Raw genomic sequence first — 144,179 nt, forward strand, 5'->3', positions numbered from 1 at the left:
TACAAGTAATCCATGTTTAGCGGAAATAAGAGAAAATATGATTTTCCGCCCTTGTTATTTTAATGAAAGAGAGAAAATATGTTTACGTAAGTGATTTATTTTAAAAGTTAGAGATAAAATGAATGATATATACTACATTAAACTTCAACAAATTTGCTTTCTCATATTTATAAAAGTAATGTTTATTTTCTTTTAGTGAAAAAAATAAGTTTAAAATAGCATGTGGCATGCCTGAACTCCAAACGATTTTGATGTAGACTTACGTATGATTGATATGTTGTACTGAAGTAACCACGCAATTTAATCAACAAAAGAATAATTAACACTACAGTTAGTTCTGAATGAATACAAAATTAGTTTTTTTGTTTTTTATTTTTTATTTTTTTGAACGGGATTGAATCAAGTTTGGTTATATGATGACACGTTGCGTGTTTTTACTTCAGTTGTGTTCCTTACAATTGAACTTCAGTATCATCATTAGATTGTTATGTCAATTACGACGTTATTTCATAAAAATGTATAAGTACACGAAGCACCTTCGTGTGCAAGAAACTCAATTCATATTACAAAAAAAACAGCAACCGCTTTGCGCGCTAACATTTTGCACGCATGCTAACACACATGCAAACACGCTTTTTATATCGTGAATCTTTTGTTATATTTCTTACCACTAGGACTTGTTATTCTATTTCTTTGGCAATATGATATTACGTTCTAAATGGTTATAATTTACTAAGAGGGGGTTCAAACATGAATGCAAAAAGACGATCGCATTGCTCTAATCAACAAACCTAACTCACATATGAGGAGTTGTTATACGAATGTTAAAATACTAAATACATTTGTTTTGGAATTTTATAATTTTTATGGTAAAATATTAAATACGTTTGTTTTCGAATAGAGGGGCTAATTACTATATAATCCTAACATGTTTCAGTAACAGATATTAGGGATTGGTAAAAACCTGCGCATGGGCACCACTTTCATAAGAGGGAGAGTCCGACCGTTAAAGGCTCGGGTGGACTAAAAGCCAATGCAAAATTGTCATTGATGACACTCAAAGCTGAAGAAAAACGTGAATCTATGGAGTACTCGAGAAAATTGCAAAATGAAAATGTTAGTGAGATTTCGACTTTTGACCACATTCATGTATCATGTGAGGTGGCAAATGAGGTGTATATGCCATGTCAATTAATGAGTTTCCATAGGAGGGAGGGTATGCCCGTTACAATTACAATTACATGGGTAGGTGGACTAAAAATTAAAAAATGCAGGACCTTTTGTGAATTGTGATGAACAAACGCAAGCAATGGCGTGCAGCTACATTACTGTTTCCCTCACGGTCAAATCTGTTGTGGTTTAAAAAGACTTCACTACTTTGGAGATGTTTATCTCACAAAGAAGAGTGTAATGCAGCGGAATTGATAGGTAAGAGAAAGAAAGAATACTCAAAGTATTACACAAGATTTTTATTCACTCACAAACTTAGTACAAGAGGAAACACTCAAACACTCTTAGAAGCTTTGTTGTTTCTTCTCACTTCTCACTTGGCACTCTCACTTCTCACTACTTGCTCTCTTGGTTGTTACATCACCTAGCTTAGCACCTCACCTATTTATAGGCAAGGTTTGCCAACTTTGGCATTGCTAGAAATTTCTAGCTAATGCTTAACAACCACAAATTTTTACAAGATTCTAGATCTTTCTACAAAAAGCCTTAGATATTTATGCATGCATTCCACCAACTTGAACTTTGCTAGAACTGTCTAGCATGTGCATGGATCTTTCTTTGTGTATGGGCCGGATCAATTGTCTTGGGCCAAGACAAAATTACAATTCAACATCCCCCCTTAATGTTGTCTTGTGACATCGATTGAGTTCCTTAGTCTAATAAAGTCTTCTTGTTTGAGTGGCTTAGTGAATATGTCGGCGACTTGATCTTGAGAATTCACGTATTCCTCTTGCACATCCTTTCTTGCAATGCACTTTCTTATGTAGTGATAACGGGTATCTATGTGCTTGCTCCTGTCATGGAACACCAGATTCTTTGCTAAAGCTATTGCGGACTTGTTGTCGACATAAATCTCAGTTGGTTCTTCTTGCGGCATGCTTAATTCTTTTAGCAAGTTTCTTAACCAAACTGCATGATAGACACATGAGGTAGCAGCTACGTATTTAGCTTCGCAGGTAGAGAGAGTGACAATCGGTTGCTTCTTCGACATCCATGTGAATGCAGTGTCTCCCGTGAAGAACACAAATCCAGTAGTGCTTTTTCTATCGTCGGAATCTCCTGCCCAGTCATTGTTGTTATATCCAACAAGTTTGTAGTTACTAGAACTTGAATAGAACAAGCCAAAGTTAATAATACCTTTAAGGTATAGAAGAATTCTTTTGGCCGTCTTCAAATGTGTAGTTGTGAGATTCTCCATGTAGCGACTAACTAATCCGACGACATAGAGAATGTCTGGTCTTGTGTAAGTCAAGTAGCGCAAGCTTCAAACTAGACTTTTGAAAAATGTTGGATTTACACTTTCTCATTTGTCATGCTTGGTTAGTTTGACTCCGCACTTCACTGGCGTGCTTATGGGCTTGCAGTTGTCCATTTTGAACTTTTTCAGTATCTCATTTGTGTAGCTTTCTTGGGAGATGAAAATGCCTTCTTCGTTCTGCTTGACTTCAATGCCTAGGTAGTATGCCATCAACCCGATGTCGGTCATCTCGAATTCTTTGGTCATCACTCTCTTGAACTCTTCAAACATGTTTAGATTATTTCCTGTGAAGATTAGATCATCCACATATAAGCACACAACCAGAATATTTTCATCTTTGACTTTGACGTAGAAAACATGTTCATCAGGGCACTTGATGAAGTTGTTTACCTGAAAGTACTTGTCGATGCGACTATTCCATGCTAGTGGCGTTTTTTTTAACCCATAGAGGGTTTTTTTCAACTTTAGAACTTTGTCTTCATGCCTTTTGATTTCATAGCCTGATGGTTGCTGAATGTAGACTTCTTCTTCAAGGACTCTATTTAGGAAGCCGAACTTCACATCCATTTGTTGAATATTCCATTGTTTTGAGCTACCAAAGAAATTAGTAATCGTATCGTTTCCAAACGAGCAACGGCTGCAAATACCTCATCATAGTCAATTTCGGCTCTTTGACTATAGCTCTTCGCCACTAATCTCGCCTTGTATCTTTCGACCTCTCCGTTGGCATTTTTCTTTGTCTTGTACACCCATTTGACTCCGATGGCTTTGTGTCATTTCGGAAGAATAGTGAGTTCCCATGTATCATTCTTCTGAATTGCTTCAATTTCTTGATCCATTGCTTTCCTCCACTTAGTATCTTGCACTGCTTTTTGGAAGTCAACTGGTTCACAATCAGCAAAGAGACAGAAAAATGTAGGATTATCAAGTCCTTTAGCTACCTCATAAAGATCTTGTATACTTCTTGTGCATGGTACTTCTCTTTTATTTAGTCTCCCACTTGACGATGCTGATGCTAGTGAATTACCATGATTGGTTGATGTTGGTGAAGTAGGTGGAGTAATGGATTCTTGTTGAACCTTTCTTGCTTGCTTCATCATCCCTTGTTCATTCTCTTCTTCAAACTGAGGAAAGAAGTTGATGAGATCACTTGCATGAGAGCCAAAATCCCATTCTCCTTCTTTATCGAACGTCATGTCTCGACTAATCACTGTCTTCCCATTGTTCAGATTATACAACTTATAGCCTTTTGAATTTGAATCATATCCAATGAAGATGAACTTCTCACTTTTGTCGTCGAGTTTGGTTCTCCTCTCGTCTGGTACATGTACATGGGCTAAGCTTAAAAAAACTCTTAGATGAGAGATACTTGGTTTTCTTCCACTCCATGCTTCTTGCGGAGTCTTTCTCCATACACTTCTTGTTGGATACCGATTTGATAGGTAGACAACACATGCTACAGCTTCTGCCCATAACTTCTTAGGCAATCTCTAACTTTTCAGCATGCTTCGAGCCATGTTGAGGATGGTTCGATTTTTTATTTCTGCCACACCATTTTGTTGAGGGAATCTTGGAACTGTCAAAGGTCGACGAATTCCTTTAGTTTCACAGAATTCTTGAAATTCCTTTGAAGTGAATTCTCCTCCTCAATCAGATCTCATGGCTTTGATCTTGCAACCACTTTCTTTTTCTACGGTGGCTTTGAACTTCTTGAATGCTCCAAATACCTTTGATTTCTGCTTCAAGAAATACATCCAGGTTTTCCTTGAAAAATCATCAACGAAGAGAAGGAAATAATTATTTTTACCCAAAAAGCTTGGTTTTATTGGACCGCGCATATCGGTGTGAAGGAGCTCGAGTGACTTCTGGGCTCTTGTGGTAGACTTCTTTGGAAAGCTTTTCATGAACTGTTTCCCAAGTAAACATCCTTCACAAACTTGATCAGGGTGGTTGATGCACGGTAAGCCTCTCAGCATCTCCTTCTTGGATAATAACTCCAGTCCCCCAAAGTTAAGATTCCCAAAGCGAAGATGCCAAAGCTAGGATATGCCTTTGTAACATATCTTGAGACATTTTGCAACATCGTTTTGAATGTTCATGGGAAACATCCTATTCTTTGACATTTTTACCTTGGCAATTAATCTTCCTTTGTCATCTCTAAGAAAAGGGCTATAATTTTTCATATGAATATCATAACCTCTTTTTAAGAGTTGACCCAAGCTCAAAATGTTGCTTTTCATATTGGGCACATAGTAGACATGAAATTAATTGGTGATCGCCATTTTTCAGGGGAATAAGGATATTACCTTTTCCTTTTACGAGTATTTTGGATTCGTCTCCAAAAGAAACGTTGCGACTCATCGATTCATTGAGCTATACGAACATGCTTTTTCTTCCGCACATGTGGTTACTGGCATCGGTGTCGAGGTACCATGTATAGTCTTGGTCTCCATCATTGTTTTGCATGCTAGTAGCACAATGCCAGTCTCTTCTCTCTCTTCTTTCACATAATTGACCTTTTCATCAGGTCTGTTGCTTGGAGCTCTACATTCCCAAGCATAATGCCCAAACTTTTGACAATTGTAGCATTGAACTTGAGATTTTTCATACTTTAAGTTTGAGCATCCTCTTCCTCAACCTTTTGTTGAGCTTCATCATCTTTCATAGTTGTTATGGTTGTTGAAGTTCCAACCACGTCCACGTCCGCAACCTCGACCATGACTTCTTTTGTACTGGCTTCTCTCGTTGTGAAGCTTTCTTCTTTCTTCTTTGGCTGGACATGCGTCTTGAGGAGCTGTTCATCATTCCCTTGCCTCTTCTTATGTTTCTCTTCACATGCTTGTAGCGAACCCATTAATTGCTCTATACTAATTTCTTCCAAGTTTTTAGTTTCTTTAATCGTCACGACAATGTGCTCGAACTTGGGGTCTAACGAGCATAGTATCTTCTCCATAATTCTAACATCTTCTAACTTTTCTCCATTTCTTTTTAATTGATTAGAAACAGCTAAGACTCTTGATAAATAATCAGAGATTGATTTAGACTTTTCATTTGTAGAGATTCGAACTCACCTTTTGATACTTGAAGACGAACCTTTTTCACTTGTTCGGCTCCTTTGTAAGAGGTTTGAAGCTTCTCCCATGCTTGCTTGGCAAAGGTTGCACTCGAGACCTTCTCAAAGCCATTGTTATCTAATGCTTGGTAGATGAGGTAGAGAGCCTTCTTGTCTCTCTTTCTTGAATCTTTCAAACTCTTCTTCTGGGGTTGGGATATAGTAGCTTCATCTTCTGGCTCAATGTAGCATTTCTCCACGACTTCCCATACATTACGTGTTCCCAAAAGGACCTTCATTTTGATACTCCAATTATCGAAGTTGTTGTTGTCGAGCACTAGAACTTAGAAGGCTGCCATATCGTTGCTAGCCATAACTCTGATACCACTTTGTTGAGGCTTAAAAAGACTTCACTACTTTGGAGATGTTTATCTCACAAAGAAGAATGTAATGCAGCGAAGTTGATAGGTAAGAGAAAGAAAGAAGACTCAAAGTATTACACAAGATTTTTATTCACTCACAAACTTAGTACAAGAGGAAACACTCAAACACTCTCAGAAGCTTTGTTGCTTCTTGTCACTTCTCACTACTTGCTTTCTTGGTTGTTACATCACATAACTTAGCATCTGACCTATTTATAAGCAAGGTTTGCCAACTTTGGCATTGCTAGAGCTTTCTAGCTAATGCTTAACAACCACAAATTTTTACAAGATTCTAGATTTTTCTACAAAAAGCCGTAGATATTTATGCATGCATTCCACCAACTTGAACTTTGCTAAAACCCTTTAGCATGTGCATGGATCTTTCTTTATGTATAGGCTGGATCAATTGTCTTGGGTTAAGACAAGATTACAATTCAACAAAATCAACCAATGAACCCTAACATAGTTTCACACATTCTAACCAGGAATTTCACAATAATGCCACATAAAAAAAGGGAAAAAACTACAGATTGAACATTTTCTTAACCAAAAAGCTTCAACAATTAACAAAAGAGCAACCACATAAACAAAATCTCCGATGAGAAGTGAAATTCTGGTTGAACTTAAACCTCCGTTCGGGAAATCGGGTTCTGAGAATTCTGAGTCTGCAATTGCAAAGGCTCTTGCTTGAAGCTCTCAAAAGGGTATTAGAGAAATCAAGAAAGGATTGATTTTTGAGTAATGGGTTGGAGATAAACCCATGAATTTTTTTGCGCCAAAGTGTGTTGTGGCCGCCATGGATGAGGAATATGGTGAGATGGGTGCGTCGGAAAGGAGCTAAAGAAGTGGTTTTGGGGCGGTTTGGCGAGAGAAAATGTTTTGTGACATTGGGAGTGGAAGATTGGGGAAGTGGTGGCGGCAGTGGTTGGGAGGTTTTTGGGGAGGTTAGAGGTGGCGAGTTTCAGAGCAAGGAGCCTCTGCATTTTTTGAGTTTTTGATGATGGCGCTCTTTGGTGGGTAATTTAATGGCCTTTGGACTTTGATGGAAATGGGAAAGTCTGCAAATTTAAATGTGGTAGGAAGAAAAAGAAACTAACGTGGGAGTGTGACTAAACCACTTTAAAATGAGAGAGGATCCCCGCCGGATTTCTTTGTGAGAATTTCGGTAATCCTCCAATTACATTCTTTTATTGTACATCATGCGGTCAGTTTTCGTCGGATACTATTTACATTTAATTTTAAATAAAAAAATTGCAATGATTTTTTACCGCACGATATACGATAAACGAATGTGATTTGAAAATCCCCAATATCCTCACTCCTTTAAAATTACCCAATTGCTCAACTCATGATTTTATCATTTTTGAAATTTTGGAATGATTTCGGTCAGGCCGTTTGATCAATGTCTAAGTCCGACAACTAACAATGGGTGCTTTAATAAGGAAGGAGACTTGATATACGAAAATACTCCTCTCTTTTTGGCTCAATGAATGCCACATCAGCAATATTCTTTCCATGCGAGCAGATTAACCCTAACTTGATAGAATTGACAGAATCTCGCCAAAGTAGAGTGAATTTTGAAAGTAAAGTGGTGATATTTTTGTTCCAAGAGTATAGTGAGATTAAAGTTAAGTTTCACAAAGCATTTAAAAAAATAAGCATTGTATTTACTCTTTGCAGGCTTCAATTCATTTTATTTTATTTTATTTTCACAAAATTCTAAGCATTTATTAATTTTTATTGTGAATGTAACAATTTTTTTTTTTTTTGAATAAACGATATTATCTACACTAGGAGAGGGGAGTAGGCTAAGCCTCACAATGGGCTAGGGATAACGTTGTTCAAGTTTGCATTTGGTGAGAATTAAACCTAAGACCTCTCATTTACAAGTAAAGAGGAATACAACTAAACTATAATACTAAGTGGTGAATGTGACATTTGTTGACTTATACAGTTATATACGTTCATAAAAAGTTTAGGTTAATACTAAATTTACAAACTAAATGATGTGTCATCAATAAAAAATAAGCGCGTTAATTAATACTTAAGTAACAATCTAATTGTCAACTTTCATGTCATTTAATTTATAAAATTTAGTCTCCCTAACATTCCCAAAAGTTTATACAAGTGTATGTAAGTTTGTACAGATGAACTTAAGGGCTAGGGATTTCTTTGGATTGTGTTTGCTGTCGAAACTAGAATTGATACCAGTCAACCATCTTCCCCTTCTTAAAATGCACCTATAGTGTTCTGATATCTGCTTGTTGCAAATAACTTCGAGTCAGCATGAAGTTTTCTGATTCGTATCGATTGCATTAATATTACCTCGGCAGCGTTCATCTGCGACTGGTATTACACTATTACTTATAATGTGTTTTGCATTCAAGACGACAAAGAATGAAGAAGCTGGCTCAAGCACTTACAATCTCAATCAACACTTTTGGATTTGGCTACCGTGGTTGACTTCCGACGTTCCATGAATCTTGAGGAGATATCAGTAAGAGAAACTTGTGCAACAGCTGTGATGCTCAGTCTAAGATACGTCCTGAAAACCTTGTTTCGGGCGAGGGCTGCAAATGGGGGCCGGTTTTAGAAGAAATGAACAAAACAACATCAAGGACAAGCAGATGTTCACAGAACTTGCTGAGAATGGTTGAATGTGGCTATTATTTCCACGAGATTCATTTCTGATCCGCAGATGGATGCTAATAATGTATGGAATCGTTTCAAGTCCTGCGTTCGGGGTGTCCTTGGCTTCGGTACTTTTATCAATGCCTGTGATTTTTCATGGACCATTTCTTGTATTGTATTTCTGCTTTGAAAATATTACACATTTTGCAATTGTACTTCTGTAGAATGTAGTAAACCGACCTGCAGTTGTATCAACCTAAATATGAGAGATCAGAGAAGCGATATTGTTAGCAAATTGCCACAAGATGGGCCTCAACATGTATATTGAAGGCAACAATGTCTCCCAGTGCTGGAACTGGCCCTATGCCTGTGCGGCTGTGCCTTGTATTGGAGATTCTCTAAAACCCAAATGGGTGAAGCTACCATCTACTTAAACTATATTTTGTAAATGACATGATGTGGCAGTTAATGGTTGTATTTCTCGTTTAAATTAATAAAAAAGTATCCAACCATCAATCGCTACATCATTTGATCTACAAATATAGTATAAGAACATGCCCTCCTTAGCATTTTCCAACCTAAATTAATAGATAATAATAAGAGGAAAATTATTTTTGTACTCTCAAAATTTTTTTGCCCTTACACTCTCCTCTCTATATTTTGATTTTTGGATTGAATAAATTAAAGGAAATTTAAGGAACAAAAATTAACAAAATGTGCAAAAGGTGAAAAAGAGTGAAAGGATTATAAGGCATAAGGCCTTCCACAATCAGCTGGAAATTTTAAGCTTGAATTCTAAACACTAAATTCAACATCACGTAGTGAGCTGAAAACTATAAGTTTATTTCAATAGTTAATTTTTTTTTAATTTATTATTACTATAGAGAGCGGATGATTCAAAACTATTAGAATAATTTATGGGGATGGAGAAGTTTCAGACCTAGGACGCATGGGTGTGGAAACCCCATACTCTATCCACTGAGATATTGAACCACATACTTCAATAGTTAAAATCTTAGTTTAATGATAGAAACTTACCTACACCATGAATACTGTGGAGCTAAAAATAATCACAAGGCGACACGTGAATTTTTGGACAAAAGAGGGCAAAAACACCCTTGAGGTACAACGAGATTCCTACGTGCGAGTAGCGGGCAATCATCCTCAACCAAGTCAAAAATGCCCAAAATAGGTAACAATTCAAAACCTATTTTATTCCATATATTTTTTTACCTCACTTTCCCTCTTTTAGCTAATCAATTAACTATCATTCTATAACCTACAAAATATTCTACATAAATTGAGTTAATTGGCCAATTAATGAGATTATTACTTAATTAATTCATTAATTGTCAATTAAACTATCCATTATGCCCAAAAAATACACTAAAGGCTGGTTACCCACTCTCCCAAGGGAACCGTCCATTTCCTTCACCTTTCCACCATAAACACCCAAAAACATCCTTTTTATTATGTTAATTAGCCAAATTAATATATTGATTGGGAATAAATATATTAATTTGGCTAATTAAATCACCAAGTAACACCCAAAATGTGCATAAAGGGCCGGCCACCCTTTCTCCAAAGAGGACCGGCCATGCCCTATATATTGGCTCTCATTCTCACCAAAAACCTAGGTCCATACTCTTACAAAACTCCAAAAACTCTCTAAACACTTTTTCTCTCTAAATTTTAACTTTGGCATCGGAGGTTCTTCGGCCAAAGCCCCCCCATTCATCGTGGGCGCGTGAGGCTCTTGGCCATGACCTTAAGGTGTTAATTGTTTTGTAGGTGCAATTTTGTCCAAGATCAAGGAGGAAGAAATTTGCATCCACAAATTGGTGCTTTCATTGAGAGCTGAGATCCATACTCGTAGAAGACTCTCGCATAAAAAGGTTTTTCTCTATTTTCTAGTCCATTTGAATATTTTTCATACGTTCTTATTATTAGAATTTTTTATTTGCAAAGGTTCTTTGATAAAACGTATAAGAAAAATATAATGGCTAGAAATTTAGAAAATTCCACAAGTGAAAATTCTAATACTCAAGAAATGAGACCGCGGCGATCCACAAGGCTAAATGTGGTCATAGGTGGAGTGGTACCACCATTACGAGGTTCCATCATGGCCCAAGCCGTGCCATCCAAGCTTGCAGGGGCCCAAGCCCAAGCCTCGCATTCGTATGCATCACGCACTGAGCAGCCTGCTTTCATGGCCTAGCCTGCTCTCGACGAGCAGCCCGCTTCCGTGGCCTAGCCTGCTCCTGCAGAGCAGCCCACTTTCGCGGCCCAGCCTGCTCCCGCGGCCCAGTCTGCTCCTGTGGTTTTCCAAGCAGCCCAAGTCGGCCCAATACTATCTCAACCATCCGGACCTACCATCGAACCAGGGGCATTTTCACCATATTTTTCTGCATATTTGACATTTCCTAACTCAAATCTTGCGCTCGGAGTCTATCACACTTCCACTGCTTAAGGAAAAACATTCATTCCAAGCTCTTCCAACCCAAATGGAGAACAACACTTGTCTCGACAAGTCATAAAGTTGACGAGCGCCCTCGCACAACAGACGACCTTGGTGAATTAGCTTTTGAAGCGCACCGAGATGCAACGTGCCCCAGACGAGGTGTCCTGAAGTAAGACAATGGTAGACAAAGAACGTTTCCAGAAGCATCCTGATAAACAGCCACTCGACCAGCCACAAACCTAGCGTTCGGGTAGTGTACACTCCCGATTGGACCCCCGAGATAGCGTATACTCCTGTCTTAGCGTGCGGAGGAGCGTGCACTCTCAACTAGGCCTACAGATGAGCATACATTCACGGCTGGGGTCATACTCCGATAGTCAACATGAGCAACCTTCCAAGAAAAGTGTTCATTCGTGGCTAAGCCCACAAGGAGCATCATCCACCTCACATCGGAGCAGGTAGCATGACGGAAAGAGAGAAGTAGTCACTCAATCCAGTTCAAGTTCAACCAGCAGCCTACGAAGAACTCGCTCGCCTGCTAAGAACGCACCACATGCACCGCATCCGCGGCATAAACGAGCCAAACATATGTAAGAGTAGGCTAGACTAATAAGTCATGGGTGGGGGTAGCCGAGAGCTCCGCTACCCTAACAAAGGCAAATTCAGGAAGAAGTAGAGAGACTTTTGACCAAGCGATTGTGCAATTTTCGATGCAACGAGATCACCGACGAGGCACTACGATGGAACATGACCAACATAAGCAGGTCACCCTTCACGGATGATATCAAGCAGGCAGAGCCTCCACGCGAGTTCAACATACCACATTTCACATCTTTCAAAGGGGATGAAGACCTGGAGAAACACTTAAAACACTACTGAAGCGCAATGATACTCTATCGAAACAACGATGATCTCATGTGCAAGATATTCGCCACCACTCTACAAGGTGAGGCGCAAGATTGGTTCTACACCCTGCCGCCACAATCCATCCAGAGTTTCGACGAATTTTCTTTGGTTTTCACCAAAGAATATTCATCCTATCGCTCGATAAAAAAGAAGTCCGACCATTTGTTCAACGTCAAGAAGAACCCAAATGAGTCACTTTGCGACTATGTGAGGAGGTTCAAAGCAGAGAAGGCAAGGATAGTCGGATGCAACGACTCGAGAGCTAGAGCATCTATCAAAAAATGACTTACAACAGACCACCTGCTATTTAGAAAAATGATCATGAAAGAAGATCTAACTCTGGCAGAGAAGCATGCACTTTGGGACGAGGCTTGCCAATGCATATTCAATGACTTGAAGAAGTACTCGACATCACCTCTCTGTTATCCAAACTGGAAGTAGCGGAGGACTCATTCGCATGTTTGACGATATCTGAAGCAGCAATAAGCTCTACTATCATACGAGAAGAGCTGGGGGCCCGACTACATGTATTCCACAATTCAAAAGCTCTACTCGATGTTACCAGAAATTCAAAAGCTAACTTTTGCAATAGTTGTTGCAACCCCGAAGCTCAAGTTTTACCTTCAAACACATGCAGTCATCCTCATGACGTACTATTCCGCCCAATCCAAACACACGACGATAAAGGAGTAGATTCTGGCAGATACAAAGTTTTCTGAAGAATGTAACAACTCGGCCTAAAAGACACGCCAAGGGTAGACGAACATTAGAAGGACACACTCGGAAGCAAGTTTTGTCCTCGCCGCCCCAAAAGATTCTACATAGGAGCAACATATACTGGCAGTCGAACACCATTTCCTGCTACGTGTCACACGGCCCCAGCCGACTCTTGCTCCATAATTCAACTCTAGAGTGGCCCAATACCGGTAGTTGAGCATCTTCTGTTGCGTGTAGCATAGCCTCAGCTACACGGCTCTCTACCACTTATTTACGATGCAACAGAGCGGCTCAACGACACCCCGAAGGTAGCCGAGCACACTTTAGCCACGCCTACTCCACTCGATAGAGACTTCTGGCATTTACATGTCGACGACGCATCCAATTACAAAGGTTCGAGCGTAAGCGTAATCCTTGTCACCCCATACGGTTCGATGCCCGAGCAAGTGATCACTCTAGGCTTCAAACCATCCAACATAAAAAAGTAGAGTACGATACCCTACTAGCAGGCCCCTGAATGGAAAAAGACTTGGCGGTGAAAAAGCTTACAATTCATTCCGATTCCCAGCTAATCACCAGCCAGACTACTAAGGGTAAAAACATGATGATCATGGCAACCGACTACTTCACCAAATAGGTAAAAGCAGAGCCCATGACAACCATGATTCAAACGGACATAGAGCGCTTCATATGAAGGAACATCATTTGCCGATTTGGCATCCCTTAATCCATCGTCACCGACAACGGCCTGCAATTCGTGGGCAAAGATTTGGCGAAGTTCTTCCAAAAATATGGCATCAAGTAACACATGTCTACACCAAGATATTCTCAAGGCAATAGGCGAGCCAAAGCATCCACCAAGATGATCTTCGACTGCCATAAGAAATCCCCCACCAATAAGAAAAGAAAATGGCTAAACGAACTCCTTGGATTTCTATGGGCATATTGCACCACCAAAAGACGAGCAACCGAAATGAGATGGCCATAAGCTTAAATCTGGAAGAGGAGAAGTGCGAGCAAACTATCACCCGCATCGCAGCTTACCAGCAGCAGTTCTTCTCTAGCTACAACAAAAGGGCCAAGATCCTGCAGTTCCAGCCCAGAGTTCTAGTCTTAAGAAAAACCTTCATCACTGCCCGCAGAGAATGCTCCAAAAAAATGAATTTCATCTAGGAAGGTCGGTACAAGATCAACAGAGTAGACGACAAGAGTAATTACACCCCCACCACTATGGAATGATAAAAAGGTCAAAAAGTAGTGGAGCGCCTACAATCTAAAGAAGTACCATATGTGACCTCCCACTACATCAAAGCCTGAAGACTCAAGAAGCTCGACGGGCACCACCTCACAAACCGAGGACTATCCAGTTGTTATGCAGTTCCTACTTACAGCTAAGTTCTCGTTCGTTTCACTCGTTTTTCAATAAGGAATTCAGAAGTAATCACAACTTGGCTCGGCTGCATGCTTACAACAACTGATCACTCTGGCACTTCAAAAGAAGAATGCGCCATTCTTATGGACTCATAGCAGGAATTGCGCCCCTCGAGGGACCAACCATGCTCTCCAGTGCGAGAGGGTAAACTAATTGCTCTCCAGTGCGAGAGGGTAAACCAATTCCTCGACACCCATATGGGTCAGCTCTCCAAGACGAGAGGATAAACTTTACACTTCGAATATCCAGACGTGGATGAGCCTGGCTGCCCTAGTATAACTAGATGCACGATGGTTTGCGCTGGGATTCCTAGAAGTAGCCACAATGGTCTTTTTCAAGGCTTAGCTAACTGAAGGATTTTGGGTCTCTTGGCCTAATCCGTGAGGAATTGGGCCCTAGAGACGGAGGGGGCACATTACGCAGTACACCCTATAAACGGTTGCCCTGAAACCCTAAAACTACTACCAAGTCTACTAAGGTAACCTACGGTTTCCGAAATACTGCCTAAGGATTGCCCTTCGAGCAGTAAAGCCGCACTAGACTTATACAACCGCACATTCTTGTGAAAGGTTAAACAAGCTAGCGCACATATACAAAGTTTTATCCACTGCCGACATGCTACGTAGTCGATAAGTTTCACCTCTGCCAAGCGCGGAACAACCTACTCCAAGTCCTGAAATGTTGTGATACTTGCTACGCAACCTATAAAATTGGAGAAAGCCAAGGTTAACAGCCTAGTGGTTACGCGGACTTGTCTGCTTTTGTAAGTAAGGCATCCAGCTACCAACCCTATGGCTAACAACTTGGCAAAGTTCTACACCAACACCTACGGCTGCATAGGCTACGCGAGTTTGTGTGCTTATAAAAATGTAGCATGTATGCCACTGGTCTATCAAGTCTAAAGCTTAGGGCATGAATAAAAGAAGCGAAGATGAAGAAAAGCGAAAAAAAAACATGTTTATAAACAATTAGCACAGGCCGAAAGAGTTCAAGCAAAACAAGAGTTACAAGGAAAAACAAATAAAATCCTAAAGGCTATCTAGAAGACTACAGCAGCTTGGACATCCCACGACTACTTGGTCGCAACACCTTCAACAGCCGCGACGCTCTTAGCAGCGGCATCATCCGGTGCTTCTCCCCCTGCTGCCCCAGCCTGGGCACTAACTTCTCCAACTACTTCACCAATGGAAGCCTCAAAAGTAAAAGCAAACAAGTCTTCCAGAGAAATAGAAAAGGTCTCGAAACCTCAAGCCCATCATTCTCACCCTTCAGCTGTTCATTCTTCTCAAGCAGACTAACATGGATGCATTGTAGCTCATCCACTCCATTCTTCAAACTTTCGTTAATCTTCAGTACATCTTGAAGTTCCAACACTTCGGGTTCAAGCCTATCAACGACCTTCTTGAAATGGATCACTTGATTATAAGCAGCAATCGACTCTTCATCCTTTGCATAAGCAGTGAAATGAAGCTCAGAAACTACAAACTCAAGATCTTGAATCTGAGCTGCAGAGAAGTGGGGGCAAAAATATTAGACCTCTTCAAAGCAATAAGCTCAGAATCCAACATCTTGATCTCCTCGGCTGAGGAAAAAGCTTCAGATGCCATAGTCTTCGCCACCTCCTTGGCAGCCTTGCTATATATGTATCATAGCAAGCAGAGCAGTCATTCTATATTAGGTCGTATGCTTCGCAAAGGAACTTGGGCAAACAACCTTTCTACCGCCATCAACAAATTTGGCACAATCGTCCATATCTTCAAGCAGATCTAGATTCAAAAGCACACAGATCTCATCAGCCTCCACGGAAGCAGGTTTAGTGGATTTCTCACAGCTACCCACGCGAGCAGTTTCTTCCTTCCTAGCAGGCGAATCAGTCTCAGTAGCAAAGGGAGTAGGCCTTAGCGCTACTTTAGCAGCAAAGTCCACCTTATCGCTATTCATAGTATCAAGCCTCTCAAAAGGTGAACCGAACTTAGCTTATAATAGACATCTTAGTACAGACTTCGGCACTGGGGGCATAACATGACCTTTACGCTGAGCAATCATATCAGCAATTGTACTAGCCATTCTCGACATGGCAGGTGCCACGGGTTCAGATCTAGCAGCCTCATTTTTTCTTCCTATTGGAAAAAGTTATGTCAATCACAAGCATCTCGGCAGCAGGCAGACCCTCATGAGCAGCGAAGAAAGTCTTCAATTTTTCTCGACCGGCATGTCTTGAACAGGCGGGGAAGATGTCTTCTTTCCATCTTCATTCATAGTAGGCTCCACGACAGCGATTAGACGAGCCAATGCATCCGCCTTGATCCTCTTTACCTCATCTTTCGATAGCAACCCACATTTCTCTTGGCAAAAAAAACTAAGCAGCCAACGCCATTCATGGTACTCAGCAGAGGAGCTCAACCCAACATTCTAGCAGGCAGGAGGCCTGCATGCCTAGCATTCCAGCAACCCATAAGGCTCACGACCTCCTCATTTCTTTCAGTCGCCAGCTTGGCCCGAGTAAGGTCCAAGAGCCCAAAGGACATGAGTCATGTGGCTCACCTAGCATTGCGCCCCAGCGCCACAATCCGTGACCTCGGCCGCACAAGCTACCCTTGGCTCTAGCCAAGCCAAACAGCCCAAGCAGTGGCCCCTGCCACAACGCCTTCTTGGCCTATGCCAAGTCGACTCCTGGACCCTGCTAGCCGACGTGCCGCACCACCCCGACGGCTGCCTCGCAATAACACTATCCAAGAAGAAGACAAGAAAAAATTAAATTTTTCTTACATCGGTGCGGCACAGAGAAGACGAAGAAATCAACGAAAGATGGTCATTTGCACGGGCAAGATGTAGAAGATTGCTAGATGAGGGGGAACAAATATCCTCTAAGCTCTCTCTCTCTTGTAGGGTAGAATAAAACGCTCTCCAAAGTTGATTTAATAACCCATTTAAGGTGGACTTAAATAGGCTTTGAGAGAAATTTATTTCCTTTTCCTAGAAGGACCTAATTTTCTATTAAAGTGGGAATCTACATCAAAATAGGAAGTAGTCATACGTTTCCTAAAGCAAGATGATCTCTACATCTGCTGCCCTTTCCTACGAGCAGCCCAACATGTGTGGAGGCATTTATGGAGCAAAAAATAATCACAATGCGACACGTGGATTTTTGGACAAAAGATGACAAAAATACCCTTGAGTTACAACGGGATTCCTACGCGCGAGCAGCGGGCAATCATCCTCAACCAAGTCAAAAATGCCCAAAATAGGTAACAATTCAAAACCTATTTTATTCCATATATTTTTTACCTCACTTTCCCTCTTTTAGCTAATCAATTAGCTATCATTCTATAACCTACAAAATATTCCACATAAATTGAGTTAATTGGCCAATTAATGAGATTATTACTTAATTAATCCATTAATTGTCAATTAAACTATCCATTATGCCCAAAAAATACACTAAAGGCCGGTTACCCACTCTCCCAAGGGAACCGGCGATTTCCTTCACCTTTCCACCATAAACTCCCAAAAACATCTTTTTTTATTATGTTAATTAGCCAAATTAATATATTGATTGGGAATAAATATATTAATTTGGCTAATTAAATCACCAAGTAACACCCAAAATGTGCATAAAGGGCCGGCCACTGTTTCTCCAAAAAGGACCGGCCATGCCCTATATATTGGCTCCCATTCTCACCAAAAACCTAGGTCCATACTCTCGCAAAACTCCAAAAACTCTCTAAACACTTTTTCTCTCTAAATTCTAACTTTGGCATCGGAGGTTCTTCGGCCAAAGCCCCCTATTCATCGTGGGCGTGTGAGGCTCTTGGCCTTGACCCTAAGGTGTTAATTGTTTTGTAGGTGCAATTTTGTCCAAGATCAAGGAGGAAAAAATTTGCATCCACAAATACGATTGTGAATATATTTCAAGTCAATAATATACTACTATGTGTTTAACTTCTCCATATATTGGTGTATAATTAACTTGAAATATAAGATGCAATATGAGCAAGTGTGTCCTGAATTTATTGTTCCTTTTCCCCCTTTTGTGCTGAGAATACGGACGATTCTCTACAATATTATCCTTTGTTATCTAATGAACAAATTGAGATATGCATATGATACCTTGTAGGTAGGCAATTTGCCTGGTTACTTAGAAAGGAAGTAAATGTCCCCACGAAGATTCTACCAAAATCGAGCTGTAAAGATCCTCTAATTTGACCCAAAAGTAGCACGTCAATGAACATGGTTTTCAACCTTGTTCAACATTTGGTCATACAGATATGCATACTGTCTGTTGGTTGTTTGTATAAAGAATCTATACGTTTACATAGGAAGAATAACGCAGCTGCAGTATAGTAAATCCATATTTTAATAAACTGAGATTAGAGGGAAGATATGCTTTCGGTTATTATATATAATTATGGATTACCAATTTGGTCAACTTTGTCTTTCACAAAACTCCACGTTAAACTGGCTAAAATGATTAGACCAATCAAGCATTAACGATATAACGATTAGATATCAATAACATACTAAAAAAATGATCATATAGAACTATAGTGGTGGAGCCAGAATTTTACAATAATGAGGTCATAGTTTCGATAAAAAAAAAAAAACCCATTGCACTACTCCATCAAGCATCTGATGGACACCTATCAAAATTTATCAACATTCGTTGAAAACTTGTGATGACATCTATTGACAACTTCTATGTTCTTCTAGCATCTGCATCTATGAAGGTGTGCCCAGGCTAGCTAGCAGATTGTCAAGATCTATCTGTCAAGACTTTTTGAGTGAAGTATTACGTCGAGCATGCGGTGAGCACCACTAGGTTGCACACAAGAAAAAGGAGGAGGAAGAGACGGGAAAGAAAGAAGAAAATTGGAGAAGGAAGAAGGAATAAAAGGTTGTAATTCAACCTTGTTCACACTCTCTTTAGTTAGAGTCAAAGATAAATCTACCAATAAATATACATGCGGTTAGAAAGCTATTGAAGTCATGAACAGTTATTGACCTCAAGCTGGTTCTACTACTGTATAGAACTAAAAATATTTGATTATTTTGACCAATTCTCCAAACTCCAATACTTGAAATTGTAAAAAGCCTCAAAACTTTCACTTTTCTGTCTAAATGTTGTCTGCTCATAAGCTACATTTTATAGAGCAAGGAAACCCCACTTGTAGGGTTATTGTGCTACAACGTAGGATCTATCTTAGTACTAAACATGGGAGGCAAAACCCTATTCACATTTACATTTAGGACTAAACAAATCTCAATATACGACTTGGAAATTGCCTTCACACTGACCAAACACATTACCGTCCACCAAGGGTTAGTCCACTCAGTTAGTATATAATATGCATGCAATGTCAAACAATAAGAATTAAGCATAGCATGCAGCAATGGTTGGCCAAATTTTGTTTGGCAGACACGATCACTGGCTGTGGCTCTCTCTCTCTCTCTCTCTCTCTCTCTCTCTCTCTCTCTCTCTCTCTCTCTCTCTCTCTCTCTCTCTCTCTCTCTCTCTCTCTCTCTCTCTCTCTCTATATATATATATATATATATATATATTAAACCAGTCAGTTTCTTTGTTTTATAAATGAAGAGGAAATTACCAGTTGGGGTTAGTGTCAATTTGGCTAAATTCTAGCCAGGCGACAATATGAGTCAATGACAATATGTTTTGCATTTTTATAAATAATTAGACATGTAGTAGCTATAGCCTATAGGACTTGGGGGTGGCAGAGTATATACATTTGCCGTCAAATGCATGCAACGCGGTATTGTGTCGTACGTGGAAACTCAGTCCACATATACTGGGAAAAGTAATATATATATCATGATATTAAATAGATTAAATTTACAAACAAAATAATATGTCGCCAATAAGAAATAAGCACGTTAATCAACACTTAAATAATAATCTACCCATCAACTTTTATGTCATTTAGTTTACAAAATTTGGTCTATAAATTTAGTCTTCCTTGCATAATCCTATTTATATATAGATAATACTAGAGAGACTAAATTGGTATACTAAATTTTATAAACAAAATGATATGGAAGTTGATGATTGGATTATTATTTAACAGTGTTCTAAAAATCGGCCTAGGCGGCGCCTAGGCGCTGGGCGGCGGAGCTCCGACCCGATTTAGACCAAAATGTGCAGTTAGGCGGGAAGGATATAGGGGCCGCCTATGCGCTCGCTAGGCGGCAATCTAGGCGGTTTGAATCTAGCTGCAAATTCCAAACTTGCTGCAATTTTCGCAAAGGATCTACAACTTCCGATCTCGTACATAGCAGCAGAGACCCGGAAAATTTTATGTAGCTCGTCTCTGTGAAGATGAGGGAAGAGAGAGTGTGAAGAGAGAGAGAGAGAGAGAGAGAGAGAGAGAGAGAGAGAGAGAGAGAGAGAGAGAGAGAGACTGCCGGTGAAGAAAAAGTGCTGCCAAATAATTTCTGCAGCTCATCTGTGAAGATGAGAGCAGAGAAGAGAGTGCGAAGAGAAAGTGCGAAAAGAGAGAGAAAAAGAGAGAGAGAGAGAGAGAGAGAGAGAGAGAGAGTAACATTTCAATATGAGTTGGTGGTGCAAGTTGAGGACTCAAAAGCTTTTGGGTGATGTGAAAGAGCATGGACGGTTTGTGATTTTAAAATTGAAAACCATGGACTTTGATGGTTTTGTGGACGGGTGATGTGAAAACCACCTTGGATGGATGGGTGATGGATGGGTGATGGACGGTTTGATGGTTTTAACAATGAAAACCACCCACTATATGGGCTTTTTATATTTTTAAAAGTTTGGGATATATAATATGTGGGTATATATATATCTTATATAAATTATAAATTATTTAGATAATATTTTGTTTTTTTTTCCTAGGCAAGCATTTCATATATGTACATAAAACATTCACATATGTATGTTCTTCTATAAGAAATAGCATATTAGTCAATAATTATTTACATTTTATATAGTAAATTTAATTAATTTATATAATATATAAGAAATTTACCTAAATCTGCCTAGGCCGCCTAGGCGCCCGCCTAGACCCCGCCTAGGCGCCTAGGCGCTAGGTGCTAGCCCACCGCCCGACTAGCGCCTAACGTTTTTTAGAACCTTGTTATTTAAGCATTGATTAACGTGCTTATTTCTTATTGATAATGCATCATTTAATTGTGAATTTAATCTCTCTAACATTACTCATTATATATATATATATATATATATGTTATAAATATTTAAAAGTTAGATAGATAACCTTTTAGTGAATGTAGCGAAGCAGGTGTAAAATGTCACACTGAAACTATAGCACAAGAGGATAACAAATAAAGGACGGAGGAATAGATGATGTTATTGATCTTTCTTTCTTTCCTTATGTATGTTTTGATTGCAGTCGAGTGCTTTATTTATAGAGCAACTCGCACTATTACAATTTGAAATTTTCATCCCATGACTTTGAAAATAGGATCATGTTGTTCCAAAGTCTACATTCATCTGCCAAGGTTTTCATTCATCTGCCAAGGATTTCAATATTACTGTGGGCATTCATTACCCACTAGCATTTTCAACACTCCCCCTTGGATGCCCACATATCAACATGAGTTGCCTCGTTAAAATCTTGCTTGGAAAAACCCAGTGGGGAAAAAACCATAGCGAAGGAAAAAGAGTACAACTTTTCCTGGATTGTTGATATAGTGTTAAATATGCTTATGTTGCCTCGTTAAAACCTTGATAGGAAAAACCCAGTGGGAAAATTCCTAATCGAAGGAAAAAGAGTACAACATGCACGTATCATGGATGCTCTCCCTGATATGTATCTCCCCCTGATTCTGCATTTTCCAAATTTAGCTGTTTGGTAAGTCGACGTAATCCGATACTTTGCACTAACTTTTGAAACGTGTATTTTGGTAGAGACTTGGTGAACGAGTCTGCCAGATTTTCATTGGAACGGATTTGTCTGACTTCAATAACTTTAGCCTTCTGAATCTCATATGCACTGAAAAACTTTGGAGATATGTGTTTAGTCTTATCGCCCTTGATGAATCCTTCCTTCATTTGAGCAACACAGGCTGCATTATCTTCATGAATGACAGTTGGAGTGTTTGTCTTTGAAGGTAGACCACATAAATTCCGAATATGATGGATCATTGATCTTAACCAAGAACATTCACAACTTGTTTCATGTAAAGCAAGTATTTCTGAATGATTTGAAGATGTAGCAACTAATGTTTACTTTGTTGAGCGCCATGAGATTGATGTATCTCCATTCTTGAACACATATCCAGTTTGTGAGCGGGCTTTATGTGGACCAGAGAGGAAACCAGCATCTGCATATCCAACAAGGACCTGGTCATTTGTGGAGTTCTTTAAGTAAAAGAGACCTATGTCTGTTGTCCTACGAAGGTATCGTAATACATCTTTGACACCCTTCCAATGATGTATTGTTTGAGCAGAGCTATACCTTGCTAACAAGTTAACTGAAAAGGCTATATTTGGTCTAGTACATTGTGCTAAATACAACAAAGCATATACTGCACTCAGATATGGTACTTCTAGACCAAGGACCATTTCATCATCTTCTTTTGGACGGAATGGATCTTTCTTAATGTTCAGAGAACGAATAACCATTGGCGTGCTGAGTGGATAAGCCTTGTCCATACCAAATCACTTCAGGACTTTTTCAATGTAAGCTGATTGGTGGACCAAAATTCCACTAGCATAATGCTCGATCTGCAGGCCGAGACAAAATTTTGTTTTTCCAATGTCTTTCATTTCAAATTCACTTTTTAGATATTCAGCAGTTTTATTGAGCTCTTCAGGAATTCCAACTAGGTTCATATCATCGACATATACTGCCACTATAGCAAATCTAGAGTTAGATTTCTTAATGAACACACAAGGGCAAATAACATTGTTGATATACCCTTCTTTGATCAAATACTCACTGAGACGATTATACCACATTCGTCCAGATTGTTTCAGCCCATATAATGATCGCTTAAATTTGATCAAGAGTATATCTAGTGATTTGTTAGTTGTTTCAGGCGACTTAAGTCATTCTGAGACTTTCATATACATGTCAGTATCTAATTCTCCATATAGATATGCGGTGAAGACATCCATAAGTCGCATGTCAAGTTTTTCTGAAACCACTAAACTTATTAAGTAACGGAACGTAATTGCATCCATTACAGGAGAGTATGTCTCCTCATAATCAATTATAGGTCTTTAAGAAAAACCTTGAGCAACGAGTCGTGCTTTATATCTTGCAATCTCGTTTTTCTCATTGCGTTTCCTTATGAATACCCATTTGTAACCCACGAGATTCACATCAGGCGGGGTTTGGACTACTGGTCCAAAAACACTTCGCCTTTCCAAAGAATTTAATTATGTCTGGATTGCATCTTTCCACTTAGGCCAATCTTGTCTCTGTTTACATTCATCAATAGAGCGGGGCTCAATATCATCACTTAATATGATTTCAGTGGCTACTGCGAATACGAACATATCGTCGATGATTATTTCATTCCGATCCCACAATTCATTAGTACATGCATAATTTATGGAGATTTCTTTGCTTTCATGTACTTCTGTCTCTTTAGGGACATGTGTCTCATTAAGGACATTTTCTTCTTTTGGAAGTTCAGAATCATGAATTGTAGATTTGGCATTCGTTCTCTTCCTGAATGATTTCATTTGGATTCAGTTGTGCCCTTGTCTTTCTCTTTCGAGGGGCTGAATCTTTTGAACCTGGTGGTCTACCACGCTTCAGGCGTACACCAGATGAATCATTCGCTGCCACTTTATTTTGTCCAACAGGGACATCAATTCTTGCAGGTGCATTTGCAGCTAGTATATGTGATTTTGTCACTTTCATAACATCATTAAATGCATGCTTTGAAGATGAATGATCCTTTTTACTTCATTTTCACATTGAATGCTTCGAGGATCAAAATGAGACAATGTGGGAATAGCCCATGTCAGCTTTTTCCGTTCTTCTGGAACGGTCTTTTCTCGCTCTGATGACCGGAAGACTGTCTCGTCAAAGTGACAGTCAGCAAAACGAGCTGTAAACATATCACCTGTCAAGGGTTCCAAATATCTAATGATAGAGTGAATCAAAACCCACATAAATTCCCAGTCTACGCTGAGGTCCCATTTTAGTGCGTTGCGGGGGTGCAATAGGCACATAAACAGCACAACCAAAAACTTTTATATGAGAAATGTTTGGCTGATGTCCAAACACGAGTTGTATTGAGGAGTATTGGTGGTTAGCTATAGGTTTCAATCGAACCAATGATGCAGCATGTAGGATGGCATGTCCTCATGTAGAAACTGGCAATGAGGTTTTCATAAGCAGGGTGCGAGCTATTAACTGAAGTCGCTTGATCAATGTTTCTGCCAAACCATTTTAAGCATGAACATGAAGAACATGGTGTTCAACATCAATGCCTAATGTCATGCAATAATCATCAAAAGTTTGAGACGTAAATTCACCAGCGTTATCAAGTCGGATTGACTTAATAGGGTAATTTGGGAACTGTGCTCGTAACTTAGTTATCTGAGCAAGAAGTCTCGTAAAAACTACATTTCGAGTAGACAAGAGACAAACATGTGACCATATGGTAGATGCATCAACCAAAATCATAAAATATCAAAATGGTCCACATGATGGTTGAATAGGTCCACAAATATCCCCTTGAATTCTTTGCAGAAATGATGGGGATTCAGCATCAACCTTTAGTTGTGATGGTCTAATTACCAACTTCCCTTGAGAACAAGCCTTGCAAGGGTTATCATTTGAGATAGAAATGTGTCTACTCAATAATGGATGTCCATTAAAGTTGGTAATGATTCTACGCATCATGGTAGATCCTGGGTGACCCAGACGGTCATGCCAAAGCATGTAAACTTTTGAATCAATAAATTTCTAGTTCATGACAGTATGTGATTCAAATGTCTTTATGTATGTATAATACAATCCACTCGACAAACCATGCAACTTCTCCAATATACGTTTTTGGGTATCATTGGAGGTAATGCATAGATACTCCACATTTTCTGCACTTTTCGTTTCAATGTGGTATCCATTTAAACGTATGTCTTTGAAACTCAACAAATTTCGAGTAGGTCGAGTTGCATACAATGCATTCTGTATGGACAATATTGTTCCATTTGGTAACATAATCTAGGCTTTCCCTGAGCCTTCAATTACATCTGATTTGCCTGATATTGTTGTTACCCTTATTCTTGTAAGCATCAAGCTTAATTAACACTTTCGATCACGAAGTATTGTATGCGTAGTTGCGCAGCCTGCAAGACAAATGTTTCCACCATTTCTCATGTTTTAATAATGGCCATAGTTTTTATCCATGCTCTCTGAGTAAGGGAATCAGAGTTAGAAGCAAGTTATAACAAGAAATTTACATGCCATTTTTATTGAATCTGAAATGCTAGTTTTGAACTACAAGTTCAGCATAATAAAAGTACATCAAACATAAACGATTAAGTTAGACCGGTATACTTCATTCCCCATTTCCATAATGAAGTCTGAAACATCTAAGTGAGTTATGTTCAACTGTCCTGATAAGTCGCACACTTGATCAGGTATATCCATTGGTTTAGCCTGGTCAAGAAAATTAGTCTCGACACCCTTCTCCTTGAGGGAGGCTTGATATAGATCCACCAGATGTTTTGGGGTACGACAAGTACGCGCCCAATGCCCATTACCACCACACCTATGGCATGCTTCTTCAGAGTTCCTAGGAGCATTGTTTATGTGAGCTTTGCCTTTGTGGCGATTCATATGTTTGAAGCTTAAGCCTGAATTATGCCTCGGAACTTGGTTGTGAAACTGACCACCATGGTTCTTGCCTTTCCTGTTTCACCGACCTCGTTTGTGGCCACATCCTCGTTTATGATTATCACCACCAGAGGATGTGGCGTTCACTTCGAGGGAAGCAACATTCACTTCTGAGAATGGTGCAGATCCAGTAGGTCGTGAATGATGGTTTTTCATCAGGAGCTCATTGTTCTGTTCAGCTACCAGGAGCACAGATATCAGCTGGTTGTATTTAGTGAAGCCTCGTGCTCTATACTGCTGCTGCAGGAGCACGTTAGAGGCCTGAAATGTGCTAAAAATCTTTTCTAGCAAATTTTCCTCAGTAATAGTATCCCTACAGAGTTTCATCTGAGAGGTAATTCTGAACAACGCAGAATTGTACTCTACCACTGACTTGGAATCCTGGATCCTTAGGTGAGTCCACTCATAGCAAGCTCTTGGAAGAATCACCATTGTCTGGTGATTGTATCTGCTTCTCAAGGCCTGCCAGAGAGCTAACAGATCTTCAATCGTTAAGTACTCGATCTTTAGTCCCTCATCAAGATGACGACGAATAAAGATCATGGTCTTCGCCCACTCTTGAGAGGATGAGCTAGTTTCTTCCTTACTGGTATCTCCAAGATTCCCTGCTTCCAGATGGATCTTGGTATCCAGTACCCAGGTAAGGTAATTCTTCCCGATAATGTCTAGGGCAGCATAATCAAGTTTCGCCAAGTTCGCCATTTTCTTTTCTGAAAGAAAATGAGATGTGTAAGAACTTGCAATAATATGTATTCCTGGAGGAATATACTGTTAGAACTTCTGGTTCTTACAAATTTTTCATTTTGATCTTCAGGCCAAAATGATAAGCACTCAAAACTTCTAGCTCGAGATTTTCAGGATGAATGAGGAGGGCAATTGTACCGCACCATTCTCATTGAAATAATATAACATAGAATGGGTGATTATTCCACACCACTCAAGTAGTAGGAAAATTTAAATACGCAGAGCAGGGTGGGCGATTATACCGCACCACCTAAAATTGCAATGAAATTAAACTGCAGGCAAATTAAATATGTAGGGTAGGGTGGGCGATTATACCGCTCCATCTAAAATTGTAGTAAAATTAGATCTGCAGTTCAAAATAGGCGATGATACCACACCATCTTGGATCACAGTAAGATTAAATTTGCAGTTCAAGATGGGCACCGCACCATCTTGGATTGCAATAAAATCAACATAAATAAATAATGGGTTAGTAATCAATATCTATACCAAACAAGAAATCAAAGATGTATGTAACCATTAGGTTGAGAACTAGAAGCAGGCATGGAGCAAACAGTTCGTCGCGAGGGTATATCGTGCAGTTGAGGTAGATGAAGAAGATGAACAGTAAAAACCTTAGAGGAAACATTTTTTCTTTCGGCGAAGATAAATGATTTCTTTCGGTGAAGAGAAATGAGGAATAGTTATATTTTAGAGACTCGTGCTGATAACATGTTATAAATATTTAAAAGTTAGATAGATAACCTTTTAGTGAATGTAGCGAAGCAGGTGTAAAATGTCACACTGAAACTATAACACAAGAGGATAACAAATAAAGGACGGAGGAATAGATTATATTATTGATCTTTCTTTCTTTCCTTCTGTATGTTTTGATTGCAGTCGAGTGCTCTATTTATAGAGCAACTCGCACTATTACAATTTGAAATTTTCATCCCATGACTTTGAAAATAGGATCATATTGTTTCCAAAATCTACATTCATCTGCCAAGGTTTTCATTCATCTGCCAAGGATTTCAATATTACTGTGGGCAATCATTACCCACTAGCATTTTCAACAATATATATATATATATATAATTTACAAAGTAGTAGGTAGTCTCTAGTAAAATACTGTTTTGCGCCACAAAACAGTTGGCTGCAAGTGATAATAAAATAACACATGTTTTTCCATGCTAAGCAAGAAATGTTGAACATTAACGTGTGAGGTAAAGAAGTGCCTTCTTCAAGTTACACAAATGAGTCTTCAAGTTATACATATGAGAATCAATAATATGATATTTAAAAGAAAAAAATCCTTCGATACTACATAATATTTAATAGAGGTATTCATCAATTTATCCCTTGAACTTATAAGGATTTGCCAATTTTCTGCTTCAACTCTCATAATTAGTCAATTTGCACCATACTGTTAATTTGTTTAATTTTCCATCTATTCTTCTGTTAAGTAGGTATCCGCATGACTGCCTTTAAGGGGTAAAAAAGTCATTTTCCCTACACCTTCTATCTTCTTCCTTTTCTTCGAACTTTCTCTTGTTCTTCTTTTTCTCCAAGCCGAACCCGTGATTGCTGCCAATGCCTCCCTCTTCTGCTGTTTGCAGCCCAGTCCATTTGATATGCTGCTTTTGCAATTTGCAGCTGCCCACACCTTGTCGTTGCCGCCTCCCTTGGCCTCGTCTACCTCTGTTAAGGTGTAAAGAAACCTACTTAACGGAAAATGATAGTATGGTGCAAATTGACTTTTTTTGCCCTTCAAAAGCAGTCATGCGGATACCTACTTAACGGAAGAATAGATGGAAAATTAAAAAAAATTAACAGTATGGTGCAAATTGACTAATTATGAGAGTTGAGGGGGGAAGTTGGCCAATCCTTACAAGTTTAGGGGGTAAATTGATGAATACCTTTATTTAATAATAAGGAAAAATATATTGTCACTAGCTTATGAAATGCAATGTAATTCTTCACTTTATTTTTTAATATTTTTGCTCACCACCTCAAGTAATAGGGATACTCACCCCCTTATTTAGTACTGTTATAAGTTTAAATTTTGAAAAATGTGTAGAAAAAACATACAATTTTTAAAATTTAAACACATCTAATAGTAATAAATAAGATAATAAGTATCACCATCATTTAAAAGTAATGAGCAAAATGCACTCGTCTCATCTCATATCCTCCAACTGTAGCCTTTCCACGGTTATAGAAGGCATCACAAATTGATTATGACATACAGACCTCATCATATGCCAAATGGGCTCCATCATGTCGTCAACTAGCTTAATTATTCCTACGTACACAATATTCCCCAAATCCCTACGTTTAATGTCATAAAGTAAATTAAGGAGGGTGTATTCAATTAGGAGTTTTAAAGATTTTAATTCTTTTTATAAATTCAGGGTATTCAATCAAGATTTTAAGTGATTCTTTAAAAATTTAGGCGTATTCATCCAGGATTTTAAAAGAATTTATAACATTCCACTTGTATTTAATTAGAAATTAGTTTTTAAAGATTTTAAAAAGTTGGTGAATTAGTTGGAGAATTAAAGAGAATTAGAAAGATTTTGTAGCGTATTAAAGCATTTTCAATTTTCCTCTCTTCCCCTAAGAATTTGAGGAAATTCACTCAAAATTTTGCATGAAATATCTAGAAATTAATTAAACTCCATCAAAATCTATTAATTTATAAATTTATTTAAATCCCTCATAATTCAAATTAGAAAAATTTCATAGTGTATCAAAAGCATTCTCAAATCTCACAACTTCCGTGAGAATTTGAGAAAATTCACTCAAAATTTTGTATAAAATATCTAGAAATTAATTAAACTACATCAAAATCTATGAATTTATAAATTCATTTAAATCTCTCGTAATCTCAATTGAATACCAGCAAAGAAATATGAAAAAGCATACAACTATAGAAGAATGATAATTTTTTTTTTTCAAAAGAAACCACAGTAAAAGCAAATGTTTACCGCGATTACAAATCGAAGAGACACCTTCACTCTCTATATAAACTCAGTCTCATTTCACTTCTCCCACCTCTACCATCCCTCTCAGCTTTTAATTTCCCACCACTTGGGTTTCTTGTTTCCTAAGCTTTGCCTTTTCATTTTCTCGTTCATTTTCCGAGTAACCATGGAATCCAACCCTCTCTTGATTCCACCAACTGGGTTATCATCATTTTTGAGCTTGGAGTTGTTCATCTGTCTCTTCCTCTTCGTCTTTGTTTTTGGATTTTGGCTCTCACCCGGTGGATTGGCTTGGGCATTGTCCAAATTTAAAGGTCAAATCCATTCGAAAACCACCATTCCCGGTCCGTCCGGCCTTCCTCTTCTAGGGTTGGTCTTGTCCTTCACTGGCTCTCTCACTCACAGAGTTCTAGCCAAGCTTGCTGAGACCTCAAAGGCCAAACCTCTAATGGCGTTCTCAGTAGGGTTTACTCGCTTTGTCATCTCCAGTCACCCTGATACAGCGAAAGAGCTCTTGAACAGCACCGCCTTCGCTGACCGACCCATCAAAGAGTCGGCTTACGAGCTTTTGTTCCACAAAGCAATGGGGTTTGCCCCTTTTGGTGAGTATTGGAGGAACTTGAGGAGAATCTCCTCCACCCATTTGTTCCACCCGCAGCGAATTGCTAGTTTTGGGTTGTTTCGCGAGAGTATCGGGCGAAAAATGGTGGGGGAGATGAAGAGTTTTATGAAGAGGAGCGATGAGGTGGAGGTTAGGAAAGTGTTGCATTTTGGGTCTTTGAACAGTGTGATGATGAGTGTGTTTGGGAGGAGCTATGAGTTTGGTGGAGAATTAGGGTGTGGAAATGGTGAGGGTTTAGAGCTTGAGGGGTTGGTTAGTGAGGGGTATGAGTTGCTTGGGATTTTCAATTGGAGTGATCACTTTCCTTTTTTGGGGTTTTTGGACTTGCAAGGTGTGAGGAGGAGGTGTAAAAAATTGGTGGCAAAGGTGAATGCTTTTGTTGGGAAAATCATAGAGGAGCATAGGGTGAAGAGGGATGAAAATTATGGAGTTTTGAGTGCTGATCATGAAAGTGGTGATTTTGTTGACGTGCTTCTTGATCTGGAGAAGGAGAACAAACTCAGTGACTCTGATATGATTGCGGTTCTGTGGGTAAGTTAATTTGATTTTTTTGAAAAGAAAAACCCAAACGGTTTATTAGTTATTTGTAACGTTTGCTCATTAATTAGGTTTTCTGGTTTCAACAATTACTCTGTTTCATAGATACTAATCTACAAAGTTTAGAATCCATACGGTAGAAATAATTTTATGGAATTATTTATATAAGGCTTTATGTTGTTGCCACTCCAAAAACGTTATTCTTCTCTCTTTACTATACCAATTTTTTTTTTATTAATTTGGAGTGCAGAATGACAATAACGACTTCATTTCTTTTTGGTCAAATTTTTTTTCGTGATCCTTGTGGTGATACCTTACTTTTAAATAGACCACTGTGGTGAAAAAGCTACTAATTGTAATCCTGTGGTGAAATTTGTTATCAATCATAGTCCAAATTAGATTTTTCCTCATTATTCTGTCATTTGTAGGGGCAAAATTGTTATTTTCGTTTTTATTGATTCCATCAACCAATAATAAAGAGCCATATGGACATAATTTTTTTTTTTTAACTTTTAGAGCTACAATAAAAGAATAAATAAACAATAAAATTACAAGGTTTATATTATCAGACTTTCTCATTTCAAGAGAGCCAAGAGTCCAAATTCAAGATTTAAAAAATCACAAAGTACCTCGCCGCGTTTAGGTTAGAATATAAGTTATTATGCAAACATTGAATTTAGTTTCATTTTAAGAAGAACAGTGGTGGACGGGATGACTAGGGTTATGTGAGAGAGAGGGGGGAAGGGGGTGGGTGGTCGTTGTGGTTGTGGCTGACAAGGGTAGGGAATGGGGAGGGATTTCTTTTCTTTTTTTTTTCCTTCTATTTTTGTTGATTATAAAAAAGTGGAATTACCCAAAAGAAAGGAAAAAAGAATGGAATGACATTTTTACCCCTGCATGTGGATGAGATTTTGATAGAAATATCAATTTGGACTATGATTGATAATGAACTTCACCATTGGGTTAAGATTAACACTTTTTTTACCATAGGGGTCGATTTAAAAATAATGTCTCACCGCAAGGATCAAGAAAAAAATTTAGCCTTTCTTTTTTGTAAGAGAATAACTTTATTCATTTATTGTTTTCTAAATTCCTTAGTTTGAGCTTTTATTCTTGACCTTTTATGTTTCTATTTATTTATATTCTTGTTCAAGATTGAAAATATTTAATTTTATCTTTTGTGTATCCAATCATAAAACTCTCATGTTCCATCAATTCATTTATTCAAGGGAACTTTAACGAAAAACTCCCGGTACTGTTCACTTTAACGAAAAACCACATTTTTACACTAAAAAGTCAATCCTGGTACTATTCACTTTACCCTTTATTTTGTCCTTATCGTTAAAACTCAAAGTTTTCAAGTCATTTTCATTAGTTTTCTTTTATTTATTCAATCCATTTAAAAGCACATAATTAGCACGATTAATCATATAACAAACGTTTTTCTTTCATGAATTCAGGAAATGATCTTCAGAGGTACTGATACAGTGGCAATACTCCTAGAGTGGATTCTAGCAAGAATGGTTCTCCACCCAGATATCCAAGCCAAGGCCCAATCGGAGATCGACGCCGTTGTAGGCACTCCGGCACGATCTGTATCCAATTTCGACCTCCCCAAGCTTCCTTACCTCCATGCCATAGTCAAAGAAACCCTAAGAATGCATCCACCAGGACCCCTCTTGTCCTGGGCCAGACTTGCCATCCATGACACTCACATAGGCCACCACTTCATCCCGGCCGGCACCACTGCCATGGTCAACATGTTTGCAATCACACACGATGAGGAAATCTGGTCAAACCCTAATGAGTTCAAACCAGAAAGATTGGTTAGTGAAGATGTTCTAATCATGGGGTCTGATTTAAGGCTGGCTCCCTTTGGGTCTGGAAGAAGGGTTTGTCCTGGAAAAGCCATGGGATTGGCTACTGTTGAGCTTTGGCTTGCTCAGTTGCTTCAGAGCTTCAAGTGGGTCCCTTGTGATGATCAGTCAGGTGTGGATTTGTCTGAGACCTTGAAGCTTTCTTTGGAAATGAAGAACTCTCTTGTCTGCAAAGCTGTTCCAAGGGTTGTGATTTGATGATCAATTTCTATTTACTTTTGTTAAATAAATACGTTGGTCAGCCGTGTGGTCAATATAAGATAAGTTGATCACTAGCTGCACCCGAGTGAATTTATCACATGAGTAAAGAAATGATAATGGAGCGTTCATTATTTAATCCAGAGGACCTAATCATATATAGTATATTTTAGAAGAGAAAGGCTAAGGAAATTCTCTTAAAGTGAGATTCTTTATAGACTTTTTGACACTTCACATGTCAACATTATAAAATCGAGTGCAAAAAACATGAAATGGCGGAGATAGTCCATAGAAAATCCCGTTTTTATGAGAGTCTCCTTAGTATTTCTTCTCATTTTGGAGTGGTGGCTGCATTTTCTTGATCAATGTTTCTCGTGATTGTCAAACATAAGTTGATCTTGTTATTTGCTTTTGAGTCTAACTGATTTGAGGACCCTTCAAATTTATCCAGCATAACGTCTTCGAAGTATATACAATTTTTTAGCGTTATAATAATAAACCTGTGGTTTCATCTAAAGAAAATATTTTAGGCGCATTTGATTGATCCCCCAATACCATGCATTGTGCTCCAAAGAAACTTTTGTTAGGAATCACATATTGGATATGCTTATTGTGTCATCAGGTTCACCTCAACTGTGATTGTGTATGTGTAGCATTGGCCTTCCCTTTCCCTCTTCTCTTTATTCTTTGCAAGCTTCCTGTGCACATTTCTTTATGATCGATACCGATATTGCAAGCCTTAAGGGCTAGTTAGCTGTGTTAAAAAACAATAAAATTAAGGAATTGCTTTTAAATGATTGAGGAATAAGAACCTAGCTAAACCAAACAACGATATGGCTCAACTCCCACCCTTGTTTGTGAGGTCCAAATCCTTCCTAAAGAATATATTTCGGTGAAAGATGTGCCTGTGAAAGGCCTTGCTACTTTTTTCCAGCTATAAAGAAAGAAAGATGCAAACAGATTTGAATATCCAATTAAGCTAACGTTATTTTTTTTCTTTTTTTCTCCTCATCATTGCATGCAAGTAGATTGCTTTTTTGGCTTTCTTCCATGAACTGATTCTCAGTCACTCACACCCCCATATCCCGACCTATATATATATTCCTTTCCTCCTAGTCCCTATTAATCTCAAGTCTCACGATCAATAGTAGAACAATAACGCAAAATATAGCAGCAAGCTTAATCAAGTTGGCAAAAGTAGTGTATTCTTTAATCTTCATCTAAGATCGGATCCCTAATCATTTTCTGTGTTTGTATATATGTGTGTGTCTATATATTGTATGCAAAATGCTGATTTTATGGATAGTGAACACTGTCAGCAAATGGCATATACATCCGTGCAAAGGATCCACACAATGCACACGATAATGACATGAGAAAATGAAAGAAAAAGAATATAGGATGATGAAATGAATATCACTATCTATTGCACATAATGTATTGGTTCTCATAGTTCAGATAATTATATGCCTCCAGCCACATGTTTATATCTTTTTTATGTCCCAAAAAAAAACTGTAGAGGAACCCCTTGAGATTCCAAAACTCCTGTTATCATACAACGTCTAAATTATAAAATCAAATACAAAGACCAGACTTAATGGCCTCGTATGATACAGATAATTGATTAGAGAATGACTATTCACTATATTGAAGACATTTTAAATGAAGAGATTGATAAAAAAAAATTCTTATTTTGTTCTAGTTGAAAGTAACTCATGAAGAAAAGATATCTTTACTAATCCCCATAAAAATGGTCAGGGGTGGGACCATGAGGGACCAGAATGGTCCCGGGCCTACCCTGGCATTATTTTCGCAGAGAAAAACTAGATTTATCCCAACCAGAGAGAGAGGAGGTAGGCGAAAGATCTTGTCCTTCTAGAGTTTAATTTTTTTTCACATGGTGTTGGTGGTTGTTGACAAGCTTGAATTCTACTTCCATCCATATGCGATTTTCATGTTCTCGTTAGCCCTTTCTATTAGGTTGTTTTCTTCCCAATTTTACACAGCTCCTAACTGGTCAGAACGTACTGATGAAAATGAGTTGAATTGTACAATCAACACCATCATCACCTAGCAAACATCAAAACCGAACCAAAATCTAAAGTAGCAAAGTAGTGGCTGAGATGATGACCAGACGATGGCTGAGAAATGAATTCGTGAGCGTGTTGCAACGTTGTTGCAGTGCTGGCGTTGTTGACATTGTTGCAACGTTTTTTTTTTTTTAACATTTTTTAGAGGTCCCTCCTAATTCGAAATTTTGGATTCGCCACTGAAAATGATAAGATTAAAAAGGACAACTAGTGTTCATGAGTAACCTTCAACTTGGACAAAATAAGAAATTTGTAAAACCTCTCTATCAAACAAGGCTAATGTGTTCTAAATTAGCTAAAGCGTTACAGATGTATTAGCTTTAAAAAAAAAACATGTCTGAAGTTGTTGCAGTTTTGGAAGTGTTGTGACAACTTCATGATATCCAAATACAAATTAAGTGAGGAGTTGTGAAAGGTTGCTCTCTTGGGTTCGAGTTGTGGAAACAATCACTTTACAAAGTAAGAGTAAGGCTATGTACGATAAACGTTTCCCCTCTCCCTCCTCCTCTCGCAAAGTGAAAAACTTTGTTTGCTTGGGGTCACCCTTTTAACAATCTAGCCACATGTATGTTTGTGGTTTCATGTCAATAAAATCACAAAACTTTTCCGCATGTGATCACGCATGGATCTATACCAGAAAATATTGGATGCCAAAAGTTTGAAAAAGAATTATGTGAGTCACTACTTGGCATCTATAGCAAAGCTAGCTAGTATCCCAAGCCTAAATTTGTGGGTTGCAAAGCGAATTTAGGTTATTGTTGATGCCAAAAATACTCGTAAAAGGAATCGTTCTTTAATTTATCCACCAATAAACGTCAGGCTTTGAATCCCAGTTTTTCCATCTTCTTCTCTAAGCCTTCCATATTTCTGCATCTGAATATTACAAGACTGAATATTGCTACTGCCTTTGCTTGCATATAGTTCATAACCATTTTGTCTTATTTTTTTCCCCATGACCTCTAATTCTATATAAAGCTTTCTAACTAGATTGTTAATTTGTTCTTGGATTAGTCAAGCGTAACTACACATCAGGGTTTGATCGTGAGATACTACAACTCATGCCTACTCTCCACTCGCAAAAATGAACCTAGCCCCCAATTTTGTTCCTTAATTACCATGGAAACATCAAGATATTGAGGGAATATCTAAAAATACTGTTTTGTTTCCTTACCAATATGCGTGGAAATTGAAACGACAGAGTTATATGTGCAAAGTCCAATTTTTCTTCAATAGTTCGGGACTACTGAGTAGACTGGGAATGAACGGTTAAGATAGATTATAAAAAATCGAACGTTGAAAATTGTTTAAAGAGACAGGCTATTAGTAGGCTGGATTACCAAAGACAAACCTGTGCAAGTCATAAAAATCAATGGCATGCACCTACAGAACTCATCTAACAGAGTTTAAAACGGATCATAATACCATTCACCATTACAACAAGCATGGAACAGATCAACCCCACACTTATCTTCATGTTTTTCCATGAGGAGAAGAGGTCATCATGATTTTGGCTAACCAAGTTTTCAATAAAGAATGAGCAAGTACAATTCAGGCTGCCTACTCCGTCGACTGGAAAACCCTAGCTAAGTCCGAAAGCCCTAAAGAAGCGCATCTGGGCGAATCATCGTCCACCACCCTAACCCCAAACCCCTACTAAACTAAATTATTTTTTTACCATTAATTATATCGTATCATGCATTGTGGCAAGATATTCTATAAAACCACAGTTGCTTTACATAATTTCATGCGTATTAATCAAGTGGCTGGGATCATGATCAAGGATCAACTAATTGTTGTTTATTTATAAATATTATGTGGGTACAGGGTTCATTATATGCTCTTGTTGGATGCTTTTCCAACATATGTTCTAACAAACAAATTTATTTTGAATACCATATGAACTGATACATTTTTTTTATTTGTCATATGAATTAAAATTTAAAGCGATTTATCTTTTTTCAAAATAACTCATCATCAAGGCACATGACTTGTGTTCAAGGTTATTTTGGACACTTCAACATCTCATTCCCTTTATAATAAGTTGCCTTCGACAAAAATAATTCTATGGTTTCTCAAAATATACAAAAAGGAGGTTGATTTGGTATACAAGGATCTAAGTGTTTTTGCCATTCAAAAAAGGAGAATGATCTGCACTCATTTCTCTATGTTTTGAAGTGAAGATGACTTAAAAATGTAAAGTCACTGGGTATCCTATGGTAAAGTTTTTTTTTTTTTCCAACAAAATCCAATGGTAAAGTTAGATGATATTCTTTATGTTCATATGACAAATTAAAAAAAATGTATAAGTTCTTATGACATTTCAAAAGATTTCCCTTTTAACAACCAACATGTTAAATTAAACAAAAAATTGAGAAAAAGCAAATTGTGCTAGCTCCTTCCTCATCCCATTTGCATGGACCACTTTGCTCAACTCTGCATATAATTAGTGATGTCAATCGGCCGGACAATTGATCGATCAATAGGGACTTTCCTTGTGATCCCAGATAGGAAGAAAAACCAGACCCCGCTGTAGGGTACATGAATTTTTTGAAACCCAAGTTGTACTGCTGCGTCAATGGTTTCACACATGTATTAACGGAAATAAGTAGTTTAGTTTATCTTAACAATTATATGTAGGTCCTAAGAAAGTTTAGATGTTTAATTTGTTTATTCTTTCTTAGAGTTAAATAGGATCCGCAAAGACATGTCCTTCTACATGCTTCTATAATTATGCATTCCCTTCTTCATCATCTCTATCATTATGTGATTTACAATGATGACAATCACAATAGTTAATGATGATTACGCCGAGAGAGTGACCATCTCATCTTAGTGGTTTTTTTACAAACGGTATCGTTAATGGCTTAAATTGTTAGTTGTTAGGGAGGAAGATGGGGATCGAACCCACACCAGAGTGCATAGTGGCAGATCTAGGTTTCGAACCTTGGGAGCTCCCAGTGTTAAAAGTCCAAGTTTTTTAGATAGAAACAGAGTGCAATTTATTCACCGAGACATTTCGTTGAAGACTTGTGGGCTTGTTGTCGTTAGCTAAACCAAGTTTTGCACATGTCAAAAGATATTGACATATGCTGAAACAATCTAACGAGTGCTATTAAGAGAATTTGTTGAATGTTGTCGACGTAACCTGCGAGAGATATCTCACCAGACACTTGGTGTGCACAAAAAGGAAACGTACTAAATATTCGAATGGTCCTCAAAAGACCTTCAAATGTATATATCTCACTCTGGATAGTCCTGGAGCCACTTTGGTCCCAATATGCATCTATCTCAATGTAAAAAGAATATATATATACACACACATGCAATTTCTCACCTTTTTGACTCGAGAAAAAAAATTGTCTATATGACTAGTACTAATATACTTCTCAACTGGCATGTAATTAAGGGGAGTGCGCTAGCTTATGGCCCAAGAGGCAACTTTTGACAAATCTAACATATAATAGTGTGCATAACATGGTTTGTAGAAAGTTTGACTGCTTATGTATTATTGACTGCCAAAAGATATTAGGCCTCTGCAACGTCAGTTGTTTAAACTACTAAGTTTTTGGTTGAGGCGCATGATCATTTAGTTTAGTACCACTCAATTGCTATTTTGTTGTACGAAGTTCTGAGTTCAAATTTCATATTAAAAATTACTTCGATGCTTGTTATAATTTGCCTTAGTCTTTCCTAGCTAGCTTAGATAGTCATGCAGTGTGCCAGGTTCTAAATCACATCCGTGATCCATATTCACTTTTCATCGTTTTAGTACCAATACGAGAAGATCAAAACGGTTGTTTTAGTACCATATGCATTCTTATCGTTTTAGTTTTCAATTTCTTTTTTTAAACTGAAAATCTCGTTTGGTAACTACTTTCAGCTTTTATTTTTCAAAAAATTAAAAATTAAAAATTAAAATGGGCAAAGTTACTTTATTGAGTTTTCAAGTTTTGGTTTCAGTTTGTATTGGGCTTGAAGCCCAACAAAATTAACATCAAAAGACCAATTTTAGGTGAAAAATAAGAAGTCATCCTGAGCCCACATTAGGAGCAGCCCATTTGATAGAAAACTCAACCAAACGCTGCGTTTTGGTAGAGCTAAGGAACAATAAAAAACCCTGCTCCCACAGTGAGCTTCTCTCTCTCTCTCTCTCTCTCTCTCTCTCTCTCTCAAAATGCGGCCTTTACAGTCTCTGCAACTCCGGCGGCTTCTCCTCCGCTATCTCTCCAGCACCTTTTCATCGCCGTCGTCTTCCCAAACACTCCAAACCCACGTCCCGGTTCTCTCCCAAAACCCCAACCATTTCCGCCATTCCCAACCCGCCATAACCACCGCAACAAGCTCCCACTTTCTCTGTCTACCACATTTCTCTCTCTCTAAACCCTTCTCGTCCTCCGCCCCACCGACCCAAGATGCAGATCAATCCGAATTGGCTCAGTCTCTCTCCTCCGAGCTCCTCCAGGACCCCAGCTCCGACCCCCTCTCCGTAACCCAACGCCTACAGTTGAGCTTCTCTCACATCACTCCAACCCCTTCCCTGGTCCTCTCCGTACGGCCGTACGGTTCTTGGGTTTAACCAGTGGCTGATCTCGAACCCTAATTTCGAGCACTCCGACGCGACCCTCTCGTATTTTGTGGATTACTTTGGCAGGAGGAAGGATTTCAAGGCGACCCACGATGTGATTGTGAGTTCAGGTGGAGTTGCTGGGGCGAACACTTTTGCTTCCGCCATTGATAGGCTGGTGAGAGCAGGGAGGCCTGGTCAGGCTGTTTCTTTCTTTGAGAAGATGGAGAAGGATTATGGGCTGAAGCGCGACAAAGATTCGCTGAAACTGGTTATCGAAAAGCTCTGCGAAAACGGGTTTGCAAGCAATGCTGAGAAAATGGTGAAGGGTTTGGTCAATGAGTTTTTTCCTGATGTGTATATGTGTGATTTGCTGATCCAGGGTTGGTGTGTTGATGGGAAGCTTGAGGAAGCGAGGAGATTGGCTGGGGAGATGTACAGAGGAGGGTTTGAGATTGGTACTACCGCTTACAATGCGATTCTCGATTGTGTTTCGAAGCTTTGTAGGAAGAAGGACCCGTTTCGCCTTCATTCGGAGGTGGAGGAAATCTTGGTGGATATGGACACTCATGGGGTTCCAAGAAATGTGGAGACTTTCAATGTTTTGATTAGTAATTTGTGTAAATTAGGACAGAGGATGCTCTGAACCTGTTTGAGAGAATGGGTGAGTGGGGGTGTTACCCGAATGAAACTACGTTTCTTGTGTTGATCAGGAGCTTGTATCAGGCAGCAAGGATTGGGGAGGGAGACGAAATGATTGATAAGATGAAGTTCGGTGAAGCTCTTAATAAGGAGTATTATGGATTCTTGAAGATTTTGTGTGGCATTGAGAGGATCGATCACGCATTGCGTGTTTTCAAGAAGATGAAGGACGATAAATGTGAGCCCGGAATCAAGACTTATGAGCTGTTGATGGGGAAACTGTATGCTCACAACCGTGTCGATAGAGCCACTGCCCTGATCAATGAGGCTCAAAAGAGAGGGGTGCCTTTGACACAGAAGGCGTATCCAGTGGACCCGTATTTCTTGAAGAAGAAGGAGCTAAAGGCTGCGAAGAAGGGTGCGAAGAAGGAGAAGAAGCGGGAAACGTTCCCTGAGAAGATGGCAAGGAAGAAGAGACGGTTGAAGCAAATTCGATTGAGTTTCGTAAAGAAGCCGAAGAAAATGCAGCGTCGAGCCTACTGATGAGACGTCATTACAAGTCGGAGTTGTCAAATTATCAAAGCTTCTGTTTTTCCTAGTTTGATCATTTGTTTTCGCCGAATCCCGTTGCCTTTTGAATTGTTGTTTTGATCTTATAGTTGGTGAAATATGAAATAAACCAGTTGATGCGACGAGCTTTCGAATATGGTCATTTGCATACATGATGTTCTTGTTTATGCGAAATTTTGGGTTCGATAGGTGGACCACATCACTTGCACGACCATATATGCAGATATATGCAGATGGATGACATGATTCACCGGCTGCTGGCCGGACCAAAGAATTTCAGCTGGTTTAGCCATCATATGGCATAGGAAATTGCGAGTGCTGATTCACATTGTCACATTCCAACTGGGTTGCACATGGTGCTCAAATGTCCCTTTGTTCACTAATTGACCTCGTTTCAGATCCGACATATGGGCAAGTGTTTGCATAGACGTCGGACCTGAAACTAGCTTGTAACCAACTAATCAACATTCCAAATCATTTAAGTTTATACATCGTAGCGGATCTGAATACGAATAATCATACTTGTTAAAAGACTTGGACAATGAAGGGTTTGCGAGATTAAAAGTGGAGTAACATACCAAGTCAGATCATCAATCTACATTTCTTCACAGCAAGAAAGCCGCCAGCCGATTTCTATGCTTTACATATTTTCCTTCCAGAACCGGATTGATCTGTCAGTCCCACAGGTAACAAATGCGGCCTCCGTTGGTGAGTGTGCAAGCCAACGGAAAGCACCAATATGATTGGAAGGCCACTTCGCTACTTTGTCCGCTGTCATAGCATCCCAGATAACAATCTGCAACCACGCCATATTTATAAGTTGAAACATTTTCTTTTTGGTTCTCTTATCAATTGAGACCGAACAGCACAATATCTCGTCTAAATACAGTAGGAGTGAACAAACCTCATTGGCTGGTTCATCGATGGACAGTACAAATTCTTCAGTATCATTAAAAGCAGCCTGCACAGAAGAGTATAAAAGCATCTGATATTAATACGTGAACAGTTTATCACCAAACTTTGATATTTTCTTATTTGGATTACTTTGATCTGGGAGGATAATGGCGAGGAAGGATATTTAGAGTGTGGTGGAAGTATGACTCAGACGGGGCTGAGTGGAGAAGAATTCTTCTTGAGGATTTTACGTATTTGACAAGAGGAATTATGTAGTCACTTTCTTTGGCATAAGAAAAACCAACAAAAGAAAGCCTTTCTGGTATACCTGACACCGCAATTTAGTATGTGTAGCTCCTAGATATTGCTTAACCAGTTTCCCAGTGCCAACGTCCCAAAGCTTCACGGTAGAATCCTTTCCAGAAGAGAGAACAAACCTAGAAAACCAGCATTTGAGTCATACCACAAAGAAAACAGGAAGGTTGCAAAGTCGACGATATAGAAAGAATTGAGGGATGAATCAATCTTACAATGATATTTTAACACATCTAAAGCCAGACATTCGACAGGGCGATATATAAGCAAAATATTCCTTATCCATGTTAACCAACATTTGTGAAACAACTTAGATGCAGAAACATCATTTCACATAACCAAGTCAACCATTCATACACGTACTTTCACAAATTTCCACTTACGGGCGCACTTTCATACACATCGTGTTTCAGGGCTTAGCCCTATTCTATGATCCATACCTTTGATCCTTAGTAAAGTTTGCACTGGTTGCCTCTGCCGTCACATGTGCTGGTATGGAGCGTACACACTTGGCAGTTACACCATCCCATAAACGAAGAACACCGTCTTTAGAAGCTGTAACATACATGCCACCTGTAGCTGTATACCTGACCTGATGCACAAGTATGTGGATTTGATTGCCCTCATTGAATTATATTTATCTGTGAAGAATTTATAGCAGAACTTGAAGCATGAATAAAGAGATGGAGTCAACCATATACCTGATTTATTGCTCCATTATCATTGATTTCTGGGGCATTTGCTGATAGGTAACACTGGAAGGTATTGATATCATACAAGTGTGGAATTGGATGATCAGTCCCTGTGATTTTATTGAGATAAACATTATTAGGAGCCAATTCACTGTATGGTAGGATTGTAGCCCACTATTGGCACTAATTGCAGGCCAATCTTAGTGTAAACTAAAACTTTCGGGCATTGCATAAGAGCTTTAGAAATTTCTCCGTCATCAACTTCAGCATACATCAGCTTTACAACATTTTTTTATGAGAAAACGAAAAAGTATGATATATTAACTAAAATATTTGATGAAGCCACAGGTAAGTTGTAGCAAGAGTAAAGAATTTAATTCACTTTGAATACGAACCAAAACACATGTACACATTATAGAAAACACCAACTCATAGACTGCATGGAACATTAAATTGGCTAAAGCAACTACGCTACTCCAAGAAAATAGAAAAAACAAAAAAGGGCATAATATTACCAGCTAAAACAAAATCTCCAGAAGGATGAAAAGACACTGAACGCACGTTGTGTGTATCCTGTGTCATTAAAAGGACAATTTATTAAAGGAGTGCCATTTTATACTATGCCTCAATCTATAATGAGATGGCAAGCAAAACCTGGATAACTCGGAATGCTCTCTTTGCTGTCATCTTGGAAAAATCAAAGAACCTGAAAGCAGTAATAAAATTGACATAAGGGTTCAAAGAGAACACCTGTTTCGTTTTACAATTAATGCTGGTAATGTTCAAGGGCTTTGGAGAAGAGGAAACAGCAACATGACTAAAAACGGAAGAAGGGGGACAAGTAGATATGTTGGCTTACAAGTTAAAAGAACTTATCAATAAATAAACAATGGAAATTCAAATATTATCTAAGAAAGTAAAAGAATCCATACTTTATGGTCTGATCTTTTGACCCAGATATAAGAACAGTGTTCTGAGGATGGAAATCCAAGTCATTTATAGGCTGCAAATAAATCCGAATAACATTAGACATAAGAGGATATCCCAAAGACTTTGTTGTCTATTTCATGGATGAAAGTTATACACATACAAAAGTTGAAAGCTGAGGGGGATTATAGGTAATTTTGAAGCTATAAATCCCATATTATTAGCTTACTTCAAACATTTTCTTTGTCTAATGTTCCTACAAAGTCACTGCTTAGTAAATATAAGAGGATTCTATACGACTTGTTTAATTTAACAATGTCAGGTTTACAGGATAAATTTTTCATAAGCAAAGCAAATTTATCAGTCGGAATTAGGGACAAATGTCGACTTACTTGTAAGTGATCATAGAATGTGCGTATGATGGATCTCACAGGACCATCTCTAGCCTCTGGAAGCATCATTTGCTTAATTTTTGAAACCTGAAACAGAATACAACTGCCTGAGAATTAGATAGGGCCGCATTTATGAAAAAACCAAACCTATGGCTAAAAGAATGAGCACCTCAAAAAGCTTTATTGACGTGTCAGAACTTCCAGTAGCAACAAACTTCCCGTCAGGACTAAACCTTGCACATCTGGCAATATTCTAGAAAGTTTATAGCATCAGAACAAGTAAGGCACCCAGTGGAAAGTGAGTTTTATCATGCTAACTTAGTGAATTAATGAAAAAAAAAATGTTATACAATATCTGTTTCCCTAATTATGCATACCTTGTGCTCTGAAAGATGGCGTGTCTCATGCTTTGGAAAACTCTTCGACAAGCCTTTTGTTTCCTGCACAGCACTGTTCGCACAAAAGATGTGCACAATCATGTTATTAAGGTTCATTATACAAACTTTTGTACATATTATTCCTCCGTAAGTTTGGAAGTTTTTTTTATTAACCCATCGCAATTTGCAAATCAAAAAGCATTAAGCAGTAATCAAATGACTGAGAAACCTATTCCAAAACAAATACAACAACAACAACAACAACAACAAAGCCTATTCCAAAACAAATAACTACCCAAAATCAACAGCAACAGTGCGAGGTGCTGGGAGTCCACCATATCCAGAAGCTACTGATGTGCCCAAATCATATGCAGATGAAGAAATCCCTCTCGACATCTCATCTTTCTCCACTGCAAGTCCCTGTAATCACCTTAGAACCAAAACTTTCTTTCCGAGTTTAAATAATGAAACATACACTGAAAATAGAGGGAAAAATAAGCCTTGTAATGCAAATACAAACCTTGGCAACCAGGTCAAGAAGCCTATTACGCGGGGCTTCGACATTCAATGATGTCATTGTTGTGGAAGCAACGGCACTTGCTGCCTGAAAATGAAAAAGATCACCAAAAATTCACAATCAACCATAACATTTGAATCAAACTGCTTCCCCACCTTGGATTGTAAAAAGCGATAGGTCACCGCAGAAAAATTGGTACAAGGCAGATTAAGCATCAAATAGTAGTGATGTATTTGGTAACACGGAATCAAATCAATCTCCAATCAACTAAATTCGCTACAATTCTTTCTTCTATTCGAATTTCAAACCTAAAACCAGAATATTCGAAGTCTCATTACATCTTAATCCTCATCTACCATAACTAACATCTACCATTTTCTCCCAAAAACCCAGGAAAAACTGAACTCATGAAGTTCCCAACTGAGTCAAGTTTACAAATTTGAATTCCAGAGTTCCAGATTTTCCTATATTTTCCCGGAAACCAATCAATCTGCGAGCCAAAAAATTCACTTCCAGATTGAGATTAAAGCATGTTCTTCATACCCAAGTGAGATTTGCTACTCATTTCTTCCCAAAACCAAAAAAATTGAAACTTTAGGTTGAATATTCAATTTCTTTAGTTTTCCTACACTTCAGCAACCAAAAAACACACATGAACATACAAGTATATATATGTATATACACACACATACATATACATATATATTTATACAAGTGTATTTATGTAATGAAGAAGAAGTGGTTTGCTTGCCTGATAAAGATTGCTGTCGCGAAGATGAGCGACGATGAGGGAATTGAGCTGCCTGTGGAGCTTGGCATCTTGCAGAATTTGCTCCAAGCTGCTCTTCTCCATTTTTTTGGCTCTCCTAAAACCCTTTCGTCCCCAAAGTTTGTGCCTTTATTTTCACCAAAATAAACGACGTGTCGTACAACCATAATTTTGATTTTCATTTGGGTTCTTTATATAAAGTTGTTTGAATGTACTTTTAAAATGATTGAAAGTGTTTTTAGAAAAAATATTTTTGGGTTTCAAAAGCACTTTAAGTGCTTTCTACAAGAAGCACCAGTTATGTGATTGTCCCATGAAGCAGTTTAAGTGTTTTTCCAGGATTTACTAATATTTTTACTAAGTATTGTTTTAAAAAATATTTTCACTAAAAACGTTTTCAATCATTTTAAAAGCACATCCAAACAAGCTATATATTAGCAGTAGTCCACGCTAATTTAATCTAAATTACAGCTTCTAAAGAGAAATTTTTTAACTTGAAGGCAAAGTAAAAACATATTACTTTAACCAATTTTACTAAATTCATATTTTTCAACCATGAAATCAATCTCGCACTACCCTCAATTAGTTGTTGATGATTGAATTATTATTATTATTATTATTTTGAATAAACGATATTATCTACATTAAGGAAATGGGGTGGGCTTAGCCTCACAATGGGCTAGCAATAATGTGGTTCAAACTCACATTTGGCAAGAATCAAACATAAGACCTCTCACTTACAAGTGAAGAGGAATCTACATCGTAGTCCTAAGTGGCGATTAGATTATTATTTAAATATTGATTATCATGTTTATTTTCTATTGGTGACACGTCACATTATTTGATAGGAACGCGGATCAGTACACTAAGTGTCATAATACAAGTGGTTGAAATATTTTTTTCAAATATCCAACCACTTGTATTATGACATTTAATGTATCTAGCCGTGTTCCTAACACACTGAAAAATTTCTCCATAATTTATAAATTTGGTCTAAAAAAATTAGTCTACCTATCATTACTTATTCTATTGCTTATGGATTTGTTCCAGGATCCCCTTCAAACTTATTTTAGTCAAAAACACTAAGAGGACTTAAATCACCGATTCGATTATATTGCACATACTTTTCTTGTATCCGACATTTACAGTTGATAAGTAAAGATTTTTTTTTTATATTTGATTCTTGAAAAACCCGTGTTTTAGTCGTTTGATTCTTGAAATAAGAAGAGAAAAATAACAGTTTTCAAAGAAATTACACGAAACAACTGAAAAAAGGTAATTAATAATAAAAGTAGGTAAATAATGAATAAGAATGGGCTAAATCGAGAATTCTCAAACATTCGAATGGAGAAAAACTAGTTTATTTAAAAAAAAATGAACAACTAGTGATTTTGCTACAATAGTCCACGTTTTTAAAGAAAGACTCACAAATAGTAGACTAATTAACTAATCAAATAATTGTAGGCCTGGTTTAAAGACAAAAAAAACCAAACATTTGAATCACACACTAATTAAATATAGGAAATGGATGGCCCCACAACGTGGTGGAGTATGCAAGTGTGACTAAATAATTGCCAATAATGATTAAATACCAATTTATGTTGTAATCCGGTGGTTAGGAATGAGATCATCTCCGGATTCATTTTGTGGGGATCTAAAAGATCAATTAATCGTGTTCGTTTATCGTATATTATACGGTTAAAAATTATTTTTAATTTTTAATTTAAAATTAAATATAAATAATATCTAACAAAAACTGATTATACGATATATAATGAATAGACACGATTGATTAATATCTAAATCTTCACAAAAAAGATCCGAAGAGAATCCTTGTCCTGGTGGTTTGGGCAAATTAATAAAAAGATTTGGACAAAGTGCACAAGTAATTGAATTTGCTCCCAACCGACACTTAAGGATGCCCTGTGGGCCCCCATACCGTGCTGTCTGCCTTAACAATCGTTTTAAGTGAAGCTAATGTTTTTTATTTTGTTCCCAAAATGCCCCTCATCATACAAAAGAAGTAAAAAAGTAAATTGTAGCAATGATCCCTCAATTTTAATCAAATTAGAGCAATGGTCCATCAACTAAAAATTCATTATCATTGGTCCTTCAACTTATCAAAATGTGTAGCTATAATCATTTTCATCAATTTCGTCAAAATTTTATCAAAATAAGTTATGTTAGAATAATCATTTATATAATTAGGATCCCTTAACTCATCAAAGTGTGTAATTATAGTCATTTCTATCAACTACGTCAAAATTTTTGTCAAAACGAGTTATGTTGGAAAGACCATTACTACAATTGGGTTAAAGTTAATGAACCATTTTTTCAGTTGAATTAAAGTTGAGGGACCAATAGTAATGAATTTTTAGTTGAGAGACCATAGCTGCACATTTTGATAAGTTAAGGGACCAATGGTAATAGATTTTTAGTTGAAGGATCATTGCTCCAATTGAGTTAAAGTTAAGGAACCATAATTACAATTTATTCGAAATAAAACAATTAACCAAACGTGAATTGATAATTGCCTAAAAACACGTTTGGAAGTGTTTTTAAATTGACTGAAAGTACTTTGGTGAAATTGATTTTGGATTTCAGAGTGCTTTTTGGAAGAAGTATCAGATATGTGTTTTTTGCATAAAACACTTAAAGTGCATTTGCATTATCCACTTAAATTTTTTACTAATGATTGATTTAAAAAAAAATCACTAAAAACACTTTAAGTCATTTTTAAAACACTTATAACGAGCTCAATGTTTAACCTAATATGCCATTTTGTGTGGATAAACATATTGGGCATAATATATATATATATATATATATATATATATATATATATATATATATATATCACAATAACATTTCATAATTTTCTCGCATAAACAGAAAGAAAAAGTTCATACAATGTGGTGTATTCTTATTTCTCTCGAGATAGTTTGTAACAGGTCTCTCTCCACACACATATAGATATAAAGTCATACAACTCTCACATATTTTATCATACAATCATGGCATATTCTTCTCTTCTTATTTATGACAATACATTATTAAAACACGTAATGTAAGAAATAAAGAGTGATAATATCTTCGTAGATATGCGATAGAAGGAGAACTTTCATTTTACGTTGTGTATACCTGTTGTTTTTTTATAGATATAAAGAGAAAGTGCGTATGTTTGTTTAAGCGTAGTACTATTCACACATCTATTACTTCTCACATACATTTTTTCAATTTTCGATTATCGGATCAAATAAAATGAAAAAGATCAATGACAAGATATTAACCAGGATGTCTAAAAGGTAAAAATAAATGTGTGAATATTACTATTCTTCTTTAATGCTGAATAACACTATTCTTCTTTAATGCAAGTCTTTTTTCATACAAAAATAATGAGAAAAGTTGAGTAACGAAAAGAGATTCAAACCGGAGTACCAAAAGTTTTAGAGTATATTTTGAGTAGCTGAAAAGGGCATAACTGGAATTTAAGGGTGAATGTTGTGACACAGACGACAAAACTTTGAGTAACATTAACTGCATCGATTTGTTCCTCAAAACTGTGATTAGAGTGAGAGTTTTAAAAACCAATTAGCATGTGAAAAGAAAGCCAGCTCCAGTTGTCCCACCTCCACATCTCTCCCTCTCTCTCTCTCTCTCTCTCTCTATCTCTCTCTCTCTAAACTTTATGTGCAGATCTTGAGAGTTAAATCAGAACAAAAACATCACTGTTACAAACTAAATCTGCATCAGAAAATGGAGCCTCAGTGCTTCTCAGCCGTTGGATCCATGGCAAAGCTGACCAGCTTCACCATTCTGCTCGTCTTCTTGCTTTCCTGCTTCACTTTTACTTCTACAGGTCAGTACTTGCTAAAGTTTCCAAATTTAGCTTCTGTTTAGTGTTTTTTTTTTCTTGTTTTTTGCTTGTGGGGTTTGGTTAATTTACCCGAAAACTTGTTCTCGCTTCGAAAGAATCGAACTTTCGAAGAAATCGTTGGAGGGTAGGTGAATCTTTTAGTGACGTTTGAGGTCTTGTGCATTTAGTTTCTAAATTTGAAGTGGTGAAGCATTGAGTGATTGATATTTCCTATTTAATTGGATATTTTTATTGGTATTTAGTGAAGCAACTGTAAACATCTTGTATCATAGAAGAAATCGAATAGAACTAAGATTTTGACTAATAAATCATGTACTTAAGTCAACGTTTTGGAGATTTTGAGGATTGATGAATTGGACTGTGTCTTGCTGGATGTTTTTGCAGAGGCCTATGATGCTCTTGATCCAAATGGGAATATTACGATTAAATGGGATGTCATCAGTTGGACTCCGGATGGTTATGTTGTAAGTATTAATGGCCAGATGATTCCTTTTATGTGATCATGCTTTATCTGTACTAGATACTTTGGAAGCGGGATATCGTTGAGTTTGATTCGGCTTAACATGTTGTTTTGGTTATATATCTGAAGTTTTTAAGTTAGATTTTTGAGTTTTAAAGAGATGCAGCGGATAATCTGTTTAAATTATGCACTGGAATTTTATTGTTTGCTTGAAACCAAATCAAGAAAAAGATAATCTGTTTAACTCATTGACATTGCTCGATATTATGGAGGACCTGATTAAGTAGTCCCAAACTGATCATTTCCATCACCTAGAAGCTCGATTTTCCAGAGATATAATCCTTTACTTGCCTTTTTCTAGTGAATTTTCTGATACGATATTTATTTCTGAATGGCAGGCTGTAGTTACAATGTTTAACTTCCAGCAGTATCGGCATATACAAGCGCCAGGTTGGACATTGGGATGGACATGGGCAAAAAAGGAAGTAATCTGGAGCATGGTGGGAGCACAAGCAACAGAGCAAGGGGATTGCTCGAAATACAAAGGGAACGTCCCACATTGCTGTAAGAAGGATCCCACTGTTGTGGATTTGTTGCCAGGAACCCCCTACAATCAGCAGATTGCAAACTGCTGCAAGGGTGGAGTGATGCAATCATGGATCCAGGACCCAGACAATGCCATAAGTTCATTTCAGATCAGTGTGGGTGCTGCTGGAACAACTAACAAAACAGTCAGACTGCCGAAAAACTTCACATTGAAAGCACCGGGGCCTGGATATTCTTGTGGGATAGCAAAGATTGTTAAACCAACGAGATTTCTAACGTCGGACAAAAGGAGATGGACCCAAGCCATGAGTAAGTTCAAAATCACCCTCTTTCCTTGGCACCACCAAGAAGAATATTTTCGCTAGGGCTTATGAATGAGTTGAATGCCAAGTCATTTAGAGTAGTTTCAGCTTAGGGACAAAATAAACTTTGTAGTTTCAAGCTTCGTTTAGAATGTTCCTAGGGTTGAAAGGGGCATTTCGACTGATGAGTATGGTCTTAATAGTTTAAAACATGGGAAAGAGTTTTTTTGGTTTATCTAACGTTTATATCCTCTTGTGGCAGTGACCTGGAACGTTACTTGCACGTACTCGCAATTCCTAGCTCAAAAGACACCCACATGTTGTGTGTCACTGTCTTCCTTCTATAATCAAACCATTGTGAGTTGTCCCACTTGTGCGTGTGGCTGTCAGAACAACGCTACAGATCCAGGAAGCTGCGTAGAGTAAGTTCTCTAATTCATATACATTTCTGAATACTGTTATTATGCCTCCTAAAAGATTTCTCGAGTTTTTCAGAACTTTATTCATGTCTAAAAGCCGGAGTTTGCATTAACAGTAAATCATAAATCTTTTCTCTTCTCCAATATTTTCAGGCCAAACAATCCATACTTGGCTTCAGCTGTATCTGGTTCCGGGAAATCTACTAATACACCTCTTGTCCAGTGTACCAGTCATATGTGTCCCATCCGAGTCCATTGGCATGTTAAGCTCAATTACAAGGAGTACTGGAGGGTGAAAGTGACAATTACAAATTTCAATTACAGAATGAACTACACGCTGTGGAATCTTGTCGTGCAACATCCGAACTTTGATAATTTGACCAAGATTTTCAGTTTCAATTACAAATCATTAACTCCTTATGTTGGCTTAAGTAAGTTTTCTTTGCCCCTTATCAATTTTTTGAAATATATCTGCAGTTCTCGACTTTTGTTGACATAAAATTTGGAAATACAAATTCTGCGCGCAGATGATACAGCCATGTTGTGGGGAGTAAAGTTTTATAACGATTTCCTCTCGCAAGCTGGTCCCCTTGGAAACGTGCAGTCAGAGCTCCTATTTCGAAAGGATACATCAACTTTTACTTTCGAAAAGGGTTGGGCTTTCCCTCGAAGGATTTATTTCAACGGAGACAACTGTGTCATGCCACCTCCAGATTCCTACCCATGGCTGCCTAATGCCAGTCCCAAACGAATCATTAGCATACTTAGTCCAGTCATGACCGCCTTTGCATCTCTGGTATTCTTATTGGCTTATGCATAGTGAGCATGTTCAGGCGAGACAACAAAAGCTATCTGTTTTTTCAATACACAGTAGAATTTTGCATCAAGTTCTGGTTACCCCGTGGGTTATGGAAATCCAAGTGATGGGGTCAAATGTTTTAGTGCTGCGAAGCGGTTCAGCGGTTCAGGTGCACTCCGCCTTGACTGTCACTACAAAATTCTGTTTCGATATCTGTTACACACATTAACATTTTATTCTTTGTCACCGCTGTTTTTGTTTAAATTTAACTGTTGCACGATTTTTAGAACAATCCAAAGTGAATATGTTGTTAGTACTATATGATATTTCATAAGAAATCAAAAGTTGATGAATGAGCTTTGTTCATAGATTCGTACGAGTGTTTGATTTATTTTTGTTTTCCTGTTGAATTCAGAAACTACAGATCGAAAACGAGAATAAAATTGTGTCACGAACAGAACTGGAAAAATCGTGTGACAATAAACGAACTCAGATATAGTTTGCAGTTTCACAAGCTTACTAGTTACCATCTATACCGAATTTTCACACACAGGGCCATATCACTCCAACCTTTAAAAATTTATCAAAGTGAAAAACATATAGAAAACATTATTAGAAGCACAGAGGCTGCCTTTTGTAGGATTGAGTTAGAATTTACGTGGCCGGAGTTGGGTAGAGATGGGTATGCATCTGGCGGGGGCAGCATGCATTCATCGCCATTGAAGTAAACTCTTCGAGGAAACGCCCATCCTTGTTTGAACGTGAAGGTATTCTGGTCCTTGCGCATAAGCACCTCAGACTGAATATTTCCTAATGGCCCAGCTTCCATTAATAGGTCATTGTAAAACTTCATGCCATAGAACATACCAGTGTCATCTGCAGATTACAGTCAATCGCGCTCGAACATTAGTACAAAACGCAAAATTCCAAGGGAATGAAGCTTTAGAAGCTTGTGATCGTAAGACACTTACTGACGGATTGGTAGGGGATGAGGGGCTTGTAATCAAAGCTAAAGACTTGAGTGACGTTGTTGAGATTAGGATGTTGTGCAACGAGCGTCCACTCTGTGTAGTTCATCCGATAGTTGAAGTTGGTGACAGACATCTTGACGCGCCAGTAGTCCTTATAGTTTTGCTTGACGTGCCAGTGTACTCGGATAGGGCACATATGATGTGTGCACTGAAGCAATGGCGAATTATCCTTTTTAGGTGTGTTTATTCCTGTTTTGTGTGCTAACACTGAGTCACTCCTGTATGCATTGCAGAAGAATGGCATCCGAAAATTAGGTCAAGTGAAGAATCTGTATTCTGTATAATGTGGATAGGGTTGTGGAGGCTTACTTGAGACAATTATTTTTGTTGTGACAACCACAAGCGCAAGACGGGCATGGAACAATGGTTTCATTGTAGAAGGACGAAAAGGAAACACAACAGCTCGGATGCTTGGAGGCAAGAAACTGCGAATAGGTGCACGTCACATTCCATGTCACTGCATTACAAGGTAAATTCATAGAAATTGTGAAGATGGTTGAAAAATGTGAGGTAGGAAGATCTCAGAGACATGAGAGTGAGAATCTTACTGAGTGCTTGAGTCTTTCGCCGGCGATCAGTCGTGAGGAAGACTGTGGACGGCACGACCTTTGCAGGGCCGCAAGTGTACCCTGGTCCGGGACCAAGCAAGGTGAAGTTTTTGGGCAGTTTCACCGTCTTGTTTGAAGTGCCGGCTTGCCCGACACTGACCTGGAAGCCGGAGACTGCAGCTAAGGGATCCTGTCCCCAAGACGCTAGGACACCACCTTTGCAACAATTAGTGAACTGCTGGTTGTAGGGAACTCCGGGAAGCAAGTCGACAACTGTTGGAGTTTTCTTGCAGCAATGTGGGATGGCTGCTTTGAATTTGGAACAGTCTCCTTGCTCTGTGGTTTGAGCTCCCACCATTGTCCAAATCACTTCCTTTTTCGCCCACGACCATGTTAGAGTCCACCCCGGGTTTGAGATTTGCCGGTACATTTGGAAGTTGTTCATCGTCACTGCAGCCTAACATAATTCAATGAAGGATAAGAATCTGATTTGTATTTTAATCAACAAGTCGCGGTTTTGAGACTCTCAATTTAGCTTCTGGCACTCCAACTTGTGTATTGTAATTTTCACACACGCGTCAGAAGTAAAATTGGAGAGTGAAAATCATTACTCTTGATCAATAGACAAAAACAAAGTAATTCAAAAACGATATCTTACAACATAACCATCTGGTGTCCAAGACATAACATCCCATTTGATCGTTATGTTTCCGGTTGGATCCAACGGATCATATGCCGCTAAAGATCACAAATCGAAACCCAAAGTCATCAAATGACCAAATAAAACCAGTGACAGAAAAGGTCTATTTTTCAAGTTGGATTTGTTATCAAGAACTTACATGCAGGTGATAATACCAAGCAATAGAGCACGGCCAAGAACGTGAACTTCATCCAAGACCAAGAACAACATGTGAGGCGGATGTTGTGAGTTTGGTTGGCCTGGTTTTCGAATTCCATGGCCTCGATTCACCGGTTCACATGCTCTCCTGCGGGCAGCGAGGACGGAATGAATGAAGAGGAGACAAAGATGTGTAGGGTGTTAAAAAGGAAAAGAGGAGAGACTGTATCAATGAAAGTGAATGCCTGCAGATGTCTCACCTAATGGTTGTTAGGTACAATCCAAGTGATATTTTCATACACATATATGTTACCTTATTTAAATTGTTTATCTGTGTTGTGTTTCCTGCATCTTGAAGCAAGTTTTGGTGAAGACTAATGATGTGAAAAGCTGGCGGGAGATGTTGAGATGCTTTGAAGACAACAGCCTAAAGGTCACTTTCTTTCAAACACTGTTGCTTCCTTACGTTATGAAAAATGCTAGGGAGACCATTTTTCATAGACGTGATGTGATATATCATATATATGAGCTCAAAATCCTCCCATTTTAGCCAAGAAAACATGTTACAGTTGGATTGCTTCAACTGCAAATTTTCTGTTCTCTTTTTTTCTTTTCACTACTACAGCCAAAACCACTTCCACCGTGCTTGCACTTTTTTTTTGTTGAAACAAGTTTAGGGAGAGATGGCTACTTTCACTACCAGCGCTAGGGCATACCCATAACTTTAAGCCGAACTTATGTGTGACATCTAATTGCCAGCTAACATTAGTATGAATTTACGTTGGAATTTATAGCTTGCACACCAACAAGAACTACTGGCAGGCAGAATCAAACTTAGATTGAAGGTTAACCATAAGCACACCCTTACCAACTGAACCAACTCTCGTCCTCAGTTCTCTTCAATAATTTATATGCATTGCTAATTACTCTCAAATTTACTTTTAGAGTAATGTTATTCATACCATGTTTTTGTACCACATTTTCATACCACCTTAGGTGGCATTTGATGTGGATAACCACATCATTTGAATTAATCAGATTTTTAAATTTAGTTCATTATTTAATATACTAATAATTAAGAAAAACTAGTTAATTAAATAATAATTGTGGTATACGACGAGTCTTTCTCCTTCATTTCCTTGGGTTTTGCAAATTTTTCAAATGATGTGGCTGTCCACATCAGACGCCACCTAAAGTGGTACAGAAATGTGGTATAAAAATATGGTATGAATAGCATTACTCTTACTTATATAGTATGGAAACATGCAAAGATAAATATAAGCAATCATAAGATTTTAATTGAGTTGAGTAGTGTTGTAACTAAGTAGCACATTAAAGGGTTGGTTGTTATTATTATTATTTTTTAGTACATCGATATTTTTAGACTAAGAGGAGGGGGAATTTAACAAAGTCACACAACGGACAGCCTAATTTAGTATTGAACTCGTCATATACGAGATTCGAACCTAAAAGGTTGGTTGTTTGAGAAAAACCTCTCCAGTCAAGTGAGGTGTGGTGGTCTTTGTGCTATTCACTTTGGTGAAGTCACATAACCTTTTAATTAAAATATAATTTTGAAGGATACTAGTCAATAACTAAGCATTAAACAGTAATCGTAGTTTATAAAGATAATTAAATATAAAACCAATTATGTAGTCAATTATTAGATTTAATCTATGAGATTTTGCTTGTCATTTTAGATTCATTGACTTATGATTCAACTAAGAAATATTCCTATTTTATAATGATGGCTCAGCCTATTTTAAAGGGTGTATGTTTACAACATTTCCAAGTACCATTTATACCCTTTTGATTGCACTTTGCACCGTTATTTCATGTTTACCCTTGATTTAGCCTGTCACATAGTTACACAACTCTATAGACGTAGTGACAGAGTTCACACATTCCCAATCTTTTCTCGTCCAATCCTTACACTAGCATTGAAGAAGATGGAACATCTTCAAAACCATCTTTTGGATTTCTGAGTCATGTCGTCCTTAGTGGCTAAAGCAGAAATAGACTAGTAGTAGTGCCGAAAGCTAAAGGGTAGCTAGTGTAGACGATGAAAATTGGGTTTGAATCAGCAGAGCTGGGTAGGGATGGATGTATCAGGAAGGGGCATCTCGCATTCTCGATCATCACCATTGAAGTAAATTTTCAATGGAAATGCCCACTTTGCTTCAATGTGAATACCTTCGTGTCTTTTCTGTTGAAATGGTATCAGGCTTTATGTTTTAGGTTGATTAACAAACAAAGATTGAAACATTATAACAGAAAATCTACACAGAGAAGGAAGAACACAGAGAATTGAGAATGTTCAGTATTTTTCTATATGAAAATCTCAAAGAATACAAGCCTATATTCTTCTAATCAGTCAAATGCTCAGATCTTATTTTTTTAGGGAGCAATGACTCATCTCCAGCCATTCAGGCCATCGGAGGCTACGATCCTTCCACTTGGAGGAGGATCGAATAACACAGTGCATCCCAAACAGATAAGAATAACAGTTGTGTAGGTTTCTAAAACAAGAAATAAAACTAGCCGTTACAAGTTTAAAGCTAACGACTATTTCTAAAAAAGGCAAGTTTTTCATCTCTTCGATTTCTTCATTCTCTTCACTTCCAATCTGCAGGATTGTCATCTGTAGATTGATTTAAGCTTAGTGTGCAGCTTAATTCTTAGCAGCATTTCCTAAGCTGCTTACTGGCTTAACTCCAAGCCTCAATCTCAATTGATTAAATATGTCCTTTGGCAAAGCATTTGTAAATATGTTTGCAAGTTGTTCTTCACTTCTGCAGAATTGCAAATCAATCACACCCTCTTGTAGAGCTTCCTTTATGAAATGATACCTTCTGTTTATATGTCTAGTTCTCTGATGAAAAACTAGATTCTTAGCCATAGATATAGCTGACATATTATCACAGAACAATGGTGTTGCCTCGGATTTCATCTCTCTAAAATCATCAAGGATAAACCTCAACCAAATGGACCGTGCTGTTGCCTCAAATGTTGAGACATACTCAGCTTCAGCAGTTGATAGTGAAACTGTGTTTTGTTTCACATATGCCCAAGAAAATGCTCCACTGCCAAAGCTAAATGCATAACCAGAGGTGCTTCTACTACTATATTCACTTCCTGCCTAATCTGCATCACAGAATCCAATAAGAATTGCAGACTTGTCTTTCATATAATCAATGCCATAGTTAAGGGTCTCTTACACATATCTTAGTACCCTTTGTGTAACCCCCAAATGCTTCTTGGTAGGACTATTCATGAACCTTGATGGTAAACTTGCAGCATACATTAGATCAGGTCTAGATGCTGTTAAATATAATAGGCTTCCCATTATTTTCCTGTAAAGTCCTTCATCAGCCAATTCACTCTCATCCACTTTCTTAAGTTTTTCACCAGTGGGCAAGGGAATGAATACTGGTAGACTTACTTTGATGGATGAATACTCCTTGATCAGTTTGTAGTATCCCCATGCCCAAGAAATGATGTAGAAATCCAAGATCTGACATTTCATATCTCTGCATCATCTCTCTTTTAAACTCAGTAAGCATCTTCTCATTGTTACCAGTGTAGACAATGTCATCAACAAATATTGAGACAATTATCAAACTTCCTTCATTATCAGATCTTGTATACAATGTGGCTTCACTTGTGCTTCTTTTGAACTTACACAGAGAGAGATATGCGTCAATCTCATTGTATTAGGCTCTAGGTGCCTTTTTAAGTCCATATAGAACCTTTCTTAACTTGTAAACCTTGTGACCTGCGTTTTTCAGCTCAAAACCTTCAGGATGTTCAACATATACTTCTTCATTAAGCACACCATTTAGGAATGCTGACTTAACATCTAACTGAAATAGCTTCCAACCCTTTTATGCTGCAAGAGCAATGAGAGTTCGAATTGTGTCTAACCTTGCCACTGGTGCAAAGGTTTTATTGTAATAAATCCCAGGTTTTTTGTGCATACCCTTTGGCTACAAGTCTGACCTTGTGTTTTTGAACTGTTCCATCCAAGTTAAGCTTAGTCTTAAACACCCATTTCACACTTATAACAAGTTTATCAACTGGCCTCTCAACAAGTTCCCAAGTATTGTTTTTTTCAATCATTTCCAACTCTACATTCATAGCTTTTTGCCAAGCTATAACACTTGATGCTTCTTGATAGTTCTCTGGTTCTATAATGCACATATGACACCTTGCATATATATCTTCCAGAGTTCTCAACTTCACTGGAGTGGAGCTAGGTGTGGAGCCTTGACTGTGACTTCCACCATTATCCTCAACTGACTCATCAACAATAGTGTTTAAATGATAACCTCCAGCATTATCAAACTGGGTTACATCAGTTTGTTCTTCACTAACTTTATCTTCTGTTCCATTCCCTTTAAGATTGAAAAGTATTAAGATAGACTCCACTTGGTTACTTTCCCAATTCCATGACTTGTTTTCACTGAAAATCACACTCTTTGAGAGTACAATTTTCTTAGATTGCAGATTATGCACTATATATCCCTTTTCATAGCTTTCATATCCCATGAAGACCCTATTTCTGTTTCTCTCACCAAATTTATGCCTCAAAGGTGATGAGACATGAGTATAGCAAACACAACCAAATACTTTCAGATGCTTAATTCCAGGCTTCCTACCTGTGAAAACTTCAAAAGGTGTTTTGTCCAACATAGACGTTGTAAAACATCTATTTTGAAGATAAACAACTGTGCTCACAGCTTCTGCCCAGAAAATCACAGGAATTCATTTCTCAGTCATCAAAGACCTTGCCATCTCACCAATTGTTCTATTTCTTCTCTTAGCAACTCCATTTTGCTGAGGGGAGTAGGCAATAGTCAGTTGCCTCTTCATTCCAATGCTTGCACAGTAATCTAGAAACTCATGTGAGGTGTATTCACCACCTTTATCGCTCCTTAGCTTCTTCAAACTGAAACCACTTTGCAGTTCAACAAAAGCTTTGAATTTCTTGAACACATTGAAGGCATCAGACTTATTTATGAGAAAGTATACCCAATACATTCATGAGAAATCATCAATGAATGTGATGAAATACATATTCCCTAAAATGGACTCATTTTTCATTGGTCCACACAAATCTGTGTGTACCGATTCAAATGGATAGCTTGCTCTCCATACTTTGTCTTTGTCAAATGGCTCTTTGTGATGTTTCCTTGAAACACAACCTTCACACACATATTCCATTTCTGTCAAAACAGGTAATCCAAATACTATTTCTTTTTTATGTATCTTCTTCATGCTAGCAAAATTAAGTGTCCAAGCCTTCTGTGCCAGATCCAAAAGTCTTTAATCACTGATGTTTTTCTTGCTGTAGGTGTTATAGATTCTAATGAAAGGGGAAAACATTGATTTCCTGCCATGATCACTTTTGTTACAACATTGTGAGGCTTCTATCATCAAAGATAACTACCATATTGCCCCCAAATAGAACATAGTATCCATGCTCAATCATCTGTCCTACACTTAGTAAATTCTCATCCAAACCTGGAACCAGCAACATTTCATTTATATATTTTTTCCCACGCTAAGTTTCAACCACTAGAGTGCCTTTTTTCAATTACTTGTACAAGATCTCCAGTGCCCATTTTAACTTTACAAGTCACAGATCTGTCAATGTTTATTAACACAGACTCTTGAGATGTCATATGGTTGCTGCAGGCACTATCCACAAACCATACACTTCTATCTTGCATAATTGAAGAGTGACAAGCATAGAACATGGTTCTTGTGGGTATTTCTTCTTCCCTTGCACAATTGGCTACTTGCTTATGACTATCATAGTCCTTTGCAATATGCCCAAACCGGTTGCATTTTCCACACTTGGTTTTTCCTTTGTATATGCACACACCAAAATGATATTTCTGACAAACTTGACACTGTGGTTTCACACCACTTTGACTACTACTCATTTACTTGTTCTGTGAATTGAACCTATTGTTCCAATTTCCTCCAGAACTCTTGTTCTAGCTTGAGCCATTGTTGTTGTTCAAGTTTCCACTTGGAGACCAATTTGACCCCTTCTTGTATTGTCCCTGCCATTTTTTATTTGGCCTACTCTGTGAACCTTTGTAGGTATCAGTGACTTGGTTATTGCCAACTCTGAGGATACTAAAAGCTCTCTTAGTTCCTGTCAATTTATCCCTTTCATCATGCAAGTCTTCCCTTTTATCATAGACCTTGACATATGCAATGACTTCTTCGACTCTAATAACATCCAGATCTTGAATTTCCTCAATGATAGACACAATGGACTTATACCTTCTACTTCATCAATAGTTTTTGCACAATTCTTTTATCAGACACATCTTCACAAAGTGATTTCAGATTATTCACAATTCCAAAAAACCTAGCCAAATAGTCATCTAGGTTTGCACCATCTGTCATTCTCATATACTCAAAATCCGCCCTAACTGCTTGAAGTTTTACAGCTCTTACCTTTTTATCTCATCTGAACTCTCTTCTCAGAATATCTCAAGCCCTTTTTGCAGTCTCTTCATTTTTTATGCGAGGGAAGAGTTCATAAGTGATTGCCCCTTGAATGAGACTCAGCGCCTTGGCGTTTTTTATTTTGTCTTCTCTGGAAATGGTGGGTGCTGCCACTAGAACTTGCTCAGCCTCACTTTTTTCATCTCTAGAGCCTTCTTCCTCCTCGAGAATTAGATGCGGTTGTACTCCGATCTCTACTACATCTCATAAGTCATGTGTTATGATGATAGTCTCCATTTTGACAACCCAAAAATTGTAGTTTGCACCATCAAACTGTGGAGTTCGTAAATCTCCACTTGAAAAACCTGATCCCACCATTTTCTTAGTGAGTATCAATGAACCAACCAATAAAGGAACCACCTTTATATCTTCTGGGAATTTTTTTAGGAAGAACCTCTCATCTCTCACAGTTTACGCCCCTTTCTGGAATCAAACCTAGCTATCATGCTTTATGTTTTAGGTTGATTAACAAACAAAGACTGAAACTTTATAACAGAAAATCTACCCAGAGAAGGAAGAACACAGAGAATTGAGAATGTTTAGTATTTTTCTATATGAAAATCTCAGAGAATACAAGCCTATATTCTTCTAATCAGTCAAATGCTCATATGCTATATTTTAGGGAGCAAGGACTCATCTTCAACCATTTAGGCCATCGGAGGCTACGATCCTTCCACTTGGAGGAGGATCGAATAACATAGTACATCCCAAACAGATAAGAATAACAGTTTTGTAGGTTTTTAAAACAGGAAATAAAACTAGCCGTTACAAGTTTAAAGCTAACAGCTATTTCTAAAAAAAGGCAAGTTCTTCATCTCTTCAATTTCTTCATTCTTTTCACTTCCAGTCTGCAGGATTGTCATCTGTAGGTTGATTTTAGCTTAGTGTGCAACTTAATTCTCAACACTTTCGGAGAATCAGCTCTGATTCGACATGTCCAGCTTTCGTTAGTAGGTCGTTATGATCTTTTACGCCAAAAAACATGCCAGTGTCGTCTGCATATTCAAAGTGTAACAAGTTGAGAAAAATAAATAGTACTAATGTACGAAAATTGTTCTTTATAGTTCTGTTGTAGACTTACTTGAGTTGTAGTGAATGAGTGGCTTATAGAGAAAGCTCGAGACATTGGCAAGTTTATCAAGATTTGGATGCTTAGCATCTAGAGTCCACTATGTGTAATTCATCCAGTAGTTGAAGTTCGTGACTGAAATTCCCATTCGCCAACACGCCCGGTAGTTAGCCTTTGCATGCCAATGAACTCAAATCGGGCGCATGTGATGTTTACATAGTAAGATTGATGCATTTTTTCTCAACTGAGGTATTTGAGCTTACCGCACTTGAATCATTAGGGTCATTATATCTGCATATGTTCTAATGTTAGAACTTACAGAGGCAGATAATATATATATATATATAAGGGAGACTTTGGATGAGGTCTATATCTATCAATATTCTTTTATTGAAATCTTGTTGGTTTTCAATTTTTGATCTAAGTCCTTGAAATTAATGTGATAATTTATTTCTATTTATGTTACTATATTTTTTTAAAATAAAAATTGAAATTTATAATTGTTTATGTTAATGAGATTTTAAATCAAAACCCATTATTTGTGGGATTAAAAATATTAAAATATAAACTATACTATTGTGTGTGTGTGTGTGTAAAAACATGAGTACATTCATAAAAATTAACAAAAAAAATTAGTGTACCAAAACATGGGTACATTCTTCAAAACCACAAAAAAAATAGATATTAGACTTAATAACATTATTAAATTTCTTCGATGAAACTTAACATGATTACAGTCTCAAATCAAAGAAAAAGAATGTACCCATATAAATTTGAAAAAAAAATTACTAGCAAAAAATGTACCCATATAAGTTTAAACATGAATACATTTTTTTTTTTGCTAGCAAAAAATGGTACATTTTACATATAACAAATTGGTATATTTAAGAATGGGTAAATTTTAAGATTAAAAATTTGAAAAAAAGCTAATGGGTACAAACTTATTCTAATTTTTTATTTATTTTGGAAATGTTTTGGATTAAAAATTAGTTAGGAGTTTAATAAAGGTAGGAGTATTAAAATCCTAAATCAATTATTAATTTTTATTTTAAAAAATTATGTAACTGACATGTAAATTCATTAATACATTAATGCTAAGGACTTGGATCAAAATCTGAAAACTAATAAGATTTCAGTAAATGAACATTAGTAACTAGGGACCAGATACTAATTATTCCTATATATAAACTTGTATGTGTAAAAATTTGAACAGGCTAAGAAACTTATGCTTGTATGGGTACTACTTACGCGCAATTTTTCTTATGCTTACAGCCGCAAACGCAAGACAGACAAAGAGTGATCATCGGGTTGTAAAACGATGACAGAGGGATACAAGAAGTAGGGTTTTGGGAAGCTAGCATTTGTGAGTAACTACATGTCAAACTCCATGTCACTGCCAAAAAAGGAAACATAATGTTTACTTGTTAGAGAGATCGTTTCTTATTTTTATGTTGAAGTAATTTATGTTCGTGGTGAGAATTTCCACTGGGGATGTTTCCTAGCCGACAAGCACACAGCTCCCCGAGAGGTTGGCGCCAGTTGATGCTTTCTATCGGGCTTCTGCTTCACTGGCGGGCTTATCGGGCAAGGCTTGTCGGGCAAAGCTGAAAGAGAATGACAGAGTTAACTTTGAAAGGTGCCTTCGTGGGGCCTTAGGTGTAGACCTTGAGGCTCACAATTAAGATTAACTTTTAAGTGCTCAGGCGTGCCACTGCCATCTTCAGCATGGCAGATGTAAAACGGATGTTGAGTTTTAGTTGTATATATACCCGAGAGACTATGTTAATTATGACAGGTGCCTTTGTGGGGCCTTAGGTGTAGGCCTTGAAGCTTCCAGTCAATAACTAACTCAGTACTCGAACATATAATGTTCGTTTCATTGATTGTATGAGTCTTATAACCATTATACTTCTGATTACCTGAGCCCGAAGAGCAAAATGAATCCAAATAGGTGCCTTTGTAGGGCCTTAGATATAGGCCTTAAAGTTTCCCATCAGAATTCCTTCTATACTCAAACGTTCTAGCCCGAGGAATAGAATGAATCCAAATAGGTGCTTTTGTAGGGCCTTAGGTGTAGACCTTAAGGCTTCTTATCAGAATTCATTCCATACTCAAACGTTCTATAGTAATCATAATATAATAGAAATAAAACTAAGGGATATGTCGATTACTTGCGCCCCAAGTAACTTCGGACTTCTTGTTATCAAAACTTGTCGTGGATGGGTTAAGTCCACATAAGGTTTTTTTTTATGCCTTGAGGCCAAGGACTTTTAAGTGATCAAATCTTACATGCCCGAGGGCTTAGAACTTCGATCTGGTTTGAACTGTGACGACATATTCAAATCAGATTCAAGCACTGAGAGAGTATTTTAATAGTCATCTTACTAGAAATAACTTGAATACAACTTGAAGTATACAACATATTGCTAGGTTAATGAATGAAAAGATAGAAACAAAGAGGGTCAGGCAAGGTTTAACCTTGTCGGGCAAGGCTGATCGTCTTGCAACTTCCTATCTTTGTGGTTTATCAAGGGGGTTGAGAGCTTTAGGAAAGGGGTAGGGAGATGAGTTTACATAAAGAAATCGATACTACAGCAGGTTCTTGACAAGGTAGCAGAGCTATTACAAAGGGTTTTTTTTGTAAGGGTTTATCCCGATAGGGATGAAGGCTTGGGCTGACTACAGCTTCGTTTGAAGGCAAATCTGGCTTTGAGCAGAGTTTGTGCTTGTATTTGTTTGTTTTGATTGAGTGTCTCTATCTCTGATTTCTCTTTCTTTTTTTATAGACACTTCAGTTTGGCTTCATGTATCAACAATCTTGCCCAAATGCAGCTTGAAAGGTGATGACTCATCAGCTATTTACTTGTACTGCCACTGTAAAGTACTTTTGGGCTGATTAGCTGGCTGGTCTATACCACTTGGTCTTTGGGTAGGTGAGCAAGTGATGCAAATGATCTGCACCTAGTCGAGAAAGGCATTTTCTGCCTTCTGGGCTTGGGCTGGACTTCGGGCTTCTCTCATCTTTTTGGGCCAACTCCCTTTTGAGCCCAAAGTTTAAGTTTTAACCCAAACAGTGCCCCCTTCAATCAATATTCAGACTGGAATTCCAGGCGCCAGTATTGATTGAATATCCGCATGCTTGTATACCTACTCTTGGAACTTGTGTTTTCTAGACAGGATGTCTACGATCTTGCATCTCTTACTCTTCTCATGGCCTTTGGGCTATCCTCTGTGGTTTCTATAAATTCAGGCTTGAAATTGCTTCTGTTCAGCCAACAGACCTCCTTCAGCTTTCGCTTTTATTAACCCTGAGTACTTCTGCTTCCTTAGTTTTCTTCCCAAAACTGTAAAATGAGCTCTTCAGGATTCAAGTGGGGTTTTCTAAAACTCCATTTTCGCAAGAAAAAGAGTTTTCATCAGATAACTACTATCTCCAACACCTTTGGTCAAACACCCCGCTATCCCCAACACCCTTGGTCAGGCGGTTTACTTATGAAGGCTGGTCTTGCTGCTATGGTAAGTCAGGCTTCACCATCATGTATGGTGATGACTCTGCTTGAGGATCCTCTACCAAGCTCATCTTGGCCGCACAACCCGATCACCTGATCGGATTTTATCCATGAAGATATCGGAAAACCGGCTGAGACACCATTGCACCTGGAAGGAATCAAACGTAGCACATCGGAATTGAATATGTTGTAAATTTCACCAATTTGTCGAAATGAAATAAACATTACTTTGTGTCTTCCTGTCTTCTTGAATGATTGATGAACATACACTGCACTTTAATATCCCGAAGCCTGCTTTACTTTGCATCTTCTTCAATATAACAATCTTTAACATCCCATAATGTAGGACAATACTTTTTCAAGAATTTAACATTAATGGGATGTTTTTGCCAATTTCCTTCGAGGTCCGCCAAGTAATATCCTCATTTGTCTAATACTCGACTAATCATGAAAAGACCTTCCCATGTCGGGCTCCATTTTCCAAAGCCCCTAAGCTGAGCTCCTAGAGGAAGGACTGCCTTCCACACCAAATCTCCTTCCTTGAAAGACTTTATCTTCACCTTTTTGTTATAAGCTCGGGCAACAGCTTTCTTCCCTTCCTGAATCTGGTTCAAGGTTTCAATTCGAGCTACATCTAAGTCTTCAATCCCTTAACACATGGCTTCGATATACTCCTCACTGTGTAACCCAAACTGATTTTGAATTCTGACAGAACTTACATTGATCTCCATGGAAAGCACTACATCTTGCCCGAAAGTTAAAGCATAAAGAGTTGTCCCTATTCCTGCCCTCTTGGAAGTTCTGTATGCCCACAAAGTATTCCCCAGCTTTTCATGCCACATTTCCGGACTATCTATCACCATTCTTTTGATAATGTTTACCAAAATCTTGTTGTTGGATTCTGCCTGGCCATTTGACTGCGGGTAGTAATGACTAGACTGGATCATCTTTATTTTGTATTTGCTTACAAACTCTTTAACTTCTTTTGAAATAAAAGATGGCCCTCAATCCGTTACTATGGTTTCGGGCACCCCAAATCTATACAGAATCTTGGTCTCAATAATTTTTTTTACTGCAGCTGAGGTTATGGATTTTACGGCCGAGGCATCTACCCATTTGGTGAAGTAATCCGTTTCTATAATTATGAAAGTATGCCCCTTGCTAGAAGCCGGATAGATCTGCCTGATGAAATCCATTGCCCATCCTCTGAAGGGCCAAGGCTTGACTACTGGATTTAAAAGCACTGAGGGCACATGTTGGAGAGGATCATGCCTCTGACATTCTTCACAGCCTCAGGCATAAGACTTGCAATCTTTCTCCATATCGGGCCAGAAATAACCATACCTTCTAAGTAACCACCTCATTTTCGTTCCAGCCTGATGTGCTCCGCAAATTCTTTCATGTACTTCGACCATTACTCTTATAGATTTCTCTTAGCCTAAGCATTTCAATAATAACCCGTCTGGAGTTTTTCTTAGCATGTCATTCGCCCATAAGACATACTTAGTTGCTTGCTGTATATCCTTTTTGCTTGTGGGTGAAGAAGGATCTTTTAAATGATGGATGATGGGCGACCTCCAATCTTCTATCTCAGTTTCTAGAACCATTACATCCAGACTAAATCCTCTTTCCAGGATAGAAGGAAGATTTCTTCTTTGAATCTCGACATCCAACCCATATTTTCTTTCCTGTATTGGCATGCCTGAAGCTAATTGCTCTATCTCGTTAGCCACTAGGTTGGATCCTCTGGGAACATAACTAACCGATATCTCAGAATCCTAATAACTCAGCAATTGCGTGGCCGCCAAGTAATATCCGGCCATGGTGATATGTCTGCACTTGAACTCCCCATTTAGCTGGTTTATTACTAACTCTGAATCGCCAAAGACCTCTACCTCCATTGACCCCAAATCCATCAAGATTTCCAAACCAATTATTAAGGCCTCATACCCTGCCCTATTATTGGTATTCCCTTGGTAATCTAAGAGAAATGAGTAATAATGATAAACCCCTTGAAGGTTGATAATTATAATCCCAGCTCCTGAAGCCTTCTGAGTGTGGGAACCATCAAAATATAGCTTCCAATGAGTAATCCATAGACCAGCCACTCTTTTTATCTCTTGCTGGACCCACTCCTCTTTGCCCGAGACACCTTTGCTTGGTGGGATCCAAACACTAGTAACTTCCAGGGTTCCTGGGATATTGATCATCTCATCTAAAGACTCTTGATGCTCCGCCAAGAAGTCAGCAATTGCTTGGCCTTTGACTGCCCTTTGGGGTACATACTAAAAGCTGAATTCTGATAATGCTAGAATCCACTTCCCAATCCTTCCTGTTAGCATTAGCTTTGATAACATGTACTTTATCACATCTGTCTTGGCGATGATGTGCACGTGACAAGGTAACATGTAATGCCTCAGCTTATTGGCAGTAAAATACAGAGCTAAGCATAATCTCTTTACTGGGGAATATCATGTTTCTACCTCAGTCAGAATTCTACTGAGGTAGTACACTACCTACTCTTTCCCGCCTTCATTATTTTGAGCTAGCAAACTTCCGATTGATTTATCTGAAGCGGAGATATATAACTTTAAGGGTTTTCCCCTTTGAGGTGGTACCAACACTGGAGGAGAAGTCAAATAAGCTTTGATACTGTCGAAAGCCTTTTGGTGTGGTGGTCCCCACTCGAAATTCTCCTTATTCTTCATTCTTAGCAAAGGAGTCAGCGGCTGGATCTTGCCCGCTAAATTGGCAATGAATCTTCTCAAGAAATTAATTTTGCCTAGCAGCCTCTGGAGTTGCACCTTGTTGATGGGTGAAGGCGACTCCATTATTGCCCGCGATTTGTTCTTGTCCACTTCTACACCTCTTTGATGAACCAGGAATCCCAAGAAGTTGCCCGCTCTCACTCCAAACGCGCACTTCTTTGGATTCATCTTCAATTTGTGGACCCTCATTCTTGTCAATGCCTGCTTGAGGTCTATCAGATGTTGCTCTTCTGTCTTGGATTTCACCACGATGTCATCAATATACACCTCCATATTATGGCCAATAAGATCATGAAAGATGGCATTCATTGCCCTTTGGTAAGTCGCACCAGCATTCTTGAGCCCGAATGGCATGACCATATATTCATATGCCCCCACATGCCCAGGACACCTAAAAGTTGTTTTATGTATATCCTCCGGAGCCATCTTTATTTGATTATACCCGGCATTTCCATCCATAAAAGATAAGACTTTGTGTTTTGCTACTGCATCTATGGATAGATCTGCCATGGGCATGAGATACTCATATTTCGGTGTAGCGCCATTAATATTTTTGTAATCAACACAACATCGTACTGCTTTTGTTATGGCCTTTAAAACGGGTACAATGTTAGCTAACCACTCCACATATTTGGCTTGCCTGATAAATCCAGCTTTTACTAGCCTCTCAATCTCTTCTTTGACCTTCTCTTCTATCTCATTCGACATCCTTCGTGGTGCTTGCTTAACAGGTTTATATCCCTCCTTGATGGGCATTTTGTGTTCCACCAAGGTTGCATCTAAACCTGGCATCTCAGTATAATGCCAAGCAAAACAATCTTTGAATTATTGCAAAAGACAAATAATTTTTGCCCGATCATCAATCTCCAATAAACCACTAATTTGTATTGGTCTTGGATCTTCCTCTGTCCCTAGATCAATAACTTCCAGAGGATCTTGGACCTCTGGTGGTGGCTTATCAGGTTCTGCACACAAAAATTCAACTAGCTCCGGGCTCTCGGGCAGGTCGTCTGGCCCATCTAGGTCATATATGCACTGGGCCATTTGAATGGCCTTTTCCAATTCTTCTCAACAAGATTCCTCTCTGCTTTCATCCTGGCTGGTTGAAGCTCCTACCCGCAATTCCTGCTCTTCTCTGTCTAAGAGCTCCATTTCTTGTCTTCTTCCTTTCCCATACACCAACAGTCGTTTAATCAGGGATCTAACTGCCATTACCTGATCCTTCGTTTTTTGTTCTGTCATTGATGATGTAGGGGCGTTGGGATAATACAAGGTTTATTCCACTCCTCTCTAGTAAGAATCATTCCTTGTTCTAGAAGCTTTTGGGCCGTCACCTTGGTAGGGCGGCCGTTCTCATCTACTCCTGAACATTTCAAAATTCCTACGTTGGGATTGTAGAAACTTGCTTCAGCAACATTGGCTGTGGGAAGAAATGGTCGTGATTCGGCCTCTACCATCTCTCAAAAGCCTGGTCCCACTGCGCCTGCCTCATAATAAACATCCACTTGTTGATGTAGAGTGGAGGGTATGGCAAGACTTTGGTGGATCCAATCTTTTCCAAGTAAGGCTCCATAAGTGGAAGTGCAGTCCACCACAAAGAATGCCAACATGATCTGTTTAGACCCCAAATCCACTTCTAAAGGCAATATCCCATGAGTCTTGGTGATAGCGCCCGAGAAGCTAGAAACCATGAGGTCTATAGGAATAAGATCCTCTGTGCCTCTCCCCAACTTTTTCATTTGCTTAGCCGGTAATATATTAACAGCTGCTCCTCCATCAATTAAAATCCTTTTGAAGGGCACCCCTTCCAAATGAGCTGTAACATATATGGGCTTCAGATGATTGGCAAGCGAAATGTTCGAGCGGCTAAACACTATTTTGTCTGTATATATCCTTAAAGGACCATCTTTGGATGCTTCAAATGATTCAGTTTTTCCCGATTCTCCCTCTTCAGCTACCTCTACACTGACATGGGCCAGCATTGGCTTAGTTGTCACATAGTCTCCTTCCATCATGGCAGGCTGATTAGGTCTGGCACTAAACATGGCAGATAACACATACGCCATGTTAATATGAAAGTTGCTAGGCTCTGGAAATTCTTCTTTCTTGCTCCCAATCTGGTCCATGAACTCATCTAACCAAGTCATCGCATCTGCTGGAAGCAGTGGTTCTGGTGCCCCCTCCTGCTGACTCACGCCTGAATACGATGTTTGCTTTGGAACTTCCCCGAAAAGATTCACTAATGATGGAAAAGGTGGTTTTCTTTCAGGTGAAACAGTTCCAAAACAAATAGGCTGATCTGTCTTCCATCCGGAGTTGGCACCATGATCATATCTTCTTGAGTTCTCCTCAAGATCCTATATTTCCTAGGGTGTAGGCTTTGTGGCACATGGTTTTCCTCGCCTTCAGTCTTGCTATTAGCATTTTCCACCTTTTTTTTACTCCTCCAGCGGAGCTGACTACTCCCCCCAGATGACGTTTTCTCCAACTTTTGATTTTTGAATGCTTCCGACGTCGCATGGGTTTTTAAGGAGGTCATGTAGGCTTTGTGTTGCCTTTGAACCCTTCTGACCATAGAGGCTCCCATTTGTTTAACGGGCTGTCCATTTTTCCCAACCACGTATCATTTTCGCCCGAGGCGGGCAGGGTTATCTTTTTTGACAAGATTTGTTATCCTGTCATTTCTCCTGACTTCTCTTCCCATATGGCCGTACTGAGAGTGCTCTACACCCCTCTCTTTCGGCTTCTTGGCATCTTTATCTTTTGCCTCCTCAGAAACTTCATGATTGCGAATTATCTCTAATAAAGCCCTAGGTTGGGAATCACCTCCTAACTGCTGAAAAACACTTCGAGAGGTATCCCTTCCTGCAATCCGCCGAGCTTTCTCATGTGCCTCTCCTCTCTTTTCTTCTTCATTCCTTCTGATCAGTTCATGATCTATGAGGGCTCATGTGGGCGGTATTTCGAGCTCACACTCGCATTGGCACTTACTACACAGCACCATCCCTTTGATTATAGCTGCTCTTGGATATTCGGGCAAGTTGACCACCCCTTTTGTGGGTTTGTCAACCAATCTTCTTTCTTCTTCCCTTGTGAACTTTTCTTTCCCCTTCTCAGCCCAGGCCATACTAATCATATTTATTGGGGCCCCTGAGAAGGGATCCGTAGGTTTATCCATCACTGCTTCCCCTGGCTGGTTGGTTTTAAATCTTATCTTCTCTCTATCATCTTTTTCCCCAAGTTGAGGTAAAGATATAGGAATAGTTGGTCTTATAACCGGGTCAGCTTCCTTTTTGAAGCCTGCGTATGCGTTCTCCAGTCTTTGTAGCACTTGCAACAAAGCAGTTTGCAAATCTTCTGATCGTTGTGACATATCTCTTTTGATCAAATGTATCCCATCGGGCGTGCCAAAACTATGTTCGTGGAGAGAATTTCCACTGGGGATGTTTCCTAGCCGACGAGCACACAACACCCCGAGAGGTTGGCGCCAGTTGATGCTTTCTGTCGGGCTTCTGCTTCAATGGTGGGCTTATCGGGCAAGGCTTGTCGGGCAAAGTTGAAAGAGAATGACAGAGTTAACTTTGAAAGGTGCCTTCGTGGGGCCTTAGGTGTAGGCCTTGAGGCTCACAATTAAGATTAACTTTTAAGTGCTCAGGCGTGCCACTGCCATCTTCAGCATGGCAGATGTAAAACGGATGTTGAGTTTTAGTTGTATATATACCCAAGAGACTATGTTAATTATGACAGGTGCCTTTGTGGGGCCTTAGGTGTAGGCCTTGAGGCTTCCAGTCAATAACTAACTCAGTACTCGAACATATAATGTTCGTTTCATTGATTGTATGAGTCTTATAACCATTATACTTCTGATTACCTGAGCCCGAAGAGCAGAATGAATCCAAATAGGTGCCTTTGTAGGGCCTTAGATATAGGCCTTGAGGTTTCCCTTCAGAATTCCTTCTATACTCAAACGTTCTAGCCCGAGGAATAGAATGAATCCAAATAGGTGCCTTTGTAGGGCCTTAGGTATAAGCCTTGAGGCTTCCTATCATAATTCATTCCATACTCAAATGTTCTATAGTAATCATAATATAATAGAAATAAAACTAAGGGATAGGTCGATTACTTGCGCCCCAAGTAACTTCGGACTTCTTGTTATCAAAGCTTGTCGTGGATGTGTTAAGTCCACATAAAGTTCTTTTTTATGCTTTGAGGCCAAGGACTTTTAAGTGATCAAATCTTACATGCCCGAGGGCTTAGAACTTAGATCTGGTTTGAACTGTGACGACATATTCAAATCGGATTCAAGCATTGAGAGAGTCTTTTAATAGTCATCTTACTAGAAATAACTTGAATACAACTTGAAGTACAACATATTGCTAGGTTAATGAATGAAAAGACAGAAACAAAGAGGGTCGGGCAAGGTTTAACCTTGTCGGGTAAGGCTGATCGTCTTGCAACTTCCTATCTTTGTGGTTTATCAAGGGGGTTGAGAGCTTTAGGAAAGGGGTAGGGAGATGAATTTACAGAAAGAAATCGATACTACAGCAGGTTCTTGACAATGTAGCAGAGCTATTACAAAGAGTTTTTTTGGTGAGGGTTTATCCCGAGAGTGATGAAGACTTGGGCTGACTACAGCTTCGTTTGAAGGCAAATCTGGCTTTGAGCAGAGTTTGTGCTTGTATTTGTTTGTTTTGATTGAGTGTCTCTATCTCTGATTTCTCTTTCTTCTTTTATAGACACTTTAGTTTGGCCTCCTGTAGCAACAATCTTGCCCGAATGCAGCTTGAAGGGTGATGCCTCATCAACTATTTACTTGTACTGCCACTGTAAAGTACTTTTGGGCTGATTAGCTAGCTGGTCTATACCACTTGGTCTTTGGGTAGGTGAGCAAGTGGTGCAAATAATCTGCACCTAGTCGAGAAAGGCCTTTTCTACCTTCTGGGCTTGGGCTGGACTTCGGGCTTCTCTCTTCTTTTTGGGCCAACTCCTTTTTGAGCCCAAAATTTAAGTTTTAACCCAAACAATTTATATACCACTGGCTGAAACGTATGAAATCAAAGGGCACTACTTGAAACTCTACTGACGGGTACATGCGAAAAAATGATCCAATTTTAGTGCTTGTTGACTCATTGCTTACGATGACAATCAGGCGAGTAGGAGACTGAGGGTGGCACAATGGTTGCAGCAACGTTGATCCTGCCGGCCGGCTTAGGTGGACGCAGACGATGAGGTGATATCCCCATTTTTTCAGCGTTTATAACCAATCACTTAGGACATCTAATCAGGTTTAAGATGATAAGCTACTGATTAATGTTATAATTAGATAGAAAGTTGCTCATAATTTATACCAAGATTAACTAGGTCAACTAAGCTCCTTTGTCTTTGAAGCATGAAAAGTCAACTTCCTCTGTTGAGAGTATTGCTTAGATCACAAAATATTGGTCAAATAATTTAACTTCCTCCTTTTGTCCCATTATTCTCTTTACATTTTAGGATCTAAAGTATGAGTATGTGCAGCTGAGATCCTTAGGACCCAGGATTAAATAATATTCGGGTGTTTTCCAGAAGCACAAAATTGCAGTTAATTCCCAACCTACCTGCAGTGGACCATTTGGAAAAGCACTTACGGAGACAAAGCAATAGATCGCACAAGCTTCTTGCCAATACGGACTGTCACTTGCATAACTAATTAACTTCAGCTTTTTCATACTCTTTTTTTGGTCCCTTTTCATCTCTTTTCATCTGTCCATGTGTTTCTAAACCATGTTAAGTGGCATGTAACGTGATGTCCTTTGCCTAAAAGACATTTGAATAGCATCAAATCTGCAGATAGTTTGAGATTTGAACAGTGTTCGAAATTGAAAATATGGAGGGACGGGCGGTGGGCATTCGGGTTTGAGTGTGGATGTGTACGTCCTACTCTAAAACAAAATATGAATAGTGAATAAAGTTGATGAAATTTATACATCGCCTACTAAAAATTTGGGGATTAGAATGGTAGGGTAAGTTGGCATAAATGATTACCAACTGCAAGGAACTATGTCCACAATAAATACCAAATAGGAGAGTCTCCCGCTTGATTAGGGCGATCATCACACTATGTACTGAAAGTATGTACTTTTATAAGAGATGCCTACAGATGACGTGGTCAGACACTCCTACCTAAGTTTTTCTCTAAACCATAGAAACGTTGTAGTACAAAACTTTACCTTCACCTAAGATCCTCTTAAGTAGGGATTTTGCCATATCCCAGTAATTCCCATCTCTGTCTGCGTATATATATAGTTCTGTAGCACTTGTCTGAAAATGTCCACAAACACCATATGTACGGGTAAAACTCAAGAACACAAGGAAAAATGATTTGGTAACGGGTTGGGTTACAATATCATGACTAATATGGGCCTCATGGTTGGTTTATATGCTCTTCTCAACATGTGGGAAAGGCCTACAATAAAGTCCAATTTTATTGTTTATGATGTTTTTAGGAGGGAAGATTTATTTAACCACAAGGCATTATTCTCTTCTGCACATTTTTTTTCACGACTGAGTGATTGAGAATATTTTTTTATGCTTACTTACGATTCAGCAATACTAATTAGTAATCGCAAACAAAAAGAATAAATTGATTTTCGATGGGATCTACAAGTGTAGTTAGAGAGACTAATGATGAATCAAAAGTAGATTAGTGGGAGTATCCCATATTCCCATTTGTTTAAAAGCAAAAACAATCATGCATGCCATAGTATACAATGTAACAATATAATATAGCATTAATTAATCTCATATTTGTATTAAATTAATTAATCCCAACTTAGTAGTATGAATAATATTTGGAAACAAAACTAAAAAAATTTAATAAAAATGGACAGAGGGTTGTGTTTGGTTGGAAGGCAGTGGGCGCCAGTTGGCCTGTCGGTGGTGTTTTGGCAAATCTCCTTCCTTTTCAACGGGTTCTTTCACGTTATAGCGAGTAAAAAACTGCCCCATTTGCTCCTTCCCTTTCCCATACAGCCAAACACCAGTTCACCTCACGTCGCCAATCCCAAGATTCTTCTGTCTGTCTAATATCTTCCTTCCTGATGACATGTCATGCACTTCAACTTATTCTATAGTTTCTAGGTTTTCTAACACTGCTCTCTTTGTTTAGGGACGGAACGAAGTCAGACATCTGTATAAATAAGGACATCCTTAAACAATGATTACAAATTAAAAAGTTAAGGCGTTGCATAACAATTTTATTATCAATACCATTAAATACGTTTCAATAAAAACAATCATGTTATCATTTACCAATTGATCTCTCATCCGATTTCTTATTCGATTCTTCAGAAATCTTATAGCTGAAAATGCTCTTTCAAAGTTGGCAGTAGCAGTTGGAGGAGTTAATATTAAGGAAAACTAATGAAAAGGGTTTGAAAACTTTGAGTTTTAATGATAAGGACAAAATAAAGGGTAAAGTGAATAGTACCATGATTGACTTTTTAGTGTAAAAATGTGGTTTGAAAACTTTGAGTTTTAATGATAAGGACAAAATAAAGGGTAAAGTGAATAGTACCATGATTGACTTTTTAGTGTAAAAATGTGGTTTGAAAACTTTGAGTTTTAATGATAAGAACAAAATAAAGGGTAAAGTGAATAGTACCATGATTGACTTTTTAGTGTAAAAATGTGGTTTTTCGTTAAAGTGAACAGTACCGGGAGCTTTTCGTTAAAGTTCCCTTAATATTAATGACACAAGCAAATAAACTAGTAATACATCTTGCTAATGTCACAAGCATGTATATTTGTTTCCCAAAAAAAAAACAACAACAACTAAGTGGGGCATCCACCAGCCCCACTAGGTCGCCCCCAAGTTGGCTCTGTCCTTGGCCAGAGTCCATGACACAAAACGTTGTGTACTAATAACACAATGTTTTGTTGTATTTTTCGGCATACGTTGCATGAAAAGTCTTTCTTCTTTGTATCACAAGAGTTTTTAATTCAAGATGATTATAAACATTCATCTTTATACCCGAAATACTGAGTTCGACTTCCCTCGTTCACTACCACTTGTTTTGTAAAAGAAAATCACGTTTCTCTCTTGGACTCAGTGGTGCTAGTGTGGTGATGGTATTTCTAAATTTCTATATCTCAAGCTCCAATATAATCTGTAATTTGAAAAGGACGTGTGTAGCCATCGGGTATTGTGTTTGGTTCCTCGTCATGTGGGTGTTTGCTTGCTTTTTTGGTAAAATTTGGTATGGTGCACTTGCTACATGCGTACCACCTATACCTATTTACCAATTAAAGCAAGTCAAATTAAGGCCATAACAAACCGAAATTAGGGTTGTTTATTTGAATACCGTCACGTGATATAATTAATATACATGTTATAACATGCATTATTTGTTAATACTATACTTTAGAGTACAAACTCTTCACGTGTTCGTATAAGAGCATGCAAAAGGTTAATAACGTGTGATAATATGAGCTAGCATTTGGTATGAGGGCAATCGTCTAACCTGTCTTTTTCTAATTGGAAAATATCTCAAGTTCAACTCAGAGAAGTTCAATGACAATATTGTGATAGGTTCAATGCTTAATTAGTCGTGATTAGCTTAATTGTAGTGGCGTAGTTTTGATGTATATATAGACTATTAAACACAGCCACAAGGTTATAACAAGTCATCATGAGTCACAACTTAGGGCAGTGTATTCAATTAGGTTCTTAAGGGATTTTCATGAATTTATAAATTTATGAATTTTGATATAATTTAATTGATTTATAGAGATTTCATGTAAACTTGTAATTCAATTTCCTTTAATCTCATGGGAAATGTGAGAAATGTGATTGCTTAAAGTACACTACGAAATATCCATTTCCTTCAAATTCCTTAACTTTTTAAATGCTTTAAAATCAATACTTAATTAAGTGCATCTGAAATTTTATAAACTTCTTTAACATCTTAATTGAATACAGTAAACTTTCTAACAATTTTAATAAACTAAATCCTGATGGTATATCTCAAGTTCGAATTTAATCTGACTGTAACCTAGAAACGCCGTGTGTCATCATGGGGGTGTTTGCTTTTTTGGTAAAATTTGGTATGGTGCATTTGCTACGTACCAGTGCCGCCGATACCTATTTACCTATTAAAATGGAAGTCAAATCGAGGCCTTAACTAAGAGAAATTATTAGGTTTGTATATCTGAATACTGTCACGCGATATAATCAACAAACGTTTATAACATGTATAACGTTAATACTATAGATTATAAATTCTTCATGTGTTCATATAAGAGCATGCAAAATGTTAATATCACGTGACAGTATGAACTTGCATTTGATCTGAAGACAATTGTCTAACTTGTCTTTCCTCAATTGAAAAATGTCTCAAGTTTGACTCACAAAAGTGGTGATGACAATATTGTTATAAGTTTGATGCTTAATTAGTCGCGCTTAGTTTAGTTGTAGTGGCGTAGTTTTGATGAATGTATAGACTGTTAAACACAACCATAAAACTCGTAACAAGTCATCAGAAATCACGAGTGTTTTCATTCCATGAATTGTGATGGAGTTTAATTGATTTGCAAAGATTTCATATAAAATCTAGATTTAATTTTCTCGAAATCTCAAGGGGAGATGTGAGATTTGTGATTGCTTAAAATACACTACAAAATCTCTCATATTTCCTTGAATCCCTCAACTTTCTGAAATCCTTTAAAATCAATTCCTAACTGAATATATCTGAAACTTTATAAACTTATTTAAAATCTTAATGGAATACACTAGAATTTTAAGGATTTTAATAAACTATCTTAAAATCTCAATTAACTACACTTTAAATTTTAAAAAAATCACTGAAAATCATGATTGAATATTCCTAAATTTATTAAAAATAAAATAAAAATCCTCAAAATTTCAATTGAATATACCGCCATAGTCTCAAAACCTACTATTTTAACATCATTTTTGCACGTAAATCAAAGATGAAAACCTAACTTCCGTCAACCAAACAGAGACTAAATGCTACTAAACCAATTCAACTGCTAAAACCCTTAATTAGGAGTGGACCAACTAATGACCAAACTCTACTAAATAAATTCCACATTTCAAATTTTGGATCTACCCCTTCAAAGAGGGGTAAACGTGAAAGAAGCTTTGTGAAAGTGACAACTGGGTCAAAACTCAAGCCTCAAAGACTGTTACAAAGTCGAGATCTACGGCAAAAGGCTCGGATCCAGTGGGCCTCTTGCTCACAGTAGTAAAAGTGTCGGTCGCGAACGCGTCGGGCTGGCGACGTGGCGGCTTCTGAAGGGTTTTGGGGGATATTTGGTTGGATTCCACAACAAGGACAAATGAGAATTTGACATTTGAAAAGAGGGCAGAAATGTCCACAGATCTGACAGCCACCGGCGACTTTGAAAGCGTCGCCTGCCGAATGCCACCAGGGCTCGGTGGGTTTTCCCCTAATTTAACCCTTCGCTTGGGGTTTGGCCAAGATTTTGTGCTTTTCTCGCCAATGTTGCCGTGATTTGAGCTACTTTGATGTGCTAGTACGTCAAAGTGTTTTAAGAATAGAATGTGATTCGAAGCGTTTTCATAACATTTGATAGAAAAAGTAAGAGTAATGGTGTTAGAGAGATTAAATTTGTAAATAAAATTTTATAAATTAAATAACGTGAAAGTTGATGATTAAATTGATAGGGGTTGTTCCCCGGGCGAGGGGGAGGGCGGGGGGAATCAGCTATACCCAGATTGTGTTTTTGTGGTCCTACTAATTTGGTTTTGATAGAAAACCAACAAAAATGGTAGGACCTAGAGAGAAAAGAGCAAATATACAAATCACAAATAGAAGTATCAGAGATGAAAGGAAAAAGTGAAAGAAATAGTGTGATCACTTTTATACTAAATTTGCAACTAAACTGTATCGTGAATTTAAATTTTAACTTTTGATCACGGAGTTTTTTTCTAAATACCTTACCACGAACCTATTTATCCAATTAAGTTTTTAAAAACACTAATAAATCACACCATGATAATTATTTTTGCCTTTTTACTTTTCTAGCTTTCTCATTTGACCAATTAAGAATTAGACTTTGACCGAATCTACTTCCCTGTAACATTTCAAATCCCACTTGAATTCCCTTCCAATTTCCACAAGAGCAAAACAAGTACTTGGTTCACTTTTAAATCCCACAAAATCTCAAATTATGGTAACCTAATCAAAATCCTTACAAAATTATAATTTGTAATTACAAATTGTAAATGCAAATACATCTCTCCTCCCTCTTCTCACGTGCCGCCCTCTCTTCGCACGTGACAACCAGCCTTCAAATTCCTCTTCAAATACACGGACATCTCCCACACTTCCAACCAACACTCTCTAAACTCCAACCCATCTCTCTCTCTCTCTCCCTCCCTCTCTCTTGCTCTCCGTCGTTGAGAAGCAGCTGCAGCCATGGCGCAGTACAGCAAGGTCGCCCCGACCCCTCTTCTGAAAGACGAGCTCGACATCGTCATCCCCACCATCCGAAACCTCGATTTCCTCGAGATGTGGAGGCCCTTCTTCCAGCAGTACCACCTCATCATCGTCCAGGACGGCGACCCGTCGAAGGTGATCAAGGTCCCGGAGGGCTTCGACTACGAGCTCTACAACCGCAATGACATCAACCGGATTCTGGGTCCCAAGGCGTCCTGCATCTCCTTCAAGGACTCTGCTTGCAGATGCTTCGGCTACATGGTCTCCAAGAAGAAGTACATCTTCACCATCGACGACGATTGCTTTGTAAGTATCGCTTTCGGGTTTCGAAAACTTGGGATCTTAATTGGGGCTGTTTTGGATGTGGGATTTGATTTTTGAGTTGAAAAGGTTGGATCTTGGTGGGTTTTGTTGGGGTTTTCGAAATCTTCTTGTTCAATTGAACTTCGATTCGACTCGAATTGATTAGCTTGTGATGAAATTCTGTTGCTTTTGTTGTTTAGATCTGTTTCTGCTGCTAATGTTTGACTTATCCTCATCGTTTGCTTTTGTCAATGGACTTTACTTGCTTTGATCTGTGTTTCTTTCGAGTCATATTTTAATATCTTAGTTGCCTTTGGTTTGATCCGTTTCTTACCATGAGTTCTTTCCGTTAGTGTACTTAAATTCTTGTGTAGAGATGTTGTTTGTTAGTCATTGTCTTCTGATCCGGTTTCGGTGATAGCATGAATTATATAATTGCGATTCTATGATAGCGAAGTTTTTGCAAGATTCGTATTGTTTGCGTAAATCTTAGGTTCAGCACTAAGGTAATTGACATACTGTTTACTACATTCACAGATCTCCACCTTGCACTCAAGTCTGTTCGAATTATTGTTAGATTTACACTTAAAAGGTTTCAGCCCGTGAATATTGATTAAGATTAAAACGTTTAATTTCGGTTTCGTGTATTCATTCTTTGAGTAGTGGTGTTTTGTATTTGGAACTGTTGCTGGAAATAGCAATGTTATGGTGCTGCTAATGTGTTTCAGATTTGGTCGTTATCCTTACAATTCTTGTGAATTTGAGGTGTTATAACTTAAGTATGGTACTCTTTGTGAAAATGCAGGTTGCCAAAGATCCTTCTGGCAAAGATATCAATGCACTTGAGCAGCATATCAAGAACCTTCTGTCTCCGTCAACTCCATTTTTCTTCAACACCCTGTACGACCCATACCGTGAAGGTGCAGATTTCGTTCGTGGATACCCCTTCAGTCTACGTGAAGGCGTCCCAACCGCTGTTTCTCACGGCCTTTGGCTCAACATTCCGGACTATGATGCTCCCACCCAGCTTGTTAAGCCCCGAGAGAGAAACACCAGGTACATTGTTCTGCCATTTTCCATCCACTGGAATTGTGTATATGAGTTTATAAAATACTTGCTGACTATAACGTCTCTGTGTTTTCAGGTTTGTGGATGCAGTCCTGACCATTCCCAAGGGAACTCTTTTCCCCATGTGCGGCATGAATCTGGCATTCGACCGTGAGTTGATTGGACCTGCTATGTACTTTGGACTCATGGGTGATGGTCAGCCAATCGGGCGCTACGACGACATGTGGGCTGGCTGGTGCATGAAGGTATCTCTCAAAATATCTTTAAAGCCTGTTCATCTGTATTGTCCCTTGTTGTTACATTGCAATGATTTCCAAATCAAAACACCCTGCCTTGTGTTTTCGAATTTTAGTGGCTCACATGAGTTGTCATTGTTGGATTTATAGGTTATTTGTGACCACTTGGGGTTGGGAGTGAAGACAGGATTGCCCTACATCTGGCATAGCAAGGCAAGCAACCCATTTGTGAACCTTAAGAAGGAATACAAAGGAATCTACTGGCAAGAGGAGTTGATCCCGTTTTTCCAGTCCGCCACCCTCCCAAAGGATTGCACCACCGTTCAGGGCTGCTACCTTGAACTCTCCAAGCAAGTCAAGGCCAAACTTGGCAAGGTCGATGAGTACTTCGTCAAGCTTGCAGATGCCATGGTCACATGGGTCGAAGCATGGGATGAGTTGAACCCAGTCGAAGGAAAGGCTGTTGAGGCTAACAAAGTTGTTGCGAAATAGATTGATTTCTGTTGACATTATCATTGCTTTCGATAGTCAGTCATAGGGCCTGTTTGTAATCTGATCGTCATTTTTTCCCCGAGCTCTTGGTTTCGAGCTACGGGAGTATTTATTTGGCGGATCGGAGAAGATGTTTTCTTATTTATCTCAGTTCCATGAGCTTAGAACAATAATATGATGACGGATATGTATTTCTATTACAATTTAAAGCGTTAGCTTATTTATTCGATTCAACGATGACTCAGTGACAGTTTTGTTTGTTATACTGTTTGTTCTCTCTCTCTCGTACTATTCGATTCGATCTAGGGCAATTGGTCAAAACAATATGTTTGTCTTATTGTGCAACTAAATTTGAATCTCCCTCCTCGTAAATTAGAATAAGTTTGTTTCTTTCGTTTGCCGACTTTTCGAGCATCTTTCCCGGCATCTAAAATAATGTAACCTTGGTGGGGATGCCAAAGAAAGAGTTGGCACAACGAAGTTTTGAATCTTTGGAACATTAGTCAACATCAAGTACGGAATTTCGTAAACAAGTGGAGCTGTTTTCAAAGTTCGAACTTTGAAAGGTGTCGAGGTAGAAATTGCAATCCTTCACCGGCGGTTTTCAAGGTTTTAAGGGCATCATACGTGTGACTTTCATTGATGTCGGACATGATGCCCTTGAGTGCGAGAAAGTTTTGATTAAAGTTGTCCAATGCGAACCTCCAAGCAATAAAGTAACATTAAATTAACAAATATGGTTAAAAATTAGACTACTCGATTGCCGAAGGTAACCCATGTTATCATTCATATTTAATTTCCCATTTGATTTCACAATGCTTCTATAATTTCTTTCGGGTCGTTGTATGTGGGGTAGTCATTAATCTTGGGTGGGGTATTGTCAATATTAACAAGATTATGTTATTTCATTGAAGGGTTTTAATTGGGGAGGGGTGTATTACTTAGCCGTGTAGAACTACATGTAGATTTTTTTCAAATAAAAAATGAGTTGGGACATTTACCCCCAGTGAGCCTATAGTGGCTCCGTCTATGTTCGTAGGATTGTTATTATATAAGCACTATTTATTTTATTTTATTTTGATCCCACTAAACTCTACGTGAGTCTCATTTGGTATGAGAGCTGCTCTTCTCACTTCAGAAGAATGAGACCTCTTTCACAAGACTTATTGCCCGCCCCCACCCCCAAATATTTGATCCAAAACTTGGTGTGTGATAACTTGTGGAAAAAGTTGAGTTTTGAAGCATTTTTCTTCTTTGTAACTAAGCACTTTCTTTCTTGTGTTTTGACGTGCATTATGTTCCATTCCTTTTGCTCAATGTGGAAAAAATGCATTTTTCTAACAAGTCCTCCAAAAGTGCTTTCTCAACCACAAACGCTATGTGTTTCCTCTAATTTGAATTTGTGATGATGGATCCAACCAAATTGACTGAGAAGCAAGTGACATTATCTTTCCTTTTTCTTATCAGAATAGACCAAGCAAAAGACCAAGAAAGGCCAATGACACTATATAAAATGAGAAAAACTTTTAATATTGCCTTGTCAGGACTAACATCACTCTCATCTACCCCACAAAAAACAGAATTTTAATATTTTGGTCTCATTTAATCTGAGGGTGAGCCTTGGCGCAACATAAATGTTGTTATTTTGTAATCATAAGATCACAGGTTCGAGTCATGTAAGCTTATTTGGAAAGTAAGGGTAAGACTACAAACGGTAGACACCACCACCCCCACCCCCCCCCCCCCAAAAAAAATAAATAAATAAATAAAACTTGCAATGTGGAGAGCCTTATTAGTTTGAAATGGCTCTTTGATCTCATATGTAACCCCACTCTAATCTTACTGAGAGAGTTGCCCTATTTAGCAGTCCTACCCACGATTCTCTCCCACACAAACGAGATTGAAAATTAAGGTAGAGCGACTCTAGTTATTTTAATAAATAAATGAGACCAACTATAGTTGAATGCATGTAACTCTGACAAAATTAGAAGTTTAAATACCATATTATTACCCATTGCTTTTTTTTTTTTTTTTTGAACAATATCACCCATTGCTTTGGCCTGCAGGCTTTGTGTGCTGAATGTAAACTCAATTATTATGGACTGCCAGATTGGTAAAAGCAGATCTGGATTCTGAAAGATACATAACTACACAATTAGAAAAGTATATTCCTATATGCACGGCATCCACCCATGCAGTGAGAAGAGTCTTTGTCAACTCAAACAGTTAGAACCGTTGAGAATAACTTGCATGTAAATGAGACGCTAATATACGATATTTGGAATCAATCACGTGTTGCTATGTGGTCAAGTTATAAAAATTACGACGGTGTGTGATAGGTTTATAAAACCACCACCATCATTCATTGCCAAAGAAATACAAAGTTAATATAAAAGTAAATTCTTGTAGTGTAAACGGAGCCAGCGATTAGTTCCTGTGTTAATTTCTTTGAAACTTTAGCCAAATATATATGTGATTTACAAGACAATGCGTGAGGATGTGAAGATAAAAAGTCTCATATCGGTGAAAGGAGAAACTGTGCAAAAGCTTATAAGAGGTTGGTCTACTCCCCCTATTGCCAATTGGTTTTATGGTTAAACCTCTGCTTTCTTCATGGTATCAAAGTTGGTTGGCCCATGTGTGAAGCACAACAACCAACGTGCTCTACGTCACCCATTTTCTGTCATTTACATGTTAGACTTGAAAATTCGCCATACGGGAGAAGGCGTGTGAGCACATTGATGAGGGACCAAACCATGCAAGAATTTATATAAAGTTTGATGGTGGAAACTTAACTTTCTTCGCAATGTATTCTAGTCTATTAAAAATGATTGCCAGATAACAGATTGTACTGCGATAAATTTCTGGGAGCTTAATTTGTTTTGTGCAAGCTTTTGGTGCGTTTGGTAAGAACCATTTTACCCGAAGTTTTGGTGCTTACCTGGAGTTTCTGATGCGTATCTAGCAGCTCTTGAACTACTGTCGGTTCGATATAGCTTACTTATGAAGCAAGTATCCTTTATTTTCTTCGGCAAAAACAAACTTACCCTTTGCTTGTGCTGCTTGCACTGCCTGCAAACTCACCTGTTATCGAGCTTTTCGGGGATAGTCTGTGCTTAACTAGAGAAGATTTAAGTCGTAACTAGTCTTATAAGATTGTGCAGTGAAGTAATCTTACGACTTCGTACAGCAAAACAATTAAACACTTCCTATATAAATCAGTAAATAACGTTCATCACGAAATGGTATGCAGAAAGATAAGAAACGGAACTTTATACGTGAGGATGTCAGTTTCAAAGCAGAAACTTATCCATAAAACTTCTTGAGAATGCAGAGAATAAAGAGAACCGAGGAGATTAAGACAATCATTTTAGAACGTATACAAGAACTCAAACGTAGTTCGCGGCAGGCTAAATGATGTACTTAAAGTTTGTAGTTTTTCTTGTACACTCCAACTGCTACTATCAATGTCTCTCAAGGAGATCCATGGTAGATTTGTTCCCAACTGCGACATGCATTCACACTTCGCGTCCTGTCTAATTACAGTCGGGATACTTTACTCTCTGATATCAAAGGAAGTCCAAAATAGTAATAAGATGAATTCAAATAGAAATTGGACTGTGAATACAGCAGAGATTATTGTAAATTACAAAGTGACAGGTTCGTGCGAACTAATGACACATGTTTCTCAAGTCGAGTCCAAATATATTTTTCGGACATATTCATTCTTCAACGTGGCATATAATCGATGATACAAGGCAGCCATTTGGATTTTTAATCACCGTGATAGAATTCAAAGTTACTGTGGTACACATCAACTTACCTTATTTGCAGATCACTTTTTAAGTGATTCTCAGTAAAGCAGAAAGCATCATTTTCCTGCTTCACCAGCATGGATTGCCGTTGATCCTCTACTCGTTGGAGCTGCGATGACAGTTGAAGCAAGTTGATAGTGGCTCCATCTTGAAAGGGTAGACGATCTTTTGTGTTCACAAAACCTGATCCTTGGAAAATCCCATCTGAGATTCCAAAATCATCGGTATCATCACAACCATTAGATAGCGGCATGGGACTCAGGTGATTGCCAGCTCCAGAATTCATTCCTGAAGAAGGGAAGTTATGGCTGGCTGGTATGACTAAGGGACGCGCAATAGGAATTCCTGACAAATAGCCTGAAGAGTTCTGTGATTGAGATGACAGAAGAGAGAGAGCACAGCCAGAGTCTGAGATTCCCAATAATCCTTGAACTGCTGAAGCTGTGTCAAAAACATTGAAGTTTTGACTTCCTAATGCGGTCTCATGAAAAATAGAATGTGAACCGGAACTTAGGCCTCTCGCATCTTGTGGATATTGACTACCGTTCTGACCAAATATGCTTGCATTTTGAGGATTAGTTCCGTTTTCATGAAATGGGGGATACTGTTTGCCAATATCGTAAGAAGGGAGGACAGGTTTCGAATGCAGATGCCCGTTTGCAACAGGCATCCCCAAAAAAGGCCCATAATGAGTCCCGCCTTCAACTTTTAGGCGCCTGCACCAGTCACTTGTTCCATATTTCTCAGGATTCAAATTGCCACTAGGGAGTATCTCTTGGCAGATAAAAGATGCAGTAGTTAACATATTCCCTTCAAATCTGCCACCTGCAAAATGTGCATACTTTAAAATAAGCAATGCAACTGAATGCTTCAAAACAGTAGATGGAGTAATGATTCTCTAATCAAACACTGCAAGAACAGTAAGTTATACAGGAGAATCCTCATCCTAAATTTGATTGGAGTCTTAAGAAACATGAGTCATGAGAATAACACATAACATTTAATTGTTGCCAACTAGTTAGATTTATTTGTCTTAAACACAAGTTTCGTCAAATTGGGTGCATGTTGGGTCCTTTTGAAGATTTTGCGTTGAATTCTAGAGAAATCGTAACAAAAACATATGACCATACTTCACACAGATAAGATGACTCTTATTAAGGCTTTTTCATCCATAGTGGTGTTCAACGAGCTTGACTTACTTAAAGAAACTATCTCTTACGTATTCCGGCATAAATTTCAATTGTATATTAGGCCTAACCCTCCGAGGCAAAAGGTTTCAGCTCAATGTTGCAGCTGCAATATGCAGCCAGTAGACACATTCCTCCATTACTAAGGCTTGATTTTCGACACGGTAAATTAGATCAGAAAACAAATTTTCATCGATAAGGGTTGACAATATGTAGAGGACAGGGATGCACAAGAGTTGACGGCATGTTTCTATTGCAGTTGAGGACAAAGGAGAGGGAGGGGAGGGGGGGACCACGAATGTAAGGACAATCAAAGATTAGAAATGAACTATTAATTTTCATTAATACCATCAAATGACTGAGGGAACCTCTCAGCTCTTCCAGAATGACTCCCAATCTGAGGCTTTCTCCGCCGCTCGTTGTGTCCTGCAAGGCGCTTACGACAGCTACGCTTACCATCATCAAATTCACCCAACAAATGAAACCTGTATGGTCAAAAGCTAGAACGTATTATATCAGCAAGCAATAAGAACCATATCATTAGAAAAGCAGTTCGATTCAAAATCCTGTTGGGTTTAACTAAAGTGTACAAAAAATCAGAAAGCAAAATGTTTGTGGCAAACCAAAGAACGTGAATTCAATCAAGATGTTATAAACATGACCAACCTGCTACATTGTTGACAAAACCTTTGTTCTATGCCATTGATAATAACTTTCGCAGTCTTCGAGTGAACCTCGCAGACTTTATGCCTCTTGTGGTAGTCCTTACAGGAGCTAAGATCCTTGTTGCAACCATAAACCTGGCAGTAGGCGGGCTGAGAATACACACCCGAAACACGCATTCTCTTCGTAGGTGTGGATGATTCAGATGAGGACAACATGGGAGTTCCTTTAGACAATTTAGAGCTATGAACACCTTTGTGATCAGCCAATCTCCCTAGTTTTAAATCAATGAGTGAAGAATCCCTACTGCTGGAGTCCACAATGGAGCTCGAAATCCTCGAAAAGGATTCGGCTTCACCCGAAAACAAATTCGGGGTAGACATACTTGTGCTCACTACATCTCTAATTGAATCACTCTGCAAATGTTTGCCCACCATTTCTGGCAAACCCAAGTTACCCAACTCCCCAAAACCTTGACTTTCCATGAAGGTACATGGGATTTTCAGTTCCCAACCCATCAAACCATTTCTACTTCTAGAAAGTGAATCAGTATGTGAAAATGTTTCATCTGATACAACAAACCCTTTCCCTTCAGAAATACAGCTCCAAGATTCCATTGAATGTAAAAAAATAAAAAAATAAAATCACAATTTACAAAAATCTAACCAAATCCCACTTCAAATTATGCCAGAAAATTATCTAACTTTTTACCCAAGGATCAACTGACTATTAAAAAAAAAAAATCTCAACTTTATACCAAAAAAGAAGAAGAAAGGACTGCACCAAGTTTTCTACTTGGAATCCAAACTCATGAGAATATCATTTTCTGGGAAGCCAAACAGATTGTAAAGGAAACCCCATCAGGATTGTATGAAGATAAATATAACCAAACTGCAAAACAAACTGAATTCAATCAAGAAGCATTGAAGGAAGAGGTAAAAAAACTATTCATGCTCAATGGAAAGGAAAGGACTGAATAAGTGGGAAAAAAAAAGCAACCAAAAGCCAACAAAACAGCAGAGTATTCAGGTACTGAATGGAAAAACTAATCAGCACCTGATAGAAAGGATAACCAAAAGTTGCCCAAAAGAGAGAGAGAGAGAGAGAGAGAGTTCACTTTACCAGTGTAAAGGTGGAGAGTAGGTATAGTGTGGTATTATGGGGTTGAGGCAGACACACCCAAATTTGGAAGAGAATTTAGTAAATTTTAAACTCCATGGAAGAGCATGCAGAAGCTAACCTGCTATTTTGAGAGAGAGAGAGAGAGAGAGACCATTGAACAGAACTGCAACTTTATTAATTTAGAAAGAGAGAGAGGGAGAGAGAGTGAAACCATTGAACAGAACTGCAACTTTATTTAATTTAGAAAGCAAAAGAAGCTTACCCACTTTTTCCCTTGTTTAGTAGGAAGAAGACCCAAGGCATGTCTATTTCCACAATTCCAATTAACTACCCTATTTTTCTTCTCTTCGTTACAATAATAGAGCTATTTTTTTATTGTTTTCAATGTAATATTTTAAACTATTCTAATTAATAATCGAAAGCATGTCAATTTATTTCTTTAGATGTAAAAAAAAGAAAGTCAAAAAGATTATTCCCGATCACTGATCTACAATCAACTTACAAATTTTTCTCCTATAAAAAAAAGGTGATGAAGACCCTATAAATTTTAAATCATTGAGGCTATAGTGTTATATGGTGTGAGCGAGGGAAAAAAAATGTTGGTAGAAGTGAAACTTGCAGACAGAAGTTTGATTGAAAACACAAATTTAAAATATATAAATTGAAGTAGGTATAAAAAAATACAGAAAGCTCATATACACATGTGAGTATTAGAAGACTTTTTATATTAATATTCTACAAAATGTTGAATACTCTACTCTACTATGCAATGATAATTTTGACCTTATTAGGTTTTAAAAAAAATGGAGACTTTGGATGCGGTCCCTAGTTATGAATAATCTTTTACTGAAACTTTGTTGGTTTTCAATTTTTGATCCAAGTCCCTAAAATTAATTGATAATTTATTTCTATGTACGTTACTATATTTTTTAAATTAAAAATTAAAATTTATAGTTGTTTATGGTAATGAGATTTTAAATAAAAAACATAATTTGTGGGATTAAAAATATTAAAATATAAATATACTATTGTGCGTGTGTGTAAACATGGGTACATTCATAAAAAATAACCAAAAAATTATTGTATCAAAACATGGGTACATTCTTCAAAATGGGTACATTTAGCAAAAATAAAAATGGGTACAAATAAATAAAAAAATATGGGTACAATACAAATAAAACTTTAAAAAATATGGGCACAAAAAGAAATTAATATATGGGTACAAATTAAAATTGAAAGGAAAATTGGTACAAATTAAAAAAGGGTTGCAAATTAAAAATGGGTACAAACTAAAAATAAAAATATATGATAAAAAATTTAGCCATAAATATAAATATACTAATTGTAACATTTTTAATATTAAATGAATATATTTAGAAATAAAAAATATTTTATTATTGAAATAATTAATGATATTATTAATACAAAGGACCTTGATCAAAAATTGAAAAGTAATAAGGTTTTAATCAATAGAGTAGTAAAAATAAGGATGAAAACCTAATTACTCCTAAAAAAAATAAAAATTTATAAATACACCACAAATCACTTTTAGTGTATTATTTATCTTCTCAACTATCAAAACTCTCTCATCCTCCATTGTTGAACAAAACTCTAACCAATGAAACTATAAACATATTGATTGAGAAAAATTATTTTTGACGAATGGAACACGAAATCGATGTTTCGAAAGCTTCACATGAGGTAAGACTTCATATTTTTCATTCTTTTAGTGATTTCGATGACATCGATAATTATTTAATCTTGCGTTTGTTGCATTATTTAAACTTTTATATTCATATTCATCTTTTAGGATTCATATTAATCTTGCGTACCCAATAACATGAGTCGTAGTAGTGCTAGAGTCATGTACTACTTTTACAAATTGAGGATAGCCATTCTCCACAGGAACTCCTACTCTCAATCTTTTGCCGTTTGTCAGGATCTCCCATCCCTTAGGAACTAAGGCAGAATCTCTAGGCCATATAATAGGTCCAACATTGGATATAGAAGTTTGAATAAGGATCACTTGTGTTTTTCGAATTAGCACGCGTTAATAAGATGATTTCAAACTATACTAAGATGATTTTAAATCATCATTTTGAAATCATTCGGCAAACTAAACGTTCAAATGATTTGAAATCTTTCGGTAAACTAAACGTTCTAATGGTTATATTCAATCCCTTAAATTAAAAATGAGTGTTATAAGATTTGAGTAGGAGTGTGATATCTACACACCCTTTTTTACTTCTCTCACATCTTTTTAATTTTCGACCGTCGAACGAGATGAATTAAAGAAGATCAAAAGACAGAAATTAACAAATGATGTGGGAGAAGTAAAAAAGGGTGTGTGGATAGCACACCCCTTTGAGAAATGTGGGGTATAAAGAAAATATGGGGTGTACATACAAAATATAAGATGTATATTGAGAATGTGGGGTATTATGGGAAAGTATATGGGATGTATTAAGATAATTTTTAAGTGAAAAAGTAAATATAAGGTGTATTAAGTAAGTGGAGTTTATTCAACAATTTATAAGATGTTAATATAATAAACCTATTAAAATGAGCCAAAAGGAATAAACTGAGGCAGTCAGATTTATTTAATTAGAAACCAAAACCAGAGAGTTTGATTAGTTTAAGAATAATCCTTGGAAGCGAGGAAAACATGGCTTGAATTAAAGCACGCCCCATCATCACCATCATCACCACCACCACCAATAGCCAATCCAAAGCCATGCAAATGGAGAAATTTTCAATATGTCGTAAACCCTATTGGTATATCAAATGTCATAATATAAGTGATTAGAAGTTTTTTATTTAAGAATTTAGCCACTTGTATTATGATAATTGATGTATCCGATTATATTCTCTTATGCAATAAGAGTGATGTCCAACAAGTCTATATTGACTAACTATTTTAACAAATTTGCACAAATGGCCTCAAAGTTTTCTAGTTTTGTGCAATTACCATATAGAGTTAATGAATCTACAATTAACCACCATCAAACTGTGATACAATTTATTAACTATGCGGCTATTCCCATGTTCCATTCATCCTTCCGTCAAATGATAGCGTGTAACATGAACACCTACCATTTTTTAACGCGATTATAGTCATGTCACTCAACTAGAGTCTGTTCTTCTACTTGTGGCTACTTCTCCGTCTTAAATTTGAAGAGAGTTTTTACAGAAAATAGAGGGAATTTTTAATGCCTAGTTCATGTGCTAATTTGATAAAACTGAGAAAGTAATGTGTCATTTGTTCAAATTCCACACCTTTCCAATTGTTGTTTATTTACCAAACAGTCTCTATCACAGTATCACTCGTGCCCTGACTGGCTGGAGCGTACATGCAAACGCTCTGGAAGGAGAGTGGGGATGGAACAATTCACTTGCAGAGATGGGGTGCTTTCACAGGAGTCATCTCTCTCAATCTGCTGGGTTTAAACTTTGAGATATTGGGTGTAGATCTTTCTTTGATTGGGGTGGTGCCCAGTGGATATGGATAGTGGATAGTGGTGGTGGGAAGTTTGCCCCAAACCCAACAGTCCACTTTGTCCTTGCTTTTGAAAAAGGAGGATTGGACATGCAAACTCTAACGTCATCCACTCAAACGATCAAGTACACGCTATAAAATCATAATTCACCAGATTCTAGTTTGATTTTTGTCCATTTTTCGGTGTCTCGAAGTGGCGTGAAACACATTTTTTATTTATTTATTTGTAATTGCATTTGAACTTAGATTTTTTTATTTTTTTATTTTTTTGATTCAGGTGATATTCTAATCACTTTTAAACCAAATCATGAAAAAATTGATCAGAACTTGAGTGCCAAGGAGAAACATATTATTTTAGTCAATTTCATTACGCTAATTTGCAAATATCCTTTAATAGTACATACTAGTACCGTTTAAATATATATTCATCGCATATTTTCTTGTTAGAAAACCGAAATTATGTTGATTGTGATGCTATGAATCACAAGCATGATTTAGGAAACCGAAATTACTAATTAAAAAGAGGAAGGACACGATTCTTAAAAAATGACGGCAATCGGCACAATGTTTTTCTCAATTTCTCAGTACCTAACATCTTGTCTCTTCTTGTTTTAGTCAAATTACATCTTTATCTATATTTTTAATTTCTCTCATCTCTATGAAGTTCAAAAAATAAAGATGATAACAAGTAGTTGAATTAAGCTAGTTGGTGCAGTCATTTATGTTAAATTTGTACATAAATGTGAGAGATCAAGTACGCTTTGAATTTTCTGTTTTTATTTAATAAAATTTCACTTTGTGACATCGAAGTTTCATTCAAACAAATACACTTTAACTATTAGAAATCAAAATAAAAAAGTTGTTCAATCCAAATATAGTAATTGTTAGATTTCTACTCACGTGTCCTAAGTTTGAAACTTCTCTCTCTTAACCTTTTGTAAAAGTTTAGAACCTTCTCCTTCTAATTAATAATAACATTTTAAAAAAAAAGAATGGTAACATATGATGTCTTGAATTTGGCATAACCCACCTGAATGCACAAAATATTCCAACCAATCAATCAAACAATTTTTAGTCCAACCAATTAAAATGGTTGACTGACATCAGTGACTTGTATTAGTCCATCATGTACAAGTTATTTTATTATAAATCACATTTAATGAAAGACCCTGAAAATAAAAAGTCCTTCAAGTCAATTAGCTGCAGAAAAGTATGATATAATATCGACCACAAATATTATGTTTTGTTTTTATTTTATTTCTGCCGACGATACAGGAAAGACCAAAAAACTAATCACAAAGACTTACAGTTCTTGTTTTTTTTCATTGTTTTTTGGTAAAGAAGACTTGCAATTGCAAGTCTTTCTCCAACTAAGAAAACGAAAGTCTTGACCAAGGGAGGGTTGATCCATGTCAAATGGGAGAATGAGTACTGATTTGGTACTGAAATGATTTTATAAAAAGTGAGTATAAAAAAAAGTTGAGTTTAAAGGAGTATTTGATAAACACTTAAAAACAGCTTATTTTCACAGTTTTAGATGAAAAAAGTTGAAAACATGAAGCAGCAAAAATGAACTTATTCTCACAGTACAGCAGAAGCTATTTTTTTTCAAAGCATAACAATACCAAATCAGCCCTGACTCCTCTCAAAGTGAGGGATGTGACTATTATTCTCCTATGAAATTGAGTTTTTAGAAGTTTATTCGATTTAGATATTAGCTAGCGTAACTGCTGAAAATATTAATCTCAGGAAAAAAATTTGTTTGTACTTAAACAAAATTAAGTTATTTTTTATATTACCAATTAGTTTTATGATAAAACTTCAAATTGCTTCACGTTATCATAGCAGATTGTCCCATGTGGAAGCCCAACAACTACACAACTCTACGTTACTAAATTTGTGTTGTCGATCAATGTGTTAGACTTGAAAGTATGCCACACATGAGAGTTTGTATTGATAATATTGATCCCACATCGAGAAAAAAGGCAATACATTTGTTTATAATTTACTTCTTATATTGCTAATTAATTTTAGGGAATTTTAACGAAAAACACTTGGTACTGGTCACTTTAACGAAAAACCACATTTTTACACTAAAAAGTCAATCCTGGTACTATTCACTTTACCCTTTATTTTGTCCTTATCATTAAAATTCAAAGTTTTCAAGCATTTTTCATTAGTTTTCCTTTAATTTTATGGTGTAAAGTCAAATTTCATTGGCAAATTATTATATGAAAACGACATTAAAATGCCACGTGTAAAATCTTGACAAAACTTAGGCATCAGAGTGAATGCAAAAGTATATGTTGCCACTTTGTGTTCACGTGCTTATATAATGAAAGGGCTTCGAGAGATTGTAGATTGAGCCCTTCAGAGTTAGGGCGGAGACAAAACCCTACATCCTACTTCATGCACCAACCTGTTATTCATCTTTGGTTGCTGCAGGTGTTTGAAAGCTTCAAGAGCACAAATTTACTATAGGAAAGTTCTGAAATGCTTGGCTAAATGGAGATAATTGGGATTTAAGATGTTCATATATATAACTTTGGCTCACAAATTACATGCAAAAGTGATATTATACGGACATTTTACACCCACAAAACATGGACTACAGAGAATGACCATGAGGCAATGTTCTCTTGTTAGATATATGTTTTATACAATTCAATTCAATAAGGATGACATCTTTTAGCAAAATCCATCTGTAATAGCTAGCATAGTCTAAAGATTAAGGAAACAATAATTTCTTTTAGATTTAGATTGGGAAATTAAAATTAGGGTTAACTGTACTTTACACCATAAGATTTAAGGATCCTCTGTTTGTAGCTGTTTGATTAAATTTAAATGGTCCAAAATCATTTATCAGGCTGCTCAGTTTTTGGGAATCTAGAGAGGATCCGGTTTGTTAGTACTCTTGCTAACATACTGCTGTGCGAAGCCTACGCAGCCAACACAGAGAGAGAGAGAGAGAGAGAGAGAGAGTGAGTGTTGTGACCAACCTATGACAAGATAGATCGATATTTAGTTCTATGTTACTCACGTAGTCAAACATAACCTGGTAGGATGCTGCATGGCCTCAAAATTATGCATCGACCCAATATTATAGAGATCGAAGATGGGTACACGAGCTGCGTACAGCTGGGACTGTTTAATTATTTCCAACTATAAACTAACAAATACCATCAATGTCGTGGGTTTAAATCAATCGCAGCTGGCGTCGTCCTCTTACAAAGCGACAAAGGTGACACCTTTAAACCTGGCCTGCAGCTCCCCATCCTTTGGAGCGCTGACGGTATTACATCTACGTAAGCGGCGAAGTTAAGAATTAAAGGAGGAGAGATGGATTTAAAAGAGTGCAAAATTAAAAAAAAAATGTCAATAATCAAATCCATTTAGATAGTAAACAATATTAATGTCGTCAATTATGTATTAATACAAATAAGTTACAATTGTTAGATCAGCTCCAAACCTGGGCTAAAAGCTAAATTACCCTCCAAATTACCCCCCCCAAACACTCTCCAACCCATGTTAAAATTTTAGGCTAAATGCCAAATGTTATTTCTGGGCCAAATACCCCCCCCAGCTTTCCCCCCGGGCTAAATGCCAAATGGTTATCGGAATTTAATTTTTTTTAGATTAAAATGTTCATAAAATTAATTTACAATAATCTACATATTTATTTATTTAAAAAAAAATTGATTTAAGAAAAAAATTAGCCTAAGTTCATTCTTTAATAATTCCGGGCTAAAATTTTAGAGCAGAAGAGTTGGAGCAGAAAAGATGTTTTTGGGCTAAAAGCCAAATTTTCCGGGCTAAAAAATTTGGCTTTTAGCCCAAGGGTTGGAGATGGTCTTACTGGTGAGGTTTTATATTTGAAAATATCGTATAATAGGTTCATTATCAATAAAAACAAATACATTTCTTCTAATATTAACAACTATGCTATTAGTCAGTCATTAATATCTCATTTTGTTACACAACAGAGTTTCACAATCTTTGTAATAAAAAAAACTCTTTCCACCGAAATGGTTGTATCCTGTGCCTACCAAAAGAGAAATCAAAACGTAAAAACAAAGAAAATGGGAAGAAGAAGTGACGGGAGACAGAGAAAGGGAAGAACCCGATAAGTAAAAGACAAAGGAAAAAGAACACAAAAAGAATACAGCGGGGTTAATTTACAGCCGCACGATTTTACAAAGTGATCTAACGGTTGAAAGTGTGATCCCCGTTATTTTAGAAAAATTTGGATCCCTTTGCTTATATAAATTGTACGATAGCTTATGTCAAACTAATATAAAATTTGAAAATGTATTAAAAAAAAAAAGTTTTAACGAAACACTTTCGGTATTATTCACTTTTAAAGAAAAAACATATTTTTACCTTTTTCTGGTACTATTTACTACACATTTATTTTTCTTTTTTTCATTAAAACTAAATTCTTTTTGAACTTTTAGTTAGTTTTATGAAGAAAAAATAAATAAAACATGAAATTAAAATTAAAATTAATTCCAAGTAGACCTACTGCACTCCATCCATAGTCTAAAATATGCATAATATCCCGATATTTCCATCGAAATTTCCGTGTTTTTGGACTACAGATATTTCCGATATCATCGATATTTTAGACTTTGCTAAGTCACTCATGTATCTTACCATGCAATGTATAAAGTGTAAAATATTGTACTAATTCATTATATATAAATGATTATGGTGTGTTTAAACTTCTTTCATTAATTACTACATATTTTCTACACTCACAATGTTTGCCAGCTCGCTATATAATCATCTTAAATAAGTTATATCTATCATGCAATGCATTTCCTTCCAATTTTTTCTGATAAACTAATATATAATTGACTAAATAAACATCCTGCAAAGTTTCAATAAAAATTTCCATGTTTTTCTTACAATTTCCGTGATTTTTATTCAATTTTTATCGGTATCGATAATATCCCGATATTTCCATCGAAATTTCCGTATTTTTTTACTACCAATATTTCCGATATCATCGATATTTTATACTTGACTCCATCCCACCCATTCAAACCACCACTACGACCATATCACCCATCTAAACGACCAAACCACGAACCACTACCACGACTAGACCATCCATCCAAGCTGCCGGACCACTCATCCAAATCGCAGTTGCAACCAGACCACCCAACCACCACTAAGCCCAACTTCTCCCCTCGCCTAACGGTCCTAACTTTCACAACTCGCATCCACCACATTGGCATGCCCATCTCGATCTATCGTTCCCAACCATCAACCACACCAGTTTCAATTGTTTTCTTTAAAATTTCAATTTCATTTCCATAAACCTATCTCGATCCATCTGTGTGTACTCTCTCACAAATTGAAGAAGTAGACTCTTCTCTCCCATTGATAATTTTGTCTGATCATCCAAGGGAAGGATTCGATCTCACGAGATAGCAAGCTGGAGTTTAGAGAGGAGACGGTGAGGAGAAAGAAAGACGATGTGCAGAAAGAAAAGGTAGGATCGCCATTTAGAAATAGGGTAAATTACGGTTTAACTCTCTGAACCATCACCTCAGTTGAAATTGACATTTTAAATTATTTTTTTGGTAAATTAACTTTATAAACTATTTAAAATCAGTCAATTAACCCCTTAGATTGTAATCAATTTTGTCAAATTCAAGGGCAAATTAGTTGTTTCATCATCAATTGTTACTTGTCAGCTATAACTACCAATAAAATTTTGAGACAGACACATAATCATTCAAAAACATATAGTATAATGAGAAAACATAAAAAAAAAAAATTAAACGTTTACATAACGGACCATCTCACTTTATCATTACACATTATTTGTCTTCAAATGTCATAAGTTCATTACTGGTTATAGTTGGCAAGTAAGAATTGATGAAGAAAAGATTAATTTTCTTTTGAATTTGACGAAGTTGTGGATGGAATCTACTGATAAGGGGTTAATTGGCTGATTTCAAATAGTTAAGATGGTTAGTTTACCAAAAAAATAGTTCAGGGGATCAATTTTAATTAAAGTAATAGTTCAAAGGGTCAAATGACAATTTACCCTTAAAAAAGTTAAGGACTCCCAAATTAGTACTAAATTCCCTTCAACTCCCTTCAAATTTGTGAGGATGTGCGAACAATTGATCAACTTTACAAGGTAAAACATAAAAATAAAAATCTTGTTAGGACTTATAACTTTATAAGGAGTTGAATCACTTTTCGTTAACTGTCAATTAATAATTATAAAACAATCTCAACTTTCTTCAAAACTCTCGACCAATTGTCTTTAAATATTTATTTTGTTGTTTGATAGTTGAAGTGGGAAAATTGGAAAAGTTGTAGCAATGCAAAGTGGCATACTCACTTTGTTGTTATAAAAAGAATATCTAATGGGATGTGATATCCACACACTCCATTTTACTTCTCACATATTTTTTTAATTTTCAGTCGTCGAATCGGATAAATTGAAGAAAATCAACAGACAAAAATTATCAAAAAGTGTGTGAGAAGTAAAATGGGGTGTGTGGATAGCACACCCCTATCTAATAAGGTTGGTTTTTAGGTTTTGATGTGTTTTGAGGGAACAATCGAGGTGGTTGCCACCATTCATGAAGCTATACCTACAATTCTACACAATCACACTTTGCCATAAGAAAATTGAGAATTCCATTACACCTTTTATCAAGTGAAAATGACCACACCCCCCCCCCCCCCTCTTCTTCCATGTGTCCTCTCAAAAGAATTCAAACACAACCTTGCATGAAGGAAATTAAGAAAAAGGATAAAGCTGTATATTTGTGGGTGGCTAGGGATAGAAAAGAAGGAGAATCATCTTCGGATCCTCTTTATAAGGATTTCAAAAATCTTTCAATCATATCCGTTTATCGTATATCGTGCAGTCAGAAATTATTTTAATATTTTTTGTTATTTAAAATTGAACATAAATAATACCTGACAAAAACTGATCATATAATATACGATGAAAGAACATGATTAAAAGATCTCTGGAATTCTCACAAAATATCCATTCGATCATATACATTGGAGAAAAAGACCCACCACCCCCCACATTTTTTGTGTCCACTCCACTCTTGTCAAAGAGAGGAGGGCCGATGCAATTTGGCATTGTGTTGTTCTATCTTTCAGGCAATTATGGTCCCTCTATTATTGATGGGAAAAGATCGGACTGACTGAAAGAGAAGACAACTCAGTCATAATCCTCCAAAAAATTTTTGATGGACTGGCCACGGCTAAGATCATATATATTCATGCCTGTTTTCTTGTATCATCTCTTGACTTTTTCATGGAAGTAATATTTCAAAATTTACAGATAGAAGCACACCCAGTTGGTAGATTAGTTTCAACCTTATACTATCCAAAACACACTAAAAAATACATGCATGGCCAAGTAGTGGACGAACTATTAGTACTGCCATTGCTAGATCTTTTGGATAACAAACTATATGAATACCGAAAGATATAAACGTAGCTAAGTTGACTAGTGTAAAAATATCAAATGAAACTATGATGAGGAAGTTTTTCATTGATGGGAACATTCAATGAATTAGAGAGAGTGAGAGAGAGAGTATAACTCTCGTACATAACAACACTAACAATTTTTCACAATCTCAGCAATCCATTCTATACTCTAGCATCCCCCTTGATGTCACGGTTGGAGCAGTGAATCTCGTACATAAAAATAATTGACAATTTGTCACAATCTCAATACCCTATCCTACTCTAGCACCCCCCTCGACATCATACTTGGAGCAGTCAAGCATGAGATTGCTGCCAAGAACGGAGCACATTGTTTTAAAGGTGTAGGCCTAGCGTTAAGTTTGAATCATTCTCTCTGTAATTTAGATTGAATTAAATTATTACTCAAATCAGAACTTGGAAGACTAAGAAAAGGATTAATCAGAAAAAGTACAATGTGAAGAGGGAGGATATAGCAATTGCTTGGCACATCCCAAACTCAATGTAGTGGGGTCAAAATTGGCCCAACATCCCTTTCTTTCAAATTAAATCCCATTGTTGCTCCTACCCAGTTTCTAAAGGCTGTAATACCCTAGAAATCGGAAGTTTTGTTTCAACTTTCATCCGAAAAGGAACCCAAAACTCTCTTGGGCCTTTTGGCTGAAGTAAGTAAAGCACAACTTTTAAAAGAGATCCAATCATCCAAAGCCATTAATCACACCATGAATAATTTATGTGGGGACATGCTGCGCCCGACATAATACAGTAAAGTTGGGGTAGGAAAATTTTCATTTCATTTGATTGAGATTGAGATTCATTCTAGATCTTTGTAACTAGAGCCTAAAGACCTTGAAATCTAAACCACTCAATTTCAATTCTACAGTCTCCATTAGATCATTTTACTAGCTCATCTCACAAATATCCAAAATCTTGAACGGTCAGGATTTCTTTATCTCTCTTGAACGACCCAAGTTTCAGAGTTTTTAGACTTCAAACATTGACGATCTCAATCACATTTGATGTGCCCCCTTCACTAGTGTACATTTTGGCTGCTGTCAAATGGAAAGTGAACTAGTGAAGTTGGATAGGAATTCAGGATATTTTTCTTATTTTGGCAGATAATAAAAAAATCTCTTTTTTTTGTTACATCATCAGAGTCAATAAAACCCTAGACTCTGTATACGACTAACTCGTTAGTCTACAAGTCCCTTAATACTTTGGCTAAGAGTTCAAACGTCGACCTTCTTTTTCGCCCCAAATCATTTGTGTCTGAATTTATTGTTTAGGTCATATTAGTCTTATGTGTGTCAAGTTATATATTTGAGTCAGATACAATACACATACTATATAGGATCAAGTCCGAGGCCAAAATCGCCTTCAAAATATCCATCCTATACTCTTTTGAAACTTTGTGAATGTTGAGAATGTATCTCATATTGGTAGGAGAAGAGACCTAGCATGCACTTATAAGTAAGTTATGTTACTCCTTATATTGTCAATTGGATTTATGATGGAACCTCAAACCTACCTCGAGTTGTCTCATAAAAACTTCGAGCTGCTCATGAGCTTTACAAGCCGAATATACCAGTGCTAAAGCCTGGCTTCTTTTCTAATTGAGCCAAACTAGGCTTGACTCGGTTCTTTCACTAGCCGAACTTTGACGAGCCAAACATTAGTGAAACTTGGTGCAAGCTCAAATTGTTTCAAGTCAATTTACAGCCCTAATTACTAGTATATAATAGGCTTATTTATAATAGTGCCTCCTAAACTTCATACTTACTCTCACTTTGCCCCTGAAACTCATTTTTTCTTACTTAATCCCCCAGAAGAATACTACCTCTGTCACTATGACCCATTTCCGTCCAAGTCTGCCATGAACCATCTTATTTGGCACAAATGGGACTCACTTGCATATTCCTTTCGTTGCTTTTTCTTCCTCCACCACAAAAGACTCCCTTAATACTTTTGCCTACTTGATTGGGGTGACATGTTTTATGAGTTAATTGAGTAGGGAACTTGCCAAATCAACCATTAGAGGACAATTTTGTCTATTTTACTTGTCTACACCATTAGAGATGCTATAAGTGGCAACTTCTTGTACCTCAGATAATAAGAGATTTTTTAGTGTACTCAAAACACATGACAGAACACCATTTCTACTCTGTGTTCCAGTCATAGTAAAAAATTTCTCCCAAACAGATGATGGTCACTTGTACGATGATGGTTTTATAGTTGGCTAATAAGGTCGTTTTGTCCTCTGTTTGAATATTACCCAAAGTTTTGGAGGCGTATATAGAGTACGGCGCTGGTAAAATGCCTTCATCTCAAATATGGACTTGGATTGTATGCCCTCCCCATCTCATGCCCTTTCCACCCCCTCTTATTTCTGTGATTATGGTTAAGTCACGTTAACATTTTATATTCCAATTACTTTTTATCTTATTATTTCTATAAAAAAAAATCAATAAAAAATGTTGACGTGGCTTAACCGTGACCACATAAAATAGGAAGAGATATGAAGGGCATGAGATAAGGAGGGCAAACAATCCAAGTCCCTCAAATATATCATTCACCTGCGAGTTGCACAAAAATTGAATAACAACGAATACCAGGTCGACACGTCACTTGGCATTGTGGCATCTAACTGCTTGAGAGTGAATAGTTCCATCAACAACTAAAGTTCCTTTATATGTTGACGTAAGTTAATCAATCGTTAATTAAGTACACTTGATTGGTTGCAACTTGCATGTGGTCAAACATCCTAATGAATAGGGTGTTAGATTTTCATCTATGCATTCAAACTTTGAAACTCTTCATCTCCTAACTTGTTGTAATAGTGTTGAATTTTCTCCCTTTCTTTATAATAATAAAATTTTCTATTAAAAAAATACATTTGGTCGAAAGTATAATCATCTTACGTGTAACATTGTGGTTCCTTATTTGTGTTGAAGACTAAAACCTAGCTGGCTATTTGTTGTGGTACATGAAGTATTATAGTAGGATAATGCTATTTACACATTTATTTTTATCTTTCACACATTCTTGTTAATTTTTAGTCATTGATATTCTTCAATTCATTCAATCTAACGGCAAAAAATTGAAATTAATGTGTAAAAAGTAAAAATAAATGTGCAGCTATCACCAACCGTAGAGCAACTCCACCCCTACCATTTGTACTTGCAATGGGCTAATTCAAACCCCTGCCCTAACAAAAACAGCTCCAGCCCACCAAAATCAGTGGGGCTATTCGGTGGGCCCAACTCCTCCAGACTCGGGAGAAATTTTTCCAAGAGCCGGGTGACGTCATCACAACATCATATAAAAAACAATTTTGCAAGTCAGGGTGCAGCACCAGGAGACGGTGGTCGAGGGAGGAGGCGGTCTTCTCGGAGATGATTCACTTGGCCTTGGGAGTGTTGCCACAGACGTGGAGGTAGAGCTTGACGGCGTTCCAGCCTTGCGTGGCAGGGGCGGCAGAAGAGGAAGAGGAAGGAGAGTCGTACTTAAGTTGAAGGGCTTTGAGCATAGCGCCGACGACGTCGACAGTTGAGTCTCGGGTTTTGAATTTGGGCGTCGAAGCAGCAGCTGAGAATTTTGGATTTGGGAAAGGAAATCGGCTGAGAATTTTGAAAAATGCGTTGGAAGAAGGACAAAGGAAACGACGGTTCTATAGACACAAAAAATAGAAAATAGAAAATTAAAAATAAAATGTTTTTGTTTTTATTTACTTTTCATTTTATTTAAAAATAATCCATGTTTCATATATGTTTCTCTTTTAAGCTATTCTACTCAAAGTTTGATTAACCTCGAGTATTTGGTTGTTTCTTTAAAACTAAAACATACTTTTACTTCAAAAGTTGCACATATGAAAGGATTTGAAAAAGGAGGGTTTCACTTCAGTGCTATGTAATATTAAATGTTATGAGTGTTGGATGGTCTGAATTCACATAACCACAATAAAAACAATAATCCAACTCAATTCAGGTCATTTAATACTCGTGCTATATAACATGGAAGAATTTTCAAAAAAAAAAAAAAAGAACTTAAAAAGTTGTTTTAGCTAGTCTACCGAAGATGCACTTATAGATAACTGAAGAAACTGGTGGCCTTGCCAAAGGTACATAGTTGCATAGTAAATAATAAAATGATGATGATGAACGGAAAATGGCTTAAAATTTGTTGAAAATGCTGGGTTTAAGATATATAAGAACTAAAAAAATTCAGACTCATCTAATTAACCCAACAATAGGAATCCCAAGGACATGCAAGAAGAACTTAATAGCTAGCTCCATCTGCAATCCATAATTGTTCTGAAATACATACAAAAAAGGCCAATGAGGGAGCATTAATTGAGTTGGTAAAGATCGTTCTCTTCGTTAGACAAGGCCTAGCTTCAAATTTTGTTACTGGCAATCCCTCTTGGTGGGCATATTGTAAAAACCAAAAATAAATTCTAAAATCCCCTCTGTAAGTCCTAAAAAATACTTGTAATATGTAATGGCCTGAGATGGGGTAGCATCCCCTCCCCTAAACTTTTAGCAAACAAACATACAAAAAAGGACTAAATTTTGAGGAACACGCATATAAATAAATATCACACCTGCTGGTCTTTAAGAAAAAATAAAAGCCTAACCACCTTAGTACTAAATTGTGAAAATTAAGCTTCTTGGTTGTACGGAATCTACTGTTAATGTAAATTCAATATTATTTACCGTTAGGGGGGTTGCAGAAAACAGTGCTTCATTAAAAAAGAAAATGAAACTCCCTAAAACAATATAAAAAAGGAAACCCTGTTACCAGTATTCTGCATATATCTGATATAATTTAAGTGCTTCCCAGTTAAAAGTCGACGCGCGTTCATCCAAAAGTATGCAACTGTTAAGGTTGCTGTTGGACGTCCGATAGGCAATACATGGTAACCTAAAGGCTCTAGACATTGCACAGTGTTTGCTATTTGTTAATAGCATGTTTACAAAATATGAGTATAAGAATTATTTTATTTCTTAATTTTTATTCGTGCTTACTCACATTTGAAATATGAAAAGTAAGAGTTTTTCTTAAATTTGTAATTAAATACGTTGAAGTCAAAAAATCGGATTAGCTACATTGAATCAGAAAATGTTGAGTTTCTTCTAAAAATTAATAATCAAATACTTCAAAATTAATAATCAAATCAAGTAAAGAGCTAGTCGATCTAATTCTCGTTCCCACATTTACCTATTTTTAAGTTTTCTTTCCCTTCATTCTTCAATTTTGTTAAGTAAACATACCCTAAAAATAAAGGAAATATAAGTCAGAACAAATGGGTGATGCAGTGGAAAAGCTGGACCATAGATAGAGTGAAATCAGGCAAATCACTTGTTTGTATGTATGGATGGATATTCGATACACACAACAACCCAAGAATATTTAATAAATGTTTGTGTAATGAACAGTTCTTTCTAGCTAATAGCTACCAGGAAAGATAAAAACCAAACACCAATACAAAGACCTTTTTCAGGGGTTTCCATTTTCTTCATATTGCACTCATCTTTTTATCCCTTTTGGTATATACCCTAAATAAACAGCCTCCTGAAAGACAGTTTGTCTACCTCGGATCTTAACCGAGTCTAGAGAGAGAGAGAGAGAGAGAGAGAGAGAGAGAGAGAGAGAGAGATGGGCAGAGGTAAAGTTGAGCTGAAGAGGATAGAGAATAAAAGTAACAGGCAAGTGACTTTTTCCAAGAGAAGAAATGGGCTGCTCAAGAAAGCTTTTGAGCTCTCAGTTCTCTGCGATGCTGAGGTTGCCCTCATTATTTTCTCTGGCCGTGGAAAGCTCTATGAATTCTCTAGCAGTTTAAGGTATATCTATCTATTTATCTATATATATATAATATATTCGCTCTCTCTCCCCTCTAGGTATATATGTATCATATTTACATTTTTTAATATCAAGGATGCATTAATTTTACTTTGGATTCACGTATTTGATGAATGTCAGTGGCCTTTCTGTTATGTACCAGTGGCTGCATCAATTTTTCCCTCATTTTCTTTCTTCTTCTTGATTCAATCATCTCAGATATGTTGATCCGTTCCAAGTTATCACTTTAAGCAAGAAGATGCTTTCTTAGTTATCACTTTTCTCATAATTAAAGATCTAAACTCTTTTATTTCTCATCTTTCTTAATTTTATTTCTTTTTAGAACACTTTTTTCTCTTGGATTATGCAGGCTATATATAGTAAAAGATAATTTACTAGGTTTTGAAACAATTGAATCAAATTTACTGGTTTGTTAGTGGTGTTTCCCAATCTTTCCTATATAGTTTAATTAAATTGATCTTTGATCTTTTATATTTCATTAGTTTTAAAGACTAATTTACCCAAATTTAAAGAAATGGAATTTGTAAATTTAATTATTTTTTTTAAGCTCTGAAATTGTTAACCTATCGTTGTGTTAGACACGCTTAAAATTTCCCAAGTAATTTTTAGGTTTTGCAAAATTTTGATTTCGCTTTTTGTATTTGCTACTTATAAAACATAGGATTCAGCTAATTTGAACAACTTTGCTGAATTGTGAACCATTTTGTCCTTTTTTTAGACAGATTTGGCTTATTGTTTTTAATACTATTTTTATGTGTGCGTCTGTGTGTGTTTTCTTTTTCTCTTCTAAAACCAACAAGATGACCACTTTGATTCATGGTGTTTTCCAGAAATAACTAACAAGATAATTACTGAGTCGATCATTTTTTTATGAGGAATGCCAGGGAGACTCACAGAAGTGTGATTCTACATAAACTTTTTGCTACCTCATATTTTTGGCATATGTTTTACAATATTTGTACGGAAATTAACATTAAACTGTGAGGTGGCAGGGAGTCTATGAAGAGTTCCTCTTTGAGAGATCCCCTTAGCATTTCTCTATTTTTATTGTCGCCAACTGCACTTTTATTTTTGGATGCATTTTGTTGAGAATGAGTCCCACATTGATAGGAGGAAGAACCTTGCATGTGCTTATAAGTAAGTTGAAGTACTACCCATATTGCTAATTGGTTTTATGATGAAATCTCAACTTTTTTCATGATATCAGAGTAGGTTGTCCCACGTGTTAGGCTCATGAGAGGGCATGAGCTTATAAGTAATTGAGCTATTCCTCATATTGCCAATTGGTTTTATGGTAGAACCTCAACTTTCTTCATATTTTTGCTCACAACTCTTGAGTGATGGTAGTACTCACCACCTTATTAATTACTATTTGAAAATTTTAAATTTTAATATTTGTATTTACCTACTATACAGATCTTAAAATTTTAAATTAATATTATGATAATAATTAGAATAGTGAGCATCAATACCACTTTAGTAAGCAAAAATATTCTGCTAATGGGAGAGGCCAGTAATACTACCGGTCACTGTTATGATTCGGTGCCAGGTTGATTTGATGTTTAATTTTTCTGCATGCGGTACTTTGTGCTGCAATTAAAATATTATTTTCAGTAAGAGAAAGACAAAGGTCTGCCTCTTTGTTTCAAAGCTGCGAAGGTTATGCAAAAACTTTGGAGAAAGATTTTAATAAATTTGGAGTATGATGATAATTCTTTTAAAGTGTGAATAACAGTTTTTATTACAATTTAGTGATACTTTGAGCAGTCTTGTTTTTAGCACTCTTATTATACTGATTGCTACTTGTTCTATAAAAGAATACGGTGACTTTGTATTTTTAACAGCATTAGTTATTAAAATTTAATAGTCGCAAATGTATGTTTATTAAAGTTGACTATAGTAGTGTGCTTCATTCTTTACATCTAAATTCAATTTTTTTTTTGTAGTTTAGACATATGTAATGTAATTCTCTCACTGTTTGTTAAAGAAAAAAAAAAGAACTTAGTAGTGTAAGACTTGGTCTTCAGATTTTCTACAATGTTAATGCAGTTACAATTATTATGTTGATAAATTTACTTCTTTTTTATTGAGGTATAACTTAATTAATATTACTGAATTTGATTGTCACAATTCAGCTAATTGCGATCACATTCTAAATTACATGATCACTGTATGATGCTTGTAGTTTCTCTCATCAGTACTCAAGTATTGCATATATTTCCTTCTATTCATAGTGATAGGTATTGGCTAATTGTTTACAACAACATATTGCAAACATTAAGTTTCTATATATATATATATATATATAGTTTTTGTTATTACATATGTTTTGAAATGGAAATGAAGGCAAGATTTTAGTAGAAAAATGCCAAGCTAACTTCTGGTTCCAAACTTTTTCAAGTAATAAGAGTTGCCACCCTTATTTTAGGGTTCCAAGCAAGCAACTAACTATATATATACACATACATGAAACTGAAAACTCTGAATTCTCCTTTTTTATGTAGTATACAAATGCAAGTCGCTTTAAGCCTATATATCTAGCTGACAGATAACATAGCACTGGATGGTAGCTCATTCATGTTATTTGAATTGTTAAATGCTGTTGAACTTTGTTTATTATTGGTTAATTCAATTTAACAAATGTATGTTTTTTGAAATTAAGAAGATTTATTCTAGGAATCTCCCGATCTCGTTTAGGATTCTTCTAATTGTTATGAGAAGAAAGTACGCTACAATGGTATGTCAAAGACCAAGCCTCAAGAATTTTGGTTCTCTCTAACCACAATAAGCTAGAAGAGAGTAATTTATGTATTGTTTAGCTCACCTAATCCTTCTTCACCTTTCCCGTTTGGACTTTGCATTAATAATATATTGTTCCTCTAAGATAATAATGTGTGTTTGTTTACATATCTAAAAGCTTAATATTTAATCTTTTTTGTTTTCTTCCTCTGAATCTACATTGTTTTAATTGTGGGTCATCCAATGATCTATTAATTATTCTAGAAGTTTCCAATCCTTTTTTTTTGTGATTAAAAATGTAGTGATCTTACTGTATTTTTCAATTGTTCATCTTTAGCATGATGAAAACGCTTGAAAAGTACCAAAGATGCAGTTATAGTTCCCTGGACGCCAACCGACCTACCAAGGAGACTCAGGTAGCTAATTAAGCTGGAGTACTATTATGAGAACCAAAACACTCAAACTTTACCGATACATTCAATCAGTATTTGTTTGCGTGTATACTATTAGAGTTTGTTGATGATCGAGAATCCTAGATAGAAATTGTGACCTAATGACAAAATTGTTTTTAATTTGTCCCCAAGCAGAACAGCTATCAGGAGTATTTGCAGCTGGAGACAAGAGTTGACGTCCTCCAACAATCTCAAAGGTAGTACTTTTGCATCCATAATCTTCATTAATAATCTTTCCCAGCTTCCAACTCATCGGTTTGAGAGTGAACGCTCTGCGTCCTACATCGTTCTACTCCAATGAGCTAATATTACCTAATCTTCCGTTTTATATGAAAAAAATAAGTAGATTGATGATCGTCCTGAATTAACTAATATTGCAGAAACCTTCTTGGGGAAGATTTGGCCACCCTGAATACAAAGGAGCTTGAGGAGCTTGAGCATCAACTGGAGACCTCCTTGAACAAAATAAGGTCAACAAAGGTAATTATTTAATTAACTCAAAGAATTTTGGTTTCATCTACTGAGCGTTTTGAAAACTGGTGGCTTAACCCTAACAAACCTGGGCCTTCACTCCTTGAGCTATATGCTTTTATGTGGATAGACTGAGGGCCTGAGGCATATAAACTGTATAGCTATCTTCCTATGATATTAGAATACTAGCTAGAATTGTTCATTCCAACTTACAGTTCATGGTGATGCATCTTCAAGAGATAAATGATTTTCTGATAATTTTTGTCGCCACTTGTTATTGATCAGACTCAATTTATGCTTGATCAGCTTTCTGATCTTCAAAACACGGTAAGTCATGAATTAATCTCGTTTTAGCATCATTGATCGATACACTTTCACAATATACTCATGCATGTTTTCGCTATACATAATGTCTGGCCTTGCCTTTTATTCTTGAGCAGGAACAAATGCTAGTTGAAGCTAACAAAGCCTTGAGGAGGAAGGTAATAAACAAATTAATGATTATGCTTTACAAAATTAAATTTGTTTATATCTGATTATTACTTGAAGGAATTATTCATCAAATTTGTTTAGGGTTGAAACCTTTCAGCTTTTTTCTTCCAAGTATATTATTTAAATGTATATATAATTGAACGTACAGCTGGAAGAAACAAGTGTGCAAGCTCCACAATTTATGGCAAGGGAAGCTGCTGGCCATGGCCACAACAATGGTCAGCAAACTTGGCTTCCTTCCAACTCAGAAGCCTTCTTCCATCCTTTGGGAGGAAACAACTCCACTTACCAAATTGGGTAACTAATTCCACCCTTTTAAAAAATAAACTCCATTAATTATTTTTGTATTAATCAACTTCACTTTCTTTTGAGACTTATTTACGACAAAGTCATTGCAACTCGCGTTGTCTCACTCAACTTTTTGAAATTCAAATTGTGTTATTTAAAAAGTTAAGAGACACAATTTTAACTTTTTATTTTTCTCTTTTTCTTACTACTTTGCATAAAGTCAGTGGGTATGCAGATACACTCATGCACCCATTTGGGTTCACATAATGGAATGAATGTTGGAAATCCGGGCCGGCATGTTAATGGATACATTCCTGGGGGATATGCTTTGACTTTGTTTCGTTTCTGCCTAATAATAATATCCATCGAGATATATATGTGGAGAATGAAATTTGCAAGGGATCATGTTGATCAAGCATTTTTTTGTTTTGTTTGTTGTGATCTGTTATTTCTCTGCAACTTGAAACAATAAGAATATATACATGTTTTGTAATTTGAATTGACGTCACTGAAAAACTTCTATGAAATATATGAAACTTATTTGCATAAAGTCTTACAATCCTTTTGATTACAGTTTGTATCTTAAATTCGTCAATTGCTAGAATTAAAAATTTTTACTTTTACATTTTACTGACACAAAACAAACCCTTGAGTACCCAAATTTTCTTATGAAACTTTGCGTAACATCGTAATCACATTTATAAACCAAGTAGTAATTAGTCTAGTTGTACATTTTTTAAAACAATGAAAAAGTTCTGAAGTTTAAATCTTTCTTTCTTGATTTATGCATGTTATTCTTGTGCAACAGCCATACTAATCTTCTCTGTATCGTTTCAATTTTGTCGGATGTTCCCGAAAGGACAAACAATCTTTGTTTCACGATGATCAAAACAATGACATATTAGGAAAAAATAATGACATAGAAAACTAAATAATGAGAAACCTTGATGATGGGCTCCCAGCCTTACTTCTGAGCCCAAAGCCTTTGAGAAAGCTTTACCCAATGGTCAAACTAAAGTGTTGTGAAAGTATTTTAAATTGACAAGAAAAGACAAGGAGATGATTTTCCTACAAAAAAATGTGAAATGACTTGACTTTGTATGCAATGGAGTACACGGCTCTAGCTACTGATATAATCTACATTTGCATAAGCTCTAATCAATAACTTAACATATCAAGAAGATCCACGAGTCAACCTCATATTTTCTTTCCAATTTCAAAGTCCCAACTTGTAATGGTGCAAGGGAACCACAGTAATTTTTTTTTTCTTTTCATTTGGTGGGAACCATAACTATTTGGTTACATGCTTAATTAGGAGAAGACAACTTATTTGTCAATCGTCTTACTTAATTATAAGACATTGTCTTATTCGGAAATTCCGATAACCTTCTACCTTCGATATCGACATAAATTAACTTCGATCCCTTCATTTACAGAAGTGCATGTCTCTTTAGTCAAACTAATGTTAACCAAAAAGTTGATCAAACGGCCGGGCATTTGTCTTCCTATCAAAAAATGGACATTTATCAATCCATCATCTTTGAATGATCTGACCCTGTCTCTCACCTTTCTTATTCTAGTACCTTTTTTCCTTTATTAATTTATCTCCCCCATAACTTAACAAAGAATTTTCTTGTTCTCAAGTGAAATTATTTTATAGTACTATTTTTCTCCTTTGTACACTCATATTTATTTATGTCGTTTGAATATTCTTTGTTTTTTCAATCTAAAAGTCGTAAATAAATGAGTGTGCATGATAACAATAAATATGTGTAGAAAATCATTTTCCTTGTCTAAATGATTTTGCTATTGGCATTGTCCGTTACAGTACTGTAGGTGGCTTCAATTCAATTCTCTTACACTAGGGTTGGCTCCTTACAGTTCTCCACACATGTGATTCACCAATCACATTAATTTACAAATATCGTTTAAAAAAGAATACGTAATTTGAAAAACTATTGTTTGTTACTTTGAATATAACCAATTCACGTATATTATCAATCCAATTATGCCTGATCATCGTGTTTCACCGCCTTCAAATAGTTTTTCTTGTGGTGTTTTTTTTTCTAGGGGTTTTTACTAGTTTTTGATATATTGTGGTTGGAAGGCAGCAACGTGCAGCTGCTACCAGGTTTTAGGTTTTGGAGTTGAAGTGCTGTTTATTTCCTTTCCTTTTCAGTCAGAGTCTTCTCCTTACCTGATTCGGCCTATCAAGGAGGTTCAAGCATGGAAAAGAAAACACAAGATACCTAAGTCTTGCGGTGCAAATTGGGTTGGGCACAGCCCACGTGAAAAAGATACCCTAGCTATTTTAATTAATCGACTGTTGGCGCAGAGAGAGAGAGAGAGAGAGAGAGAGAGAGAGAGAGAGAGAGAGGCCAGAGACAAAAACAAAGCTAGAAACACACATAAAAACACACGCACAACATCTTCCTACTGATCATATTTTCACATTTTTCTTCGGGTTATTGTTTAAGTACGTGGGTACTATATATATCGAGGATGTGCGTATTTATATACAAATGTTGTTGATTTTTTCCATGGCAGAAAATGGTTTACCAAAATAGTAACATTGCGGTGCATGTGTGTCTCTCTGTTTGTATTTTACAGTGAAAAAAAAGGATTGCACCAGAACAATCACCACTGTAATCTCCGATTCCTCTTTCGAAGAGGTTAGTTATAACTTTAGGAGTATGATTCTCTTCCTTCCTAATCTTGCTCCCCTTCCATCCCCTCCTATTTTAACAGTTGTGATTACGCCAAGTCTACATCTTGCTTTGAATTTTTTATATAGAGAATAAGACAAAAAGAAGAGTGTGAGAGGAGGGGATGGAAGATGATGTTAATAGGAGGAAAGAGAATCTAATTCTATAACTTTAATCCCCAAAAAAGTAAAATTGATAAATAAATACATTGATGATTGTAATATAGAAAAAATCATTGAAACCCCTTTTTTCCCTCCTTGCAAGCCCCTCATGAAGAAGTTAATCTAACATTAAAATGACAGTTAATCCAACATAAAGATGACGGTTGTTTGTACCATACTTGACCAATCCCGAAACTACTGAGCACCGGTCAACGTTATACCGTCAAGGACCTAGAAGAGTTTCCCTCCAACCAGGAGGCCAATCACAGCACGACACGTGTCGATATCAGAAGCCAATCATAGTGCGACACGTGTCAACATCAGAAGCCAATCACAACATGACACGTGTCAATGTCAGAATGAAATTAGAAACTCTCTTCTATAAATAGAGATCATTCTCTCACAATATTTCTTAATGTCATTTGTACTAAATCATTCACTTGTACTCACTAAAGGAGAGCTTGAACCTATGTAATAGTGTAAACCCTTCACAATTAATGAGAACTCTTCTACTCCGTGGACGTAGCCAATCTGGGTGAACCACGTACATCTTGTGTTTGCTTCCTTGTCTCTATCCGTTTACATACTTATCCACACTAGTGACCAGAGCGATCTAGCGAAGGTCACAAACTTAACACTTTCTGTTGTACCAAAGTCCTCGCTGATTTTGTGCATCAACATTTGGCGCCGTCTGTGGGAACGACACTTATTCCCACTCTCTTCAGCTTTGTCAAGCTGGTTTCCACCATTCGTACACTCTCTTTCGACCAGGCATCCCTCTCCAACATGGGGAGCGAAGGAAGCCACAACACACAGAATGACACCCCTTTTGCACCTAGTGCGAAGCAACGAAAGAAGGAAGGAAATAGGTTTGCTCTTCAAGCTAAAGTCGATGAGCTAGAAGCTCAGAGCAACAAGATAGCAATGAAGAATGAGGTCATCCAAGAGCAGTATGAGAAGCTCTTTAAGACGCTCCACGAAACTAGGCGTACTCAAACATGCGAGCTTGTTACCCTTGTGGACATCAATCATCACCTGGGTGCCCCCTAACACGGAGGGTCACCTTCCTTCGACATGGGTATCCCTGATGAGGAGCGAGCTAATCATCAAAACATTGATCAACATGAGACTTCTCTCAACCCAGCTACTTCGACCCGAAGCAGGAGAAGTGGAGGAAGACACCTCATTGCAGAAGGGTTGGAAGGATCGAAAGTCGTTTATTGTGACTACCGAGACTTCCTAAAGCAACATCGAGAGAATCCCCTTTACATATGCTCGAAGATCAATGACCCAAGGGTTTCTGAAAGACTCGGTCCCCTCCCACGACCCAAGCCAGCTGCCAATCTATGGAAGGAACGACAGGTCCCAGAGGAACATGAAGGTACATGAGACTCTGAGGTATTCTGACAGACTTGCCCTAGAACTCAATACGACGAGTTCAAGGAAAAATCATAAGCCCTTGCTCAAACTTTCCTACTTCCAAGAGGCGATGGAGACTTACGAAAGAAAATTCCAGTGGTACATAACTCCACTCAAGACCCCCTTATCCTACAGCTCATTGAGGAAGTAAACAAGTTGAAGGTCGAACGTCAGGCTGAGATACCTGACTGGAACCAACCCAGGCCTGGCCCTCTCACAAGGAGGATCCTCGACACCTCTCTTCAAGCGAAGACAAAACAAAAGCTTGGTTTACAACTCTATACTGGAAGGGAAGACCCAATTGAACACCTTAACCTCTTTGAGTCCACCATGGCATATCGGATGCACACCGACGAAGAACGATGTCTTCTCTTCCCCTCCACCCTCTCTGGCGGAGCTCTAAATTGGTATTGCCGTCTTCCACCTGAGACAGTAGAGTCATTTGAGGAACTGAGGAAACTGCTTGTCTCTCAACACATCTTCTAGACCGATCGTTTGCATTCTGCAGATGACTTGTACACTATTCGCCAGAAGCCAGACGAGTCATTACGTATGTATGCTGGTCGCTTCAGCCATGAGTATTCCCATTGTGCCGAGGCAGATGACAAGACTGCCCTCAAAGCCTTCACGGCAGGCCTACGTGACTGTTTCTTCAAGTACATGATCAATGCCAACACTTGGAAGACTTACTATGAGGTGATGGCACATGCTTACAACCATGCCTCCGTCGAGGCAATGACATATCAAGGGAAACCCCTCACAGCCACCCCTTATCAGCAAGTAGGGAGTGGAAGCCAGATCCAACCAAATGAAAAGACCTCGCCTTCCAAACGGCAGCGGTGCATCCCCCTGCCTTACTTAATACTTTGCCAAGTCAACAGACATATCAATCTCAGGGCAAAAGGAAAGATTTCCATCCTTACCAGTCTCATTTTAGTAAAAGGAGTAAGGGACATTACCGCGATAACCAAGGGTATGGCCATGATAATCCCCGACCCCAGGCAGTCAACACAGTGGGTCAAACACGTGTCAGGACAACCCCTACCCCAAGGTATGAGGCATACACACCCTTGAACGCCACATGCATGGCCATTTACCCCAGCATAGCACACTTGATACCGAAGCCAAAGCCGAGGCATCCAGATTACAAGCCCAGGAAGAACACGAGCACGTTTTGCTGCTACCATGAGCATAACGGCTATGACGGCGAGAAGTGTATCACCCTTCGTGATCATGTTGAAGCTTTGCACGTGAAAGAAAAATTGATCAATTCCTTGTTCACCCTCCAAGGGTAACCGTAACCAACGCCAGGTGAATGTGATATATTCCATAAGTGGTGGCACACCCATATCTAAATCTTCCAACATGGCCATGAAAAATAGTGAACGAGCTTTAAGGTCTGGCCACCAAGTGTTTCACGTGGAAGACATCATGGGAGGTAAGTATCAAAAGCCTAACTGGGATCCAATATGTTTCTACCCTGAGGAAGAAAAAGGTATCATCTACCCTCACAACGACCCACTGATCGTGGAAGCTCACATAGCCAACTTTGAAGTATGACGAATCCTGGTAGACACGGGGGCTTCGATCACTATCATGTTTGCTAAAGCTTTCAGGGCACTTAATGTAGCTGAACACTTGCTCGATCGCTTGATTTCCCCTCTGATAAGCTTCTCCAGTGATATCGTGCAACCTTTGGGGAGCATACACTTACCTTTCACCATTGGTACAGGCCTTACACAGCTACCATTACCACTAACTTCCTGGTGGTTGATTGCCCAACGGCATACAATGTCATCTTCGGACGCACAGACATCAATGATCTCAAGGCCATGGTATCCACACATATGTTGTTGATGAAATTTCCAACCCCCTATGGCAATGGTTACATCAGAGAAGATCAACTTAGTGCACGATCATGTTACAACACTTCGGTTAAGCAACAACACCTGCATGTGCCCAAGGAAACCCTTTCTATACATGACCAAGTCATAAAGACCAGCCCAAACGAAGCCAACTTGGATTTTCACGGTGGCAACAGTCAACCCGACGATCCTCGAGATGACTCTTTCACCCAGCAAGCATAACCCGCTGAAGAGTTGGATAAGGTTTCTATCTCAAAAGATTATCCGAATCGCATGGTAAAGATTGGCACCACCTTGTCACCACCCATTCGGTTGTCATTGATCTCTTTTTTGCAAGAGAACATTGAGGTCTTCACCTGGTCATACGAGGACATGCCAGACATCTCTCCCGATATCATCTGTCATCGTTTAAGTATTGACCCCAAAACCAAGCCAGTGAGACAGAAGCGAAGATCTTATGACATTGAACGGTATGAGGCAATGAAGGTAGAAGTTGAAAAACTCAAAGGCATAGGCTTCGTCCGTGAAGTCAATTATCTAAAGTGGGTAGCAAATGTTGTTCTTGTTAAGAAGAATCCGACCAAGGAAAGTCTCCTGCTCCAAAAGGTCTTGTGGAGAATGTGTGTCGATTACACCGACCTAAACAAAGGATGCCCGAAGGATAGCTTTCCTCTTCCTCTCATAGACAGACTTATAGACTCTATGGCAGGGTGTGAACTTCTGAGCTTCATGGATGCTTACTCAGGATACAACAAATCCTCATGAACCCTCCGGACCAAGAGCACACAACCTTCACTACTGACAGGGGACTATATTGTTATAAAGTCATGCCTTTCGGCCTAAGGAATGCAGGAGCAACTTATCAGAGACTGGTCAATTCAATGTTCGCCGAACAGATTGGGAAGAGCATGGAAGTTTACGTTGATGATATGCTAGTTAAGAGCAAACATGCTGACCAACACATTATCAACCTATATGAAACTTTCACCATTCTAAAGAGGTATCGAATGAGGTTGAACCCCAACAAATGTGCCTTCGGCGTAGGCTCTAGCAAATTCTTAGGCTTCATGATAAGCCAATGAGACATTGAGGCTAATCCCGAGAAGATCAAAGCAATCCTCTACATGAAGGAACCGGTAACTTCAAAAGACAACCAGAGCCTTACTGGCAAGGTGGCAACCTTAACTAGGTTCATCTCTAAGGCCACAGACAAATGTGCTCATTTCTTTAAAGCACTTAAGATAAGTAAGAAGTACATTACATGGACTGATGAATGTGCTGAGGCATTCAAAAACCTCAAAGACTACATGAGTAAAGCCCTTTTGCTCTCCAAACCTGAGGTTAGTGACACTCTCATTATCTATTTATCGGTATCGGCTTTAGCAGGAAGTTCCGTTCTCATTCGAAATGATGGTAATGTTGAACGGCCTGTCTATTACGCTAGCAAGGCCTTACAAGATACGGAGACACAATACTCTAACATTGAGAAATTGGCTCTAGCATTGGTCATGTCTGCTTGAAAACTTCGCCCTTACTTCCAAGCACACTCAATCATCGTGCTTACCAATCATCCTCTTCGACAGATACTCCAAAGTCCTGACACTTCTGGGCGAATGATCAAATGGGCGATATCATTGGGTGAGTTTGACATCTCCTACCAACCAAAGCTAGCTGAGAAGGGCCAAGCAGTGGCAGACTTCATCGCCGACTTCACATATCCTGTTGACATTGTTTCTACACCTAAAGAAGTTGTTTCATTACCCTCGGAAGGTCAGAAAATAGAATCAACAGCCCCAACATGGAGTTTATATGTTGATGGCTCGTCCAACCAACAGGGTTGTGGAGCAGGACTAGTCCTTATGACCCTTTACAAAGTGGCGATGGAGTATGCTCTTCGTTTCAAATTCAAGGCATCGAACAATGAGGCCGAATATGAAGCCTTCCTAGCAGGCTTACGTTTGGCCAAACACCTTGGGGTTAAACGAATTGATATTTTCAGTGACTCCCAATTGGTGGTCAACCAGGTCACCAACAACTTTGACGCTAAGGATAGTTTCATGGCTGCATATCTGGCACAAACATAATTGTTGCTTAAGCACTTCCACTACCAGATCACCCAAATTCCTCAAGCGGTAAATAGTCATGCAGATGCTTTGGCTCGCCTCGCCTCGCCTCAGCGGTGGAAGACAAGATTGGGAGAAAAATTCAGGTCGAATTGTTGGTAGCACCAAACACCATGGCTGCGGAAGTTGGATTACCCCGATTTATAGATTCCTTGCTCATGACACCCTTCCAAATGACAAAGTCCAAGCTAAGCAGATTCGATACAAGGTTACCCGTTACTTGATCATGAATGACCAACTCTACCAGCGGGGTTTTAACCTACCATACCTAAGATGCCTTACGCCCGCAGAGGCGGAAACTGTCATTCGGGAAATACATGAAGGAGTATGCGGAGATCATGCTGGATCTCGATCCCTAGCACACAAGGCTTTTCGCCAAGGATATTACTGGCCAACACTCCACCAAGATGCCATCAGAATATCCCCCTCATGTGATAAGTGTCAATGCTACGCAACTATTCCTCACTTCCCTCTCGAGCCGCTTACTCCTATGATCAGCCCTTGGCCCTTCGCCCAATGGGGACTTGATTTGATCGGCCCAATGCATGTAGGGAAGGGCAAGGTTTGCTATGCAATCGTTGTAGTTGACTACTTCACAAAGTGGGCCGAAGTAGAACCCTTGGCAACCATTACTGAGGCAAAAATAGAAGACTTCGTATGGAAAAACATCCTTTACAGATTCGGCATTCCCAATGCGATAGTCACTGACAACGGGCGACAGTTCGACAACAATAAGTTCAGGATGTTCTGCTCTAAGTTCAACATCAACTTATGTTTTGCCTCCCCAGCTCATCCCCACTCTAATGGACAAGTTGAAACCATCAATAAAATAATCAAGCGAACTTTGAAAACCAACTTGGACAAGGCTAAAGGTTGTGGGCCAGAATTTGTACCTCAAGTTCATTGGTCATATCGCATTTCATATCGGATATCAACAGGAGAAACCCCATTCTCACTTGCCCTTGGTACAGAGGCAGTTGTCCCAGTTGAGCTTGAGCAAGCAACGTTATGAGTCCAGAACTATGTGCAAAGCGAAAATGACAAGCAACTTACCTTCAACTTAGATTTAGTCGAGGAACACAGAAACCAGGCTCACTTGAGGAATGTCGCCTACAAGCAACGCATCTCCAACTACTATGACTCCAGGGTCAAACCTCGTTCTTTCAAAGTGGGGGACTGGCTATTGAAGAAAAGATTACTCTGTGACAGAGTCCCGAGTGAAGGAACACTTAGTCCAAACTGGGATGGACCATTTGAAGTTGTTGGCATCAGTCGCCCTGGCTCCTACAAGCTTAGAAGCTCTGATGGCAAGACCTTTGGCCATCTATGGAACGTTGATCACTTGAAGTACTATTACAAGTAAACTCACATTGTACAAGTGTTAAGCTTTAGCCATTCGGCATCCTATGTAACGAAGACTATTTGACACAAATTCAATAAAGAGGTGATTTAGACAACTCGATCTTAATCCTCTTACATTCCTAGCAATGAAACACTCGGGTTCAAAGCTTCAACATGAAACAAAGTCTAAGTATATGTCAGTAAGACTATACAAATAAACGAACAGCTTCACAGTATATTCGTTTAATCTTACATTCCAACACATTCATACATAAGCCAACTGTGCTTTGAAAGGGTTCAACATATTTTGTGTCATTCGACACTTGCTACAATGTGCCTAGACACCTTGCCCTTATTCTCACCAACTAAGTGATGAAATGTATAACCCGTACTCTCATTCATGCCACCAACCAGGTGATGAAATGTACGACCCGTACTCTAATATCATTTGGCAACTTGCCACTCATGCCACCAACCAGGTAAAGAAAGAACTCATCTTCATGCCACCAACCAGGTGATGAAATGTACAACCCGTACTCTAATATCATTTGACAACTTGCCATTCATGCCACCAACCAAGGGAAGAAGGAACTCATCTTCGTGCCACCAACCAGGTGATGAAATGTGATGAAAGGTGATGAAGGAACTCACCTTCGTACCACCAACCAAGTGATGAAAGCAACTCACCATTCATTCCACCTACCAGAAGACGAGTGGTACAACTTGTACATGTGAACTCCTAGCATTCACAAATAATCAAAAACCCTCAAGCTTGACAACTCAACTAGGGGAACACTTATGCTCAACAAGAGTAATAGTCACCAACAAAGTCTTATTGCAAGCCAACAACAACTTCAGTGCATGGCATACGAAGATCAAGCTATTCAGCCATCTTGCATCTGCTTCAAACATTTCCCCTCTGTAACAATGCAAACACTACAATTCTCAAAAGCTTCACACACTCTTGATCAAGACAGTGTGAAGCAAAACCAATTTATGGTGCCAACAAGAGCTTGATCAATAGAGGGCAACCATAATTCTCAAAAGCTTCACACACTCTTGATTAAGACAGTGTGAAGCAAAACCAATTTATGGTGCTAACAAGAGCTTCATCAATGGAGAGCAACCACAATTCTCAAAAGCTTCACACACTTTTGATCAAGACAGTGTGAAGCAAAACCAATTTATGGTGCCAACAAGAGCTTCATCAAAGGAGTTCAACCACAATTCTCAAAAGCTTCACACACTCTTGATCAAGACAGTGTGAAGCAAAACAATTTATGGTGCCAACAAGAGCTTCATCAATGGAGGGCAACCACAATTCTCAAAAGCTTCACATACTCTTGATAAAGACAGTGTGAAGCAAAACCAATTTATGGTGCCAACAAGAGCTTCATCAAAGGAGTTCAACCACAATTCTTAAAAGCTTCACACACTCTTGATCAAGACAATATGAAGCAAAACCAATTTATGGTGCCAACAAAAGCTTCATCAATGGAGGGCAACTACAATTCTCAGACCTTCGAAGCAAATTCAATTTATATGGTTCACCCAAACCTTCGACTACTACAAGGTGTGGCTTGCATCACAATCTCTTACTCAACAGTGTGGAAGCAAAATTTGTATATGTTGTTTATCCCACATTTTCAAATTTCTAGTTTCCCAAAAAAAAAAAAAAGGGAAATTCAACAAAGCGTCATCTATGGAGGACAACTACAAATTCTCAAAAGCTTCACACTATCTTGATCAAGATAGTATGAAGCAAAATCAATTCATGGTACCCAACAAAAGCTTCAACTCCAAAGCTTCACCTACAAAACTTCAACACAAAAGCTTTACCAACAAAAGCTTCATCAATGGAGGACAACTACAAATTCTCAAAAGCTTCACACTATCTTGATCAAGATAGTGTGAAGCAAAATCAATTCATGGTACCCAACAAAAGCTTCAACTCCAAAGTTTCACCTATAAAAGTTTCAACACAAAAGATTCACCGATAAAAGCTTCACCTATAAAAGCTTCAACACAAAAGATTCACCCATAAAAGCTTCACCAACAAAAGCTTCAACTCCAAAGCTTCACCAACAAAAACTTTATCAATGGAAGACAACTAAAAATTCTCAAAAGCTTCACACTATCTTGATTAAGATAGTGTGAAGCAAATCAATTCATGGTACCCAACAAAAGCTTCAACTCCAAAGCTTCACCTATAAAGCTTCAACTCCAAAGCTTCACTTACAAAAGCTTCAGCTCCAAAGCTTCACCTACAAAAGCTTGACCCACAAAAACTTGACCTACAAAAGCTTCACCTACAAAAGCTTCACCCACAAAAGCTTGACCCAAAAAAGCTTGACCCAAAAAAGCTTGACCCACAAAAGCTTGACCCACAAAAGCTTGACCCACAAAAGCTTCACCCATAAAAGCTTGACCCATAAAAGCTTGACCCACAAAAGCTTCACCTACAAAAGCTTCACCTACAAAAGCTTCACATTATCTTGATCAAGATAGTGTGAAGCAAAATCAATTCATGATGCCCAACAAAGCTTCAACCTTAAAGCTTCACTTACAAAGCTTCAACACCAAAGCTTCACATACAAAGCTTTAAAATATATATATATAATTTTTTTTTTCGGAAATTCGAAAATTCAAAAATTCAAAAATTCGGAAATTCAAAAATTCAAAAAAAAAAAAAAAAATCGAAAAAAAAAAAAAATTGCCTAGGCCTCTTCTTCTTTGGGCCTAACAACTTTCATAACAAATATATATATGAAGAGGGAGTTTTGGGCTACCACTTAGAAAGGAAATGCCTCATTCGTCAACTCTCTCAATCAGAGACTTGGGGGACTCCTACCATATGCTATTGCACCTTGATACTTGAAAGTCTCACGACCACTTAGTGACTTGGATTTTTCTAGTCTCCAAACGAGAAGTTTTCCTCACTCGGGAAATTAAGGGAGCACTACCTCAACCTACATGCTTCACTCACAAAGCTTCAACATACAAGCTTGAACAAAAGGAAAAATTCAAAGAACTTAGTGAAGAAGGCCTTGGTGTATTTAACACAATACGTTGAAATGAAGCAAAGCTTGTTTATTGATATCTCCGATAAGTTACAAATATGTACATATACATGAATTAAAATAAACAAACAAGAGGGAGTCATCACAAAGGTTGCTCAAGAGAAGTCTCAGTAGTCGGCAAAGTCCCAGAAAGAGGAGGCACCATAGGGTGATTATTCGGAGCCTCAGTACTAGGCAGAACCCCAGAAGGAAGAGGCACCGAAGGTTGATCATTTGGAGCTTCATTACGCGGTACAGCTTCAGAAGACGAAGGCAATAAATGCCTTTGGAACAAACCCACAAACCTCTGATAATCAAGTAAAATCTGACCATTAGATTTCTGCAGCTGGTCGAGCTTCCTCTTCATGTTTGTAGCATAGTCATGTGCGAGCCTGTGTAACTGTTTATTCTCATGCTTGAGCCCTTTGATCTCCTGTTTGAGACTTATCACTTCAGCCGCCAATGATTCAACTTGGCGGGTTCGAGCAAATAGGCGTTGGGCCATATTAGACACAGAACCTGCACACTGAACACTAAGAGACAAAGAATCCTTAACAACCAACTCATCAGACCGTTTGGAAAATAGTCTGTTATCTTTGGGAGTGAGAAGGTTCTTGACCATCACCGCAGCGGTCATATCATTCTTCATCACAGAGTCCCCAACGTTAAGAGGACCAGTACGGGATAAGAAAAATGGGGGCCATATGTTGTCTTGAGAAGGCATGGCTACCTCTTCACCAAAGTTCAAGTCAAAACGACGGTCGAATAGGCCAGACATTCTCAGAAATGATGAAGGAGAAATGAGGTGCAATAAATCTCTGAAGTAAGGGGAAAATTCCTACAAGCAATAACTCTCTGAATGAACTCCTTGCACACAATTGATGCCTTTATAAAAGAAAGGGCAACATGGCCGTTGGTTCAAAAATCGAAGAGGCACCACTCTCCGAATTTCAAAGAAGCACCACTTTCCACACACAACATCAGCTCCTCGGGTACCACAGATAACTTTGCCAAAGATCTCTGACAAAGTTTAGACCCATAAATTTTAAAGGTTCAGCTACCCTACTATTACCCACAAGGGTAAAGGAACAGCACCACTGCTTGATAACTAGAAAGTCCCAATGTTTGTCAACCTCCGTGCTCCGTGTTAAGGCAGACTGGCAAAAATGCCCAACCTTTACTCACATTCGAGAAAACACTCCCAACAAGATTGCTTGCTCAAAAATCGAAGAGGAACAACTCTCCGAATCTCGAGAGCCAGACTCCCAACAGGATTACTTTCTCAAAAATCGAAGAGGCAATGTTCTCTGAATCTCGAGAGCCAAATTCCTGACAGGATTGCTTGTTTGAAAACCGAAGAGGCATCGCTCTCCGAATTTCGAAAGCCAGATTTCCTTGGATAAAGCTTGTTTGCAATCTTCACACGCAACATCAGCTTTCCAGATACCATATACCATTTTTTCAAAGCGCTCTGACAAAGTTAAAACATGTGAAGCTTGCAGCTCCCACTACATTGCTATGACCAAGAATAGTAAATGAATAGCATTATTACTTGCTCAAAAATCGAAGAGGCACCGCCATCCGAATCTCGAGAGCCATACTCCCAACATGATTACTTTCTCAAAAATCGAAGAGGCACCGCTCTCCGAATCTCAAGAGCCAGACTCCCAACAAGATTGTTTTCTCAAAAATCGAAGAGGCACTGCTCTTCGAATCTCGAGAGTCAGATCCTTGACATGATTGCTTGTTCGAAAACCAAAGAGGCATCGCTCTCCGAACTTCGAGAGTCAGATTTCCTTAGATAAAGCTTGTCTGCAATCTTCACACGCAATATCAGCTTTCTAGATACCACATACCACTTTTTCAAAGTGCTCTGACAAAGTTAAAACACGTGAAGTTTGCAGCTCCCACTACATTGCTACGACCAAGAAGGGTAAAAGAATATCATTACTACTTGTTGTTAGGGAGACTTCTATATATGTCAACCTACATCCTCCACGGACATGCAGACTTGCAAAAATGCTCAACCCTTCCTCATATCTGAGAGGGCACTCCCAACGAAGCCTCTCAAAATACTCAGCTTTCTTCCCCCCTAATAATACCTATGCAAACCAGCCACACCAGAGTAAGAGTATCTCATATCATCAGGGTCAAAAGCAAGAGTATCCCATATCATGCTTTTTCCTTGTCTTTTCCTTTGCCTTTGTTCTTACCTGCAAGACAAGGAGAAAGAGAGCAATCAGTCAGCACTTAGAATCAAGCTTCCAGTAAGGAACTGACTGCTTGAAACCTCTTGCCTGATTACTTACCTAGCATTGTTCTCAAGTACTCATCTTCAACATCTTATGCTTTCAGAAAAGAGACAATATCTGCCTAAGGAACAGATAAGGCAAGTGAGAAGGATACAAGGAAGCATGTGGAGACAAGCGCAACGGAACACGTGCCGATTCATCTATTACTTCGTCAATAGAAAAAGTATCTCATATCATCAAGGTCGAACGCACTCTTGATTTAATGGACTTGTTTTGACCCTCAAATTCTTGAGTCGGCCTTATACTCTAGAGGAAATCAGAAAACCCTCCAGCCCAGTTCAAGAATAAGCCTGTGGAAAGTTACTTCTTCAAAAGAAAAAGTATCTCATATCATATCTTCTCCATTTACTTATCCTTATCCTTGTTGCTGTTTACGACACAAAGAGAAGGAGAACAATCAACCGGAAGCCGAAGTCGAACCTCCGATCTAGGTTGCTTGCTTAGAAGTCTGATTACTTACCTTGTCTGTTACTTCTTTCGGGAAATCTCCTAGCTCGACGACTTGGGGGACTCCTACTATAAGGTTTTGTATCGCACTTGACCAAGTCCGAAACTACAAGTAAGCTTCAAGTGAAATTGATACATTACCTTGTGCATCTTCATCGGTTAAAGATACCACCCCTGGATGGAGAAAAAATACTTCCAGAGAAGATGCCACAACTACGTATGAGATAGATAAGGCAAGTGAAAATGATACCACACTTCGGTACTTAAAAGTTTCATGATTACTTAATGGCTTGGATCTTGCAAGTCCCCAACCGAGGAGCTTCATTCACTCGGGAACTTAGGGGAGCACTGTTTGTACCATACTTGACCAATCCCATAACTACTGAGCATCGGTCAACGTTATACCGTCAAGGACCTAGAAGAGTTTCCCTCCAACCAGGAGGCCAATCACAGCGCGACACGTGTCGATATCAGAAGCCAATCATAGTGCGACACGTGTCAACATCAGAAGCTAATCACAACACGACACATGTCAATGTCAGAATGAAACTAGAAACTCTCTTCTATAAATAGAGATCATTCTCTCACAATATTTCCTAATGTCATTTGTACTAAATCATTCACTTGTACTCACTAAAGGAGAGCTTGAATCTATGTACTTGTGTAAACCCTTCACAATTAATGAGAACTCCTCTACTCCGTGGACGTAGCCAATCTGGGTGATCCACGTACATCTTGTGTTTGCTTCCCTGTCTCTATCCATTTACATACTTATCCACACTAGTGACCGGAACGATCTAGCGAAGGTCACAAACTTAACACTTTCTATTGTACCAAAGTCCTAGCTGATTTTGTGCATCAACAACGGTGAATTTAACGTGTGTCATTATGCATTTTAAGTTTCTCAAATGACATTGCATAGTTTGTTTGAAATATTGTCACATTGACCTTTTTGTTTTATAGAAGTCTCTCCTCTCCCACATGATATTTCATTTTTATTTTTGAAATTAATGAAGTTTGAGAACTTCCATTTGGGTAAATAGTTTTCACACCCCATTTCTCCCATCTACACACCCTTGATTATTTTAATCATTAAATTAAATAAATCAAATGAAAACCAATAGACGAAAATAAATATGAATGTACATAATAAAACAAAAAATGTGTGAAAATCATTTCTTCATTTATGTGGTTTAGGCTTTGCTAAAAACTCACATGCAACAAATACAAAAGGTAAAAGTTAGCTAGCTAGTTTCCGATCATCTTAAAAATACGTCATAGTAATAGCATCTCCAATAGCGTATGCAAATGGGTCATCAGATCCATTTTGAACCTTTGCTAATAAAATAAGACTCTTTTGAAAGTATTTTTTAAAATGAATAAAAGTGTTTTTGTTGAAAATATTTTTGGAATTAATTCTTGATAAAAATGCAAGTGAATTATGGAAAAGCACTTAAAGTGCTTTTGGAACCCAAAAATATTTTCTCTAAAAGCGTTTTTAGCTATTTTAAAAGCAATTTCAAATGAGCTCATTGTCAAATTTCGTTAGCATGTTGGTACAGAGAATAGAATCTCTCAGTTAGTTATCACTTTTTCCTTTTTGTTTCTAGGCAAGAGAATCTCTCACTCTCAAATTTTTGACCATTTTATTAATTTTAAATTAATATCTTCATATCACATGGTGAGTTCTAATCAAATTTACTAGCATAATGCCCCACACTTTGTGTGTGATAACATATGTTTTTAAAATGGGAAGGAGAGAGGGAGAAAGAAGAGGGAATGTGGAATGGGAAAGAGAAGTTTGTATTTTTATATTTTATTTTTCAAATTAGAGGATATTAGGACTACCTGTGGTTGAGGTTTAAAAAAAATTGTAAAATTTAGTTTGTGTAAATTTACTTAATTGCCCATTATTTTATTTTATGATAGAATTCTAAATTATCTTTTCACTATTTTTGGTTAATAAAGAGAATTTTATTATTATGTAATTTAGACAACGATAGTTCGTAGACGCGCATGCATCTTCCAAGTCATGGATAAAGAGTTGTTTTTCCAGTCAATTCATGGGTTGTAAAAATGGCAAGTCCGTAGTCCAAATTTTAAGCGCATAGCTTAAACATTATTTGACAAAAAAAAAAAAAAAGGAATTAACATTATTGTTGACTAACTTCGCCTTGTTTTACCAATTATAGTAAATAAATTTTTTTTCTTGATAGAAATATGGTAAATAGATTTATAAGTTTTTCTAGTTACGAATTATTTTCCTCAAAAAAGAAGTATTAATGCCTTAATGTTGTGGTCTATTTTATCTGACAAGGTTAGGGTGGTCGGTGGCAAGGAGAAGAGAGAGTGAGAGAGATGTGTTTGTAGAATTGTAGGGGAATGTGTGTTGTTATCCCTCCTACATTGTGCCTTTATTTATAGTAGGGCTGGAAAAAAATACCGAAAATCCTGAACCATACCGAAACCAAACCGAAAAAATACCGAACCAAAAATCCCGAAAATTTTAGTACCGAAACCGAACCGATCTCGAATTGTTCAGTATGGGATTCGGTATTACAATTTGAAATTTTTGGTATTCCCGATCCCGAACCGAACTTTATTAATATTATATTAGGTATATTATATATATGTGTGTGTGCATGTGTCTGTGTGCGTCTGTGTGTGTGTGTTGGCAATATTATATTAGGTATATTATAGGTATATTATATATATGTGTCTGTGTGCATGTGTCTGTGTGCGTCTGTGTGTGTGTGTTGGCAATATTATATTAGGTATATTATATATATGTGTCTGTGTGCGTCTGTGTGTGTGTGTTGGAATGTGTGTGTGTGTGTGTGTGTGTGTGTATGTATATGCGTCAGTGTGTGTGTGTGTATGTATATGCGTCAGTGTGTGTGTGTGTGTATATATATGTATATGTGTCGGTGTGTGTGTGTGTATATATGTATATGTGTCAGTGTGTGTGTGGTGTGGTGTTGACAAACGTTGCTTCAAGCACATGGGAAGGGATGGGTCACGCAAGGCCTTGCTTTCTGAAGACAGAGCCGTCTCTCTCTCTTCCCTATTTTCTGTCTCATCAGTCATCTCTCTACCTAATCCTTTATCCTTATCATTTTTTCTGTCTCATCTCTCTCGTATTCTCTCTCTCTCTCTCTCTCTCTCTACAACCCAGAAACCACCTAACCTTTCCTTCCACCCAATCTAAAACCAAGCCAAACATCCCTACTCACTCTCTCTCATTTCATTTCGCCTCTCATCTGCCTTCACTCAGTCTCAGACTCTCCCCCTCTTTCTCGGATTTGAAGCTTAGCAGCCACCCACCGTCTAGCAATCTGACTCCGACGAACTATCTCCATTCCGGCCACCACCACACCTCATGGCTTCATCCCCACCTCCGGTTCTCTCCAGTGATTCTCTATGTGTGTGGGATTTCGAATTGAGGTTAGGGTTTTGAATTGGGGCTTAGGGTTTCGAATTGAGGGCTCGGGTCAGGAGGAGGTCCCTCTCTTCACTCTGCTTCTTTCTCGACCATAAATCTTTCACTGATTCACTATCTATGTCTCTGATTTCAATTTGGATTTTTAATGCAGGTTCAGATGATTTCAATATTAATCTAAGACGATTTGGATTATGATGATGTTCGGTTTCGGGAAATTCCGAAATACCGAAAATATTTCGGGAATCCCGAAATTTGGGAATCCCGAAATTTCGGTTCGGGATCGGTCATGAGATTTACGTCCCGAAAATTTTCGGTTCGGGATTTGATATGCCATTTTTGGTTCGGTATCCCATACCGAACCAGCCCTAATTTATAGTAATAAAAGGAGATAAGATATTCCTTCATCCCCAAGAAATACAAGATACAATAGGAAATGATAACTAGAATAAAATCTAATCTAGGATTTACACAATCACACTTAAACTAGGAATGTTTACAGCACTCCCCTTGAGTGTGTAAATACTCAAGGTAGATTTAGCATCATGCAGAAGTTGAGGAAGTCAACTCATCGACAATTCTAATGAACAACGCTTATTCTCAATAAGGTAGGAACTTGCATAAGTAAATGAGTCTCACTAAAAAACCCTAAAGCTATGGCAAAAACCCAAGTAGGGAAAAAATCCATAGTCTAAGGGAAAATGCGTGAAAAATGCAAAAGTCAAAAGAAACGTCTACGGGACGTCATTAGGAATATGACCAGCCCAAGGTGGGTGCCTCGTTAAAACCTAGTTAGATAGCAAAAACCCAGTAGGAAAAATGCTCCTAATAGTAGGGAAAAAGAGTACATTGAGATCAAGCAAGTATCTTCAAGATACTCCCCCTATGTTTGACACAATTCCAAAGAAAAATAGCAAAGTTACAACTCAGAAAGTTTACGCATATCAATTCCATGAACAAGCTTTTGAAATGTCGTATTCGGCAGTGATTTGGTGAAGATGTTGGCCATATTGTCTTGTGAACAGATTTGCGTGACTTCAATCTTTTGATGCTCTTGTTGTTAATGTGAAAAGAAAAACTTCGGCGCAATGTGCTTGGTGTTGTCTCCTTTGATGTAACCTTTTTTAAGCTGTTCAATGTATGTTGCATTATCTTCAAAAATCGTCGTTGGGACATCAACGGCAGGATAAAGATTGCAGGAGCTTCGAATATGGACCACTACTGCTCTCAACCAAAAGCATTCTCGAGTTGCTTCATGTAAGGATATAATTTCAGCATGGTTAGATGAAGTGGCAACTAAGATCTGTTTAGTTGACCTCCAAGAGATTTCGGTGCCTCTAACGGTAAAGACATAACCCATTTGAGAACGCGCCTTGTGTAGATCAGATAAGTATCCTGCGTCAGCATAACCAATGAGGTGAGAATCGACTCGAGAAACAGAGGGTGCGACATCACTCAAGGATTAATAGGGAAAGAACAAGCCCAAATCCGTAGTACCTTTAAGGTAATGGAAGATGTCTTTCACGCCAGTCTAGTGTCTGCGTGTTGGTGCATTACTGTATCTTGCCAAAAGATTAACAGCGAAGGACATGTCGGGTCTAGTGCATTAAGTTAAGTACAATAAAACGCCTATCACACTTAGATAAGGAACGTCAGGCTCCAAAATCTCTCATCATCCTCATTTGGACGGAAGGGATCTTGTTTTACATCTAGCGATTGAACGACCATATGAGTACTTAAAGACTTTGCTTTATCCTCATTAAAGCGGCGCAACACTTTCTGGGTGTGGTTCGATTGATGTACTAGGATTCCATTCGAATAATGCTCTATCTCGAGACTAAGACAATATTGAGTCTTACCTAGATCTTTCATCTCAAATTTTAACTTCAGGTGCGTGGCATTTCTCGCGATCTCTTCAGGAGTTTCGATAAGGTTCATGTCATCGACATATACTACAACAATAGTAAATTCGGAATGTGACTTCTTAATGAACACATAAGGGCATAGCTCATTGTTCACATATCCCTGACTAGTTAAATACTCACTTAGACGGTTATACCACATTCTTCTAGATTGTTTCAAACCATAAAGTGAACGCCTCAACCGAGTTGAGAGCATGTTCCGGGGTTTGGAAATATTTGAACCAGTTAATGTAATTCATTCGAGAACTTTCATATAGATTTTCGTATCAAGATCCCCATAGAGATACATGGTTACTACGTCCATCAGCTATATATCCAGAATTTCAGAAATTACCAAATTGATAAGGTAGCGAACAGTAATCACATCCATAACGGGTGAATAAGTTTCGTCATAGTCAATCCCGAGGCATTGTGAGAAGCCTTGTGCAACAAAATGAGCTTTGTAATGCATAATTTTGTTCGTCTCATTACACTTCCAAACGAAAACCCACTTGTAGCCAACGGGTTTCACAAGTGGAAGAGTAGGAGTTATAGGTCCAAACACCTTACGTTTTGCAAGCGAATCGAGTTTGACTTGGATTGCTTGTTTCCAGTTTGACCAATCAATTCTACTTCGACAATCATCAATGAAACACGGTTCAATGTCATCACTTAACATGATCTCAGTAGCTACTGTATATGCTAATGCATCATCAACAATCATCTCATTTCTACACCACACATCATCTAAGCTAGCATAATAGACCGAAATCTCATGATTCTCGGGAGGATGATTCATTTTTTCAAGGACGCTTTCGTAATCTAGAATTTCCTCATGAGTTGGATAAAATGAGTAAGCGATAGTCATATTCACGGTAGGCTCTTCGAGACCTTGTGTCGTGGTTTCCTCTTCCGGGGGTGTGAATCCTTTAAACCAAGGGGTCTATCATGCTTTTGTGTAGGGGCAGATAATTGGATAGCCGCTGATGTACGTGGATCACCAATATTGGCGTCCCGGACTTCCAGGAGGGCAGTCCGTCGTACATTTGGTACATTCATCTTTGCAGGCGTATTCACAGCTATAATATGTGATCTTGTCACGCGTGCTAGATTGGTGAAAGCATATGGCATGCTCTGAGCTATGCTCTGGAAATCTAATATGCTCTACACTTCAGTTTCAGATTGAGCGGTGTGTGGATCTAAATGAGACAAAGTGGGAGTCATCCATGATAATTCGTGTCGTTCTTCAGGAACGTTGACGTTCTTATTCCCTTATAACAACAGAAGATTGTCTCATAGAAGTGTCAAAGGTTCTATGTAACGAATAATCGAAGGAGAATCATATCCGACATAGATTCTCATCCTTCGCTGAGGCCCCATTTTTGTACGTAAGAGCGGCGAGATCGGCACATATACCACACAACAAAAAATGCTTAAACATTCAAATGCGATATGTCGGGTTCATATTCGGTAACCAACTAAAGGGCACTAAATGGTTGTGTCGCAACATGCCTCAAGCGGACCAACTTTGCTGCGTGCAATATTGCATGGCCCCAAGCAGCGATCAAGAGCTTGGTACATATGACCAACGATCGAGCAATCATTTGTAAGTGCTTAATGAAAGCCTTTGCCAGGCCGTTTTGGGTATGAACATGGGTTACAAGATGTTCAACTTCAACCCCAATCGACATGGAATAGTCATCAAAAGTTTTAGATGTGAATTCTCCAGCATTATCCAATCGAATATATTTGATCGGATAATCAGGGTGGTGAGCCCTGAGCTTGATAACTTGAGCCAACAGTTTGGAGAATGCAGCGTTCCTTATGGATAACAAGCACACGTGTGACCAACGTGTGGAAACGTTAACCAAAACCATAAAGTATCTAAATGGTCCATAAGGAGGGTGAATCGATCAACTAATGTCCCCTTGAATTTGTTGTCAAAAAATGGGAGGATTCGAACGAATCTTGTCATAAGAAGGCTTAGTAATAAGCTTTCCCATTGAACATGTTTAACAAGCGATTCCTTGGATCGAACCTAAACTTTGGGTTAGTGGATGCCCGTGTGAAGATTTAAGGATACAGTGTATCGTTATTCGTCCAGGATGTCCCAAACGATCATGCCAAAGTGTAATTTTGTGCGCGGTCCCAGTAGTAGGGCCGGCTACATAGTGGCATTCTATGGGACGTATGGTCGTAGTATACAGACCACTCGGGATACGCTTCATCTTCTCTAGAATACGCTTCTAGCCATATTCGTAGGAAGTTATGCATAGAAATTCAACTCCGTTTTCTACGTGGGTTTCAACGTGGTAATTGTTATCTCTATTGTCCTTGAAACTCAACAACGTTCTTCCGGGACGTGGAGAATATAGTGCCTAAGAAATGGTCAAGATTGTATCACTGGACAACATTATACGTGCCTTACCGTATCCTTCTGTCAGGTTGGATAAGCCTGAGAGGGTTGTCAGATATGCATTCTTATTTATGAAGTTAGTGAAATAAATGCGTTCACGTAAAACTGTGTGTGTGGTTGCACTATCTGTTAGACAACTAACTTCCCCGCTAGTCATACTTAGAATGAAAAATTAATTTGAATTGGTCACATGCATAAAAGTTTTAAAAACAAATATCAATTCAAAATAATTTCATTTATTCAAGGATGGTAAGTAATTAAAACTTAATATCCAAAAAACAAATCACCAACAAATAATCTAAGCATGAAGGAAAATTGTTCAAAAATCAACCTAAAAACAAAATAAGGGGGGGATAGGGGGTTCGGCCACTAGGTGGAATTCGGCCCCAATGTCTTATTTCAACTAAAAAAATAAGTCTATGTCTAAGATTCTAATCTTCCATGGGGGTGGTATTCTCTTGAAAGTTAGAAACCTTCATCTTTGTAGTCTCCGGTTCGTCCACTTGTACAAAGTTTGATTCAAACTTCTTACAACGAGAATGATATTCATCTACAACCTTCTTGGGAGCTCGGCAAACACGGGACGAATGGTTCTTTGAACCATAGCGATAACACATATCTGCATCCATGGTTTTAGGCGCTTTGCCTTTATTCTTGAAGTTCGGGGCATTGGGAGCGAGGTTTGGGTGCTTCTGGGCTTGTTTCCTCCCTTTGATGGGCCTTAACTCTGTTGACCTTGGTGGGATGGCTTTTGGCTGCCCCTACCATGCCTCTTATGGCGTTTTGGGCGTTGGTTTGTGCTATAATGTGCTTCAGGCACAACAGTTACCCCAGTAAGTCGAGCTTGATGATTCTTCATAAACAGCTGATTCTGCTTTTCAACGAGAAGTAAAACAGAGATCAAATCCGAGAACTTAGTGAACTTATGAGCTTTATATTGTTGATGAAGGACAACATTAGAAGCAGAGAAGGTTGAATAGGTCTTCTCAAGGAGATCATCTTCGGTTAAAGTTTCATTGCAAAACTTGAAAAGTGATCGGATTCGACAAACTTCAAAATTATATTCATTCACAGACTTAAAGTCTTGGAAGCGCAAATGATGTCAGTCATGTCTTGCTTCAGGTAAGAATATGTCATTTTGGTGATCAAAACGATTTGCTAAAGCGACCCATATTGCACGTGGATCCTCCTCAGCAAGATACTCAGTTTGCAAGGCATCATGGATATGTCTTCGAATGAAGATCATAGCAGTTGCTTTTTCAACTTCGCCAACAAGGTTATCCGTCTCTTCTTCAATAGCAGGACGCAAGTTCTTTGTAGTGAGGTGGAGCTTCACATCTTAGACTCACTTGAGGTAGTTCCTTCTAGAGACCTCTAAAGCAGTGAAGTCGAGTTTGTTCAAATTTGACATGTTCCTATCACAAAATAGATGGACAAGATGTGGTTAGTGTAATGGAGAAAAATCAATCCATTCACATAGGAGTAGAACATATAGGTTCTAATAGACATGTATTGGTTTAATTTTGCATGAAAAACTTCGAGTTTTCATGGGTGATGTTTTAAATGAAAACTTTAGGTTTTCAAACAAGGCATATTTATAAGAAATTTCAGGTTTCAAAATAATTATGAACTTCATATTCATATATTCCTATATACACAGAAAAATGCAACAAGAATATGCAAAAAATAGGATTTTTAGGTCTATAATTATAATTGAATTTAATTATTTGGACTTCGGGCCAAATTAAAGTGTGGGTGAAAAAATATAAAACCCATTTGGGCCTAAAATAATTAGGCGAATAAAAGTAGGGGCCAAAAAAAAAACTAAGCCACATGTGGCTAAAAAAAATTGGTTTGTGCGTCCTAGGCCCTAAAATTGGGCTAGGGGTCTCGGGTGGGACTGCAGGCTCACGGGGAGGAAAAATGTTGGGCTGCTAAAAGTTGGCCCCTAAAAAAAATTTGCAAGTGGGCCCAAAGAAATTTTTGTTTTTTTTTTTTTTTTTCTGTCACGGGTTGGGGGTAACCAATTGGGTCGGGCTTGATTATTGGGTTGTTCAGGCAAGCCTAACCAAAGAAACTTCATTTTTTTTTGTCCACGGCCCGGTTAAGAAACCAGGCCAAGTAACAGAGCCCCATTAGGCTCGGGTGAAGTCTAAAGACACCCCAGCCATAGCTGGGTGCGTTCGCTGAGGAAGAAAGCCAGCGCCACCGTTTCAGGCGGCTGTGCTTTGAGACTATGGTTCTCGGGGCGAGTCCATGGGTCAATGAAGACTTCAAATATGAACGGAGATAAAAAATCTCGACGTTCTATCAAAACCCTAGAAATTTTGACGAGATTGAATCTCGGTTAATTCGTGTCGGTGACGAGCTTCAGGCCGTCAAACATGGTGACTCGAGGTGTGAATATGGGTTGCAGGCCATCCTACGATGAAGGAAGACGCCATGAAAGACGTCGGGGTCACTGGGTTTTCATTCCTGGAGCCCTCGGCTCTGGCTTGAGGACTCGGTATAGGTTGTAGGCCTGGCGGCGAATGGGTTTTGATATTTGGACTAGGCCAGCGCAGGCTGCTGGCCTGGTGGTTTGCGGCTTGCATGGTGCAAGGGCACGAGTTTGAAGAACCCTAGGTTCCCAATCACAAAGTTTTCTCTTTTTGTAGTTCTGATATAATTTGATTTGATGCATATGCAATTCAATAATTTCAATGCATGTACATGTACATATATTTGATGCAATTCATGGCAAATATCAAATTCACAATTATGATTATGATGCATACACAATTTATGTAAAATCTAAAATTCAAACGTAAAGTTGGGTCATGCATCATGATGAATGTTCATGCTATTAGGGCTGCGAAAATATCGAGAAAAAAACCGTTATTTTGAAATAACCTAATTGCGTGATGACATGGATGAACTAGTTTGATGTAGAAAAATTTCTTCAACATTAGATTCCTAAGCGCATCGGTACGAGCTTGCTGATAACGTGTTGTGGTCTATTTTATCTAACAAGGTTAGGGTGGCCAGCGGCAAGGAGAAGAGAGAGTGAGAGAGATGTGTTTGTAGGATTGTAAGGGAATGTGTGTTGTTATCCCTCCTACATTGTGCCTTTATTTATAGTAATAAAAGGAGATAAGATATTCCTTCATCCCCAAGGAATACAAGATACAATAGGATTTACACAATCACACTTAAACTAAGAATGTTTACAACACTTAAGATATTTTACATGCCCTTGATTTCATTTGAATTTTGGAATATGTGCAAAACTCTAGCTAGAATAGCATATATTTTAGTAAATATAATCCATTTTTTGAGTTAAACCAATTATCAATATTACCGCTGATAATGTGATGAGAAATTTTAGCATCCCTTACATTTACCTTTCATCTGGACATTTTTGCTTCTTCAAATAACACGTGTCATTTTTTACACAAAACAAGACATTTAATGTTCAAAATATATTTTCTATCTTTCATTGTTAATTTCTAGCCAAAATATTGTTAGTTGTGTATAAAATAACGTGTGTCACTTGAATAAGTGAAAAGTTCCAAATACAAAGACTAATGCAAAGTTCCTAACACTTCCAATAGTTTTGCGGCTTGAGTGGCTCTTTTCTTTTATTTCCGCTTGGTTTTAGTTGAACAAGATTAACCTATTATAATACATATACTTGACCTCTCTATGCACTCTTTTGGTGATTGCAATCGTAAATAAAGGGATAATTTGATTGCGGTCCCTAATCTTTAAATTTTTTTTATTAAAACCTTAATAATATTCAAAGTTTGATCAAGGTCCCTTGACTTTGTACACCTCATTATATTACTATTAATATTTATATTCTTATAGTTTTGCAATTAATTGTTTGATATTTTATGAGATTTATAATCCTATAAATTTAAAATCCTTCATTATAATACTATTAGAAACGGTTATAATAAAAAAAAATTCAAACATTTTAATTGAATAAATGGATAAAAACTATGTAAAAATAAGAAATAATAAATGGCAAAAGAATGTATCCATAGTGTTAAAAAAATTGGTACATTTTACAAAAAAATTGGTACATTTCACATATAACAAAGTGGTACATTAATAAAGAAGAATGGGTACATCATAAATAAATTAGGGTACAAATAAAAGATTAAAAATTATGAGTACAAATGAATTTTTAAAAATATAGGTCCTAAAAGAAATTAATAAATGGGTACAAAATAAAACTAAAAAGAAAATACTACAAATTTTAAAAAAAAAATGTTGCAAATTAAAAGTGGGTACAAACTAAAAATATAAATATATGGTACAAAGTTTAGGCATAAAACATAAATATACCATATGTAATTTTTCTATCATTGATTAAATATACAATGTCACGTGATGGTATACACATGGGTACAAACACAAATAAAACTTTAAAAAATATGGGCACAAAAAGAAACTAATATATGGGTACAAATTAAAAATGAAAAGAAAATTGGTACAAATTAAAAAATATTTGCAAATTAAAAATTGGTACAAACTAAAAATAAAAATATATGATAAAAAATTTAGCCATAAATATAAATATACTAATTGTAACATTTTTAACACTAAAGGAATATATTTAAAAATAAAAATATTTTATTATTCAAATAATTAATGATGTTATTAATACCAAGGACCTTGATAAAAAATTGAAAATGAATAGGATTTTAATCAATGGAGTAACAAAAATAAGGATATGAACCTAATTTTCCCTAAATAAATCTATTCATCACAGTTAAAATAAATATTTAAGTGCGTCTCCAATGTATCGAAAAATTTAAATTTAAATCTTATATTTGAGTTTAAATACGAGTTTAAGATTATCCATTGGAGACTTAAAATCTATATATAAGTCTCTGGCAAAGTTGAGACTCAAATGTAGGTTTCAATATGAGATTCGAGGTGGTTGCCACCATTCATGAAGAATGAGAATTCCACTACACCTTCTGTCAAGTGAAAATGACCACACCCCCTTCTTCTTCCATGTGTCCTCTCAAAAGAATTCAAACACAACTTTGCATGAAGGAAATTAAGAAAAAGGATAAAGCTGTCAATTTGTGGGTGGCTAGGGATAGAAAAGAATGAAGATTGGATTTCGGAGATTATTTAATTATCTATGTTCATCGTATATCATGTAATCAGAAATTATTTTAAATTTTTTATTTAAAATTGAACATAAATAGTACCTGACGAAAACTGATTACACAATGTACAATGAAAGAACACAATTAGAAGATTTATGGACTTTGCCATTCGATCATATACATTGGAGAAAAGGACCCACCACCCCACATTTTTTGTGTCCACCCCTTCTCTCTTGTCAAAGAGAGGAGAGCCGATGCACTTTGGCATTGTGTTGTTCCATCTTTCAGGCAATTATGGTCCCTCTATTATTAATGGGAAAAGATCGGACTGACTGAAAGAGAAGACAACTCAGTCATAATCCTCCAAAAAAAATTTGATGGAATGGCAACGGCTAAGATCACATATATTCATACCTGTTTTCTTGTATCATCTCTTGACTTTTTCATGGAAGTAATAATTCAAAATTTACAGATAGAAGCAAACCCACTAGGTAGATTAGTTTCAACTTTTTACTTTCCAAAACACACTGAAAAATACATGCATTGCCAAGTAGTGGACAAACTAGTAGTAGTACTGCCATTACTAGATCTTTTGGATAACGAACTATATGAATACCGGAAGACATGAATGTAGCCAAGTTGGTTAGTGTAAAGATATCAAATGAAACTATGATGAAGAAGTTTTTCATTGATGGGAACATTCAACGAATTAGAGAGAGAGAGAGAGAGAGAGAGAGAGAGAGAGAGAGAGAGAGAGAGAGAGAGAGAGAGTATAACTCTTGTACATAACAACACTAACAATTTTTCACAATCTCAGCAATCCATTCTATACTCTAGCATCGCCCTTGATGTCATGGTTAGGGCAGCGAATCTCGTACATAAAGATACTTGACAATTTGTCACAATCTCAATAACCTATCCTACTCTAGCACCCCCCCTAGACGTCATACTTGGAGCAGTCAAGCATGAGATTGCTGCAAAGAACGGAGCACATTGTTTTAAAGGTGTAGGCCTAGCGTTAAGTTTGAATCCTTTTCTACGTAATTTAGATTGAATTAAATTATTACTCATATCAAAACTTGGAAGACTTAGAAGAGGATTAATCAGAAAAAGTACAATGTGAAGAGGGCGGATATAGCAATTGCTTGGCACATCCCAAACTCAATGTAGTGGGGTCAAAATTGGCCCAACATCCCTTTCTTTCAAATTAACTCCCATTGTTGCTCCTACCCAATTTCTAAAGGCTGTAATACCCTAGAATCGGAAGTTTTGTTTCAACTTTCATCTGAAAAGGAAACCAAACCTCTATTGGGACTTTTGGCTGAAGTAAGTAAAGCACAACTTTTAAAAGAGAAAAAGAAAAAACATCTACAAATGATATGAAAAAAGAATAACGCACACTCAAGGGATCCAATCATCCAAAGCCATTAATCACACCATGAATAGTTTATGTGGGGACATGCTGCGCCCGACATAATACAGTAAAGTTGGGGTAGGAAATTTTGCATTTCATTTGATGGGATTGAGATTCACTCCAGATCTTTGTAACTGGAACTCGAAGATCTCGAAATCTAGACTACTCAATTTTAATCCTACGATCTCTATTAGCTCATTTTATTGGCTCATCTCACAAAACTCCAAAAACTTGAATGGTTGGGATCTCTTTATCTCCCTTGAGCGGCCCAAGTTTCAGGGTCTTTAGACTCCGCACATTGGGATTCAAAGAGATCTCAATCCCAATTGATGTGCCCCTTCACTAGTTTACATTTTGGCTGCTCTCAAATGGAAAGTGAACTAGTGAAGTCGGGTAGGATTTCAGGATATTTTTCTTATTTAGGCAGATAATAAAAAAATCTCTTTCTTTTTGTTACATCATCAGAGTCAATCAAATACTAAACTCTGTATACTACTAACTCGTTAGTCTACAACTCCCTTAATACTTTGGCTATAAGAGTTTAAACGTCAACCGTCTTTTTCGCCTCAAAGCATTCTTGTGTCTTGAATTTATTGTTTAGGTCATATTAGTCTTATGTGTGTCAAGTTATATATTTGAGTCAGATACAATACACATACTATATAGGACCAAGTCTGAGGCCAAAATTGTCTTCAAAATATCCATCCTATTGAAAAAGACTCTTTCGAAACCTTGTGAATGTTGAGAATGAATCTCATATTGATAAGAGAAGAGACCTAACATGGACTTATAAGTAAGTTATGTTACTCCTTATATTGTCAATTGGTTTTATAATGGAACCTCAAACCTACCTCAAGTTGTCTCATAAAAATTTAGAGCTGCTCACGAGCTTTACGAGCTGAATATACCAATGATCAAGCTTGACTTCTTTACTAATCGAGCCAAACTAGGCTTAACTCGGTTCTTTCACCAGCCAAGCTTTGATAAGCCAAACACGAGCAAAACTTGGTGCAAGTTCAAACTGTTTCGAGTCAATTTACAGCCCTAATTACTAGTATATAATAGGTTTATTTACAACAACGCCGCCTAAACCTCATACCCACTCTCACTTTGCCCCCTTAAACTCATTTTTTCTTACTTAATCCCCCAGAAAAATACAACCTGTGTCAATATGCCCCATTTCTGTCCAAGTCTGCCAAAAATCTGCCAAACCATCTTATTTCGCACAAATGGTACTCACTTGCCTATTCCTTCGTTGCTTTCTGATCCTCCACCACAAAAGACTCCCTTAATACTTTTGCCTACTTGATTTGCCTGTTTTATTGGCGTTACACCTTTTATGAGTTAATTGAGTAGGGAACTTACCAAATCAACCATTAGAGTACAATTTTGTTTTTTTTATTGGTCTACACCATTAGAGATGCTATAAGTGGCAACTTCTTGTACCCTAGATAATGAGATATTTTTCAGTGTGCTCATAATAAGAGGCGGAACATCATTATACAATTAGAGAAAAGTTTTTATTTTTATTTTAGTGTCCTTCAAATTGTATAATGACAAGCAGTGTTCCACTCTGTGTTTCGGTCACAGTGAGTCATTTCTCCCAAACAAGTGATGGTCACTTGTACGATGATGGTTTTACCGTTGGTTAATAAGGTAGTTTTGTCCTTTGTTCGAATATTACTCAAGTTTTGGAGGCGTATAGAGTACGGCACTAGTAAAATACCTTTCTTCTCAAGAATAGGATCCTCTCCGAATCCTCTTTGTGGGGATCCGGATGATCAATTAATCGTGTTCGTTCATCATATATCGTGCGGTTAGAAATTATTTTAAATTTTAAATTAAATATAAATAGTACCTAATGAAAACTGACCATACGATATACGATGAATATACATAATTGATTGATCCCCACAAAAAGGACGAGGATCCTTGTCATTCTTCTCAAATATCAGAGTCACCTGCGAGTTGGACAAAAATTGAACAACAACGAATAGCAAGTTGACATGTCACTTGGCACTGTGACATCTAACTGCTTGACAAGTGATTACTCTTTTTATTGAGAGTGAATAGTTCCATCAAGAAATAAAGTTCTATTATATGTTTGATGAAAGTTAATCTTTAATTAAGTTCACTTGCTTGGTTGCAATTTGCATGTGATCAAATATCTTAGTAAGTATGATGTTGGGTTTCTATCTATGCATTTTATCTTCAAAACTCGCCCTCCTCTAAGTTGTTGTAATAGTGTCAAACTCGCCCCCCCCTTATAATAATAATTTTTTCTATTAAAAAATTACATTTGGTTGAAAGTGTAATCATCTCACGTGTAACATTGTGGTTCCTTATTTGTGTCGAAGACTAAAACCCAGCTGCCACTTAGTACTACGGTCTAGTGATATTCATCTTTCTTGTAAGTGAGATGTCTTAGGTTCAATTCTCGCCAAATACGAATTTTAAACCACATTATTTCTAGTCTATTATGAGGATAAGCTCATCATCTCTCTTTTAGTGTAGATAATATAGTTTGTTCTAAAAAAAAGAAAAAGGACAAAAACCTAGCTAGCTATTCGTTGTGATACATAAGGATTATAGTAGAATAATGTTATTCACACATTTATTTTTATTTTTCACACATTCTTATTAATTTTTAGTCATTGATCTTCTTCAATTTATTCGATTAGACGGCAAAAAATTAAGATTAATGTGTGAGAATAAAAATGAATTTGTGGATCTCACTAACCTTAGGGCAACTCCATCTTTGCCATTTTCCCCTGCAATTGGCTGATTCAATCCCCTGCCCTAACAAAAATAGCTCCAGCGCACCAAAATCAGTGGGGCTATTCGGTGGGTCCAACTCCCCCAGACTAAGAGGCTATATGACGTCATGCTGACGTGATCACAACATCACATGAAAAAAGAAATTTGCAGGTCAGGGTGTAGCACCATGAGATGGTGGTCGAGGGAGGAGGAGGTCTTCTCGGAGACGATTCACTTGGCCTTAGGAGTGTTGCCACTGACGTGGAGGTAGAGCTTGATGGTGTTCCAGCCTTGCGCGACGGGGGCAGCGGAAGAGAATGAGGAATGAGAGTCGTACTTAAATTGAAGGGCTTTGAGCATAGCGACGACGTTGTCGACAATTAAGTCTTGAGTTTTGAATTTGGGCTTCGAAGCAGCAGCGGCTGGGAATTTTGGATTTGGGAAATGAAATCGGTTGAGAATTTTGAAAAATGTGGAGGAAGAAAGACAAATGAAACGAGGGTTCAATAGACACAAAAAATACAAAATAAAATGTTGTTATTTTTATTTATTTAAAAAAATATTTATACCAATTGCCTGGACTATATATTTTTTGAGGTGGAGTTACACTCAGACAATTACTGTTCACTAAGGTAGTAATATTCTTAGCTCAATAGCCTGGGCAGTTGTCTTAGTGGGATGGAGTTGCTCTTATAAAGATGCCAGCTAAGTTGACTTCAAATGACACATGGTACTTTTAGGAGTTGTTTAATAATATTTTTGTTTTTTCATTTTTTTTTAAACTGAAAGCTCGTTTTTTCTTTCCTTAATAAACTGAAAGCTCGTTTCGTAATTAATTTTAATTTTTAGTTTTAAAAAAAGATAAACACTAAAAATTAAAAGCTAAAATAGTTATCAAACCGGTAATTAATGTATCATCCAACTAGAGGAAAACTCTTATAATCCATGTTTATCTTTTATTTCTCTAATCATATGTAATGAGATAGAAAAGAAAACAGGTATGAAAACAAAGATATGCAAGTTTGTCCATTAAGCTATTCTACTCAAAGTTTGATTAACCTCGAGTATTTAGTTGTTTCTTTAAAACTAAAACATACTTTTACTTCAAAAGTTGCACATATGAAAGGATTTGGGATGAAAAAGGAGGATTTCACTTCAGTGCTATGTAATATTATAATTTGAATTCACAGGATCACAATAAAAACAATAATCCAACTCAATTCAAGTCATCCAAAACACGTGCTATATAGCATGGAAGATTTTTTTTTTTTTTTTTTTAAACTTAAAAAGTTGTTTTAGCTAGTCTACCGATGATGCACTTATAGATAACTGAGGAAACTGGTGGCCTTGCCAAAGGTACATAGTTGCATAGTAAATAATAAAATGATGATGAAGAACTGAAAATGGCTAAAAAATTGTTTCAAATGCTAGGTTTAAGATGTATAAGAACTGAAAATTTCAGACTCATCTAATTAACCCAACAATAGGAATCCCAAGGACATGGAAGAAGAACGTTATTAGCTAGCTCCATCTGCAATCCATAATTGTTGTGAAGTACATACAAAAAAGGCCAACGAGGGAGCGTTAATTAAGTGGGTAATGATTGTTCTTTTCATTAGTCAAGGCCTAGGTTCGAATTCCGTTGCTGACAATCATTCCTAGTGGGCATATTGTAAAAACCAAAAAATAATCTAAAATCCCCTTTGTAAGTCCTCAAAGAAACTTGTAATATGTTATGGCCTGAGATGG

General features: G+C 37.6%; 8 protein-coding genes, 1 long non-coding RNA gene, 1 other non-coding gene and 1 pseudogene across 16 annotated transcripts in view; 6 read left to right on the forward strand and 5 right to left on the reverse strand.

The window, feature by feature from the left end:
• Positions 1-29,572: 29,572 nt before the first annotated feature.
• LOC126625632 (cytochrome P450 78A5-like) lies at positions 29,573-33,044 on the forward strand. The gene is made up of 2 exons (XM_050294671.1): positions 29,573-30,824; positions 32,291-33,044. The coding sequence occupies exons 1-2, from the start codon at positions 29,667-29,669 to the stop codon at positions 32,903-32,905; spliced, it is 1,773 nt and encodes a 590-aa protein (XP_050150628.1). The 5' UTR covers positions 29,573-29,666; the 3' UTR covers positions 32,906-33,044.
• A 6,074-nt stretch (positions 33,045-39,118) lies between these two features.
• LOC126625763 (pentatricopeptide repeat-containing protein PNM1, mitochondrial-like) lies at positions 39,119-40,893 on the forward strand (annotated as a pseudogene).
• A 159-nt stretch (positions 40,894-41,052) lies between these two features.
• On the reverse strand, positions 41,053-45,802 carry LOC126625765 (cleavage stimulation factor subunit 50). 3 transcript variants are annotated; one of them, XM_050294826.1, is made up of 14 exons: positions 45,637-45,802; positions 44,889-44,972; positions 44,664-44,788; positions 44,369-44,441; positions 44,161-44,244; positions 43,992-44,078; positions 43,605-43,675; positions 43,327-43,378; positions 43,188-43,245; positions 42,682-42,782; positions 42,421-42,572; positions 41,994-42,102; positions 41,676-41,732; positions 41,053-41,567 (listed from the first exon to the last, which is right to left on the reverse strand). In XM_050294826.1, exons 1-14 carry the CDS (start codon positions 45,736-45,738, stop codon positions 41,412-41,414), a joined length of 1,311 nt encoding a protein of 436 aa, XP_050150783.1. In that variant the 5' UTR covers positions 45,739-45,802; the 3' UTR covers positions 41,053-41,411. The 3 variants fall into 3 exon arrangements, with proteins under 3 accessions (XP_050150783.1, XP_050150786.1, XP_050150785.1); XM_050294829.1 differs by having other exon boundaries at positions 44,664-44,778; positions 45,637-45,701; XM_050294828.1 differs by lacking the exon at positions 45,637-45,802 and having other exon boundaries at positions 44,664-44,798; positions 44,889-44,976.
• A 3,442-nt stretch (positions 45,803-49,244) lies between these two features.
• Positions 49,245-52,425, forward strand: LOC126625766 (protein COBRA-like). The gene is made up of 6 exons (XM_050294830.1): positions 49,245-49,513; positions 49,916-49,995; positions 50,390-50,846; positions 51,102-51,261; positions 51,412-51,689; positions 51,786-52,425. The coding sequence occupies exons 1-6, from the start codon at positions 49,411-49,413 to the stop codon at positions 52,076-52,078; spliced, it is 1,371 nt and encodes a 456-aa protein (XP_050150787.1). The 5' UTR covers positions 49,245-49,410; the 3' UTR covers positions 52,079-52,425.
• Positions 52,426-52,518: 93 nt separating this feature from the next.
• Positions 52,519-54,677, reverse strand: LOC126625764 (COBRA-like protein 4). Its single transcript, XM_050294825.1, has 6 exons — positions 54,476-54,677; positions 54,295-54,374; positions 53,637-54,093; positions 53,398-53,545; positions 53,029-53,306; positions 52,519-52,933 (listed from the first exon to the last, which is right to left on the reverse strand). Exons 1-6 carry the CDS (start codon positions 54,591-54,593, stop codon positions 52,641-52,643), a joined length of 1,374 nt encoding a protein of 457 aa, XP_050150782.1. The 5' UTR covers positions 54,594-54,677; the 3' UTR covers positions 52,519-52,640.
• Positions 54,661-63,829, forward strand: LOC126625767 (uncharacterized). Its single transcript, XR_007624476.1, has 3 exons — positions 54,661-54,748; positions 54,833-54,907; positions 63,341-63,829. It is a non-coding gene; the product is annotated as an uncharacterized LOC126625767 (long non-coding RNA).
• A 1,760-nt stretch (positions 63,830-65,589) lies between these two features.
• LOC126625633 (uncharacterized) lies at positions 65,590-66,524 on the reverse strand. Its single transcript, XM_050294672.1, has 4 exons — positions 66,297-66,524; positions 66,035-66,182; positions 65,878-65,902; positions 65,590-65,725 (listed from the first exon to the last, which is right to left on the reverse strand). Exons 1-4 carry the CDS (start codon positions 66,522-66,524, stop codon positions 65,590-65,592), a joined length of 537 nt encoding a protein of 178 aa, XP_050150629.1.
• A 13,161-nt stretch (positions 66,525-79,685) lies between these two features.
• LOC126626294 (probable UDP-arabinopyranose mutase 2) lies at positions 79,686-82,169 on the forward strand. The gene is made up of 4 exons (XM_050295566.1): positions 79,686-80,113; positions 80,916-81,166; positions 81,255-81,423; positions 81,565-82,169. The coding sequence occupies exons 1-4, from the start codon at positions 79,787-79,789 to the stop codon at positions 81,904-81,906; spliced, it is 1,089 nt and encodes a 362-aa protein (XP_050151523.1). The 5' UTR covers positions 79,686-79,786; the 3' UTR covers positions 81,907-82,169.
• Positions 82,170-85,492: 3,323 nt separating this feature from the next.
• Positions 85,493-88,930, reverse strand: LOC126627435 (squamosa promoter-binding-like protein 6). 2 transcript variants are annotated; one of them, XM_050296970.1, is made up of 4 exons: positions 88,694-88,930; positions 87,575-88,462; positions 87,257-87,393; positions 85,493-86,546 (listed from the first exon to the last, which is right to left on the reverse strand). In XM_050296970.1, the coding sequence occupies exons 2-4, from the start codon at positions 88,186-88,188 to the stop codon at positions 85,726-85,728; spliced, it is 1,572 nt and encodes a 523-aa protein (XP_050152927.1). In that variant the 5' UTR covers positions 88,189-88,462; positions 88,694-88,930; the 3' UTR covers positions 85,493-85,725. The 2 variants fall into 2 exon arrangements, with proteins under 2 accessions (XP_050152927.1, XP_050152926.1); XM_050296969.1 differs by having other exon boundaries at positions 87,575-88,930.
• Positions 88,931-105,141: 16,211 nt separating this feature from the next.
• Positions 105,142-144,179, forward strand: part of LOC126625778 (agamous-like MADS-box protein MADS2) — a 47,162-nt gene continuing 8,124 nt past the window's right edge. Inside the window, exons 1-8 of one of the 4 annotated variants that reach the window (XM_050294849.1) lie at positions 105,142-105,502; positions 108,598-108,676; positions 108,848-108,909; positions 109,093-109,192; positions 109,469-109,510; positions 109,624-109,665; positions 109,824-109,975; positions 110,210-110,513. In XM_050294849.1, coding sequence (XP_050150806.1) covers positions 105,318-105,502; positions 108,598-108,676; positions 108,848-108,909; positions 109,093-109,192; positions 109,469-109,510; positions 109,624-109,665; positions 109,824-109,975; positions 110,210-110,435 — 888 coding nt within the window. In that variant the 5' untranslated portion in view covers positions 105,142-105,317 and the 3' untranslated portion in view covers positions 110,436-110,513. Of the gene's footprint in view, positions 105,503-108,597; positions 108,677-108,847; positions 108,910-109,092; positions 109,193-109,468; positions 109,511-109,623; positions 109,666-109,823; positions 109,976-110,183; positions 110,514-144,179 lie in introns of those variants that run through there. The other 3 variants (XM_050294845.1, XM_050294848.1, XM_050294844.1) reach the window with 3 other exon arrangements.
• LOC126627550 (U6 spliceosomal RNA) lies at positions 110,723-110,825 on the reverse strand. The gene has a single exon (XR_007625046.1). It is a non-coding gene; the product is annotated as a U6 spliceosomal RNA (small nuclear RNA).

This window comes from Malus sylvestris, chromosome 6, assembly GCF_916048215.2.
Source record: "Malus sylvestris chromosome 6, drMalSylv7.2, whole genome shotgun sequence".
Taxonomy (NCBI): Eukaryota; Viridiplantae; Streptophyta; class Magnoliopsida; order Rosales; family Rosaceae; genus Malus; species Malus sylvestris.

Coding starts and splice junctions, on each gene's coding strand:
- LOC126627435 (XM_050296970.1), bottom strand. CDS start 88,188: ATGGAATCTTGGAGCTGTATTTCTGAAGGGAAAGGGTTTGTTGTATCA. Junction 87,394..87,574: donor TTTTGTCAACAATGTAGCAG/GTTGGTCATGTT, acceptor TTGACCATACAG/GTTTCATTTGTTGGGTGAAT. Junction 86,547..87,256: donor GTTCCCTCAGTCATTTGATG/GTATTAATGAAA, acceptor CACATTTTGCAG/GTGGCAGATTTGAAGGGAAT.
- LOC126625764 (XM_050294825.1), bottom strand. CDS start 54,593: ATGGAATTCGAAAACCAGGCCAACCAAACTCACAACATCCGCCTCACA. Junction 54,375..54,475: donor CTTGGTATTATCACCTGCAT/GTAAGTTCTTGA, acceptor TGTGATCTTTAG/CGGCATATGATCCGTTGGAT. Junction 54,094..54,294: donor GGACACCAGATGGTTATGTT/GTAAGATATCGT, acceptor GAATTATGTTAG/GCTGCAGTGACGATGAACAA.
- LOC126626294 (XM_050295566.1), top strand. CDS start 79,787: ATGGCGCAGTACAGCAAGGTCGCCCCGACCCCTCTTCTGAAAGACGAG. Junction 81,167..81,254: donor CCCCGAGAGAGAAACACCAG/GTACATTGTTCT, acceptor CTGTGTTTTCAG/GTTTGTGGATGCAGTCCTGA. Junction 81,424..81,564: donor GGGCTGGCTGGTGCATGAAG/GTATCTCTCAAA, acceptor TTGGATTTATAG/GTTATTTGTGACCACTTGGG.
- LOC126625766 (XM_050294830.1), top strand. CDS start 49,411: ATGGAGCCTCAGTGCTTCTCAGCCGTTGGATCCATGGCAAAGCTGACC. Junction 49,514..49,915: donor CTTCACTTTTACTTCTACAG/GTCAGTACTTGC, acceptor ATGTTTTTGCAG/AGGCCTATGATGCTCTTGAT. Junction 50,847..51,101: donor GAGATGGACCCAAGCCATGA/GTAAGTTCAAAA, acceptor CTCTTGTGGCAG/TGACCTGGAACGTTACTTGC.
- LOC126625633 (XM_050294672.1), bottom strand. CDS start 66,524: ATGATCCAGTCTAGTCATTACTACCCGCAGTCAAATGGCCAGGCAGAA. Junction 65,903..66,034: donor ATGGAGCCCGACATGGGAAG/GTCTTTTCATGA, acceptor GGGATGTTAAAG/ATTGTTATATTGAAGAAGAT. Junction 65,726..65,877: donor TATATTGAAGAAGATGCAAA/GTAAAGCAGGCT, acceptor GATTCCTTCCAG/GTGCAATGGTGTCTCAGCCG.
- LOC126625632 (XM_050294671.1), top strand. CDS start 29,667: ATGTTTACCGCGATTACAAATCGAAGAGACACCTTCACTCTCTATATA. Junction 30,825..32,290: donor ATATGATTGCGGTTCTGTGG/GTAAGTTAATTT, acceptor TCATGAATTCAG/GAAATGATCTTCAGAGGTAC.
- LOC126625765 (XM_050294826.1), bottom strand. CDS start 45,738: ATGGAGAAGAGCAGCTTGGAGCAAATTCTGCAAGATGCCAAGCTCCAC. Junction 43,379..43,604: donor TCAAAAGATCAGACCATAAA/GTATGGATTCTT, acceptor TACTGCTTTCAG/GTTCTTTGATTTTTCCAAGA. Junction 42,103..42,420: donor AACTTTACTAAGGATCAAAG/GTATGGATCATA, acceptor CTGGTTTTCTAG/GTTTGTTCTCTCTTCTGGAA.